This window comes from Salminus brasiliensis, chromosome 9, assembly GCF_030463535.1.
Source record: "Salminus brasiliensis chromosome 9, fSalBra1.hap2, whole genome shotgun sequence".
NCBI lineage: Eukaryota > Metazoa > Chordata > Actinopteri > Characiformes > Bryconidae > Salminus > Salminus brasiliensis.
Window position 1 is genome coordinate 28197998 of NC_132886.1, and position 143635 is coordinate 28341632.

At 42.5% G+C, this 143635-nt stretch overlaps 5 protein-coding genes across 8 annotated transcripts; 4 read left to right on the plus strand and 1 right to left on the minus strand.

The window, feature by feature from the left end:
• The first annotated feature begins 4592 nt into the window (after positions 1 to 4592).
• chmp5a (charged multivesicular body protein 5a) lies at positions 4593 to 11173 on the plus strand. Its single transcript, XM_072686916.1, has 8 exons — positions 4593 to 4761; positions 4886 to 4990; positions 7511 to 7557; positions 8294 to 8387; positions 8637 to 8708; positions 9727 to 9835; positions 10290 to 10405; positions 10667 to 11173. Exons 1-8 carry the CDS (start codon positions 4696 to 4698, stop codon positions 10715 to 10717), a joined length of 660 nt encoding a protein of 219 aa, XP_072543017.1. The 5' UTR covers positions 4593 to 4695; the 3' UTR covers positions 10718 to 11173.
• A 2176-nt stretch (positions 11174 to 13349) lies between these two features.
• On the plus strand, positions 13350 to 17953 carry bag1 (BCL2 associated athanogene 1). Its single transcript, XM_072686917.1, has 7 exons — positions 13350 to 13421; positions 13871 to 13996; positions 14084 to 14166; positions 14662 to 14775; positions 14861 to 14968; positions 16481 to 16543; positions 16678 to 17953. Exons 1-7 carry the CDS (start codon positions 13385 to 13387, stop codon positions 16765 to 16767), a joined length of 621 nt encoding a protein of 206 aa, XP_072543018.1. The 5' UTR covers positions 13350 to 13384; the 3' UTR covers positions 16768 to 17953.
• Positions 17954 to 22820: 4867 nt separating this feature from the next.
• Positions 22821 to 58417, plus strand: myom1a (myomesin 1a (skelemin)). 2 transcript variants are annotated; one of them, XM_072688119.1, is made up of 37 exons: positions 22821 to 23815; positions 27050 to 27178; positions 27820 to 27997; positions 28126 to 28283; positions 29385 to 29477; positions 29770 to 29858; positions 30677 to 30709; positions 30870 to 31031; positions 32756 to 32917; positions 34198 to 34339; positions 35183 to 35382; positions 35478 to 35534; positions 35621 to 35745; positions 35857 to 36040; positions 37338 to 37512; positions 37603 to 37724; positions 41297 to 41493; positions 41844 to 41970; positions 43295 to 43470; positions 43669 to 43783; positions 43922 to 44078; positions 44453 to 44559; positions 46134 to 46178; positions 46277 to 46413; positions 46523 to 46667; positions 47932 to 47991; positions 48100 to 48167; positions 48297 to 48422; positions 49529 to 49606; positions 49860 to 49947; positions 50041 to 50079; positions 51804 to 51909; positions 53177 to 53340; positions 53552 to 53588; positions 54482 to 54504; positions 54861 to 54916; positions 56729 to 58417. In XM_072688119.1, the coding sequence occupies exons 1-37, from the start codon at positions 23685 to 23687 to the stop codon at positions 56987 to 56989; spliced, it is 4452 nt and encodes a 1483-aa protein (XP_072544220.1). In that variant the 5' UTR covers positions 22821 to 23684; the 3' UTR covers positions 56990 to 58417. The 2 variants fall into 2 exon arrangements, with proteins under 2 accessions (XP_072544220.1, XP_072544221.1); XM_072688120.1 differs by lacking the exon at positions 49529 to 49606.
• A 1196-nt stretch (positions 58418 to 59613) lies between these two features.
• lpin2 (lipin 2) lies at positions 59614 to 91338 on the plus strand. 3 transcript variants are annotated; one of them, XM_072688122.1, is made up of 19 exons: positions 59614 to 60002; positions 68979 to 69179; positions 75236 to 75331; positions 75545 to 75840; positions 75933 to 76040; positions 76252 to 76378; positions 76531 to 76909; positions 77401 to 77500; positions 77774 to 77961; positions 78092 to 78185; positions 78278 to 78440; positions 80149 to 80234; positions 80543 to 80687; positions 81955 to 82103; positions 83304 to 83390; positions 83585 to 83737; positions 85043 to 85157; positions 85857 to 85960; positions 87558 to 91338. In XM_072688122.1, the coding sequence occupies exons 2-19, from the start codon at positions 68988 to 68990 to the stop codon at positions 87700 to 87702; spliced, it is 2727 nt and encodes a 908-aa protein (XP_072544223.1). In that variant the 5' UTR covers positions 59614 to 60002; positions 68979 to 68987; the 3' UTR covers positions 87703 to 91338. The 3 variants fall into 3 exon arrangements, with proteins under 3 accessions (XP_072544223.1, XP_072544224.1, XP_072544225.1); XM_072688123.1 differs by lacking the exon at positions 59614 to 60002 and adding an exon at positions 60136 to 60237; XM_072688124.1 differs by lacking the exon at positions 59614 to 60002 and adding an exon at positions 67623 to 67995.
• A 1273-nt stretch (positions 91339 to 92611) lies between these two features.
• On the minus strand, positions 92612 to 116257 carry emilin2a (elastin microfibril interfacer 2a). Its single transcript, XM_072688121.1, has 9 exons — positions 115938 to 116257; positions 113154 to 113273; positions 108141 to 108337; positions 105905 to 107806; positions 98563 to 98874; positions 97333 to 97380; positions 97175 to 97222; positions 96325 to 96465; positions 92612 to 95516 (listed from the first exon to the last, which is right to left on the minus strand). The coding sequence occupies exons 1-9, from the start codon at positions 116024 to 116026 to the stop codon at positions 95188 to 95190; spliced, it is 3186 nt and encodes a 1061-aa protein (XP_072544222.1). The 5' UTR covers positions 116027 to 116257; the 3' UTR covers positions 92612 to 95187.
• Between the last annotated feature and the right edge of the window lie 27378 nt (positions 116258 to 143635).

Genomic DNA, 143635 nt, shown 5'->3' on the forward strand with positions numbered 1-143635 from the left:
GTAATCAGTCAGTGGGCCTATATATAGGGCAACAGGTAGTCACTGTGCTGTTTGGTGATATGGTGTGTATCACACTCAACATGGACCAGAGGAAGCGAAGGAAGGAGTTGTCTCAGGAGATTAGAAAGAAAATTATAGACAAGCTGTTGTTAAAGGTAAAGGTTATAAGACCATCTCCAAGCAACTTGATGTTCCTGTGACTACAGTTGCACATATTATTCAGAAATTTAAGATCCATGGGACTGTGGTCAACTTCCCTGGACGTGGCCGCAGGAGGTAAATTAATGACGAATCAAAGAGACAGATAATATGAATGGTAACAAAAGAGCCCAGAAAAACTTCTAAAGAGATTAAAGGTGAACTTCAAGCTCAAGGAACATCAGTGTCAGATTGCACCATCCGCCATTGTTTGAGCCAAAGTGGACTTCATGGGAGATGACCAAGGAGGACACCATTGTTGAAAACAAATCATAAACAAGCCAGACTGGAATTTGCCAAACTACATGTTGACAAGCCCACATGTTGTGAGGATACTACTGAATGTGTGTTTTTAGTTTAGTTAGACTGTGTCTATATGTGTGATTCAGATAATGACCAGACCACATTGTAATAGTGACCAATGCAGAAATCTGGGTAATTCCAGTAATTCCAAAGGCATCACTTCCTTCCTTTTTCTTGCAGGCGTATGACTGCATATCTAACAAAGTGTGTTATTAAAGGGCTCTGATGATCAGAGGATCGCCGGTTCGTATCCCGGTCATGCTGCTAGCCATCGGCAGCCGGGGCCCCGAGAGAGGACAATTGGCCTTGCCCTCTTCAGGGTGGGTGCGCCGAAGCTGGGTATGCGGTGCTTCCTTTTAGGCGTTGGTTCGGGTTGGGTAATTGGCAGTCCAAACTGGGGAGAAAATGGAAAGAAATATGACACAATTTATATAATAATATAAATATTTATATATAATAAGTTCTCTGTCTCTGGAGAAGGCAGAACGTTTACGGCCTAAAAGTAGCAGAAGATGACATTTGGATGTGGATAATATTAAAAAACGATTATTTTCAACTCCTCTTCACACCAATACTAACGCAAATGAAATTCCCCCACGTCTACCAACAGCAAAAACTAAAATTCCCATGATTCCCATGACACATCACCATCACACCACCCTCCTCAGCCAATAATGAACAGTGCTATGCCTGTTCAAGTAACCTTCCACTTTGCGAAGTATACTGGCTATGTTATTGGCTATAGTGTTAGTGTGCAATAACACTTTCTGCCTGCCGGCAGACCCATGGGCTGTTACAGTATAACGAGTTCAAGTGTTCTAATTGTTTTACAGCTGCAAGCGCCTGGTCGTCACCTCACCGTTACAATTTGCTGGTTATCTGAACTGCCCTTTTGTTGTGGAGTTGTGGGGATGAGGTGGGGTGTCAATTTTCCAAAATCAAGCAGAAAGCCTTCTTTCCTGGACAGTAGAGACAGTTAACAAAAGGAGGATCAGCTCTTTTTGTTAATATCGTTGATCAGTGTCCCAATACATTTGTCCATATAGTGGGTTATTTCTCACCTCTTTCAGGACTGTTACTACCCTCTCTTGGAGTGGGCGTCCTGTTACGATCACTCCTAGAGAGGGTAGTAACAGTCCTGAATTTTCACCAATAGTTGAAGACAATTTCAAATCTACACTCAGTTTTTTTTAGAGATGCTTTTGCAGCTTTTCCAGCTTTGTGTGTCTCAAAAGTAAGATTTAAAGCTAGCTGGTGTAAGAGCATGCTGAAAACTCAAGTGTTCTTATTGTTTTATAGCTGCGAGCGCCTGGTCGTCACCTCACCGTTACAATTTGCTGGTTATCTGAACTGCCCTTTTAACCCCCAAATCCCTAGACCTCCACCTCGAACTGAGAGACGTGTGCCTTACTGTTTTTTTTTGTTTGTTGTATTAATGACAATGACTGAATGCTTTACTTATCTGATCTAATCCAACTCCCATTAACACGTGATCTAAGAACCTGAAACACAAACAGTTCAAACGGTTTGGTTTTCGCTTCTTTTGGCTGCTCCTTGTAAAATCATGACTCTGGAGCGGGGAGCAGGCTCTGTTTCTGAGCTCAGATCATCCTCGCTTCTTTTGTCTGCCTGAGTGTGCATTAATAACGTTTTTGAGGCAGCTTTCAGTTGTCTGTTTCTGCTGGAGCGCTGCTGTTGCCATGGCAGGCTCCGAAGGCTGGAAGCAGAGGTTCACGGTCACCTGAGAGAGTTACAAAACAACCATTTATCAAAGACGGCTCTGGGGAACAAGTTTGCTTGGGTTCTCTGATTTGATGTCTACAGAATTTATCACCTGGGCTCTAGACTTTGGAAATGTGCGGGTCGCTACATCAGAACTTTAGGCTTTGATTGATTTCGCTGACCGGCTTATTGATTTTATTAGACCGTGTCAGATTGTGTCAAAAAGGAGTGTTTATAGAACAAGAGAAACTGTTACGGACTGCTTACACTATATGTCCAAATGTTTGTGGACACTCCTTCTAGTAAATAAAATGCGCACATTTACATAACATTTACGTCATTTAGCTGACGCTCTTATCCAGAGCGACTTACAAGGTGACTCGTATTACAGAGGTGGGCCAGTGTAGTGTTAGGAGTCTTGCCCAAGGACTCTTATTGGTGTAGCGCAGCACAGACACCCAGACCAGGAAGTTTTAACATGAACCTGTTGGCACCGTGTCTAACACCAGGCGTGGACTAGAGGGGTATAAAGCCCCCCAGCATTGAGCTGTGGAGCAGTGGAATGATGGTTGGCGCTCCATCCAATACTTTTGGGATGACTTGTGGAGTTGTGGGGATGAGGTGGGGGGTCAATTTTCCAAAATCAAGTAGAAAGCCTTCTTCCCTGCACAGTAGAGACAGTTACAGTTACTAAAAGGAGGATCAGCTCTTTTTTTAATACCATTGATCAGTGTCCCAATACTTTTGTCCATATAGTGGGTTATTTCTCACCTCTTTCAGGACTGTTACTACCCTCTCTTGGAGTGGGCGTCCTGTTACGATCAGTCCTAGAGAAGGTAGTAACAGTCCTGAAAGAGGTGAGAAATAACCCACTATATGGACAAAAGTATTGGGACACTTTCAAATCTACACTCAGGTTTTTTTTAGAGATGCTTTTGCAGCTTTTCCAGCTTTGTGCGTGTCAAAAGTAAGATTTAAAGCTAGCTGGTGTAAGAGCATGCTGAAATCTCCACACCCAAACCACAACAGGGCCACAGAGTACTGAGTACAGAGTACTTTTGTGGTGCTACAGAGATTTGTATTAAAATACAAATAAATCAAATTCATTACAGAAAAATAATGAAAGACAAAGAGTAGCAATGTATTGTTCTCAATAGAGTATTGCTATTCTGTCAGATGGCTGTCAGAAGAACACAGTTTTCGGTTCTTGGACATTCCCAGACATTGCATGTCTTCAGTTCCAGCAGCAGCATGACTGGTTTAACGGATTTGCTGATCCAGGTATGCAATGGTAATGGTAATAGTGGAAATCCTGAATAGTGTTCATGCGTATTTGGATATGTTCTCAACTGCTTATGCTTTTCGGAGAAAACTAAATGTTTGCTGCCAAGATAAAGAGCTTTAAATCTGATTTCCCCTTAGACGTCTGCACAGCAGCGTGACATAACTGCATGAAAATAAATCACAGACACAATAAAAAACAGGTGCTAATTCATGTCTTAGGTCGTTTCAAGGCAGTTCAGGGACCATCTGCATAATTTGTGGGCTGTTTAAATGATGTAAAAGCTTATGCTGTGGAGTCAGAGCTCTTGCTCATGAATCATACAGGAGAAGCATAAGGACATTTTTAATGTTAACAATTCATATACAGTAATCCTGGTGATGCTCTAATTTGGTCTGGGCATTTAAATACCATTCATCTCCGGAGACTGAACAGCACTGTAGGAAGCTCTCAGTGGTCTGGATGCACTCCTTTGACTTCAAATGGAGAGAGGAGAAATATCATACATACATATATTTGGACTAAAGTATTGGGACAGCTGCTCAGTCATTGTTTTTTCTGAAATTAAGGGTATTTTTATTTTAAAGAGATTATCCAGCTTTTTTTGGAGTAACTGTCGATGGGACAGTTTTTATTTATTTATTTTGTGCTAGGTTTTGGCGGAGCATTGCTGTGAGAATTTGATTGCACTCACCACCCCACCTCATCCCAAGCGTATTGGACGTACTGGAGCACCATCCCTCATTCCAGAGAACACAGTTCTTCCACTGCTCCACAGCTCAATGCTGGGGGGCTTTGTACCCCCTCTAGCCCTCACCTGGGGTTAGGCATGGTGTCAATAGGTTATAGGTTATCTGTGGTTTTAATGTATTGGCTGATCAGTACTTATATTTGGGTTTTTTTTATGTGTGTAGTCTATATTAGCTATATTATTTATTATTATATTATTATTATTTATTCATTTATTTTGTATTTTCACACTGAATCTCGCGTTACTTCTACAATTACAATAAAAGTATTCATTTTCCTAAATGTTTTTTATTAGTTGCCGTGACTTTTATTGTAGCGAGTCTAAGTTTGCTGATCCACCGGAAGTGGCTCTGTCTCTACCTCCCGGTTCACGTTTATTTCACCCGTGATATTAAACTGCTCCTCTTCACACACAGCGACAGTCGCGCGCTTCTCACAGCATGAACCGCATTTTTGGTCGGAGTAAGAACCAGCCTCCACCCAACCTCGCAGAGTGCATCGGCAATGTGAGCTGAGTCTGTGATCTCTCTCTCTCTCTCTCTCTCTCTCTCTCTCTCTCTCTCTCTCTCTCTCTCTCATGGACCCTGAAAGTCCTGCAGCTTCTGACCCAGCTGATGCCCACCTTTACAGGTCGACGCGAGGACCGAGTCCATCGACAAGAAGATCGCCAGGATCGACGCAGAGCTCGTCAAGTACAAGGACCAGATGAAGAAGATGAGGGAAGGTCCAGCAAAGGTAAAGCAGCATCCCCAGAGCCTGGTGCCATCCGACTGGAAGAACAACCAACAGTGCATCAGTTCATGAGTTAGTCAGTGCACTGGTTTGTCAGTTAATCAGTTATTCAGTGCGTCAGTTATTCAGTGCGTCAGTTAATCAGTGCGTCAGTTAATCAGTTCATCAGTTAATCAGTGCGTCAGTTAATCAGTGCGTCAGTTAGTCAGTGCGTCAGTTCATCAGTTAATCAGTGCGTCAGTTATTCAGTGCGTCAGTTAATCAGTTAATCAGTGCGTCAGTTATTCAGTTAATCAGTTCATCAGTTAGTCAGTGCGTCAGTTCATCAGTTAATCAGTGCGTCAGTTAATCAGTGCGTCAGTTAATCAGTTAATCAGTTCGTCAGTTAATCAGTGCGTCAGTTAATCAGTGCGTCAGTTAATCAGTGCGTCAGTTAATCAGTGCATCAGTGCATCAGTGCGTCAGTTAATCAGTGCGTCAGTTAATCAGAGCATCAGTTCGTCAGTTAATCAGTGCGTCAGTTAATCAGTGCGTCAGTTAATCAGTGCATCAGTGCGTCAGTGCATCAGTGCGTCAGTTAATCAGTGCATCAGTTAATCAGTGCATCAGTTAATCAGTGCATCAGTTAGTCAGTGCGTCAGTTAGTCAGTGCGTCAGTTAATCAGTGCGTCAGTTAATCAGTGCGTCAGTTAGTCAGTTATTCAGTGCACCAGTTCGTCAGTGCACCAGTTCGTCAGTTTATCAGTTCGTCAGTTTATCAGTGCACCAGTTAGTCAGTGCACCAGTTAGTCAGTTCACCAGTTAGTCAGTGCGTCAGTTAGTCAGTGCACCAGTTCATCAGTTAGTCAGTGCACCAGTTCATCAGTTAGTCAGTGCGTCAGTTAATCAGTTAGTCAGTGCGTCAGTTAGTCAGTGCGTCAGTTAGTCAGTGCGTCAGTTAGTCAGTGCGTCAGTTATTCAGTTATTCAGTGCGTCAGTTAATCAGTGCGTCAGTTAATCAGTTCGTCAGTTAATCAGTGCGTCAGTTAATCAGTGCGTCAGTTAATCAGTTCATCAGTTAATCAGTGCGTCAGTTAATCAGTGCGTCAGTTAATCAGTGCGTCAGTTAATCAGTTCGTCAGTTAATCAGTGCGTCAGTTAGTCAGTGCGTCAGTTAGTCAGTGCGTCAGTTAGTCAGTGCGTCAATTAGTCAGTGCGTCAGTTAATCAGTGCGTCAGTTAATCAGTGCGTCAGTTCATCAGTGCATCAGTGCGTCAGTGCATCAGTGCGTCAGTTAATCAGTGCGTCAGTTAATCAGAGCATCAGTTCATCAGTTAATCAGTGCGTCAGTTAATCAGTGCATCAGTGCGTCAGTTAATCAGTGCGTCAGTGCATCAGTGCGTCAGTTAATCAGTGCATCAGTTAATCAGTGCATCAGTTAATCAGTGCATCAGTTAGTCAGTGCGTCAGTTAGTCAGTGCGTCAGTTAGTCAGTGCGTCAGTTCATCAGTGCATCAGTTAATCAGTGCGTCAGTTAGTCAGTTATTCAGTGCACCAGTTCGTCAGTGCACCAGTTCGTCAGTGCACCAGTTCGTCAGTTTATCAGTTCGTCAGTTTATCAGTGCACCAGTTAGTCAGTGCACCAGTTAGTCAGTGCACCAGTTAGTCAGTTCACCAGTTAGTCAGTGCGTCAGTTAGTCAGTGCACCAGTTCATCAGTTAGTCAGTGCACCAGTTCATCAGTTAGTCAGTGCGTCAGTTCATCAGTTAGTCAGTGCGTCAGTTAGTCAGTGCGTCAGTTAGTCAGTTATACAGTTAGTCAGTGCGTGAGTTAGTCAGTGCGTCAGTTATTCAGTGCGTCAGTTAATCAGTTATTCAGTGCGTCAGTTAATCAGTTCATCAGTTAATCAGTGCGTCAGTTAATCAGTGCGTCAGTTAATCAGTTCGTCAGTTAATCAGTGCGTCAGTTAATCAGTGCGTCAGTTAATCAGTGCGTCAGTTAATCAGTGCATCAGTTATTCAGTTAATCAGTGCGTCAGTTAATCAGTGCGTCAGTTAATCAGTTCATCAGTTAATCAGTGCGTCAGTTAGTCAGTGCGTCAGTTAATCAGTGCGTCAGTTAATCAGTGCGTCAGTTCATCAGTGCGTCAGTTAATCAGTGCGTCAGTTAGTCAGTGCGTCAGTTAGTCAGTGCACCAGTTAGTCAGTTTATCAGTTCGTCAGTTTATCAGTTCGTCAGTTAATCAGTGCGTCAGTTAGTCAGTGCGTCAGTTAGTCAGTGCACCAGTTAGTCAGTTTATCAGTTCGTCAGTTTATCAGTGCACCAGTTAGTCAGTGCACCAGTTAGTCAGTGCACCAGTTAGTCAGTGCACCAGTTAGTCAGTGCGTCAGTTAGTCAGTGCACCAGTTCATCAGTTAGTCAGTTCATCAGTTAGTCAGTTCATCAGTTCATCAGTTTATCAGTTCATCAGTTAGTCAGTGCACCAGTTCATCAGTTGCAGAACTGATTCTATAAGTCTGATCAGTCTGATCTGTCTGTTTACAGAATGCAGTGAAGCAGAAGGCTATGAGGGTTCTCAAACAGAAGAGAATGTGAGTGTTGCTTTGTCTCTGTGAAGTTTTACAGTTCATTAGTGGCATTTCAGCACACTTATCACACAATGATGGCAAAATCTAATGCCTACAGCTGACTTTGATTTACAGGACCTGAATGTAGGAGGTGGGATTGTCCAAATCCAGTCCCCCCCCCCCCCCCGGGTCCAATCTGATTATGAGTATTTTTAATAGCAGTTTCAATAATGACACATTCTGGCTGACTGATTTAGTAGAAAACCAAAGAAAGGCATGCAGAGTGTATTTCCCCACATGGATAGAACAGGGTTAAATACATTTGCCATTGAACAAGTGCAACAGAACTGGGTTGGTTTCTCAACATGGTCAAAAATGGCAAATCCCAAACCACTGTTCATGACCCACCAGTTTTTTGTGTTTGTTTATATTGGAACATCCCAAACTATTACAGGAAGAATTTCAGAGGACTCTAATGTAGTATGTTCAATGGTACATTTTTAAAACACACAGATCGCTCCCTAGTCGATACAGTTCACAACTGAAAACTACGCTCATTTGTACAGTCCATTTTAACTAAGTAAACAAACACTTTTACTCCATGCTGTTTTCATCTCCTGTGTTACTGTCATATAATAATTTATAATATGTGTGTAGTAATACTGTAGTAAGCTATAATATTTGTCATGTAGTATTACACTAAATCATAAGGTTCTAGAGGTGTGTGTTCTTCTGATGTTCCTGTCTTTTTGTGATGAAGGTACGAGGGCCAAAGGGACCAGCTTGCCCAGCAGTCCTTTAACATGGAACAGGCCAATTACACCATTCAGTCTCTAAAGGACACCAAAACAACAGTAAGGATTAAAGATAGCATTCCAATTTCTGACTCCTGATGTGTTTCCCTTTAAATCTAATAAGAACAGTGTACCATTACAGTAAATATCATATATATATATATATATATGTGTGTGTGTGTGTGTGTATATATATATATATATATAACTTATTATTATTAGTATTATTTTAGCATTAAAAATTGTTTATTAGTATGTTTATCATGAAATGTCTGATCCAAACAACTTGTTTACATGTGTTTTTTGTAGGTTGAGGCTATGAAGATTGGTGCAAAAGAAATGAAAAAGGCCTATAAGCAAGTGAAGATGGATCAGATTGAAGTATGTCATTGTGAATTTTGCCCTGTTCCCTTGTCCTTGGAATCTGCACTCCAGCATTAATATAAACATTAAGGGTGAACGCATAACCATATGTTTAGGTTTCACATAAATTTTTTTTTTTTTTTTTATTCTGAGTTTGAGATTGAATTTGGTTGAATTTGGAAACACAATACAAACTATAGGGATGCACCGATACCACTCTTTCCTTTTCGATACCGATACCAGATTTTCAAGTATCTGTCGATACCGAAACCGACACCAACTATGACTTAAACACTGGATAGATGATATACATCCTGAGATTCCACTTTTTATAGGTTGTCTTTTTTTATATCTGATCCTAAATAAGATCTAATACGCTTGAAAGTACAGCATTTACTGGTTAAGTAAACTGCACATTTAAAAGTTTCATGGAAAACATAAAAAATGGACACAATGCAGAAACACGTGCAAGTAGGGAAGCATAATCTGGCTAAGCTTCACCAAACAGTTTTTAACTGGTGTTTAAATTCACTTTTTCAGAGCAGTGAAAAAAAGAGCAGTGTAGCAATTTCACATTCAGGTCCACGTCTGTGCAAAACGGTACTAAACTTCAGTGTGTGGACTTTAAACAAGCTGCTGAAACTCAGCTTAATTTCACAACCAAAGAAAAAAAAAAGTGCTGTGAATGTAAAAGTTCCATTAGCTGACTTTTACTGGTTGTTTAAATGCTTGGTCTGTAAACAACAACAACAAAAAGTAGGGCATCAGTAAGCTTCATGGTATCGGTGCTCTCTATTGTCAATACCGATACTGTGTGTAAGAGGCAGTATCAGCGCCGATAAAGATGCAGTATCAGTATTGGCGCAACACTAGAAAATGAATCTGTTCAAGCTCAGATTTTGACTTGGCTCACATGTTCCTAATTACAGTAGTGGGCGTAGTTATGTGGATTATGCAATATTAGCAAATGTTACAACTGCTGTGTTTGAACTGAGAGGTATGTGAGGATCTCCTTATCCTTGTGTCTGTCTCTTAGGACCTGCAAGACCAGCTTGAGGACATGATGGAAGAAGCCAATGAAGTGCAGGAAGCTCTGAGTCGCAGCTATGGCACTCCAGACATCGATGAGGACGATCTAGAAGCAGGTAGGCGTCTGAGCTTATACGCTATATGTCCAAATGTTTGTGGACACCCTTTCTAATTAATACATTCACCTACTTTAAGTTGCACCCCTTGACATCACAGATGTGCAAATGCACACACATTGCCTGTCTGGTCCCTGTAGAGAAGTATTTCCAATAGAATTGCCAATGGGACACTCTGGAGCAGATAAATATGAACCAGGCATGGGCTAGAGGGGCATAAAGCCCCTCAGCTTTGTTCTCTGGTGCTCCATCAAGTATGTTTGGGATGAGGTGGGGTGGTGATCATCATTCTGGCCTCACTAAGGCTCTTGTTGCTGAATGCAGTCAAGTAGAGACATTAATTCCAGTAAAAACAGGATGAATACGCAAGTGTCCCAGTACTTTTGTCCATATAGTATTCCCGGTGGATGTAATCCAGGGATCATCTAAATGAGGATTTCGGATGTCATTTCAGAGTTGGATGCCCTTGGAGATGAGTTGTTGCTGGATGATGACAGCTCCTATCTGGATGAAGCTTCCGCCGCACCCTCCATACCAGAGGGAATGCCCAGTGACACCAAAACCAATAAGGTTACACTTGCATTTCATCTGAACAGCAACAACTTTTCAGGTCAATTGCTATCCATAAATCTACACTAAGCCAGGCTATAGTACTACTTCACACACTGGGGTTCCTTTATTTCAATTATAGCCTCCAGAAAGGGCTTTTCTTTCATGTGTAGGCAAAGCCTTGATGGGGCTTTTCAGACTTTCTAAGAATTTTTCTAAACAGAAATTCACTGCATAGATTTTAATAGATCATTTGTCAGTATATTTATGTCTGTTCCACAGGATGGCGTGCTGGTGGACGAGTTTGGACTACCACAGATCCCAGCCACATAGACCGGGTTGCTGCAGGATCTGCCTCCAGACTGAATCCCTTGTGCTTATTTTTGGACATTTGGCATTCAGATCCATGTTCGCTCAAGAAGGCTTACCCAATATGTGGTACAGAAGTTTGTGTTTGTGTTGGGTTTTGTGCCATTCCAGCATGTGGACTTGTAGCATTACGCTTCCCCTGTTTAATGATGAAGTACCATGTAAGTATTACCAAGTATCATGTTCTCCACATGAATACCTAATGCAGTAGGTAATAATAATAATACAAGTAAATATAGTCTAGATGACTAAGAGCCTGAATACATTGTATTATTAATAACAATAAGATTAATGCTATCAGCTGAAGTTGACTGTGTGACTGCCTGTGAAAGGTCTGTACACTGGAAATAATGTTTGCACTACATTATAATAATACCCTGTTCGTTTGAAGTTATAATAAATTATACTTTTTTTGGAAAACAGCAACTCCATGAGAATCTTGTTTGCCTAGTTGCTATTGTTCACTGTTCATTGTGCCACTCCTTCGTTGCCCGAGCAGTATGTCTGGGATCATTGTCATGCTTGAAGACCCAGCCACGTTCCAACTTCAATGCTCTCACTGATGGAAGGAGGTTTTGTCTTAAAATCTCACGATACATGGCCCCGTTCATTCTTCCCTTAACACAGATCAGTCGTCCTGTCCTCTTTGCAGAAAAACAGCCCCAAAGCATGATGTTTCCACCCCCGTGCATCACAGTAGGTATGGTGTTCTTGGGATGCAACTCTGCTTTCTTCTTCCTCCAAACACAATGAGTTGAGTTTTTAGCAAAACGTTCTATTTTGGTTTCATCTGACCACAAGATATTCTCCCAATCCTCTTCTGGATCATCCGTATGCTCTTAGGCAAACTTTAGACGGGCCTGGACATGTACTGGCTTAAGCAGGGGGACATGCCTGGCACTGCAGGATTTGAGTCCTCTCAGCGTTGTGTGTTACTGACTTTGGTCCCAGCTCTCTGCAGGTCATTCATCAGGTTCCTCCGTGTGGTTCTGAGATTTTTGTTCACCGTTCTCATGATCATTTTGACCCCACGGGATGAGATCTTGTGTGGGGCCCTCAGATTGAGGGAGATTATCAATGGACTTGTATGTCTTCCTTTTGCTTACAATTGCTCCCACAGTTGATTTATTTATTTATTGGCCATGGTTAAGTTTGGGGTCTGACTGTTTGAGGCTGTGGACAGGTATCTTTTATACAGATAACGAGATCAAACCTGGTAAGAAGTTACAGGTCTGTGAGAGCCAGAAATCTTGCTTGTTTGTGGGTGACCAAATACTTATTTTCCACCATAATTTACAAATAAATTCTTTAAAAATCATACAATGTGATTTCCTTTTTTCTCATTTTGCCTCTCATAGTTGAAGCTGAAAATTAGGAGAAAAGTAGGAGAACTTGCACAATCAGTGGCTGACTAAATGCTTGTTGCCCCTCTGTACTCAAGTGAAAATAGTGTTTCTTCAGTGAAATAATGACTGAAGTGAAAGCGCCTTCTTCAACTTTGCCCCAAAGATGCCCAGGCTGGGCATCAAAATGCCTGCATCCCACTTCTATGGAACAGGGGAATTGCTTCCCAACATGCTCTATATATCACAAATTCTCCTGTACCACAGAGCCTGCTCTATATACCCAAGATCATGCTCTATAGACCACAACTCCTGCTATATATATCACAGGGTCTACTGTGTATACCACAGGTCCTGCTCTATATACCATAGATCCTGCTGTATATATCACAGGTTCTACTGTATATACCAAAGATCATGGTCTATACACTACATATCCTGCTGAACACCCGCTAAATGCCACAGTTGTGCTTTATATAGCACAGATTCTTCTGTATATACCATAGGTGCTGTATATACCACAGATCCTGCTGTATATATCACAGTACTGCTGTATATACCACAGTCCTGCTGTATATATCACAGATCCTGCTGTATATACCACAGTCCTGCTGTATATATCACAGATCCTGCTGTATATATCACAGATCCTGCTGTATATATCACAGTACTGCTGTATATGTCACAGGTTCTACTGTATATACCACAGATCCTGCACTATATACCACACATCCTGCTGAAATCCTGCTAAATGCCACAGATTCTGCTTTATATAACACATATTCTTTTGTATATACCACAGTCCTGCTCTATATAGTACACATCCTGCTGTATATACCACTATCCTGCAGTATATACCACAGATGCTATATATATTGCATGTTCTGCTGTATACCACTATTCTGCTGTACATATCACACACCCTGCTGCATACCACAGTCCAGATTTGTAGATCACAGGTCCTGATTGTACATCAGGGTCACCTCCTAAGGGGCATGCGTACCCCCCCCCCCCCCCTTCATATGTTGGTGAACACGTCTCAGGTGATGTAGCACAACGACAGTGATCTACATGGTTTGGGGAAGGGTGGACAGTTTTAAAGTGGGAGATCGCACCCGTGGATCCCACCTTAAACCGAGCCCACCGCTGTGTGTACGAGCCCCCTCAGTGTGGCATCAGACTATGTGTTTTTCGACACTAGGCGGCGCTGTGCCATTAAAGCTCTAGGAGACTTTTATCTCACATCCTGTTTCGCTGCGGCTCTGCTAGCAGCTGCTAATGTGAAGCGATGGCGGACGGCTCAGTTACAGTGACGGTTGCTTATGGTAATCGCGTTTCCTCGGTGTTTTATGTCTTCCTGCACGTAGCTAGTGCTATTCTGACTTCGGGGACTTACGGGCATTTTTACAAACTTGCGAAGTTTAAAGCTTAAAGTGTCGAGAAGGCGATGCTAAGCACCGGCGGTGGCAAATCCGGATCCTGAAGGGAAAGTCCACCCCTGGGTTTTGTTCCAACTGCCTAGGCAGCGCTGCTGCTGCTGCTGCCGCCCAGCTTTCCAGGCAGGTGGACGAGAAAACATGGGGTGGACTTTGAACTTTCTGGACCTGGATTATTATTCCCGTTGTTTACTGGCTGTTTACTCTGACTGTAGACGCTGGTAAAAGACCAGAAGTGATGGAGCTGGTTTGACAGTGGATGGCTAATGCTCTGCGAGTCCTCGTTGGTACCTATTCTGATGCAGTGTGTATTTCTGCTTTGCCCACGTTGCTCTCAGGCACTTCCAAACACAGTCTGACACTGACAGGACAGGATGGAAAAGAGCCCTGCCTTAAGGACCTGTCTGAGGCTCTGACTGAAGCTACAGGTGTACCCTCATCTTCCCAGAAAATTATCTTTAAAGGTAGTAAGCTTTCCCTAATTCCTCTTTTACCATTCATTGTTACCATCCAACACTTACCTTCAAGAGTTGTGGCTTCTCTTGCTGTAGGAAAGTCCTTGAAGGAGATGGAGGAAAGTCTGTCCAGCTTCGGGATCAAACAAGGATGTAAACTCATGATGATTGGAAAAAGGGTAAGACTAGAGCACTAAATGTTCAAATGTTTGTGGACACCCCTCTAATAGATGCGTGCAGCTACTGTAAGTTGCTCACACAGCTTGTCAAGACATATGGCCAATAGAATAGAACATGAACCTATTGGCACCATGCCTAATTCCAGATGTGGGCTATAGGGGTATAAAACACCCCCCACCCCCGGAATTGAACTGTGGAGCTGTGTTGTCTGGAATGATACTATTGGGATGAGTTAAGGAGTTGCGGATAAGGTGGGCTGGGATGCTCTTGGCACTGAGTGCAATCAGATCCGCACAGCAAAGCTCCAAAACCTAGTAGAAAGCCATTTACTCCAACGCTTTTCTTTAATACCCTTGATTTCAGAAAAAGCAACGAATGAGCAAGTGTCCCAATACTTTTGTCCATGTGGTGTATATGTGCTCAGTGGTTTTTGTTTGGCTGTTCGAGTGATTATAAGAATTAGTATGATCCAGACATGAAATTGCGCTTGATAGAACAGTCCAGAAGAGGAGGTCGAGCTGAAGAAGCTCAAGGACATTGAGAAGTCGGTGGAGCAGACGGCCAAGAAGCTGGAAAAGGTGGACGGAGAACTGACCGGACTGAAGAATGTATGTATGCCCAGCTCAGGGATGTTGACCTTAACAGGAGTGTGGTTTAATTTCATGTTTCTAACTTGGAACGCTCATTCTCCAGGGTTTCTTAGCAAAGGATTTACAGGCTGAAGCTCTTAACAAGCTGGATCAAAGAGTGAAGGTTGCTGCTGAGCAGTTCATGAAGATTCTGGAGCAGATTGATGCCTTGGTGAGTTTGTAAAATGTATTTATTTATTTATTTATTCATTCATTTATTTATTCTCTCGTGTTGTGTTCAGTCACGCTGTATTTTGATGGTTCCTTACTGATTGCGTACAGAACGTAATTAAATGAGACAGTCAAACTTGCCATAAGTGGTCATTTTGAAGAGTCTCACCCTAGTCTACTAAGATACGTCATCATCAGGGATGAAAACATTAACAGAATGTTTCTTCATCAATTGGGACACTTTTGGATCAAAGAATTAACGAAGATAAAAAAGACTTAATTACTTTTTATTTAATATTAAATGCAATAATAAGTATATAATTACATCCATATAATAAATAAATATATATAAATATAAATGACGTTTGCGTTGTATTTTATAAATCATGGATAACATTTCCCCTAAATTCCAATTTTACTATTTTTTGACTTTTATGATTAGCATAAGGTGTCCATGCTGAGGGGCTAAAACTTTGACCTCCAGCAAGACAGGCCTTGGAATACTTTATTCAGAGCCGACCTGGATGTTAAAATAAATGGCATTATTTATTTATTTGTTTGTTTGTTTGTTTGTTCATTTATTTAAGCAGACAGCCTAAATAACCAGAGAGCATGTAATCAGGTCAAAACAGGTCAGATTATGTAATCACACATGCAGAGACCCTCCATCAATTCTTCCTTTTTTTTGTCTTCCTAACAACAAACTGCAGGCAAAGTCTACATAAACGGTGCTCATGTAAAGAAAATGAGAAAGTGGAAGTTATCTATGATGGCGGCTCTGTTTTTCCGTTAGGGCTGGGCATTATGTCGTAAATTTCAAAATAAAAAATGACCCTGTTCGTAACATCGCACCTGCTATGCAGGTTACCATCTGTGTGCGATTTAATTAAAACAGACTGTGCATGTGTCGTTTGTGTGGAAATGCTTTTAGTTGCTTTAGAAATGTTGCAGTTAATGGAAGCACTACTACACATTTAATTCATCATCTCAAACAACATAACCCAGTGCAGTTTGCTGGTTGGTGAAATACAGCACACAGTGCAGTAGTCTTATGTTTATTATTATTATTATTATTAGTAGTAGTAGTATTATTTATTAAAAAAAAAATTATAAAAATATAGTTTGAGCTATAAAAAATCTCGACATATTGAGTTTTTCAGTCATATCTACATTCTGGGGGTGGCAAACAAATGCTCTTCTGTACCTAATACAGGAATAGTTGTGGGTGGCTGGCTGTGTGCCAACACACTAATGTTTCTGTTAGTCTATAGTATTTGACTTTTTATTTACAAGTTTTTAATATTTTTACCACTGGTTGATGCTAAAAATTGTGTTGCCACTCATGGTGGGTGACTTTTTCCGGTGCTGCTCCACTGGAGAACGTTGAATCATCATGATTTACAGAATATGTAGGGAGTACAGGGAAGCAGGTTTGCTTTCTCAGACCCTGGACTGTGTGTCATCATGATGGGCAAACTTTTTAATAATGGCATTTTTCTGATTTTGTGTGCAGAGTGTTCCTGAGAATTTCAGTGACTGTAGGATGAAGAAAAAAGGACTTGTGAAAACTGTTCAGGTAGAGTTGTTCTTGTGGGATGTGGGTTTCACTCTTGAACACACATCAGATATAAGCCATAATAAAATAGTCCATAATAATCTGTATAAAAGGTTTTGTCTAATTTAGAAATCTTGTCATTTTGTTATTCACAGGGATTACTAGCTCAGTGCGACAAGATCGAAGCAGGCATATCGGACCATCTGGCAAAGATTCAGACCAAAAACCTAGCCCTGGCAGAGTAGCAGCGAGTTCGCTCCTTACATCGGCAGGTCACTGTAAGAGTTGCTCCGTGAGCAACCGAAGTACCACCACAGCGAGCTTCAGTACTGGAGCAGGTTCAGCAGAGTCTATATTTGCCTCACGTTTAATCTCGGGCAGTCCAAAAACTGTTGCAGCGAGTTGAGGTTTGTAATGTCAACTGCATTACAGCCGTCTCAGCTCAGGTGCGCTACAGTGCTGTAGTTCAGTTTGGTCTAATTCTACAGCCTACGGGCCAGATTCCCACCCTCCGATTTAGCCTAAACCTAGACTGAAAAGTAGGGCTGCACGATATTGGGGGAAAAACTGACATTGCGATATATTATAAATAAATAAATAGAATAGAATAGAATACAGGAATTTTCACCAGCTTTCACCAGACGTTCCTGATCCAACACGGCACAATATGAATAATGCGCTCCAGGTGTCTAAGATCAAAGTCAATGAAATTGGGCCGATATCGTCCACCCCGGGGTAAATGAGATTAGGGTAAATTTTGCTTTTGAAACAATATATCGTGCAGCCCTACTGAAAAGAAGTTCCAGTGGTGAATTCCTATTGGTGTTACAGAAATTCTGTCCAAGACTAGGCTTAATCTATGTCCAGGAAGCAAGCCCTAAGGGTCAGAATCTAACAGGCTTTACAAATTTACGGGTCAGGCAGTCGCCTAAATGAAAACTGAGGACAACTTCAATTGTTAGGTATGACTGCGTACTAATTTGGCTCATTGGGAGTAAATGCCCAATACGTGGTGCTCAAGTCTTCATTGGATCTCGCTTTATGGAATTGTCCAGGCTCTTCGTCTTGCGTTTATGTTGTTCCTTTAAATATCCCTAAATTCACACACAAGATTCAGCACACTCAGAACAGTACATCGCACGAGTTACCGCTACCTCTGTGCTGTTATATGATGTGTATATATAAAGAGTGCAGCTGGACAGTAACGTCTGCTGTGGTTGGAAATCATGCTTAAATATCAACATGTTTGGAGTCGTTTGAGTGTGTGTGGAGTGTTTGTAGCCTATAATGTCCTGATGAAGCTCTTGAAAGCAGGGCTTCTATTTAAACTGTGTAACATCAGATGTTAATCTCCCACATCATGGCATCTTGTGTTTGTGTGCAGTATTTTGCTGTGGGAAATAAACTTTCTGTGGTTTTATGACACTGAAATTACAGTGGGAATTCATTTGAAAGTATGAGTCCTTAAATGCCATGAGAGAGTTATTATATTATATATGAGGGGTTATTGTCAGGGGTTGGGCTTATTGTTGGACAGTCATGGCCAAAAATATTGGCACCACATCTCCAAGAAATCCGTTGTAGCTACAAATGCTTTGGTATCCACATGTTTATTTCTATGGAAAGTCAAATCTGATGTGATTCTATGCATAAATCCCCAAAAAGTGGACTGGACAAGCTTATTGGCATGCGGAACTTTAATATTTTTAATGTTTATATACCTTTTCTCAATGCAGCATTTCAGCTACTGCAGGCTAAAATAGAGTGCAGCTGGGCCTACAGATCCTGCAGCTGCGTTCAGGGTTCTGGTCAGTATTTGCAGGACTAAATATTAAACTTGTCATGTCTGGTAATTGTACGAACCGCTTGCTCCCCTGTCAGATTATAATTATGGCGCAGAAGGACTAACTAATCGGGTACGTATTAATAAGTCATATCCGGTGAAACATTTCTCCAGATACTTTTCTCAAGTATGGAGTCTTCAAGTCTATGGCAAACCTCAGGTGTTGTACTGGACCTGCTATGTCTTAACTAAAGTTCTGCTATATGTGATGATGAGATTATCGTGGGAGGCGACGGCGACGTGTAAACTGAGTAGCCACTGTAACCCCAGTCTTTTATGCCGAGATTTCTTATCCCATGCACATCGCTCATAAATACTATAGACGCCCTGTTTACGCCCCCGTTACTCTACTTTTCCTTGTAAATCTGACATTGGAATAGTTTCAGATAAGCAAACACACTTATTGTATGTGTGAAAGGGATGTAGCCGTCAAGTACATTGAAGGCGCCCTATATTTTCATTTGAAGTGAATGAACGAATTAAAAAAAACAATGAAAGTAAAACAACCTGGGTAATAAATTGGGTATAAAATCAACAAATTAAGACTAAGAATTAGTCACAGAAATAATAAAATAAATTTAAAAACAGAAATACCAATGAATAAAACCAAATAAAACTCAAATCTGAGTTGAGATAGAGGTAAACATATGAATATATAAATAAACAACAAATAACTTACAAGGTAAGATTTTTAAACCCATCAAAATGATTTTAAACAGAAATAAGATTAAATAATGAGGCTAAACTAACTAAATTAGCTATTCTAAATAAAAACCTATTCTAAGCTAAAACCTGTGTACTTATAAATTGGAGATGCTTCTGGCAGCTATAGGTATGTCGTGTAGTTCAGTGTAGAGTATAGCCTAAGTAGGTGTTTTGAACACACCTGCTAATTTTCTATCTAAAATTTCGACTGTAAGTGGATGATTATCGGGTTGTTTTGGAGGCGTGTGTAAATCGAGTAGCCCCTCCAACCTCAGTCATTTATGCAGAGATTTCTTATCCCTTGCAAATCAGTCATAAAAACTGCAGATGCCCTGTAGAAAAGGCAGCTACGATACTCCACCTCCACATCTAACGTTAACCCCGCTCCGAACAGGGGCTGAGAAAATGATATAAACTGTTTATCTGCATAGACTTTATCATTTGTATGGCATTTAACATTTACCATTCTTCCCTGAGTTCAGTTTTGTTTCATTGTTGTGTTGTTCTTGTTTTGATTATGATCATTTTTATCCGGTGTCGACCAGAGGAGGATGGGTTCCCCTTTTGAGTCTTGGCTCCTCTCAGGGTTTCTTCCTCTCGACCCAAAAGAGTTTTTCCTTGCCACTGTTGGCTTGCTCAAAAGAGGTTCGGGCCTGGATCTCTGTAAAGCTGCTTTGTGACATTTGTTATGAAAAGTGCTATAGAAATGAATTTGAATTAAAACGCACAGACATTAGTTTCAGATACGCAAACCCCCCCTGATTATATATGTGTGTGAAAGGGATGTAAACAAAGGTGCCCTTTATTTTCACTGGAGCCAATGAACTAAAATGAACAGGTAACTGAACAAATTAAAACCATCAAAAGTAAAACAATAATAAATGATATTAAGATAAGATAAGAAATAAAATCAACAAATGAATACTGGATTGGTCAGAAAATTAATAAAATAACAAAAAATCTGAAATTAAAGTCAACTGAAGTCAGACTTGGGAGATGGAGGTAAACATGAATATGTAAGTAAACATTAAATATAACAAATAACTGTATTTTTAACAGATGTTTAACAATCAAACTAATTTTTTTCAAACAGAAAAAGTACAATTTCAACAGAATACTTATTATCTTATAAGATATAATTGTGCAGGAAATTTGCATGTATTTGAACAGACTCCAACAGCATGCTCTGGGATTTGAACCCACAATCCTCAGATCATAGCAACAGTACCTTAGTCCACTAAACTGCTTGGAACCCTTTTTGCACAATAAATTTGCATGAATTTTAACATACTTTAAGAGAGCGCACAGCTAGCTAAAATAAGACTCCAAAAGCATGCTCTGGGATTTGAGCTCACAACCCTCAGGTCAGAGTACCTTAGTCCACTGGACTACTTGGAATCCTTTTGAGTAGAAAATAGACTTTAAAAGAGAGGACAGCTAGATTAATAAATAAATAAGTAAAATAAGACTCCAACAGCATGCTCTGGGATTTGAACTCACAATCCTCAGATTATAGCAACAGTACCTTAGTCCACTTAACTGCTTGGAACCCTATGAATTTGCATGTATTTTAACATTAAGAGAGCGTACAGCTACCTAACTTAGACTCCAAAAGCATGCTCTGGGATTTGAGCCCACAACCCTCAGGTCAGAGCACCTTAGTCCACTGGACTACTTGGAATCCTTTTCAAACTGAAAATTTGCATGTATTTTTGCAGACTTTAGGAGAGAGCACATCTAGTTAAAAAAAAGACCCCAACAGCATGCTCTGAGATTTGAACCAACAAACCTCAGATCATAGCAACAGTACCTTAGTTCACTGAACTGTTTGGAACTCTTTTTGCACAACAAATTTGCATGTATTTTAACAGACTTTAAGAGAGAGCACAGCTAGCTAAAATAAGACTCCAAAAGAACACTCTAGGATTTGAACCCACAACCCCCCGGTCAGAGCAACAGCACCTTAGACCACTGAACTGCTTGGAATCCTTTTCAAACTGAAAACAGAATATGATACTTTTAATATCATTTTTTCTGCACAGAGTTTGGCTTTAAAAACAAGTTCCACGTTCCACCACATGCAGACTCTTACTCCTCAGTAAATATTCGGACACAGCCGGCCGTCAGATGACTGAACCGGTAGTCTCGCTGAGCTCCAACAGCATTTCCACACAAACTTACCCCAGTACACAAAGACATTCACAGACATGATGCTGTTATTCACAGGTTAGCAAGGTCCTTTAAAAATGTCTCCAGCAGAGCTGTCCTATTGTTTGTAGAGCTGCTTCTAATGCAGTAGCATTGTGGAAACAGCCCGTGGCAACATCAGCGGGCCACTTTTTCAAAAGGCTCATCTCATGAGGGTGGAATCATGGTTCTACATCTGATTGGCCCAACACTCATTGAAAGTTTGGTGACCAGCCTGAGCTGTTTCTCCTCAGTGACTCGAAACTGAGTGATGTCAGTTATCACACCAAGCATCTGTGCTGTCCCTAGAAGCATCTGTCCCTCAGCGTTCTGCTGGTTGAGAGTGTTGTGGGCGAGATGACATGGCAGATGTCGGCTACTGAGTGAATGTGTTGTTTTTTCCTCTTGAATGCCGTTGACTCCAAATTAGGTGAAAGGGTCCTTATCACTGAAACACAACACCTCCTAGCTTGTACCTAGTACCTCCTAGACTGCCGAGTCATACTGTTTAATTATTCATTTTTAATGATCAGAATTCATACTGTCCATATATCGCTGCTTTTTACCATGTGAATCTGGCAGTAATGAAGGGACCAATAGGGCTGTAATTCTTTGTGACAATACTAGGTTTTTACGTGACAGTGATAAAAGGGGGTTTCAATGCGTTCCTTTGGGGATTTTTGTTTATTTAGTATTATTATTTTTGTTATATCATTTATTTTGTATAGCTGACCCCCACCCTCCCCACCAATCAATACATTCCCAGTTCCCACCCACGCGACTCCTACGACTCCCTCTGTCACTCCATGCCCAATGCTCCCAGCACTGTGACGCCTAAAAGCTACTGGGAGTCACATGAATCCAGCCAGTCGCATCTGGCCAGACTGCTGCCAATGCAACACTTGAAGTAGAAGGCACCAAATGTTTGGAACACTGCCAAAAAATTGGTCCTGGCGGGATTGAAACCACTGGATTGTTGGAGGGTTGAGAACTGGATGATGTTTTAATTCCAGTGACAGTCTAACGTTTTGGTCTACAGGTTGCTCAGTCTTTTGATACAGATATTATGCCATATAAACTTGCTGCAGAGGGGTTGAAGTTGGCGCGACCAACAGTCCTGCCCTCTTTTATAGGTTGCCTGCTGGCATGCCCCCCCCCCCCAACCCTGGGCTATATTTAACAGGCCTGCTGGCCATACAAGGTCGCGACTGTACCCTGCATTCTGCCGAGTGGCAGCATTATTTTTGTTCTGGGTAGTCCCGTCCCGTCCTGCTGTCGGCTGCCCCTTGCGCCTTGCCTGGATTTTGGCTACTTTTGGAGTGGAGCAGCTTCTCTCTATTTTTCCTGCAAAATTAGGAACCAGGTAAGGAACTGCATTTCTTTCTACTGGGGGAAACTTGGCTACCTGGATTTTGGACTAGCGAAGATCACGTTACATATTTTGTGAATGTCAGAAAAAACTGTGGCTAGTTAAAGCAAACTACCTGCTTTTACCTTCTTCTGCCAGCCAGATCTGGAGTTGCATTAAATTGGCTAGAATGTAATTTAGGCCTATGACATAATGCTACAAGTAGCTAAAGCCTATATCCAGTGTCCAGCTTGGAGTACTGTAGTGTTTTTGCACTACTCATGAACCAGTATTCTGTGCAAATCCTGAGATGGTCATTATGAATTCCTATTCTGGTCATTATTCTGCTGTTCTTCAAAACCTCTACCATCTCAACCATCTACGAGCTCCACATGCCAGTTTAGTTGTTTACTCTCATGCAGTTAAATCTTGATATTTGAAATATTATGAATGGTTTTTACTGTAGCTCTGTAACATTAAATGCTGCAGAAATGGATATTAGCATAGAGTGAAATGCTTATGATAATCCTATTCCATCTGAATTACCAGAAGGCCTGTTATTTTTCTTACCAGAGGAAAACAGATTAGTCTAAAACTGATCTAAAGTAAGAGCATTCATGGTAAATGTAGAAATCGCTCACAATACCAGTCCTCGTAAGGTCCAAGCTATTAAAATATTAAAATAGAGGGTAACGTTCCATCTAGCATCTATTAGTAATAGCTGTAGCTTAGGTTTGTTAGGTGCCTATGGGTTTGGGATTCTTCTGCCCTGAAATGCAATGCTAATGCATGAAATTGAGAGGTATGACCAACAGCACAGCAGTCCAGGCAATGAACCAATGGAGTAACTAAGCTGTACATAGTGTATTGCTTTAAAATGTAAAAATCTCATCATTGGAACATGCTCAGAAAAGTCCAACAGCATCAAATTCTCAAGCCATGTACCTTAGTGACTGTAATTACCTCTACCGTTATCCTAACCCCATTGAATTTATCCTGGATCAAGCTGCAAAAAGTGAGAGGGAGAGGGGCCTACGGGACAGTCTGAACAGAAAGCGCGCGGTCACGATCCACTCAGGATGTCAGGATCCTTGCAAGTGCAGCAGCAGGAGCAGCGGAACCTGGAGACGCACTATGAAAGCAGCTACCACCGAAGCACGCTGTCGTCCGTCAGCCACCAGTCCTACGCGGCTCACACGAGCAGCGTTGGGTAAGAGGAGTCGGGGAGGAGGCCACGCTGGAGCTACCGCACTCTACTACTGCTTTTTTAATCACAGCCTTTTACCCAGCTGTAGCATTGAGTTTACTCAGGATGCTAAAGCTAACTTGGCTAATAACAACCATCTGCTACTTCTGAAGTGTCCAGCTGTGGGTCTGGATGGCCTTAGTCCAGCACAGGTTGATGGTTTTCTGACTCCTTCAGCTAAGCGGTTAGTTACCAGCTTTAGTACTCTTAAAGATAAAGGTGCTTTTAGGTCCATAAAGAACCAGGATTTTCATTTTCATTCAAGTGATGGTTCCTTAGACCTTCTAACCTAGAGGTTACAAGCATTGGTTTCTTGACCGGTTCTTCTATGAGATTTCTTAAAAGAACCAAGTGTAGCGCCTTTATTTTTAAGACTGTAAGCATATTAGAGAAGGAAGTCACCAAACCATACTGGACTCCAGCCCTCTAGGGTTGGAATTGGACACCGCTGTCCTAGATGCCCCATACGGAGACTCCTAACTTAGCTTAATGGTGTATGCAGAGTGCAGTCACTCATGTATTGTTTCCCAATCTAATCCTCAAAGATTTATAAATTTTTTGGCTCTCAAAACCAAGCGCAGAACACCGAACACCTGGTACAGCTGTCCTGGGAGCTGGATAAGAGCAGAATGTGGACTGTATGATGGTCTCTGAGAACTGGATTGGAAAAAAAACACCGTCCCATAGGTCTAACTAGAGCTGAAGACAGCCGAAGCTCGCAGATTTTAGTTTGTGACTGACGATCCTTATGTTCTGGATCGCTCATATTTGACCTTCCTGCTTGTCCAGCATTATGGGGAGATGCTGTTTGCTAGTTGTTAAGAGGTTAAGGATGGTGTGGGGCTGTTGTAGAGTTCTGGTGGTGAAAACTGCTTCATCCTTTGGTGAAACTGCTTCATCCTTTGGTGAAACTGCTTCATCCTGGCTTAAACCTTAAAAAAAAGGGTTCTCATGGATTCTTAAATAAAGGCAATGGTTCTATGAGGACCCAAGACAACTCAATAACTTTGAAAATGGTTCCAAATAAGGAAACCAAAGAACTACACTATCAGTAGTGACCAGTAGTGCTATTAGTGAGACTGGCTGCTAGCTGAATGCAGCCTACTTTAATTGTGTTGTTAGCAAAACATTGAGAGCAGTGCAGTGAAATGAGGTCAGATTGCTTTTGTTCCAGTGGTAACACCTTGTCTCAATGCTGAGAACTGTTCTCCATGACCCTTTGGGAGGAAGAATTTGAGCCTCTCTGTCGCCGCAAGCCAAGTTTATTAATGGTATCTAGGCGCTATTTGTGGCTCTCCAGGATACAGGATCACACAGGCTCAGGAGGACTGTTACTGTACTGGAAAACTGTACAGCCACTCTCCAGGTTAGGCTCGGGGAAGGTGGGATAGGAAGGAGAATTCCAAGATATTGTGCGCTGCAGATATTGACTATGCTCTCCAGCTAGAATGGATTAGCTGACCACATTGTTATTGGACTATGAAGAAGACAGTAGGCAGGGGCACTATTTTTTTGACCCATGATCTGTAGAGATACAGAAATGTTTTACTTTTGTGGCTTTAAATGTTTGGACCCCGCAGCCTGTTAATGTACAGAGTATTTAAAGCTTTTCTATTGGCCCATTTTCTACCCCTTTCACACAATACATTCAGCCGTAATCTTTGGTAGGGGTGGGCAGTTCCAGTCCTGGAGGCCCAGATTTCTGTACAGTTTAGTGCTTTTCCAGTTTAAACACACCTTAGTTCAACTCCCCTATTAATTGCCAGGTTTAGTAGGCCTGCTAGCTAACATGCTAACATGTCCATGTGGGGCCTGTATGGGTAGACCAACTGGGAACCAGAAAGTTATGTCCACAGCTTCCACGTTGGCCCCATATTTGGATGCCCACCAGGGTTCTGAAGGGAACAGGAGGGGTTAAACATGTGTCCCATCTAGGTTGTACACCGCATATGGGGCCTAGATTGGACCCATGTGAGATTAAGGTGGGGTGTAATGTTGGCGCCCATTTGGAAAGCCCAACTGGGTCCTGGTAACAACACATGTACAAACCCTCTCAGAGCCCACCTAGCCCACGTTCCAACCATGTGAGCACCACTTGAGTATGTTGGCTGGGAAGCCATGTTGGCCACTGTTGCCCATTTATGCGTTAGGAGTCTTGCCCGAGAACTCCTGGGCTGGGGCGGCTGGGGTTTCAAACCCTAGCCTGCTACAGGGAAGGCTTTTGAGCAAGTAGGACGGCCCTTTTCTATGGAAAGGGGTCATCCTACCTGCTCAGAGACAGCAAGGCCAATTTTGCTCTCTTCAAATATCATCATGGATGGCCAGGGATTGATCTGGTGATCTCCCAATGATGGGCCTGATGCTTAGACAGTGAACAATAAACGTAGTATGAATAGTTGAGATGCTTCTCAGCAGGAAGAATGTTAAGGCCACTGTGGTCCAGAGATAAGCTCCAGAGCCTTGTGGATCAGTGGACATTGCCCCATTGATTAGTCACAACATCAACACTGACAAGCCCCTAATACTCCTAGCTGTCGGAAGCATGTGTCAGGGCCAGTTTGCATGCCTCTAGGGTCGTCTCCTTCTGGTGTCCTATTTAGAGGACCATTTGTTGTTCATTCAGTGTGCCAGCAAAGTCTGAAACCTCTTAAAACTAGGAAGCAACAATACACCAGGGCTAGAACTTAGGTTCCCAACTCCAGCCCTTGCACATGTGTAGTCCTATTACAGAGCTAGAATATTTAGATAATATTGGGCTGTCTGTACAGCTAAAGGAACATTGTTAAGTTGTTTTTCAGTCAGAGTAGAAGATCTTATTAGCTGGAGATGCTCAGGGGAAGGGCCTTGAGAAAGAACACCAGCTGTTCTTAAGGACTTAGGAAGGCTTCGGTAAACGTGCTCTGTTGCCACTAGGCTGGTTTTGAAGCGTAGAGAGTCCTGTTCTATTCCCTGTGTGTCACAAGGTTGCATCTGTTTGTTAGCATTGTAACTTTCAGTGGCGTATAAACACATTACAGGCTTGTACTAATGCTAACCATTGATATCATGTAACCTACTAAAGTCCTTCTCATTCCATCCCAAACGCTGCAAAGCTGTGACGCATGTCCACCAGCAAGCTGTGGTAGAGGTTCTTGCTGCTCGATCAGTTTCATATCAGGGTTTTTTTTTGTGGGCTGACTGCTCTTGGCTGTTCTGCAGGGTGAAGACTTCGACAAAGAAGCAGGAGAAGAAACTGACTGCCCTCTCCAAGAAAGACAAGCGCCTCCGCCTGGCTTTGGACAAAGAGGACGAGGTCATTGGATACGTGGTGCCTGTCTTTCGAAGCAGGTGAAAGGAGCTCTCGCGTTTGCTCCCCAAACAATGCCATCTTCACAGTACAAAGTCTGGCATAGTAGTGGCACATAAATTACATACAGAATATGGACAAAAGTATTGGGACACCTGCTCATTCATGGTTTCCTCCAAAATCAAGGCTAATTCTGCTTTTGTTGGAGTAACTGTCTCTGCTGTCCAGGGAAGGCTTTCTGCTGGATTTGTGGAGCTTTGCAGAGGATCTGGTCGCTATGTTAAGTTGCACCCGTTGCTGACACACAGATGTGCAAATACACACACACACACACAACTTGCCCAGTCCCTGTTGAGAAGTATTCCCAATAGAATAGGGCCGTGCCTAATGCCATGAGTGGGCTAGAGGGGTATAAAGCCCCCCAGCATTGAACAACATTGGATGGCGCTCCATCCAAGAAGTTGGTGATGGGGTGGGGCATTGATCATCCAACATCCTGACCTCCTTTCTTGACAGTAGAGACAGTTCCTCCAACCAATTTATTAATACTCTTCATTTCACATGAAACAACAACAAAAAAAAAACAGGTGTCCCAATACTTTTGTCCATATAGTATATCTGAATATTTATATAATTTGAGCTTGTTTTGCCCACCACTGAGCAAATGAATCTGTGTGATCAGTCATTTAGCCACTCAGGAGCTGATGGAGACTCAGGAGGAGGTAAAGGAGGAGGGCGTGGGTTACGTGGTCATGAGGAACCTCTTCTCCAGAGAGTCTGGTTACAAGATCAAAGTGGAAAAGAAAAGTCGCAGCATTAGCATGAGGGAATCCGCTGACCGCCTGGCCCTGGGCAAGAAGGTTGCGTCTCAGATTTGAGTGCTAGTCATTTTTTACAACATATAATAGTAATAATACATAAGAATAGTATAATACTTGTATGTCCAACAGACTGGGTTTTATATGACTGTTTCTGGCCCTCACTGCAGATGCATGAGAAGCAGGAGTTCCAGAAGAAGATGAACCCGGACAGCCTGACCCACCCTCCCGAGTTCACAGTGAAGCCGCGTGGTCAGACTGTGTGGGAGGGCAAGAATGTGACCCTGCACTGCACTGTGGCCGGCTGGCCCAAACCCCGTGTGGCCTGGTGAGACGTGCTGTAAACAGCAGCAGCTTCAAGCTGAACTTACTTATTAAAAAGCAAACCACACTGGAGATCTTTACAACAGACCCAGGCTTCAGATTCATGGACAAAAAATGGTAGATGCGATAGGTAGGGTGCCATCCACCCACCCTGGAGAGCAAGACCAATTGTGCTGTCTCTGGGCCTCGGCTGCTGATGGCATCCTCTTATCCTCTGATCATGGTGACAGCACCGTAGTCTGCTGGACCACTGTGGTCTGAGGATCGCTGGATCAAATCCTCAGCATCCGGAGTCAGAGAGAGCACAGTTGATCTTGCTTGTTAAGGGATGGATTGATGGCACTTCCTCCCCACATCACTCTTAGTGTGCACAGGTGTCTGTTAGCCTCGGAAGAGACATGTGCTAGTCTTTACATTATTTAGCGGACAGTGGAGCGTCTGATTTCTAATTGTTCTGAGATTGTTTTAACCCCTTTCCCAGTCTCAACGCATCTACAGCCTTCTTTCTGAAGGCCTCTGAGAGCTCTTTGGATCTGGCCATGGTGATCCTCACCACTCACTTTAACAATCATAAGCAAACCAAGCTAAATGTCTGAGGTTTGAATAAGACAGGCTCCTCCAGAATCCTCCTGGGCCACTGTGGTCCGAGGATCGCTGGATCAAATCTTCAGCATCCGGAGTCAGAGAGAGCACAGTTGATCTTGCTCGTTAAGGGGTGGATTGATGGCACTTCCTCCCCACATCACTCCTAGTGTGATGTTGGTCAGCACAGGTGTCTGTTAGCCTCGGAGGAGACATGTGCTAGTCTTTACCCTCCTAGCGTTGGGGGCATTGCTAGTGATGGGGGAAATTAACAGGAACGGGGATTGGGGCTAAAATGGGAAAATTCTAAACAAATGAATGGCACAGAAGTGTTTAAGGTACTTTGGGAATAATACAAACCCCACACATTTTGGGTGCGATGGAAGCACATGGTTCAAACCACCTTTGTTCATTTACCAATAGTTAGTAATGTCACATTTTCAAAAACAGCAGGGTGTCTTGGGCACAGTTGTGTTTTTTGATCCTTATTCTTTCCTTTCTTTTGCAACTCTTTACTTTCAAGGTACAAAAACAACGTCCTTATTGATGCCAAGGCCCACCCGGAGAAGTACACCACTGAGAGCAATTACAACATGCACTCTCTGGAGATCAAGAAGTAAGAAAATGTGTATGTTCGATCAGTGCATTGGGTCATAGTGTGTGACACCCTCCTCCTGGCAAACTGGGGTTCGAAACCCCATCCGGGCATGCTAAACTACTAGTAGTGCTACTTTCTCCATCCTCTGCCTTAAATGTGTCTAACTTCCTACTTTTTAATGGAAGTCAATGTATAAAGATTTAATATGCAGGTCATTTTGGAGCATTTCTACGGGTCCATTAGTGACGGTAACAAAATCTATGTGTTGAAAGTGTTTATTGTGAGCTTTTATTGTTTCTGTGGAATACAGGTGTGATTTCAGCGACACAGCAGAGTACCGCATCTCAGCTCTTAACGTGAAGGGGGAGAGCTCTGCCTTTGCCTCAGTCATTATTAAAAGTAAGTTACCTGCACTATCCGCTCTTTTCTCTGTGTCTGAGTGGTTTTGTGATGGAATTATAGGTGTTGTTACATGACGAGGTGATTTCTTTAGGAAGATCAGGATCAGGCTGGTGGACTGAAGATGTTATAATTTAACCATGACCTTCTGTTTTCTCCTAAGAGGGATTTTGGAGATTTAGGAGAAATCAAGGTTGTATTTTAACTTGGGAACTTGGGAAGGACAATGGGGTCCAAACCGGTAAAAACATTCTTAGGAAGATATTGACGGCCCATATTAGGGCCCATTGATCTTTCAATTTTGAGACCAGCACAGTGATTCCTCGTCTTTTAGCACACCAAATAAAGCCAGTGATTAACTTAATGAGCTGTATCCAGATGTATTGGAGCCAGACAGTCACCAAAACAAACTGTGCTGGGTTCTGGCCCTGATGGACCCTGTGCTATACAAATTGATGGGGCTCAGATCAATAAAAAAAATCTTTTCAATAACTGCCAAACCTAACCTTACCTAACTAAATAATAATAATCCCCAGAGGTCTTCAAAACGCAGTCATTTGGACAGTGCTTTCTCATTCCCATTCATCTAATAGGACTGATGATGCACTAAAATCACAGGGCAAGACCATTACCCTCTATTAAAGCTTTCAGAGCATTGTGGTCTAAATGCTGTGAGGAACAGTGGCGCTCAGCTAAGACAGAGAACCATTGTCTCCTTTCAGACAGAACAGACAGTGCGCAGAGTCTTCAGCTGATTAGTCATTTGATAATTGCAGTCTGTGCAGTAACCAGGCTAATTTGCATTTTGTATTTTGAAGGATTTAAAGATGAAGAGGTATCTGAAAGACCACGTAAGTCCTGCTTCAGTCCTTACAGTCCTTGATAACACATTGACATGAGCGTGAATTCTGCTCAGTCAGGCAAACTCTGAATGCATTTTGGACAGCTGTTAGAACCTGATGTACTTCGTTTAGACAGATGTCTGACTCTTGACTCTTTTGTGCTCCTCAGATGGTTACAGTCCTGAATATGGTGTCACCTTCAGGACCACCATAATTGATAAGTTTGGAGTCGCCTTCGGTCAGGAGGGAGAGACCATGAGTTTGGGCTGCACAGTCGTCATCTACCCGACTGTCAAGCGCTACCAGCCTGAGGTGCTCTGGTACAGGAACGGTGAGTAGGAACCACGGGCCTACAGTTTGGGGGTCTAAAGGTCTGAGGCCACACTGATCTTAGCAGCATACCTGGAAAGAAACCTGGAAATAAAACAACATGAAGTTTTAGAGTTTTGTAAAGGAACAGATCTTTTGTCTTCCATTGAAGCTGGTGCTCAGATGATCTGTGGATCTGGGCTGTTCATCAATGGCTTTTATACAAACTACTGGAGTCCATGCAGCTCAATGGAGTCTACTTTTCTCTCACACTGTTACACCTTTAATATAAATAATAGATTAGAAAGGAATGCAAAATAGGTAAAAAGTGTTTCACTCGTGGTCTCACACTTGTGAGCCCCACTGTGTGTTTCCAGGTTGTTGCATCTAGAATAGTTAGAAAACCTGCTTTTCATTAGTACAGTATTACAACTTGCTTCTATCCGTATTGCCCCTTAGTAGTTTAAGGCCCCATCCACATGTATCTGGATAGTTCCGGATCCAGATCCGGCTAATAAGGGTTTAAGATTAGTTTCTGTAGTGTTTTCATGTGGATGGGCAAAATGCAGCTTTTTGTAAACGCCCTTTGAGTATCAGCCAGCCCAGTGCAGCTGCTGTTGTCTGCTGAGCTACCGACACAAGTGTTGACAATAAAAACTCATGTCTGAGAGAGTGAAGTCGAGCAACTGGTGTTGGGAGTCACAGAAAGGTGAAATGAGATAAGTCAGCTAGCACGCTGAACACCACAGTACAAACCATGTTCCAGCCAAGTGAAGCACAAATCACACATGTTTAGAGGATGGAGCCTCATACCCGAGAGCAGAAAGTCGAATGAATAGTCTTAGGAGTTTTTTCAGATACATTTAATGGACTGGTTCATCAAAGTTGGCTTGCTCCCACTTTTGATATTTTTAGTGTTTTTATGTGGACAGGCACAATGCAGCTTTTTGCAATCCACAGAGTATTACACAGCTTAGGGCTGCCGCTTTCGACTAACTGCTGAGCCACCGACGCAAGTGTTGACAATAAAAAGTCCTGTCACAATGTTAACTTGCACACGGTTGTTGCCTGGCAGCTGTGTTTACTGTTTACATGCACAGATTTAGTTTTTGTGTCTGTACAACAGCTGGGCTGTATTTAGGTCTGTTTTGGCCGTTAGGCTGCCAAAACAAACTTTGCAAAAAAGCTATGTGAGGTCTTGGATGGCATGCTAATGCTCAATAAATCCAAATGTTTGTGGACACTCCTTCTAATAAATGAATTCACATTCGCTACTTTAAATTGCACTCATTGCTGACACAGATGTGCAATGCACATACACAACTTGTCTAGTCCCAGTAGAAACGTATCGCCAATAGAGCCCAGTGGGCTAGAGGGGTATAAAGCAGTTGAGCTGTGTTCTCTGGAATGATGGTTGATGCGCCATCTAATACTAATTTTCGGGTTTGTTTTAGGGGATTTAGGAATGAGGTGGGGTGGTGATTGTCCAACATCCTGACTTCACTAGCACTCTTGTCGCTGAAAGCAATCAAATTCTATGCAATGCTTTGAAGCAATGCTTCAAAGTCTAGTGGAATGCCCTTCATGGACAGAAGACACTGTCACTCCACCAAATGCAGGAAAAACTCCTTTTTAAATATCCTTGATTATAGGAGAATCAATGAATAAGCATGTGTCCCAATACTTTTGTCCATATAGTATTATAGTAGTGCTGCATTACGCTGATCTCTCTTCCTGTTTAACCAGATGTCCTCCTGGCGCCCTCCAAGTGGGTGCACATGCACTGGAGTGGGGATCGGGCCATGCTGACCCTGGTCCACCTCAACAAAGAAGACGAGGGGCTCTACACCCTGCGCATCAACACCAAGTCCGGCTTTGACACTCACTCTGCCTACGTGTTCGTCAGAGGTGATGCTTACCATTCATTTTTCATACACAAATAGTTTCTATATGCATGAAGTACTGAGTTTCTATACTGGGGACATATATATAAGCCAAATATTTGAGAAAGTCTCCCTCATTCAGTGTGGGTACTGATGTGCTGTAGCAGGAGGCGAGTGCTCCCCCATGGTTGACTGCAGACTAGCGTTCGACTGTGCCTTTTCACATATGTCACGTTAAGGTGGTTAACGGCAGCTGTCCCTCATTTATCTCCCCCCAGAGTGCCTATAGCCCATCTCAAAAGTCCATCCCACCTTCAGGATACATCTTTGTCTAGTCTTTAACCGAGAAATTCTCGCTCTACAGCAAGGGTGGGCAGTTCCCGTCCTGGAGGGTTGGATTCCAGCACAGTTTAATGCGTTCCTGCTCAATCACACCTGATTCAACCCACCTGTTAATTGTCAGGTATAGTAGGTCTATAAGAGCAGGGAAATCAGCAAACTGTGCTGGACTCCAGCCCCTGTTACCCATCTCTGCTCTAGAGACGCCTGCAGCACAGCTGTAGTTCTAAGGCGAGTAGGCGTGTTTATAACATATCGCAGTGGTTATAGTTTTTTATTTTGGCCGAAGTGTCCGTTTAATTTCTTAGTTTCTTTGCAGTTTATTAGTGATAAACACCTAATTCTGACATTCAGATTGTGCCAAAAGCTTTATTTACCTAGAAGTTAATAATTAGAGGTTTTATCTGCAAAGACTGAAGCTATGAAGCTTTTCTCCATTTATTAGTACCAGTAATTACTACAACTCAGGTCAGTAAGCATTTATTATAAGTGCCTACATTTGGCCTATAGATGTATGTAGGCCTACCCGAAATTAGTGAAAGACTAAAGGCGAATGTCAGAGCTACAGTAGCGTTCCTGACTTCATATGCGCTGTGTCTTTAAGCAGTAGCTTTCTCCCTGGATTAGGTTTCTCTGGGGGAGTTCTGCTGCTATATCAGGCTGTCACCAAAGTCACCAAAGACATGCCAGTGTGCACGCTAGCGTTAAGCTATGAAACATGTCTTAAAAGAAAGATGTCTTGTTCATGACTTCAAAATCATGCTATTAAAATAGTACGATGTGTATCTGGAGCATGATGAGGTCCTGATGAGCCTCTCTCCTAAAAGTCAGAAGTGCAGACGTGTGCTCACAGAGCAGAGGCCATACATGTTACATACTGTGCCATAATTAGATTTGACACCGGTGAGCCAAGTGTTAAGAGTGTGTGTGTGTGTGTGTGTGTGTGTTTGTGTTTGTGTGTGTCAGATTCTAATGTGGAGGTGGAGGGGGTTCCAGTTGCTCCTCTTGATGTTCGGTGTCATGATGCTAATAAGGATTATGTGGTGGTGACCTGGAAGCAGCCTGCGGTTGAAGGCAGCAGCTCCATTCTGGGCTACTTTATAGACAGGTCAGTGCCTACAAAACCCATGTATACAGTCTAGATGATGAATTCACCTAATTCTACATATATGCCATATGTTACCCTTAACTGTAACCCTTAACTCAGAGCTAAATCATGTAGTGGAAGCTTAAACCCCATCAATTAGCATCATATTTTGCCTTTTGCCTTAAAGATACAGTAGAATACATTTATTGAAAACGTTGTTTTTTTGAGGTTGAACTAGTAAGTATGTGACTGACTGTGATGGAAAATGCTCAGATTTACAACCCTGTCCGTTTTGAAGGGCTTGTGGAAAGGTTTCGATTTTATTGACTGGTTTCTGTCACCACAGGAGCCGTGTAGCATAGTCGTACATAGCTTAGGCTAACCCAACCTAGCTTAGCACTGAAATTACAAGTTACAAGAAATTGATGTAATTAATTAATTAATTATTTATTTTAATTTTATAATTTATATTAAAGATTTTTCACGCATTGCCTTCCCAATTTGAACTCCCAATTACCCAACCTGTACATACGGTCTGGAGCACATAATAAATATGAACCTATTGGCACCATTCCTAATGCCAGGTGTGGGGCTGGAGGGGTATAAAGCCCCCCTACTTTTGGGATGATTTGGGATGAGTCAAATCAAATCTTCACAGCAATATCCTTTTTTTGGACAGTAGAGACAGTTATGCTGCATAAACTCATTTTGACGCCTCAATTTTGGACGAAACAATAAATGAGCAGGTGTCCCAATACTTTTGCCCATTATTATATGATTACTCAGTATATCCAGTAGCCTCATAGCTTGACTGATTGACTGACTGCTCTCTGAGCCATTGCTGTAAGCTTGTTTTGTTTGTAGGTGTGAAGTGGGCACCCACCACTGGACTCAGTGTAACGACACCCCAGTAAAATATGCCCGCTTTCCCGTCACCGGGCTCGTTGAGGGGCGTTCCTACATCTTCCGGGTGAGCGCTCTTAACATGGCTGGAGTGAGCCGGCCTTCCAGAGTCTCTGACCCCGTGGTGGCCATGGACCCCTCCGACCGGGCCCGTCTGAGAGGTGAGAGATTGTCACTGTGATATTACAGTGCTATGTTATTAGACCACAGTGTACTATACTATTAAATATACAACCCTGTACCTTTATTATTATAGCTGGCCCCTCTGCGCCATGGACTGGGATGATCAAATTCACTGAGGAAGACCCCACAGGTAATAAATCAGGGACCACCAACTAAAAAAACAATGGCAAAAATGGCCTATTGAAGATGTAAGTTTATTTTCAGTCTCTCTTTCAGTTGGTGTAGTCCCTGGGTCTCCTACTGACCTGGCAGTGACTGAGGCCACCAAGAGCTACGTGGTGCTCAGCTGGAAGCCCCCGCTGCAGAGAGGACATGAGGGAGTCATGTACTACGTGGAGAAGGTGGGTGGAGTTTGAGAAGCTTAGTATCTTGGTATTCGTGCTTTTTCGTCCTTATGGAACAGTCTGTTGTGTCTGAAGCTGATTGTGGGTCGACTGTGCATCTGTTTGCAGTGTCTGGTTGGCACAGACACCTGGCAGAGGGTGAACACTGGCATGCCGGTGAAGTCTCCTCGTTTCGCCCTGTTTGATCTGGCTGAGGGGAAGTCGTACAACTTCCGTGTGCGTTCCTGCAACTCTGCTGGAGTTGGAGAGCCATCTGAGGAAACTGGGGCCACTACTGTGGGAGACAGACTGGGTAAGAACCTGGCTGGTGTAGGGCATTCTGACGCTCTGGCCAAAACCCAAGATTCTATTCAGAGACCAGCGCAGGATTTATTGTATTATAATTGGTTGTTTAATTGAATGATTATGTGTGTAATTAGTCATTTAATAGAATGTTTAAGTGTGTATTGGTTGTTTAATTAAAAGGTTAGGTCTTGAATTGGTCATTTTGTTGAATGCTTAAGTGTGGAATTGGCCGTTTAATTGAATTGGTATGTGTTTAATTGGTTTAACTGTGTGATTGGTCACTTAAGTGTTGAATTCATCAGTTAAATGTTTAATTGGTCATTTCATTGAATGATTAAATGGGACATTATATTAAATACAACAGATGGGTGTGTAATTAATAATGTAATTGAAAGATTAGATGTGTAATTGGTAATTGAATTAAATAGTTAAGTGTTGAATTGGCCTTTCAATTAAATGAGTAATTGTGTATTTGGAAGTTTAATTGAATAGGTTAGTGTTTAATTGAGCATTTAATTGAACGATTAAGTGGGACCTTTATTACATTTAGCAGTTAAGTGTTAAATAGACCATTTAACTGATTGATTGAGTGTGTAATTGGTTGTGTAATTAAATAGTTAATTGAAAAGTTTTTGATTAGGTTTTTAATTGTTTTGTATTCATCATCAGTTGTTGAATTGTTTGGTAATTGTACAAGCAATCATACAGTTAAGTGTTTTTAATTGGTCGTTTAATTGAATGGTTAAATGTTCATGGCTAAATGTTGTAATTGGTTGATTTAGTTATTGAAATGTGTAACTGGTTTAAATGTGTAATTGGTGGTTTAATTGAACGGTTGTTTTAATGGGACATTTTATTGAATAGTTAAGTGTGTAATTGACCATTTAACTCACAGTTAACTTTAATGAATTGTTTAATTGAGTTTTATTGGGATATTATTGGAATTAAGTTTTAATGGGGCATTTTATTAACTGGTGAAAGTCACTAGCAAATCACTAGCAACTTTGATTAGTGAAAGTTTGAAAATAGTCATTTTCTGAATTATAACGTTTTAATGTAGCATTTCTTAAAAACAATGTGTAATTAGCCATTTAATTGAATGGATACGTTTTAATCGGAGTGTTTAATTAGTAAAAAATTTTAATGAGCCATTTAATTGAATGGATAAGTTTTAATGGGAGTGTTTAATTAGTATAAAAAATAATTAGCCATTTAATTCAATGGATAAGTTTTAATGGGAGTGTTTAATTAGTAAAAGATAATCTGATTATATCCTCTCTCTACAATCCGTTTCACTCTTTCAGACCTGCCCTCAGCCCCAGGGCCTGCCGTGGCCATCAGGAACACAGCCACATCTGTCGTGGTTACCTGGGGTGCCTCCAAGGAGGACAGGGCTCTGGTGCGCTACTACATCGAGGTTAGCGTAGTGGGGAGCAACGTGTGGGTGCCCTGCAACAACAAGCCAGTTAAAGGCTCCAGGTAAACCCACTCTTCAGAGTGTGCCCTGCCACACTATACGAGGTCAGTGGGTCTTAAATTGATCTGTGTTGGAACTCCTGTGGTTTGCAGGTTCGTGTGCCACGGGCTGAACACTGATGACAACTGCGTGTTCAGAGTGAAGGCTGTGAATGCTGCCGGCTACAGCACATGCTCCTCCGAGTCGGAAGCCTGCATTGTGAAAGCTAGCATTGGTGAGTGCCACCACTCGCGTTCACGCCTGAACCGGTGGTCCCACTGCCACAGCTAGGGATGGGGCATTAACTGGTTAATGAATTAGGACATATGACTAATATATGATATATTTATATATTTATACTGTTATAATCTGAATGGTAAGTAGTAGTAAATCAGGGTATCGTTTTTGTATTTAATTTTATTTAATTTATTATGTGTAATATTTTGGTGTGGGGTTCTGAGTAATACATTCAGTATAGTACATGTTTCTCATTTGATCGATTTTAAAGGGCCCACGTCCCATCATTTTTGCATCTAGGTCCATTTAGCGCAAATGTGTGGTTCTACTAACCAAGACCATCCTAATTCTTCATTCATTTTTATACAACTGTTTTCCATTTTCCAGCATCCGTTTTTGTTACTGTCTCTTTAAGACTGACTTATAGCTCTGTTCTGATTGGCTGCCCCGTACTGCACAGCATTCAAAAGGCTGATCCGAACCGAAACACTCCTTATAGCTTCAGCTCGAATTGGCGGGGTCAAATTGTTGTAGACTAATGTTATAGGTGGTCAAGGCCTCTTGACCTCTTGACCTTGACCTTTTTTCTATATGTAAATGCACTGGATTTTGTGACCTCACAAACTTGCTGTAGTCAAAATGGCCTGTTTTGCAGTTTTTTGCAATGTAGTTTCCTTATATGGGGTGTACGGACCATGAAGTGGACTGTGTGTTTCCACGTTTGCAGTGAAACACTGCTTGTTGTTAAGCTGCCCTTTCCTCCAGTTTTCACTGTCACCTCACAGCACTTCACTCTTCATGCCCCCATCATTCCAAGACCCTGCCGATTGCCTCTCGGTACAGCCTAACCAGCCCAGTTTACGGTGCCCTCTTGAAAGCATCTTCACGTATTTAAAACCCAGAGCCAAATGATGCTGTTTGCGCTTTGTGCATGTTCCTCAGTGGATGTGCAGCATGGGCACAGCTTGGGACTTGCTTGCATGCGTTCTAACTTCATCTGACCACGCCTCATTCACCTCTAAACCCTGTCCGTCATGAAACCTGCCTAGCTCACACAGGCCTTAAAAAGAAAAAGGAACCAAACCAGCCATGACATTGCCTGGGTAAGGGCAACGGTACTAACCTGCCTCGAGTTCAGGATGGAATGGTCCATCAAAGCCAGATAACGTCTGTGAGGGTTTGGCTTTATTGTCTTTGCGTAACGCAGTTTGCCTGTGTCCATGCTGTGTGTCTCTTGCTGTGTTTCATGAATGACTCCAGGGCATGGGGCATGTGTCCTTGCTTCACCGGGCTGAAGGGTAAAGTGCGAGTGGGAGAGGGTCCAGACCTGCCCCAGAGGGTTGGCAGGTACAGCACAGTGAGTAGGTCAGTGTATGGGATTGTCATACGATATGTCTCTGATTTGCATCTCTGGGAACTGATTTTAAAGGTGCCATAGAATACATGTATTCAGGATACCCTCTGACTGGGCTCTAGACCTAAACCAGCTGTTTTGCCTCATGGTGGGATTAGGATGAGCTCTGCTCTGATGGCTTACACAAAGCCAACACATATAGCCTAAATGTTAGCATTGTCATGACCATGTTTTAGCAATGGTAACCAGCCTTTGTAATTAATTCTGCCAGCAGCAATCTTCCTGGATAGGGCCGCTATCCTGTCGGCTATATGGAATTCGGCTATGCCCGGATTAGCTTTTAGCCTAGCATGGATACTCAATCGTTTTACAGCTGTTTTGGGAGGGCAGGATTTATGTGAATGATTATCTTCTTATTTAACTATGCTAACCGTTTCTAGGGCACCTTTAAGCCAAGCTGAATTCAGCTCCTAATCATTTCAAAATTGCTGATCAGTTTGTTTACTGATCAACAATAGATATTCAATTTAATCACTGATTCTCGACAAAATGTCTGAATGTCTGCATATTTGAATGGCATGAGATTTTAAAAAATGTTTAGTGCACTTTCTTGCTTGAATGCCTAACCACCTGTTGTACCATCAGTTTCACTGATGTAGCAAAGCTGAATTAATTGATCATGCTTATGACGGGCAATTCTTGTGTCCAGTAAAACCATGAGTTTTTAGAATGCATTGATTTGACCTTTCTGAACTGTTTGGTTAGCATGAGCAGAGGGTTTGGCAACAACAACAACAGCATCATGTTGGTTTCATTGTATTGTTTTCTGCATTCTACATAAAATTAGGTGAACAAAGTTTTTTTGATTAGGATTATCCTATAGGATATAGGATTACAGTTATTGTCATGATATTTAATACTGTATACTTGGGTTGTATTGACGCTGATGCTGACACTTGTATTGGCATCGGCATAGTACCAGCATCAGCAATAAACGAACCGAACCGAACCGAACCTAACTGAAACTGAACCTGGGACTGGGGGTTGAGCTGGGGGACCAGCTACTGATCAAGAACAGCTAGGCCGACCAAACCTGGAACCGCAGCGTGCTGCCGTGAGCGTGGGTCGCCTAGCTGAGACGTGGGTTGCCAGTAAATCCTGGCCGTGAGTAAGCGATTGGCGCGGTGACCTGCTCCTGAACGTGGAAGCCGAGCTGAAGCTGACCTTAACACACCGCTAGTCATACGGGGAACCTCTCGGGTGACCTCAAGGTTCCAAACGATACAATTCTCGGCACCGAATGGCGGTGTCGAGGCTTCTTAAATACCCCCAATCCCAGGTGTAACTCATGAACTAAATCAACCTGAATCGACACAATAAACCAAACATGAACACAAACGAGGAGGAAGTTCTTATTTGGGCCTTTGGGCGACGGCTCGGAATCGCCCCGGGGGAGGGCACGATACAGAGGGGCTGACAATTTGCAGCACTTTTTGTTTCCATGTAGTGTTTTTGAAAGTTGAGTTCAGCAGCTTGGTTTTACACAGACGTGAACCTGAATGGCAGATAAAAATCTGGTATCGGAAGGGAAAAAAGTGGTATTGATGCCTTCCTACTTATACCTATATATTATGTCAATATTAAAACAAATAGTACTAACAGGAATAACGAAAATGTCTAACATGCAGTGTTTATGTTTCTGGATTTAGCGTTCATATCAAAAGAGGATGAAAGCTTGTTAAAAAATGATCTGTCAAACCACAGTAGTACAACTACTGGACCCATGTTGTTGTGAGCCACGTTAGCATGTTCCTTTAAGCACTACTGGTACATCCTTTACCATGATACACTTTCCTCTTCACAAGAGGTGGCATATCTGTATGGACAGGTCTCTGTATCTGGCTGATATCAGCAGAATGTGCTGGACTGGATGTTTAAGTTGGATGTTGGATGTCTTTCTTTGGGGTAATCAAGTGAGTCAAGAGTAGTTTGAGCGTTTGTTACAGAAAGCCTCGGCCTTCAATAAGAGTCTCAAGGGCAGATGTGTCCTTCTTGTCGCTCTGCCTGGTTCCTGTGCACCTCTTTAGTAGTTTTCAGTAAAGAGAAATTGGCATGGAGTGATACTGAAGGTTACTGGTGTTGAAAAAGTTAGAAGGGATGCTTCACACCTGTTAGTTTGGGTAGCAAGGTGTTAATCTGATCTGTTCACTGTCCAGAGGTCCCCTCACCTCCCTCCGCTGTCACCCTGCTGGAGCGGGTGCGTGACTACATGGTGGTGGGCTGGCAGGCTCCTGCTAAGACAGGGGGAGCCGACATCAGGGGGTACTACCTGGACTACAGGACCGTTCAAGGAAATGTCAAGAGCAAGTGGCATGAGATTAACCTGAAGGCAGTCACTACCACTTCTTATAAGGTGTGTATTCTGATCTTTCACATTCAGAAATCTTGTGGGGTAGAATGTGACGATGTTGAGTTTGACAGGACATCCACTGAACATTTTGTGATAAAATGGCTAATGCCTTTTTATGCTAACAAACGATGTGGTACAAAATGGTATGTTCACAGATATTTCGGTAGTTTTCGCATGTGAAAAACTGTTAACTAAGATTTTAAGTTGGAACAGTGTTGAAATATTGAGCTTGACAAGCTCGATCTGAAAGTGTTCCAGTGGCCAGTAAAAAGACCATACTATGGGTGATCAATAGAATGTGCCTAATATCACGTTTGCACTTGTATGTCCCTATGTATGTCATTTTCTACCAGGTGGAGAACTTGAAGGAGAACAAATTCTACCAGTTCCAGGTTCGTGCCATCAACCAGACTGGTATTAGCGAGGGCTCTGTCCCCAACGCTCCCTTTGAATGTAAAGAGTGGACCGTGGCCGTGCCAGGTAAAAAGCTCTTAGAAACACACCCTGTGTCCATGTAAATAACGTGCAGTCATTTACCATTCTTGAAATAAAAATAAATGCTAACCGTTTCCCATTAGATTACATTAGCCACATTAGCATCTTTATTTTAAGGCACTGGTTCCCAACCCTTGTTCCTGAAGTACCCTCCAGTCCTGCATATTTTAGTGTGTATTTTTCCTGCTGTCACAGGCCTACTTCAGCATCAGGAAGGGCTTGCTAATGAGCTAATTAGTTGGATCGAGTTGTGAGCAGGGAAAACACTAAAATGTGCAGAGCGGCAGGTACTTCAGGCCAGGGTATGTAGTTGAGAATTTCTGCTGTATGGAAGGGCAGCAGGTACTTCAGGTTCTGGTAGTTGGGAATTATTGCTTTATGGAAGGGCAGCAGGTACTTCAGGTTCTGGTAGTTGGGAATTATTGCTTTATGGAAGGGCAGCAGGTACTTCAGGTTCTGGTAGTTGTGAATTTCTGCTTTATGGAAGGGCAGCAGGTACTTCAGGCCCTGGTAGTTGGGAATTTCTGCTTTATGGAAGGGCAGCAGGTACTTCAGGCCCTGGTAGTTGGGAATTACTGCTTTATGGAAGGGCAGCAGGTACTTCAGGTTCTGGTAGTTGGGAATTACTGCTTTATGGAAGGGTGGCAGGCACTTCAGGCCCTGGAAGTTGGAAATTACTGCTTTGTGGAAGGGCAGCAGGTACTTCGGGTTCTGGTAGTTGGAAATTACTGCTTTGTGGAATGGCGGCAGGTACTTCAGGTTCTGGTAGTTGGGAATTACTGCTTTATGGAAGGGTGGCAGGCACTTCAGGCCCTGGTAGTTGGAAATTACTGCTTTGTGGAATGGCGGCAGGTACTTCAGGTTCTGGTAGTTGGGAATTACTGCTTTATGGAAGGGTGGTAGGTAATTCAGGCCCTGGTAGTTGGGAATTACTGCTTTATGGAAGGGTGGCAGGTACTTCAGGGCCTGGTAGTTGGTAATTACTCGTTTATAGAAGGGCGGCAGGTACTTCAGGTTCTGGTAGTTGTGAATTATTGCTTTGTGGAATGGCGGCAGGTGCTTCAGGTTCTGGTAGTTGGAAATTACTGCTTTGTGGAAGGGCGGCAGGTACTTGAGGTCCTGGTAGTTGGGAATTACTGCTTTATGGATGGGTGGCAGGTACTTGGCAGGCCCTGGTATTTGGAAAATACTGGTAGTTGAGAGATTGGCACTTGTTTTAACATAAGTACTTTTTCCATTAATCATTTAGCCCCCCCTTGCATGCAGTGATGGTTTCCTGTTGTGTTTCTGTTTTGGCTGGGTAACACAGGACCTTCTCATGGCCTCCACGTGCTGGAGGTGCGGAATGACTCCATGGTGCTGCTGTGGGAGCCGCCCACGTTCAATGGCCGCAGTTCTGTCACTGGGTACTACGTGGACATCAAAGAAGGGAAAGGCAAATGGAGAGGTGTTCAGGAAAGATCCACCAAGAATACATATATGAAGGTTAGTTAAATGCATCTGGTTTTGTCTAAGACATCTAAGGAAATGTGAGATGAAACATCATGTTCATGAAATTTCATCTTCAGCTCCTGTGGTTGATGATGGCATTGCTAATAAAGAAGTGGGAGCCTGTTGCAAGGAGGTTAAATCTGTTCCATTTGTGTATTAGTTATTAATATTAACAAACTCTTTGTGATTCAGATAACTGGGCTGAAGGAAGGTGCCTCCTACCAGCTGTGTGTATTTGCTAAGAACGTAGTCGGTGTTGGAGGACCATCGAAGCCCTTAGGCCCTGTTGTCGCCCAGACCCGGCCAGGTGGGTAGCCAGACATAGGCACACTCAGACACTCAGACACTCAGAAGTCCTCTGCATTTCCCACCACTGTTCTAGTGGTTTCGGCTGCTAACAGGAGTGTCTTTCTGATGGCATTTCCATGTCTTGGTCTTTCCTCAGGCACTAATGAGATTGTGGTGGACGTGGATGACAACGGTGTGATCTCCATGATCTTTGAGTGCTCAGAGATGGCTGAAGGTTCTCAGTTTGTGTGGTCTAAGAACTACAAGGCCCTCACCGATACCTCTCGCCTCAGCATCGAGACAGTCGGGGGAAAGTAAGTTTGCCAATCACAGCCGTTGATTATATAATGCAGTTTGTGATCCATCCGACCTGTCATTTGTTCACAAGGTCCACGGTTCCTTTGTTGGTCACATGGCAGCGTTAGGTGTTAAGCGTTTATATGAGCACTTTGGGGGGGACTTGACAATGCTGTGTGGGCGCTGGTGTGAAGATAAGTGGCGGCAAGCTGTCATGCTGGCTAGAGGAGGTATGTGCCAGGCTTCGCTCTGCCAGATGTGATGTAAGAGCAGAGACAGTTGGGAAGTGGGCAGAAAACTAGGATGAAAGTTTGAGAACTGCAAATAAAAATACTTCCAAAGCAATGAAGTGAGAAAGTAATTGGAGTCGCTCACATGAATCTGTCATTAGATCCAGAGCCATCTTCAATGACCCCTCCCTGGAGGACCTGGGCACCTACTCCTGTGTGGTCACCAACACTGATGGAGTTTCTGCCAGCTACACTCTGACAGAGGAAGGTGAGTCACTTTCCTCTGCTCTCTGGCCGACGCCAATGATATTCTGATCTCTGTTTTGATTTGTGTGTCAGTGACGTCCTTGTCTCGAGAAAAAGCACTGGCTGAGTCCTTCTCAGATAATTGTCTGCCATGCCGTGTCTTTTTATCTTTTTTATTATTAATTCTGCATAGGTCAATGTCACAAAGACCACTGAAGTCATGCGTCATTTTGTAGTCTGCGTCAGGCGCATATTAGGAACTCTGAGAGGATTTTCGAGAATTTTCTCTGCAAGATTTTCTCCTTTTGCCCCTTGATTCTCTGAATTTTAAGGAAATGTGAATTTTACTACATCCATGCTACTAGCAGGCTAACCTTGCATTCACACTAGCAGGCAACAAGTCGCTTACATCGCCCCAGTTTTTTTCTTGTGGTGTGTTGGAAGCCACTCGCATTGTCGTGGGTGGACATGTAAAAGGCCCAGCTTTTTAAAATGATAATTTAATATGTATTTTTACCTGTATATGTGCCCAGATGTAGAAGTAGGGCTCATGAGCCTCTCATCCATGTTCAGCACCACACTGTTGACAATAGGAACAAAATGCCAGTAGGAACAAAAAGCAAAAAGCTCAGGGAGCAGAAGCCAGAGACCTCCCTGTGTCTCTGATAGGTCTGAAGAATTTGTTCAAATTCAATCGTTTAGAATTTCACTTCACCGCATCAGAAATGATGTGCATAAAGTTGAGAAAATCTTAACTCAATTTGTTGCTTGCCGCTAAAAACTCCCATAGGAAATGACTGCTCACCTGCTAGTGCGAATGCACGGTAACACTTCCTGGCATTGAAATTGAAAAGCATTACAGCGGCTCCAGCTTACAAAAACATTAAATAGCAGTTTTACTTTAATAGAACCGCTTCAGAATCATGTATATGATACACTGACTTGAAATAGGGAGAATGGCATCTCTGTCATAGCTACCACATACGTAACACTGAGTAACCCGAGTCATATCTGTGTAACGTCCTGTAATAGTACTCTACTACTTTTTACTTTCTCCATCCTACAGCTTGTCAACAAATGCATGTGTACAGCTGTCCATTTGTATTCACAACAGAGGTGTAAAGGTAAATAATTAAACCTGTAGAAGGAGCCCAAGAGTAAAAATATATCAAAATATATAATAAATCCCGATTCTCACATAATACAGCTCTAACCAGCCTCATTTGATAATGCTTGCTGGCTTCTTTGGGGTATTTTGTTGGGTTGCCAGACTTATGGTGTCAGTTCAGTGCATAGTGGTGTTAGATTACATTAGCAACATTGATATTTCAACATGTTAACAACATCGTAATTCAGGGAATCCACTGACATTGGTTAGAAAACTGTATATGATGCAAAGTAGTAGTAGTAGTAGGTGGTTCCTACAGAATACGGAATGAAAACAAGACTGCAGTGGTTTATATGCTGTATTTTCTGTATTTTCCGAGGCTGACTGAGCATAAAAGACATATTAGTGCATATTATTCTAAGGAATTCAGTCTGTTTCAGCGTGAGTCGTACACTGCCAATGGAACTGATGCTTTTCTCCTTTTGCAGGTCTGATGCGCTTGTTGGAAATTAGCCATGAACATCAGTTCCCCAGTATGTATCCACCAAGGGCAGTAGCGCCATAGAATTCCATGTGATTAATGAATTCATTTTCCTGCAGCTGTGCTGAATGTATAATTTCTGCCTGACAGTTATTCCCTTCAAGTCCGACATGGCCATCGAGCTTCAGGAGAAAGGACGCGTGCGTTTCTGGGCTGAAGTCGGCAAGTTTACAAACAATTGCCAAGTGGAGTACGTCTTCAATGACAACATTGTCACTCAAGGAAAGGTATAGCCGCCCGTCACGCACACAATTGCATGTGAACTCTGGGAGTTTTTCTCGCACATAGACACACTCTTACACTCAGTTTTTTTTTTACTGTGTTTGTATTCATCAGAAATATACAATGAACTTTGACAAGAACACCGGCATTATCGAGATGTTCATGGACTCTCTGGAAGTCACTGATGAAGGAACCTTTACTTTTAACCTTGTCGATGGCAAAGCAACTGGTCGCACCAGCTTGGTACTAATTGGAAAAGGTACAGTAAACACCATGAACCATCACCCTCTGCTCTCCTTGTTGTAACTGTGAATGTCCTCCAGAGGGCAGGATAAGATCAGAAGAAACCCAGCAGCCTCTGCAGGAGCCTGGTTTGGGACTGCTGTTAGTATTTTATATGTTTATATGATGATGGTCATGGTGCTCCAAGACAGCTTTGTTTAATACTCTGTCCTGCTTAATGTAGAAGGTTGAGCTCCAAGATTACTTATAAGAGTAGATTCAGAGTGAGCCACGAAAAGTATTTCAGGAAGTTTACTTTATTTTCAGCACCTGCTGTTTATAAACAATTTGACCCAAATTTACCCAGAAATGGGGGTAATTGCAACAGATTGAGGGGCTAGTCTGCAAGCACAGTTCAATAATTCAATATGATTCTACGCTGTTTCAGCCAAACAAGCTTTCCAACCTAATCTAATATATTGTCATGGCATTTATAGTACATCTCCGATTCATCTCTGGATAAGACATTTAAAATATTTGTTGAATTTGGTCAATTAACCCACCCGTTTGTAGCTCCCCCTAGCACTAGCAGTGCCCCATAAACTGGGAGGATAGGGTCTCGTCTGATACATCCAAAGCCAGCCACTGCCTCTTTTAGAACTGCTGCTGATGCTGATCATTCGCCAGCCAACAGACTTTGCCAGCCAAACTCACTTAAGAGTGATGAGGGAAGAGACAGCGCCATCTGCCCACTCGGAGGGAACATGGCCAATTGTGCTCTCTCTGACTCCGGTCGCTGATGGCAAAGCAGCATGGCTCGGGATTCGTGAACTCGCGACCCCCTGGGTAGCTATAGTGGCAGTGCAGTTAACCTTTTTTTTATTAGGATATGGAATATGGGGAAATGCAGGGAGTAGTCGGACTTCTCTCCCTTGGTTGTAATACTGTGTTAAAATGAATCCCATAGTGTGGAGGCTGGCCCTCGCTGTGAGTTATGTAGATGCTTCAAATCAGAGGGAGATTCTAAATTTTGCTGTGTGAATTATATGATTCATGTTTCATAACTTGGTAGGATGAATAATATCAGGATGAATCTGGAGAAGTATCTGTCTAGCTTCAGTCAACCCTCACAGAGAAGATGACAGGAAGCCTGTTCCACCTGCATCTGTTCTATTAAATCAAATAAATCCGTCATGTATCATTTCACCCTGGGTTAGTTTGAACATTCCCTACATGGTCTTCAAGGGGCAGCTACTGAAGCGGCAGTTTCTGAGCTCCCATCTGATGTTTTGTTTTTGCAGAATTTGCTGAGCTTCAGAAGAAGTCTGAGTTTGAGAGAGCTGAGTGGGTCAGGAAACAAGGTAAGCACAAGCAGAGGCCCGATGTCTGATGAACAGCATGTCGAAACGATATCCTTGACAATATCCACAATAATATATGTGCCGTGGCCTTTCTGTTCTCCCACACAGGTCCTCACTTTGTGGAGTACCTCAGTTTCGAAGTCACACCAGAATGTGACGTGTATCTGAAATGCAAGGTCAGGAGGGAATGTTGAGTGAAGCCTAATAGATTTTTCTCACCATCCCTGGGTCAAACTGATTGATATTTGATCTCTCTCTACCTCTCTCTCTCTCTCTGCCCCTTCCTCCACTCTGTCCCTCCGCAGGTAGGGAATATCAAAGCTGAGACTGAGATAACCTGGTTTAAGGATGGAATTGAGATTGAGGAAGGCGATGAGGATGCTCAAAAGATTGGCATCGCCGGAGGAGTGCTATCCTTCAACATTGGCAAGGTGAGGCAGCTGTGGGGAGGCCTTTTGGGATGTGAAGGGAATCCACAAAAAGCTTGGCTTGCTTGGCTATGCTAAAGGTTACTCTCCCTCTCTGTCACACAATGACCTAGAGCAGCTGTACTTTCCCTTATATCAATGTTCATTCATAAATTATTGATTTTTCTGCTACTGTCATTTTTTTCACTGTGTTTTAGGGTGTCTGATGCATTTCCTTTCCTAGTATGTACTTTGTAATGATCAATATTTATCTCCATATGTTTTAAATTAGGGGTGTAACAATTCTCAAAAATCATAAATACATCTAATACCACTACCTGCTAGTGAGCTATTACACCATGTGAGAGACTGGGGTTCGATTCCTGGGCTGGGTGACTATGCTGCGCTACACCAATAAGAGTCCTTGGGCAAGACTACTAACACTAAATTGGCCCACCCTTTGTAATATGAGTAACCCTGGAAGTCGTTCAGGATAAGAGCATCAGCTAAATGCCATAAATGTAAATGGGCTTTTCCTCCCTGCGTTTGGCAGTATGACGATATTCTATTCTTAAGTGATAAATTCTGTTATCGTGATGAACAGCACGTGGAAACACTATATAAAGCCAAGTGAAGTCGCCGAAACATTCTGCTCTTCTGAAATATGATCAAATATGGGTTTTAAATAGTCCAAATCTTAACTTGTGTCCAGTGTTGGTTGTTTGTGTAGGCCGTTATCTGTCCATACTGAAATAATTAAGCTATCACTAATATTCAGTATTACAGTGGGTAATTCTGTTCTACCTTTTGCATATTGAATTTAAAGGGTTGTACTCAGCGATATGACCCGTATTGTACATTGTTACACTCCTATATTGTAAATATATGGAGTATTTATACATGAACCTTAGATAAGAAGGCCTAACACCTGAAATCCATTCACATTAAAAACATGTCCTCCATCCTTCGTCACATCAGTGTAGTTTGGCATCTAGTGACTAGTCTAGAGTCCCGCCTTGTTAATGAAGGAGCTTAGTGAGGTTACTGCATGAAAGACAGGGAAAATGCATGCCCCATGCTACTCCTGCAGAGGGCGCTGGCACTAACTGCAATATCTGTCTAATTCACAGCTTGTTATTAAGAACGAAAAAGAAGAAAAAAAGAAACCTGCTAAAGCTGCCGCAGAAGAAACCCCAAGAAAGCCAAAAGTCTGGAGCTTTTCCCTTTTATTAAGTTGTCGCCGAGTCCCTTTGTTCCATGTTCTTTTATCTGTGTCGCTGTCTTCCTCCGTTCTTCTGGTGTCCCTGTTTACCTGCAGCATCCTCCGCAGGAGAAAAGCTTGCCTTTTCGGATTCTTCTTTTCATTCCTGTTTGATTCGTTCAAAACTGATCTGTCATATCTGTTCCGCACTGCGACCAGCGTCTTTCCCTAACGCCCCCTAACGCCTATTCTCCACACAGCTTTCCAAGAAGGATGCAGGTGTCTATGAGGTCAAACTGAAGGATGAGAGAGGAAAGGATAAGACTTTGCTGGATCTGACAGAAGCAGGTAGGGAGCTGCTATGAGTATGAATCTGTCAGGTGATGAATGCTGTAGCCAGTCTGGTTTACTGAAACGCATTCTCTTGATTCCTCCCAACAGGTTATCAGGCCGTGCTGAATGAGATGTTCAGGGTTATAGGTGAGCTTCTGTGTTTTTACTTCCAGGGATGCACTGATGTTGGAATTGTGAGCTCATGCCGATATCCAATACATTTCAAGTTTAGACGTTTGTAGAAACCCCTTCTCCCCTAAAAAAAAAACAAAAAAAACTGGGCAGTGGTGGCTCAGCGGTTAGAGCGCCGGGATATCGATAACAGGGTTGTGGGTTTGATTCCCGGGCTCGGCAAGCTGCCACTGTTGGGCCCTTGAGCAAGGCCCTTTACCCTCTCTGGAGTGGGTGAGTTAGGGATGAGGTGGGGTGGTGATCATCCATCTACACTAACAACCTAACCTCACTAACGCTCTTGTTGCTGAATGCAATCAAATCCTCAAGGTAATACTCCAAAGTCAAGTACAAAGCCTTCCCTGGACAGTAGAGCCCAGAGTTTTTAATTCGTTTGATTTCGGGAGAAGCGATGAATGACTAGGTGTCCCAATACTTTTGTCCCTATAGTATATCTGCCTGTACTGGTATGTAAACATGTATCAAATTATAAACACTAAGCAAGTAGGCCTCCATATAATACTGAAAGGGGTTCTTTGACTCAACAGGGTTTTCCACCAATGTGAGGAACCCTTTAATTAGGCAAAGAACCACTTAAGCATCCATGCGGAACACTTTTTGATGCTATATAGAACCATCTTTCAAAGGGTTCTCTGCATACATACAAAATGTTTTCCATCATAGAGAAGGAGCAACCATTTATTCACCATTTATTAAGTTTAACAAACAAGAGTTTCTAAGTTTCTGTCTTGGTTCTATATAGAGTAGTTGCGTTTTGAAGAACCCTTTTTTGTAAGAGTGTAGAAATTTGGGACTACACTGTCAGCAAAATCAGGTTCTATGTATAGTACTTCAGTGTTACAGGTGTTTGACCTGCAACACCATTTTGTTTTTAGCATTTTACTATTACTAAAAGCATTTTTACGCCAAATAGTCCTGTAATCAGGCAAAGAACCATGACACGGTTCTATGTAGAGCTATCGCTGATGAAGAACCTTGGAAGAACTGGAAATTGGGGGGACTCTCTATACACATCTAATATCTGTATAGTGCTGAAAGTGGATTCTGAACCATTTAGAGCATGATTTCTATGACAAATGTCAGAAAATGTGTTGTACTCTTTGTAAAGTCCACATTTCATGTAATGCTGGGAAAACAAGCAGTTATTGTAAACCTAGAAGTGTCCTCTGTGGAGTTAACTTGCTTTCGTAAGTTTTTCTTTCAGTCTCCAGCAGTATTTATAATTTTTTTGTACTTCGTTACTTGACACCTCTGGTTATGAGGGTGAAGAAGTAGATGTAGGTCTACATCTAGAGGTTAAGGGTTCTTTGAGTTCATTGAGCTATTGTTCTATGTAGAAGCATTGCTTTCGGTGAAGAAATTAGGACTATTCACTCTATTCACGGCTAAAATAGGTTGTATATCATACTGAAAAACGTTCTTTGATTAGTAACAATAGTGGAGCCATTCTGGTGCTATATAGAACCACCATGTATAAGGTTCTTTGCAGAGCCATATACGACAGATATACGACAGTTCAATAAATACATCATCAGATATCAGTCTGAAATATCAGTCTAATCTGAACAGCTGCCCAATGCTGATCCCTTTTTTATTTATAATATGAATTATACTAATATACTAATTTGATTCCAGTATTGTGCTCGCTAATATTGCCATTCTGTTCTTCACCATCCTAGCCAACTCCTCCACCGAGCTGAAGGTTGAGAGCACAGAGCATGGCATCATCCTCTACACTAACGTTGTGTACCACACTGAGGAACTTCGTGTGGGCTGGCTTCACAAGTAGGTCCTTTCATTCTCACTATCGTACTTTTATTCCCGTCCCTTCGTGGAAACGTTGCCGTCGGGTTGCATAACTGACAGGTTTATTTTTAAGCTCAGTTCCAGCAACATCTGCTGACAGACAGTGCTTCGGTTCCAGCTGATGTACAATATGCTGGCGGTGGGTGCGTCTCTGTAAAGTCACTCTGGCACTCATCAAGAATTAAACATTTAACAGCACTGCAGATTGAACCAAGATGGTGGAACCGTAGTTAAAACAATACACCATGTTTTTCAGTTTTTCAATGTATTCGAGATTCGAAGAGGTAGCTGCAGTCATAGGTTTAGGCACCCTGGGCGTCACCCAAGTGATGTTTGGTTTGATTTTCTGGGTCTAAAGAAGTGAACAAACCTAAATATGGGATTTTTAGAGCATGATCTATATGAAAAAAATGACAAAAAATGTGTTGTACTCTTTGTAAAGTCCACATTTGATGTTTTGTTCGGAAAACAAGCAGTTATTGTAAACCTAGATGTGTCCCCTGTGGAGTTAACTTGCTTCCGTAAGTTCTCCAGCAGTATTTATTTATGTTTTATTAATCAAATAAAACAACCCTAAATCTCTTGGATGATTGTGCCAGCCCAGCAGGGGGAGCTAACACCTCGTATTTTTGAAGTTTAATGTGAAATTCTCTTAAAAAAGAAAACAGCGCACCGGCCAAAACAGACCTAAATACAGCGCAAAGCCGAAGCACGTTTTCTGTATTTAGGTCTGGTTTGGCCGACGTGGTGCTTCTTAAAGGGTATCTGACATGAAACTTTGTGAGGTGTTAGCTCCCCTGCTGGGCTGGCACGATCATGCAGAAGATTTAGGGTTGTTTTGCGCTCTCGTCTGGATGGAGATATTTGAGGAAAAAAATACGTCTGGAGACGAAGAGAAAAACCTTGTGTTGGTGTAATGGTTTAACTACGGTTCCACCATCTTGGTTCAATCTGCAGTGCTGTTAAATTCTTGATGAGTGCCAGAGTGACTTTACAGAGACGCATCCACCGGCAGCATATTGTACATCAGCTGGAACCGAAGCACTGTCTGTCAGCAGGTCTCCGTAACTCAATCTCTCACACACTGACGCAAACAGCAAAGCCACACAGGGCTCAATAGAAATTGTCTATGGAAATAAGTATGGAATAGTGATGGTAATAGCGAGGAGAAATTTAGATTGCATAGAGTATCTGTACATTCAACTTACAGCTTAAGATTCACAGCACTTGTTTGTGTCCATTCCAGGGATTCAAAGATCTCGCATTCAGACAGAGTGCAGTGTGGAGTAACAGGAGAGCAGCTGTGGCTGAAAATCAAGGAGCCCACAGACAAGGACAAGGGCAAATATGCCATCGACATCTTCGATGGCTCTGCGGGCGTCAAGAGGGTTCTTGACCTTAGCGGAAAAGGTAAGGCCTCAGATGTTTCAATCAGACTTCAACCGCCTCACTTTTATCTCCCTGTCTACAAACTTTAGGTACTTGATTGATGCTTGCTGTTTGTAATATTCTTGCCAGAACGTAATAAAATTATTGCTTCTTTTTGGAGTTTGGACATACGGCAAGACTTTGGGAAGTGTTGATAAGTTTCTTATCTGCTCTGTTCTGTTTGTTTTTGAAGTGTGGGAGGAGGCCTTTGCAGAGTTCCAGAGGCTGAAGTAAGTGCTTAAATATATACACACTGTACTTGGTATGGGTTTTCTAGAGTCAGCCACTGGAGTCGTTGAAGTTGACACCTCAACTTCACTTCAGTAATAATTTTAAGACAACATCAGCACTATGGATAAAGGAATATCACAGAATTTAGCCGATGAATGACAATTCATAGATTTTAGCATGTAATCATGCTAAAAATCATGACAAGGCTACAGTTACCAAATCTTAGAAGGTAGATTTACATAATGAAGTAGTTGTGCTCTCTGGGGCTCTCAGCCTTGGATGGTTGTGGCATCATCAGGGATTAAACTGGCAAGGCCAACACTTAGACTGTTGTGCCACCCGGGTCATTCAGATTCACATTCTCATATTCTCTCAGAGTCACTGGCCAGGAATAAAGACTCCCAGAGGTGTTGAAGTCGTGGAATTGGCTCTATTGGAAATCTCATAGTCTTCCTATTCTACTCATTTGTCACCACCGTCATAGCGAAAGCTCATAACTCTTGTTTGTTGGTAATTTATTGATGTGTTCATTTGTAATTACACCACCTGACAACACCAGCCCCCCTTTTGGATTATGTGACCAACAGATATGGCTAAAAGACCAACAGATATGGTCAAAACTGACTTCCCCTCTTTCTATAAATGAACCATTTCTGAGATACAAAGTTGTGTTATGACCGTGATGATGTATAGTGAATGTGTACAAACAGGCGAGCGCAAACATTTGCTTGTCCAGTGACTTCACAGTAACTCCTCAGTCTGTCCTTATGAACGGTCTGGGCTCAGACCTTTCCTGACTCTGCAGTGTGGAAGTAGACTGTATCACCTTGACAGGCTGTGATGCTATTTAAAGCCTCCACTAACACTGTGCTTATCTCTTTTCCTGCCTCAGGGCGGCAGCCATCGCAGAGAGAAGTAAGTGATTGTCTCTGCCGTCGTCGCTGTGTTCTTTCCTGAAAACAGCTTGTTCCGAAAGCATGTGGATGCTATTTTCAGCTATCTTTCCGTTCCATTTGCGCAGGATGCCTTTTGCTGCTGCTGATGCAGCACGGGATACATCTTCCTGTCTCTGTGTCTTGGAAATGCTTCTATCCATTAGTCTATTTATATATATATATATATATATATATATATATATATATATATATATATATATATATATATATATATCGAACTCAATTGTTATTTCTGAGTAAATAGCAACAGGGAGTAGGAGGAGCATGAAAGGCTGTCATATTACATTTTCACTAACTGCTTCATTTTTCTTACAGACCGGGCCCGTGTGGTGGGAGGCCTGCCAGATGTGGTCACTATCCAGGAGGGCAAGGTAATACATCTCCAACTACCTTAGATGGCAGGAGCCCTCATTATAACTGTCTGCCTGAACTGGAGAAAGTTTATTTCTTGCCTTTTTCAGCCTATTAGAAGTAAAAACAAGAACATATGATGGTATAGCACATTCTGCGCTTGGCTACGTTAACATGACCATTAGGCATCTGGGGCCCTATTTCAGCGATCTTTAGGTGAGCCGTCAACCAAGCACCGTGATTTAGGACGTGTCAGTGCGTCTTTGCTGTTATAACGACAGGAAAAGTATGCCTTGCGTATTTCAATGGCGCTAAACGGGGGTGTACGCGCAATGGGCACATGGCTGTGTTAACAATTCACTGCCAAGACAGCAATGAACGTCCGACTGTTGACGTCTGCCTAGGTTGTTTTAGTCAGTGCCGCACCTCCAGTGTTTTCTGTTGCCAAGACAGCAATACGTCAGAAATGTACCTGAACACACCTCATTTCGAGACCACCATACCCACCAGCGTAGATATATTCGCAGGCACTGTTGCTATTTAAACAATGCAGACGGAAGGCATGAAAATAGACTGTTGGTGGGGTGTAAGATGACAGTGAGCATCGCAACGCGCCCTTGCACAGGGCGTAAGATAGGGCCCATGGCACCATCTGTTTGGGCACAAATCTAATCCTAGCTACTATCCGTTTTGTTCCTAATCAGAACGGTCAGGTCGGAATTCATGTACTTTTTTTCACTGCACATTAACCTTCATTTAGTGTTAACATGGCAGAAAACATGGCAAAGCCAAAGCCATTATATTACACTGAGAGCTCTTTGCTGTCTTTGCGGCTACTTAGACACGCTGAATCTCTAACGACTTCCTGCTGCCTGCGTTGTTCAATAGATAGATTATGAAAATAGGAAAATCAAAAATGAACTAAATGTCTAAGGCCTTTGCACACCTGGTGTTTACATGCATCCCGAGTGACTGGATCTGCAAAGACACAATTGTTGGCAATTGATTGGCTTTTACATCTGGTGACTTGAATGCATCTCGGCTGACCACTTGTCAAATTTCGTGATGAGTTTCGCAAAGTGAAATTAATATAGCAAATGTCTGAAACCCAGAGTTGCATAAACAAAACACACACAATCTCTCAGCTGCTTATAAAGTAGAGTGCATTACACAAGTCATGAAAATACGTAGTCTACACTTAAATAGGGAGGTAAATGCCTTTATATGAGATAATGAGATAATTCACCATTTTGGTTAGAAGCCCTCAATTCCTGACTTACCTAGTGCACTATATAGGGAGTATGTAGCCAGTTGAGATTCAGCCAAACACTTCGGCCAAGGTGAAGTACCCAAGCAGCACGGGCAGGTGGTATACAGATGTTTGCTAGCTCTACTACACCGTTATCTTTCTACGTCCTGCAAAGTCTGTAATGTACCTGTGTAAGCTTACAGAAATGCTCAGGCTGAATAGACTAAAATAAAAAAAGCATGAACAAACAAAACCGGAGACAAAGACAGAAGTCCCTCTGTGGGACACTTGTATCGCTGACCATCCAATCACAGAGAGACATGTTAAAACCAAGGACCACTTTCCTGTGATAGGAAATAGCATGGAGCTTGAATTATTAGTGATTGCACCTAGCAAAGACCCTACCAACCACCTGGGATACCAAAACAACCACCCGGCAATACAGTAGCAACAACCTTAACACTTCAAGGTATATTACACATTACCTCATTAACTACAGGGACTTCTGTACAAACCGGTGGCTTTGAATTGTGGTTGCTGTTGCCTTTGCTTCACATTTTCTTCTCCCTTCACTCTTCTTCAGTCTTTGAACCTCACTGGCAACGTATGGGGTGACCCCGTTCCTGAAGTGAGCTGGACGAAGAATGAAAAGGTCCTGCTGCCCGATGAGCACTACACGCTGAAGTTCGAGCATGGCAAGTTCGCCAGCATGACCATTGCTGCCGTCACCACGACCGACTCGGGCAAGTACGCCCTGGTGGTGAAGAACAAGTATGGCACGGAGGCCGGCGAGTTCACCGTCAGCGTCTACATCCCAGAGGATGAGGCAGAGAAGAAAGACTAGAGGAAAATCAAGACTGGGGAGGAATGGAGATATATGACCAGTCCACATCCCACAGCATTTTACTCCAAAGCATGTTCAGCCACACAGAAACACTACAACCCAGTAATAAGAAGTAGGGACCTCTGATATAGTGGTTGGCTGATAATATTGGCTAATATTGGCAACCCACGGTTTTATTGAAATTGGTGTAAATATCAGCAATAATGCGTTGTGATAGGACACAGTCTTTAACAGTTATGCCATTGGAGAACCACTATATCACAGCAATACAGGTACAAGTTCGATCCTCAGTGATGCCCCAGGTATCTATGGCCTGGATCACTCAAAGCTAGCCAATGCCTCTTGTTTGCTGACATAACAGAGCTGGACAGTTCAGAGAACTCCAAGCACATTCAGCCGTTCAGTGATGTTGCATTAGCAGCTTTAGATGTCTCGAAAGAAGCATGTGCTAGCTTTCACCTGCCATTGTGTTGTAATAGGATCTAATTTTATAGAATCTCATTTTAGCTCCATAAAATCAGTATCGGTGTCTGCCACAAAACTTTGGTATCAGTCAGGCCCTGATAGGAAGTAGCGTCAATGAAATGATACGTATTCGGCCTGTTTACTGTTCAGACCAGCACAAGATGTTTAACTGTCCAATAAAACTCTCCAAGGCACCCTACACCCTTTAAAATCAAGGTTCTTTGAGCAATGCCATAGAAGAACCACTTCTTTAGACCTTTAAAAGGTTCTTAGGTTCTTAACACTCACACATTTTTACTGCAAACATGACAGTACTTCTACGGTATCCCTCAAATAACCATTTTAGGCCCCTTTATTTTGTAGGAGTGGAAGTACTCCCGCTTATGTAGCATTATGGAACATGGTGAACATGATTTGAATTCAAATGCTCTGATTGTTGCCTTACTTTCATTCATATAAACTGGGATTCTGTGGTGAAAACGTAGCTCATGTCTCTGCTGTTTTCCTTTTTCTCTGTTCATATTATTGCTGTTTCTCGTTTTAATAGAGATAATCGTTTAGCCTTAGGTTACCTTGTAAAACAGCTTAACCGAGAGAGGTCAAGAGGTCTGATCCATCTCTTTAACTATCAAATTCTGCCTCAAATGGTCCTTTATGTTAAAAAAAATGTATACATTTGGGCATGGTTTACGTTAAGTAGTTGGTTACAATGTAGTAGTGTAGAGTCATGTATCTCGCAGCTCAGAGCTGGAGTTTAGAAGTGAAACTAGTAGTGTATTAGGACTACATAGGACTCTGTGTGAGATTAAAGATTTTCTAGGTGTAGGTATCATGTCCATAGGCTGCTTGTTTATATGTGTGTTCAATGTTCATGGTCTAAAGTCACCCTGCGCTGGGCTCAACCTACATGCACGCTCAGCCTACATGCAGAGTGTTACGTGACAACAGACAATAAAGCCGTGCAATGCAAACAGTGTGTTTTCTTGTTCAGCAAGGTGGTGGGGTCTCTGTGGGCTAAACCTCAGGTCTTGCAGAGCTTCAAAAACACTCCGACTCGTCAATCAGCGGCCATGGGCTCCTCTAAGCAGTGGCCTAGCGCTGAAAACGTACATAACTGATGTCTACAAAGCAAGAGACAGCAATGACAGGAAGGTTTTCAGGCCATTTCGATTTTAACGATTTATACGTTGAGGTCTGGAGGTCCAAGAAAACTTTCCAAAAGAACTGATCAGACTCTGGAGTGGTGGTCCACTGTTCTACTGTGCAGAGACACCTGCACATACATGACCTTTGAGGAAGAGTCATCAGAAGAACACCACAAAGTTCAGCATCGGAGGTTTTCAAAGCAACGTCTAAACAAACCTGGTTCCCGTGGCCTGGTAAAGTTAATGTAGTACTTTTGGGCTGAAGAAAAGTGTGCTTGAATGAAAAAGGGTTCCGAATGTCAGGAAAATAACATCTCCGTGGGACATTTGAGTGGATCAGCAAACTAAGACGCTGACACTATGGCCCAGAGGGTCGCCAGTTCGAATCCTGGACCACGCTGCTTCACCATCAGCAGCCAGAGCCAGAGAGAGCACAACTGGCCATGCTCTCCCTGGGTGGGTAGATGGCACTCTCTCCCCTCATCACTCCCATTGTGATGCTCTGTCTATGCACTACATAGACAAAAGTATCGGGACACCTTCTCATTCACTGTTTCTTCTGATATCAAGGGTATTACTTCTCCCTTCAGTTGAAGTAACTGTCTCTACTGTCCAGGGAAGAAGGCTTTCTACTAGATTTTGAAGCACTGAGGATTTGATTGCATTCAGCGACAAGAACATTAGTGAGGTCAGTGAGGATGTTGGACGATCACCACCACCTTAGCTCCCCACCTCATCCCAAAACTATTGGATGTACGCTGTTCCGCTGCTCAGTGGTGCCAACAGGTTCATGTTGCTCTGCTCCAGAGAGTCCTATTCTATTGGCTATTATAGATCTCCACTGGGACTAGACAAGCTGTGAGATCTGCATCAGCAAGGGGTGCAACTTAAAGCAGCTGCAGCTGAATGCATTCTTTAGAAGGGGTGTCCACAAACATTTGGACACTGGTGTTCATCTCGCAACAGTCTTTCTCTCCTGTGCTTTCTCTGACTACCGTCATTCAGGTCTTGCGCTGTCAGCATGAACGCAGACCACTAGGAGAAGTTCAGTGGGCTGGTGGTCCCACAGCTGTGGATCACGTGAAGGGCCTTCACTGAGGCCACATCACATCACATCACATCAGCGCCCCAGCGCTGCGGACCGACAGACAGACCGACCTTTAGCTAGCCATGACAGGCTGAACACCCGTCCAGGCGCGGCGCGGTGTTGCGGTCCAGGCTGGGAGACGTAGGGCTTGAGCTTTTGACTCCCTGTCTCTCTTGACAGCGCAGGAATGAAAGAGTAACATCGGTGAGAGCGAGCTGAGCTGAGCCGAGCTGAGCCGAGCTGAGCCGAGCTGAAAGCGGAACCTCGACCGGCGACGGCGACAACCTCGACAGCTAGCTAACTGCCTGAAAACGAGGTAAATAGGGGTCGTGTGAACGAGGATTTCAGGTAAACGTAGGTTCCTCTGTCACACCGGAGCGATAAGGACCACCGCTGGCAGTCTGTGCTCCAGAGTCCGCTGACTGCGGCTCGGTGCTGGCGCTGGTTTAAATATAGCCAGCTAGCGCAAGCAAGCTAGCTAGCATAGTGAGCACGGCTCAGCTCAGCTCCGTTCAGCGGGACAACAACGGCTGGCGGGTGCTGCCGGGCTAGTAAGCAGAATTAGCTATGTAAAATATTACATGTATATTACAGCTAGAGTTACATTAAATACTGCACTATTTGCCAACCTGAAACACCTCTAAAATACCCCTAGCTACATAGCTATATGCTCTCTTGTTTATTTACGTTAGTCAGCTGATCCCGTTACCGTTGGCTAACTGCTATAGCTAGCTAGATAGCTAACGACGACGGCTGAGGTGAATTAGGATAGCTAGCTAGCCAGCGCTAACACGGACCGCTTCTTCTCGTTTGGCTCGTTTCTCGTTCGTTTTCTATTGATTCGTGTTATAATATCACTCTCTCTGTTAAATAACGACCACCCTCTGCTTCTGTGAGCAGTCTGGAGTGTGTAGGGGCTGAAGTTGTTGAACTGTCCGCTGCTCCCCTGCTGCCAACTCACCACTCCATCTGACCCGATGTGAGCGGCTGCTGGTCAACGCCAGCCGACATTGGGACAATTGTTAAGCCAGACTTTAAAAATATATAACACTGGCTTAAACTGAAATTTTCACTTGAAGACAGCACTGGAGGTGTCTGAACTTTTGAATTGTGTCCCACTGATCTGGATAACCTGTCTGTTTCAACTGTAAAATCGTCGTGTAGTCAGACCTGTTCGGCAGAGGACTAGAAAGCTGAAAGCTTCCCTTAAAATCACAGTTTAATAGTTTCTTAAGTTTGAATTATTCCGTTTTCTCGTTTAAATGTGGTGCAGAGTTATTGTGGAATATGTAATATAGGGAATACAAGCCGTATATAAAGAAATAAGCAATAAAAATGCAGCTATAGTGTCGTGTATCTCTGTAAGGCAGAGTTGAATGAGAACAGACAGACCATGAACCTCAACCACTGTTTATTATATAGCTCATGTGGTGCCAGGTAGTCCTATTCTATTGGCAGTACGTCTCCACAGGGACTAGACAAGCTGTGTGGGTACAGTTGCACATCTGCATCAGCAAGGAGTGCAACCAAAAGTAGCTGCAGCATTTATTAGAAGGGGTGTCCACAAACTTTTGGACATATATATATATATATATATATATATGGAAACGGTGCCCTAGAATGTCGAGCTGTGTTTATCGTAGCAGAGTTGAATGGTGGAAGTCGGGTATATGGACGTGGCAGGCCGTGAACCTCAACCACTGTTATTCACTGTTATTGAAAGGAAAATGAGCGAAACAGGGCTGGAACACAGGCCAATTCCAAAAACCTCCAAACTGCATGACCATTTACTGCAAAAGCTTATGATGATCTACTCAATTGCTGCTGTGGGTGAATATGGAAGTAAGACTGAAAAGGCTGAGAGCTGACACTAAGCCAAAAGGAGAAGGGCTGACCAGTTATCGAGCCGGGTGATCGGGTAAAAGGGCGTGAGGGTGCTAAGACACAGCAGCAGAGATGATCTTTTTGTTGTCTTCAGGCCCATCGTAAAAGAAAAATCATTAATTCTGAGAAATATAGTACACTGGGTTGTAAAATAACAGGGTTGTAAATCAGCTTGTAAAATTAACCACTGAGCATTTTTTATGTGTGATATATATGTACATATATAGCCTCCTTTTAACTTGTTGCCCTGCAGTATTGCAGTATATGACCTGAGTGATCAACTGAGTGTGTCACAGAGTCACGTGTTGTGTGTTGGGAGTGTTTTAAGGGCTCGCTGACAGGTGATCTGGCCACCAGTTGTCCAGCCTGTTTTGTTTTTTAGTGAAGAGCTGAGTTGGCGTGTCATAAATCAGGTGAAACTGTTTCTGTTGAACCACCAGGTCTGATCTTCTTGGTAAAATCATTAACTGTACTGTGCAGTTTTTTTTTTGTTCCCCTTAGGTTGGTTTGGGGAGGGGTTGGGAGAGGGGGGCTGTGGTACTCTACACATGAAAGAGGATTAAACTCCTCCTCCTCCATTTTAGCCGACCCCTTATCAGCAGTCAGTCGCTGCTGTACAAGAAACATGTCCCTTATCTGGCAGAGAAGCACTGACCCCAATACCCCCGCCTCATTGGTTGCAGGATGGGTGTCTGTTTGCCTGATTGGTTGATTAGTCTGTCCGACCGGGCTCAGCGCTTTAGAGGAAAGTGAAAGAAAATGCCATGCTGCGTAAACCGTGCCCACTAATGTCGTACTGTTTGTGTTTATACCTGGGAGGGTCAGTCAAAGGCCAGTGCGGGCAGTATTTGAGCTAGGAGCTGCCAATGATGACAGACAAACAAAGGCTCTTGGTGAGCAGGGAGGAAGAGTTTACGTGAAATGATTTACTTTGCGAAGCTGTAATGAAGCGATTGCGCTCTTGGGCAGAAATAGACCCCCTTTGTAGTGGTACTGAGGAAGATAACAGTGAGCAGGATGAGTCTTCAGCCCTTAAGCCGTCTTGGTCCTTGGTGAGTAAATGAACTGACATTGGGCCGCCAGGGCCTGGAGCAGGGAAGGGCCTTTGTTTACCATCCGTTTGTACTGTGTAGCTTTGTCCAAGCAGTTGCTTTCAGTTTTCTGTGATGTGTCTCTAAGTTAATGTTTCTGTTTCCTAAACCAATAAAAATGTAGGCCTGATGTAAACAAACCATCAGTTTAGAAAGCTGTTAGATCCAACAATTAATGTTGGCTTTGGTTATGGCATGCCCACACAAACGCAGGCTATGGAATTTTTGATTGTGTGAGTCCCTGAATCTATATACCTACGAAACCAGAGGCCATAGGCTGTTATGATCAGAGGTCGACATGTAACATTGCTTGTCAGTGGACTCTGCAAGTTCCCTATTTAAAAATCCCCTGCAAATAATGACATTAACTGGCAACAGAGATTTCACATTTCTGTTTCAGTTCCTGGGCAGTTAAGATTGATTATGTTTTCGGTTGCTTTTTTGTTCTTAGCAGAATACGGTGCAGAATGTCTGTTTTCATTCCTCTAGCTGATTCAGAGTCTCACTTTAAGGTTTCCAGAGACATTTCTTTTCCCTTATAAACCTGCGCCTGAACCCTTTGAACCCATTGCTTAGTTTCCAGACCTAGTTAAGACTACAATGTTAGAAATAAAAGGTTCCATATGTCTCAAACTCAACAACAAAAACAATAGCTGAACCCTTTTGGCCACTATATAGAGCCATTTTTCAAGGTCTACAAATGCAAACTAACCATTTCTGCTTTCAAATGGTCCTTGGCAGAAGCTTAAGGATTACTGAAGAACCCTTTTTAAGGATGTAGTGACTACTAATTATTCCGTAACCAGTCAGATACTGAAATACAACTTTGAACTGAAGTATGGCCTCACACACACAATTCTTTTGGGTTTATAGGGTTAAAATAAAGTGTATCACAGACAGACTGTGCATTCACTGACACTGTACAGTAGACTTAATTTACTCCACTTTGTTTATTTGTCAACAGTTATGCCATTGGCTCAGTCCTAGTTATCAATTTTGGTTGAGCTGGGTCCAGCTTTGGGGAAAATAGCTGAATTCTTTAGCCATAGCTTAGTATGTAGCGCTGAATGTTGAAGGTTGGGACCATCTCTCCTGTCTTTTTTGGCTCATATTCCAGCAGTATGGCGAATATTCTTGTTTCTAGCCCAGCGGTTTTCTGCAGGAGTTTGAGGAGCATGAGGGTCTGCTGTAGCAAGTGAAGCTATATCCTGCTATTGAGTGCTACACTTGGGCCTTGTCGGTCCAAAGACTGGTAGACAAATCCAAATGTCTGATTTTACACACATTTACATCCCTCTAGAAGATTGGATATTTAAAACAGGTCAAACTGTAGCATTTGAGCTCTTTAACCATGCAGAAAATATGGGACAGACTGCAGACAGACACCATGCTCAGCTTTCTTATGTATGTTAAGTGTACATCTCAGTATTTCAGCTCTTGGGATATTTTTGTTGATGGACATTCCTGCTTTTTCTCATGTGAAACATTTGTGGGTGACTTCCATCTATCAAGATATTTCCAACCTGTTTGTCACAGTTGTTTCACATTTCATCCAATCATGGTAGTAGGTTTCTGGTTTCTGTGAATTTGATAGGTGCTGCTATCTGACACAACCGTTAGATTGTAAAGACATAAATCTGGTTGACCTGTGGGCTGATTAGACTAATAAAAGATTCTTCGTATCACACAAAGAATCAGCATTAAGCGATTAGTTTTTGTAGATTAATCAGGATGGTGACATGTTTAGAAAAACTGACGTGCTGAATTTTGCTGACACAGCTAATACAGCTGTAGTTGTCCAAATAGGTATCCGCAGTAGGGCTGGGTGATCTGACAAAAACACTACATCACAATATGACACAATTCGCAGTACATGGTATAGATGTGTAAACGTTGCTGCACTAATCCTGTTGAACAGGATCATTCTGAAACCTGCAGGTGCGCAGTAGCAGTAGTCATGGTATTATTCAATTGCCTACCTTTAGTCTACACCGGCCTACAGTTGTTCACTTCAGTTTTAATATCTAGGTACTTTGTGGACATTCCTTTGCACATTCAGGGCCTGTGAGTAAGTGCCTTTTTGAGAGCGTGAACCTAAAGATGTTCCTGTAATGGATTATGCATTTAGGACGTTCATTGCAGCATCTGAGGCTTTCTCTGAATCAGGCGAGGCTATTACTCGTCCACTCCGCCATCCCTTGTGTGAAAATGTAAAGCTTCTAAAAGAGGTCGGCCTTCACCGATTGTTAGCCTGTAGATTAGAGCTTATTATCTTGGTGGGAAATTGGTCTCTTTGGAGATTTGGAGGCAATTTACGGCTGGTGTATTGAATCAGGAGTCTTATAGAATGATTGCAATATTGGCTTTAGCTCGATAAGCTTTATTTGAACACCATCTTTTGGGAATTGTCATACACTTATTTTGGTCCATGGTTTTGTTCAGAATGTTGATAAGTTTATTCTCTGCCAAACTCTCATCAGTACATATGCGTTTAACCTGTAAAACCGTATAACTAACAAATATTATTATGGAAATAAACATGAATACAGTAGATGTGGTGTTTTGAGTGTGATTATAGATAGTTAGAAGATCACAGATTTAGTTACTGACTGCTCTGTGAACTCCAGCAACTGTATGGGCCAATTCATAATAATTTTTAATACTACATCAACCTAATAAAACGTTTGATTGTTGTATGTTTTGTAAATGTATGGACGAACAAAGAGACCCGTATGGCCTTTTGTGTTAAACTTCTCCTAGAGCCTGTGTAAGGGGTCAACACTTGAGAGAACAATGACCTTGGCCGTAGTTGGATCTGTTAATCTTGGATCTTGATCCACTGTTGAAAAAGAGATAGATCCCTACATTTTGCATTGAATGCATTTTTCCGTTAATGAAAGGCCGGTTCCTGTTGCTGTGCCTTCAGGACTGTTATGTCGATGAGCTTAGTTCTGATTGACTACCCTCATTCAAAAAGCAGTCTGTACTGAAACCCATGACATGAAGCCAATGTATAGCTATAAGTAATTAATTGGTGCTAGTTCTTTAAAAAAATTGTTTACATTCACGCTTTCATTCCATGCTATTGTGAACTATGCTTCTAAAGGCTAACCTTAAAGCCGTAAAGTGAAAATGCAGCTTTTCGTGCATCATCATTTTTATCTTTTATAATATTATAAAATCTGCTCTCTGAAGTAGAATATAAAGCTAATGTTCCTCAGTACTATTCAGCATTTAAGAGTATATCCATTGTTTCCCCTCATAGTCTTTTTCTCTCCATGTTCCCCTGTCTCTCCTTATAGATAGACAAAGGTCTGGAGTTTTGTGTGTGAAAATGGTTGATCTAAAACGTGGCATTAGTGCCGAGGAAATGTAGGTTAGTTCTAGTTATAAAGTCTGTTGAAGACCCAGTTGAATAGCGCTCTAAATAAAGACAATGCCCTAGTTTTAATAATTTAGCCACTCTGAGTAGAGATGGCTTGCTTCATATATTAAGCTTGGTTTTACATGGAAAAGGATTATGAGGTCCATTTGGTTTCGCTTTGGGTCATGATTAGATCACTATTAAGGTGCTGAAGTTTCATATCGAAGTGGTTTGGGGTTTCAGACATGTGGCCTTATTAACTTTTCTGTGGTAGTTGAAAAACAAACCAGGTACCAGGTACCAAAAAGCAAGTAGAGTCGAGTAGTGTAGGTATCATGCAGTGGAAAAGCTGCATTAGTAACATACCATGCGAAGCTGAAGCTGATTGATACGCAGGACCTAGAAGACCTGCTTACGTCTTTCATGTCAGCATGTCTTCTCTTTGGGGACTTGCTGGGTTTGAGTGGAACAAGTGGAACAAATTGAAACATCCCTCACACAGTTTATTTTGTGCTTTTGTAACAAAAGAGATGCATTCAATTATGACCTATGCTGTTTACTGTTTACATTGAACTGCTTCATACACTACAGGTCCCTACCTAAGGGGGGCATATGACACTAGGTGGAACAAACTGTAAATTGCACAACTATCTCTTTAAAGTCAGTGAAAGGAAACATTTGGGGTGTTTTGTTGCTTCTTTTCGTTTTCCTCAAACTAGGGATGCACCGATACCAGTATCTGCAGAGTATCGATACCAACTCTGACTTTAAATACTTGATAAATGGCTATAAATCCTAATATTTTCCACTTTTTATTGGTTTTACCTTTTGTATTTTATCCCAAACAAGATCTAATGCACTTGACTGGTTGAGTAACTGCACATTTGAAAAGGTTCAGAGCTAAAAGAAATGTAAAAAATGTAAAAGATCTATTAAATGTCTGTTTTATGATGATAACTATTTACGATTGGCTTTTACTGGTTGTTTAAACATTTGGTTTCCTTAAGTAGGCAAACAAAATGTTCTTTTTAAAAAAATGTGTCAGTATGATTCATGGTATCAGTACACTCTATTGCCGATATTGTGTGTAAGTGCCAGTATCTACCTGATATTGGTGCATCAGGATCTTAAACCATGGTGTGGACCAACCTGTTCCACCTTTAGCGACAGCCTTGGTATGGCTTTAGTGTTAGTGTTGTCCTCCAAACTTGTTGAGCTGTCCAGTGATATTTCTAGTCTTGACACTCCCAGTGTTGGTAAATGGCACATGAGTATGAATTGGGAGAAACAAATGCTGGACTTGCTGGACTATGGGTTATAATAGCAAAGCATATTGGGACTTACATGGCAGACTTAGCAGTGCAGGGTGTCTTTTAAAAAACCCTGTATTGCTCACTTCTGCTGTCAGTTACTGTGTAAAACAAAGTACCTAACATCTCTCCTCAATAATAAGCTGGTTTTTGGTTGTTAGGGTGGGGGGTTGCTCTAATGTCATATAAAAAAAGTTGGACTGCTTAGTAATTCATTTAGTCTTGAAGATGTAACGTTCTTTGAAAAGCAGAATCTGGAGTTTCTGAACAGACCCTTCGCCCTAATGACGGGGAGGTTAAATCTTGAGAGGATGTTGACGAAATGGCTGCTGGAATTTCTCTCGCTGATCATCACAAACACAACCTCTGACCTGAAAGTTCTCCGCATCAGCGCCCTTTCCTCAAAACACTCCCTTGGGGTTGTGTTTGTTCGTCATACCCCCTGCTTTGCAAGACCTTGCCTTTTAAACATGGACTACAGCTGGGCAAACAGGATTTGTAGTTCCGGTTCTGCTCAGCTTTGAGACACAAACGTGTAGCACTCTCACTGACGCTAGATCCAGGGGGGAAACATTGAGGCCACTGCTGTGCTGACATCGAATAGGCTGTCTGCATGCATGCAGATAAGGCCCATCAAGAGGCATCCAGCCAGGGGGAACCGTAAGCTGAATTTTCATTACTGAAAGAAAACGGCCTTGTTGGGATGAAAAAGCTGGGGGTTGCACGCTGCGAGTCAGTGCCAGTCCTGTACAGACAGAGCTAAACTCCTGCTATAATACACTTGAATAGACTCTTCTAACTTCGAAACATAGATTGTAAGTTTTGTTCTTACTACAGTGATCATTAAACCCCGGTGTTCTGTTTGCCATCTAGTAATGGATGCACTGATCAACTTCTGGCCTGCTAAGATACATGCTCATGTTCATGTAGTAGTGCACTATATAGAGAGTAGAGTGCCATTTAAGATTCAGCCTTTTTAGGTACAAATAGTGCTCAGCTGAAAATGTACTTTGTTTTGGTGTCCGAAGTTTGCTTCTTTTTGTTTTGCATTGGGGCTATAAGGCTAATAAGCTTACAAGTGATAGATGTGTATATCACTATAGCTTTGTGCTAATAACATGCCTGAATGATCAAATGATTGCCTAAAACAATGTTAAGTAATTTAACTTTTATAAATAAAGATGTCATATTGTGACAGGAACTACACACTTAAGTCTATTTGAGATAGGCATAGATATACAATTGCATTTATGGCATTTAGCTGATGCTCTTATCCAGAGTACTAACATTTGAATGCTGTTACACAGGTAGGAGAATATAGCTTTAGGAGTCAAGCCCAAGGGCTCTTATTGGCATAGTATCATGGGCTTGCATGGCCAGGAAATCGCACCCTAGTTTGCAACAGGAAAATGCAGTGTTATCCACTACACTACACTACACTACACTGAGGCCAGTGTATGCTGATTTGTGTGTGTATAAGGAAACAGCTGAGGCTACAGTGGCTTTGTACCTCCTATGCCAAACTATACATATAAACTGAACATGTCTTGGCTTATCAACTACTTTAAGGAAACTAATCTTGATCTTAACTGATCTTAAGTGATTGACCTGACTGATTCTTCCCTCTTTCTCTCTGTGGGCAGGCTGACACCATGAACTACGTGGGACAGCTGGCCGGCCAGGTGCTGGTGACGGTGAAGGAGCTGTATAAGGGAATTAATCAGGCCACACTCTCCGGCTGCATCGACGTGGTTGTGGTCCGCCAGAAGGATGGAACTTACCAGTGCTCCCCCTTCCATGTGCGCTTTGGCAAACTGGGCGTGCTTCGCTCCAAGGAGAAAGTGGTGAGTTACACAATGTAACACAATGGCTGAACAAAATATATGTGGAACTGTTCTCAGAAGATTGAACAAAAAGGTATATTAAGAATTTGGTGAAATTTTAAACTGGGGGTTTGAATTTAGATGGGCGGGCATTTATTTAGGCAAGTATACGTCTGTGGAATGAAGGTTGTGGAAGACGACGGAGGACCAACTTTGCTAAAAAGCAGGCCAAACTGGCCGCTACCCCTTGTGAAAGATCACAAAGACAGCTTGTTACATTTCTTGCACTAGATCAGTGGTTCCTGACCTTCGTCCTGGAAGACCCCTTGCCCTGCATATTTTAATGTCTCCCTGCTTCCACCACACTTTTTCCAGCTAACCAGCTAATTACGAAGCCCTTCCTGAGTTGAACGTAGTGTATTAAAGCAGAGCAGAGGGTTCTCCATCACCAGGATTGTGAATCACTGCACTAGTTGGTGAAATTTCGTTTGGTGATTTGGATTGGACCCACACCACACACTTTGTCAAGTCTTGTTGACTGTTGTGGTCGCAAAGCAGCTTTACATAATTAATAATTAGTAATAGACAGAAAAAAAAGAAATAACATAAGAAGACATGAGGGGTCCAAGACCCCCAGTGAGCAAGCCAATGGCGACAGTGGCAAGGAAAAACTCCCTCAGAGCTGGAGGAAGAAACCTTGGGAGGAACCAAGACTCACAAGGGGGACCAACCCATCCTCCTCTGGTCAGAACTATTTATAAATTATTGATAAAAGTCACCAAACCATCTAAACTGTTAAACTGCTCTGATCATAATCATAATATAATAATCATGCTGTAGTAGAACGTAATATAGTCATGGCAGTGATGGTCAGAGTAATGATAGTTAATAGTGGTGATATTAATAGTGGCAGATAGTTAAGAGTCCATTTAGATTTTAACATGGTCATCAGACATGTAGCAGTGGTAGGAGGGTGTGCCGCTGGTCTGGCATGGACTTTTTGCAGAATGTTTTGGTACAGATTGTTGGAAAGGAAGGTTTTAATAGACAACATATAGACAGTGTAGGTTGTTGTATGGCTACATCTAGATACACTCATTTAAATTAATGTATTTTAATTGAAATAAATCATTTGAGATTTCTTAATTTTCATTGAATAAATGCATTTTTAAACAAACTAAAGAAAAAGAAACATAGAAAATGTACATAAAAACATCAACACACGTTTAGACAGTTTGGCTGTCATTTTCTTGTCAGAAGCTAAACAGTGCACATACCCTTGTGCAACAACATGAACAACACGTCCAGAGGAGCCAAACTGGTAGTGAAGTAAGCATCCTGTCATTTGCTACATACAGTTGAACAAACAGTTAGACCGTATAGTTAGAGGTTATTTATAGACTTAGTTTCACCATTTTTGGTTTTGTCTGTGTTCATACTGAGCTGTAAGTTTTTATAAAAACACTCTCTGTAGCTCATTTTCTTTAATGCACACATGAAATAACACACTTGTAGCAACACTTCTCTGCCCACCTTTGCAAATGCACATTTACATTTCCGGCACTTTTTCTTTCTGTGGTGTGTTTTTTTGGGTTCTGAAACTAGAAGTTTCAGCAGCTTGTTTAAAGTCCACACACCGAAGTTTAGTACAGTTTACGCAAAGACGTGGACCTGAATGTGAAATTGCAGAAGCACTTTTTGTTTTTAAACTGGCTTTTTTCCACTGCTCTGAAAAGTGAATTTAAACACTAGTTAAAAGCTGTTTGGTTGAGCTTAGCCAGATTATTCTTCTGTACTTGCCCGTGTTTCTGCATTATGGACACTTTATTATTTTTTCATTGCTCTGAAACTTTTCAAATGCAGTTACTCAACCAGTAAATGCTGTTCTTTCAGGCTTATTAGATCTATCAGATTTAGGATTATATATATAAAGTACAACCTATAAAAGGTATAACACTGAAAATATTAGGATTTATAGCCATCAGTCCAGTATTTAAGTCAGAGGTATCTGTATCTGTACTCTGTATAAGCAGATTGGTTATAAGAAAGGAAAAAGTGGTATCTGTGCATCGTAAATAATCACAAAAAATGATCCTGTGGAAAGTGACCGCTACATATGCAGCAAATAGGTTGAGAAATGCTGGGACATTCCTTTACATGTTGTTCTGAGTTGCATTAGTTCCTGTTATGTGTACTGAACTGGTCTTTTGACAGTTTCTGTTATCCTGCTGTCGTGCCAGAAGGCCTATTAGCCTAGCAGAGTTCACTGCATTATCCTCAGCTGCACTCAAAGCCTCAGAACAAACAAAACCAACAGGTTCAGTGAAAGTAGGCTAGCCCTTATCACCAGTGGCCCTGCAGTTTGTCACGTCTGCAAACATTACCTGTCCCGTGGCTGCTGCTGGAACTGGGTTGTTTTTGAGTTGTGAGAGTTTGACCCCACAGCAGCTTCTCTCGGCCTAGAACAGAGAAATGACTTTCACCACATCCTGCAGAAACTTTACGCTTTCTGTGCACGTCTTTTGTGTTTGTGTAGAGGGGAGCAAAGCACGGCCTAACACGTTTTAGTTTTTGCTGGAGCAGCTTGAGCAAGGTGTAGATATTTATTATACAGAACTAACTACACATCTCAACAAAATGAAAACTCGCCCCCTGTAGGTGGTGGTTAGGTGTAGCAGATAGAGGGGCTAGTTGTAGCTAAAAGAGGTTAGCAAAATTGATGCAAACGCAATTAATTCGATACAATGTTTATTACATTTAATGGCATTTTCCAACCTAAATACAAATACGAAATAAATACGATCAGTGTAAAGAGTTTTCCTTAATGTTGAAGAGCACTGTAACATTTCTGACTTTTATGCTGCTATTGGTTATTTATATTTGTTTCTGATCAGTCTGTGGTTATAAGTTTAAAAGAATGAGCTGGATATGGGTGGGTATGGCCTTATTGTTTCTTTGAACAGGCTTTTCTACAACACTGTTTCAACTAACCTCCCAAAAAGAATTAGTGGAATAATAAGACAGACAGCAGCATGTATTTATGTTTAAAATAATTACAAATATAAAAAAATAATTACAAATATAAAATTAAATATTGGTCTTCAGTCTCTTTTGCCAGCACACCAAATACCTAATACCATAACATGTGAGTGTTATGACAGGCCTAACAGAGAAAGCACATATAAAGTAGCCTGTAAATAGACTTCTTGCCTGCGTTAAATATGCCAGGATTATTGGAGAATGGCTGCCTATAGCAACTTGCCCGCTTCCACGACATGTTGCCAGGTAGATTTTCTTTTGCAAGCGCGTCAGAGATTCAGCCCTGTTCGAATATAAACATATATTAATGATTCCCATTATTTATAACTCTTTATTAACAGTAATCATGCATTTCTGTGAGGTTTTGTCTGTTTTACAAAAAAAAAGAGAGAAAATAATAATAATAATAATAAAATAATAATCCTTCTCAACCCATGTACTGCTGCAGAACTGCTGCGAGTCCTATGCATGTAAAATCCTTTGACTTCACAGCAACATGCTTCTTTCCACACGGGTCTGTGTTCCTTAGCTTGTCACCAAATACTGTGTCCTTAAGCAGTAGCTTAAATCGCAAAATGACGCTTCTTGACTTTAGGGGGAGCCCAGGAGCAAGAAATACCAAATCTTGCATAATACTGCTTATGCTTTTGCGTTTTGGAGCATTTTGTGTGACAGTGCAGATATTAAATTAGTTATTAATATAATAATTCATATAATAATGGTGTTTTGTGAGCAGTTAAACCCAGTTGCCCAAGTACATTTAAGGCTTTTTGGCTGTAATTCTCCTCAGGTGAGTAAAGGCTTTGCACAGTACTGTACTGAGAGTGTGCTTGGGTGTAGCGTGCAATGCCAGGCTTTAAAGAGGCTCAGGTTTACTTGACATGAACTCTACTCCCACACCGAGCAGCCTCAGTAATAATGTACTACAGTTCACAGGTGACATTGTTTATTTAGCGTCCTGTGTTGAATGAGTGAGGACGGGTTCATTGTCCCCTGTGTTGCAGGCCGAGGGGAATCATACGTTCGGGCCACACTGAGACCTGTGTGTTTTGATCTTGAGACCATAAGAAGTTCTCCTAAATAACAAGCAGGTTGCATTTCCAGCCACTTCCATATAGTTCCATATACTGTTTTTCACATGTAGCCGACCTCGAATCGAGCCGAGCTGGAACCCTTGAAATGAGAACCTAGAAATGGCGGGGGATGGAGCAGCTTCTCTCAACCTTCAGGAAGTGCGGAGATGTTTCGAAAAAGAGAAGGAGTGGTCGCTATGGCAACAGGTTTCTCTGGATAAGAAGTGCTTGGCAGAGGAGGAGTGGGATAGTACCATCAAGGTTACTTATATAATGGGGAGAAAATCCACGGGGTGGCTTTCTTTTTTTTTTTTTTTCTTTTTTTTCACTCCGAAAAGCTTTTTAGAGCCTCAGATGGAGCCAGAGGTCTACCTTTAGATCTCATAACGTCCATGTTTGTTCCGTCCACGGTAGACCTTCTTGCCACTCGCAAATGATGTGGCAGTAACATCCGGCCGTCGCCTAGATATCTGTTTATTTAGGCCAGCCCGACACCAGTCACCATCTGCCCCCACCTCATTGCCACCGTGATGCAATATTCAGAGATAATGAAGCAATCTTGAAAGTTGAAGATATTGAAAGGAAACACCTTCTGATTCTATTTTCAACACGAGTTTGAGCCCCCTTTTCCTCTAGCTTTAAATATTTCATACTGGACTGGCATGTCGAAGACTCACCCCAGGCCATCATTAGTAGCGTCATTAACATTCTGCCCCATCTCTGTTCATGTGCGCGCATGCACACACACACACACACACACACATATCCAAAATTGCCTAGCAACTTTGTAAGTGAAGACAAGGGGCTTCTGGAGAGGCAGATACATTGGGCAGTAAGGCTGAGGGTTGAGAAAAGCAGAGGCTCAGTGGGCTCTGAATATATCAGCATTCGGTCAAGGGCTTCAGATCAGTGCTATAGGTTTCCAGTGACACCAGATCACTCGAAAGTCGATCACTCTGCCGTCGGGCTCACACCACCTGTCTACGTTGTGGCAGAGTATCAGGTGCGCGAAATGATCCTGGGGGTGTGTTGGCAGCTGGCCAGCAGCAGCTTTCTGGCCCCATTCACTAATTGGGTACGGTAATTATGCAGAGCGCTGAATGAAGCATCAGGCTTGGGTATTGTCCATCTCCGAGCAGGTCGTGACAAATGCATGGTTAAACAGGAGACCAGCGGCTTGATTTGCTGAAGGCTGCAAATGAGGAAGAAATGGCATGGGTTATTGTCCAAGCATTAGACTGAATAAGGTCCAACTCCTTATCTGGAAAGACCCTTCTGAAAACTTTTCTTTATGGTAGAGCGGCCACGATTATTTAGTTATATGGTATTTAAAAATAAAAAACATCTTAATTTACCTTCTCTATAAACTGCCAATGGTTAGACCGTTAATTACCTAACCTGTATGTACTCCCCAACCCCCATTAGCCCTACCCTCCACCCCCCCGGGATGCCCCAGACATGTCTCAGCAGCCAGTATGTTCTTCCATTAATTTTTGCTTGGGCCGGCCCGTGTTTGTAAGCTGCTCTACATGGGTAGTTTAGGGGTTAAGGACAAGAGAGATGCTCAGGAAACAATCTAGCCCGTGTCTATTGACCTTGTGTTGCTCCCACTGTTTAAAACCATCGGCCAAACAGACCAGACACGTCAAATTGAGCTCTTTTGAGTTTCTGCAAGGTAAAAGGAGGTTAATAATAACTAGACTCTGCGTGAACCTCCAGGTGAGCAGACATGAATGCAGAAGGGGAGTAGCAGGCTAAATGTCAACTCATATTGGTTTCTTAAGGTCAGCACTTAGATGGAGCTCACTTTTGATATGTTTGACTTGTGGTCTGACCACAGAAAGCATCAAAAGTTCAGACACCTGACTGGGAATATGAGAATCAGGTAGACTTATTGACTTTGTGCAATTAGAGTGAGCGTGAAAATTAGGACATATCTGTTGATGTTCTCTTGATTTCTGTCAGATTGACATTGAAATAAATGGAGAGCCGGTGGATCTACACATGAAGCTGGGAGACAATGGAGAAGCTTTCTTTGTGCAGGAAACGGAGGTGCAGAATGTGAGTATCTTCACAAATGATACACCTTTTGTGATACATATTTTACACAATAATACAAAAGGGACCTTGGCCCTGTGACCTGAGCACACCTCCCATGGCCTCAAGTGTATTATTGCAGTTCGACCACAGCTGATCTAGAAGCAAGCGTTGCTGTCAGTTGTTTGAAATGATCTGGGTTGTGTTCGTGATCTTGGTCTTGTCTCTGCCACTCAGGAGCTAGTCCCAGCTCACCTGGCAACTTCTCCAATTCCTACTGAGATTCACAAGTTCTGGCTCGGAGGGGACCATGGGGGGGCTCAGGACCAAGACGATGACCCCCAGGACCCAGAGGAGCCCCCTGTGGCCAGCACTAGCACAGGCAAGAAGAAGAAAAGACGAAGAAAGAAGCATAAAGGTGACCCTCGGCGGGAGGAGCTGACTCCGCCTGCCTCTGTCAGCGCTTCCGTCCCCGTAGACGAAATCTTTGAGATGGACCTAAGCTCAGACGAAGAGACCACTCCCAGCTCACGGTGAGTACTCACCATGTTCTCGCCAGCAATTTGTATAGTTCATTTCACAGTTCTATTAAACTCTTTTGCTTTTTCCAATACTGTTGTTTTAGATCGTCTTCGATTAGCACAGTGAAAGAGGCTGAAATCAGACTACCACCAGTTCGCCATTCACCAGAGAACTACCCATATTCAGATGGGGACTGGTCACCTGCAGACAAGTAAATATCCATACAAGCCAATGCACAAGCAATGCACATCATCTATACATCAGAATAAGGGCTACAGCAAATCTTTTGTTAATTGTTACAATTGTTTAGATCACAAATTGTCATAATGGCAGATGTTACAGATGCACAATTGCAGTATGAAGCAGTATAATCCCAAAGAGAAATGTATGCTTAGTTTCTGCTCTGTGTTGATCTCCTGAAGCCATGCCATCTCAGCGGCCTTCTCCCCAAGGAGTGACTCGGAGCTGGTGATCCGACCATCAGAGTCCATGCTCAAAATGGAATCTCACATGCAGTGGACATGGGGAGGTTTCCCAGAATCCACCAGGGTATGTGTGAGCTCAAATACCCCAACACTCACAAACTGTATAACTACTAATATATGTATATATATATATATATATATATCTCCTTGCGTAAATGCATGGAGCAAAATGCAACTCTTAGCTCCTCTGCCATTATCCAAATATTCTTTTGCCAGGTGGCAAAAAAGGAGAAGACAGAGTTGCCGAAGACGATAACCATAACCCCAACAGAGAACACTCACTTCAGGGTTATCCTGAGCTCCGAGGCCATGGATCCTGATTCTCATGGGCAAAGAGGGCCATCTCCTTTGGAGCCTGCACCTGTCTACCCCATCGTCAAGCCTGAGCCCCGTACTCCAGTCACCCCCATCACCCCTGTCACCCCACTATCCAGCTCTGACTGCGTGGAAGTGCTGGCTGGTGAAGCTGTGGCCACCTCCACACCCTCAGACCCCCACATTGCTGCTTCTGCTGTTGCTATTGCTGCTGCTGCTGCCATGGGTGGAGACATAGGAGATGTTTGCCCCAAGACTGATTCCCCTTCCAAGAAGAAAGGTGGGTTGTCTGTGGAAATCTAAATCTATAATTAGTAAACCTGTTTACTATTAATTGCAGTTGACTAATTTTGAGTCTTCTCCCTTTGCCATCACTTTTTACAAAAACTACCTGTCAATTCTGCGAATTCTCCCAGTCCATGTCCTCAACTTTGCTGATTACTTGTTGCACATCTGGTGGACTATCAGCATATTGGTGGTTATTAGTGGAAATTACCTATTCATCTAACTACCCCCAAGTATTGTATTGGATAGCCTTTATAAAGCAGTTGCAATGCTCCCCACTATATCCAGTGTATGGCACCATTGTTTTTATGAGGTCTATGCTTTATGAGGTCTATGTTCTGCCAGTTAGAGCTGTTTTTTGAAATCTAAATGAGGTGCTGTGGTCGCATGCTGTTGCTGACGCTGGAGAGAATGCCTCCAGTGGAGCCTACTGAGCTGTTTACTATTTAGGTCGGTAACTGAGCTGCTTCTGCTGTTTTTGTTTAGGAGTCCCAAAGCGAAGTCAGCACCAGGGCCCTGAGGATATATACCTGGATGACTTGAATGTACTTGAACCTGATGTGGCTGCGCGCTACTTCCCCAAGAGGTACACAAAGAAAGCTAATCACAGTGTGTGGCTTTTCGAAATGCCAGGTCACGCCTTTCCTTGCACTGAAATGTAGAAGTAACAGCTAAGAGCTTTATGGTGCAACATTCCTCTGGGTATTGCTGGGTCAGCCTTTCATACAGACTGCTGCTAGCTGACCTTTGAACACCTTTGAGCTAATCACTTCATGGATATTTCCTAGAGCTCGTTTAAGGTGAAGACATTGACTTTGACCATGACTTTGCCATTGACATTGTTTGTTTGTGTGTGCAGTGACTCTGAAGCCAGCTCCAAGCATTGGATAGACTCAGGGATGCGGTCAGGTTCTCAGTCCCCTCAGTCCGTAGGCAGTGCTGCGGCTGACAGCGGCACCGAATGCCTTTCTGACTCCGCCTCCGACCTGCCTGACGTCACGCTCTCTCTGTGCGGAGGCCTCAGTGAGAATGCTGAGATATCCAAAGGTGCTCAGGCACATGACTGGCCTTTACACACACTGGGGTCTTTCATTACTGATATACAGCAAGCTGGAAAAAAACAAGCTTGTGTTAATGGTTAACGTGATGCGTTTTTGTGTCGCCCCTATCGTTCTAGAAAAGTTTATGGAGCATATCATCACCTACCATGAATTTGCTGAAAATCCAGCCATTATAGACAACCCCAATTTGGTTGTGAAAATAGCAAACAGGTAAGATTGGCACATTTGACAAAACTCTTCATATTAAAACAAACCTTTTGTTAACATTTGGTCACATTTTGTGTTTGTTATCCCTCCCACAGATACTACAACTGGACATTGGCTGCGCCGTTAATTCTGAGCTTACAGGCTTTTCAGAAGAATTTACCCAAAGCTACAGAAGAGGCCTGGGTTAAGGAGAGGATGCCCAAGAAGTCAGGCCGCTGGTGGTTCTGGCGGAAACGAGCAGACAGCACCATAAAACAGGTAACGCTAATGATAATTAATATCATGTCTCATAAAAATATATGCAAATGTGATCCACGCAACTTTCAGTGATTTAATTACTTTTCTTTCTGACACAAAAGGCCTTGGTTTTCACAGCGTGTGTCCACAAAGCTATTAAACAGCCTTTAATCTCCTTGCATGCAGTTGACCTCTTAGGTCTTTAAACACTGGCAAACTAGAAGCGACAGCAGCGCTTCTGTAATATTACTGGTACAAAAGGACGAGCAACGTCTTTGTTAGCAAAGATCCACAGCCTCTGAAGTTCTTTTATTCTCTCTGAAGCCTCTCCGGTCATTTATACATCACACTGCCCGGCTCCTTCTCTCCTGCCATTCTGCAGGCCTGTAATTAGGAGTCTATGGCAATGTGAAGTTTTGCAGATGCAGTAGAGCAGTGCTGACGGATAGAAACAGGGCAGGCAGCTCATTACTCCAGAGGCTTTCATCAATAATGTGCTGAATGTCCCTCACATGCATGAGGACGAGCCGATACAGCAGTGTAATCACTCACTGGAGTCTTCTGTGATTTACAGTTGATGGGTCATTCTGCAGTTGAGAGACGGAGTGCCTCTGTGTTGTAAATAATGCCAGCAAATGGAAAAAAGATACTTATTTCCCTACAAGATGTTTTGCAGAATTTTTGACTTGAAGTCAGAGAAATGGCTCAGCCAAAGCTTAGTTTTACCCTGTGCCCTAGGTTTTGCACTGGAGATACAGGATTAGTGTAGCTAGATGACAATGGCTGCCATATCTCGCTGTTTAGCATTATGCAAACTTTGTGAAAAGTCATCATACACTTATCTCTAATGGTCATGGTCACTGTAAGGCCCTGTTCACACGTATCCACACATTTTTAATGATGTAGCCTTTTGAAAGTGTTTTGGCCTCCTGTCCACATTAATATGACATTTTAGATCACTAAAAACTGAGATAGTGTGTTTTTTGAGAAGTCTGTTTTTTATTATTTCCATTCAAAATGCAGATTTTTGAAAACTTCACCATGACTTCACAATATTACCTTGCTCATGGTTGTTGCCAACTAAGGACTAGGTGTACTGTTTCATTATACTGTGACAGAATGTCCTGATCACATTTGGGTAAATGATCTGCTGATCAATATTGTATGTGTGTGCGATTCAGAGACAGTGATGTCGCCACAGCAACGCAAATAAGAATTAAGATTATATATTATATTTATTTTATTTATATATATATATATATATATATATATATATATATATATATATATATATATATATATATATATATATATATATATATATATAAAATCACCTACTATGCCTTTCTTCTAAAATGGATACAGTTGTAGCAGTGAACTTGTTGTGATGTTGATGTTAGTCTGTTTATATATGAATCAACTGGAAACAGTCCGTACCGTACTGTGGCAAAATCTGTTCACCATTTACTGTTTTAATGGAGCGTTCTGTGGACCTGAGCAGAGCTTCATGGCACACATCTGTGGCAGCAGAACATTCAGATGCACGATGTGATGATGGCTTTTTGGAATCACACAATTTTACTACATTTGGACAGCAATTTGCTACATTTGGCATAAAGGGAGATGGTGTCAGTTTGACTTGAGGTATTCTTCTAATGTGTTTATCGCTGTGGGTGTCATTTGGCTGGGTAATGAGATTGCCTGTCTTCTCATTGCTTTTGTTCTGCAGTCTGAGAACACAGGAAAGTTGGAGATGAAGGAAGCACAGCTAGAAGACAGTGGCTCCTCCCTCTCCCTGGAAAGCCACGCCCGCAAGTGAGTCATCACATAATTTCAGTGTTCATAGTTAAGGTTCGGATTCCGAGATGCGGACCTGATTTAGACTGAAATTAAACGTTAGCTGTGACCAAAAGTGTTGAGTGAAAAGAAACCGTATTCAGGATCCTGCTCCTAGTTGCTGACTGCAGTCTTCCCACAAAGACGATGCATTTGCCAAGCAAGAGTTGAATGCTGGCAAGCCCAACTTGCGTTCTGCTCAAGCTCTAGCCTGCTTGTCTGAATAATAAGCATTAAAAGGAGGATAGGTGTAGTCCACTAACTGTGTGCACTCCCTGTGTGCTCAGAGTGGAGACCAGAGACTCGTCTAGTGATGAGGAGGGAAAGGAGGTGAGTGCAGCTGCTGCCTCTCTGGAGCGCTCAGCCCAGACGGAGCCCCAGCCCAGCACACACGCATACCGCAAGTCCCTGCGCCTCTCTTCCGACCAGATCGTAAGTCTAATTTACCCTCACTTTTCCTCTAATGTGGCATGGTAACAGGCTATCAAGCCAGAAAGCCTATTTGCTGTAGTGCCTCTGTCCTGTGTAAGTGGTGCTGAAATGCCTTCAAGTCTTTACTAATCAATATGTTCACAGATGACTCTACAGGAGTCCTGAAAGGCTTTAGATGCTCATCTAATCCTCCATTAAAGGCTGTTCTGTGTTGTTACAAGCTGTCCCATAAGCTTTCACAACCATCTTTTAATATGCAGTACATATTCTTTTGCATTACGGCGCCCCCTCCTGGTTTCAGAGCCCAGAGACAAACTGAGTCAAGACAGTTCTGTGTGTTTTTTTTTGGGCCTTGCTGTAAAACTACTGTAAACATACAGGCTTAGTTTAACATTAAAAAAAGAAACCTAATGAAACCTATTCCTAACCCTCGTCCTGTCCCCTTAATCTCAGTCTAATCCAGTTAAGATCCAGTTCAAGACTGATATTAGACCTATTAGATTGAAAATATCCAAATATTCAGCAATTCAGCTGATTATAAGCTTATATATATATATATAAGCCAAATAAAACCAAACTGGAAGGCAGAAATGAGGCTTCAGAGTCTTGGCAAGGTGAGATATTGCAAAGACACCAGTGCCCAGATGTGGAGTTTTCCCACATAGTTTTTCAGTTAATAAATAAATAGATAAAATAACTGTTTAACCTCTACATTACTTATATATAATATATAATATATATTATTATATATTCTAACATATTGTAATGTAGGAAATGCCTTGTTTGTTTCTGTTGTATAAAAGGGCATGAAAACCTTTGTCTTTTTATATATATTTTAACATTTGGACATTTGATCTTCAGTTGAACCATTTTTACGAGATGAGGGTAATATAAGTAAAGCAATTCAACTGAAGAAATGTATTTAAGAATCTATTGTGGTGAAATGAAACTGTGTTGATTGCTCATTTGCATATAAAATTTTAATGCCATGAGAATCAGGATACCTTTATAACTGTGATGATTTTAGAGTTGCTTTGATGAGATGTTCTCAGTTAACCTGCATTAAACAGAGATGACTAAGCACTCGATTTCATAACTGCATTTCATAAACCATGGAAGGCAAACATATCTGGTACACGGCGTCCTTGATGGAACGCATTCCATGAAATGCTAATGATAATGAATGACGCAAAACTGGGATGCCGGTGAGCTACAGAATAATGTGAAAGTTTAGTGTGTAATGCGTGGGTATCTCTGCCTCTCCCAGGCCAGCCTGAAGCTGAAAGACGGTCCTAACGACGTGATGTTCAGCATCACCACCCAGTACCAGGGCACATGTCGCTGTGAGGGCACTATATACTTGTGGAACTGGGATGACAAAGTCATCATCTCGGACATCGATGGCACCATCACAAAGTACGTACTTCAACAACTGGGACCTCTGCTTTGTTTTTCTTTCTTTTGGTTGGAATATTCCACAAGCCTGTGCAGGCTTGGCAGACAGTTACCATCACTGCTCCAGTAACCGAGAGCATGATGAACACACACATTTTTGTGCTTGTGATAATGTTGTTACAACCATGAGAAAGCTTCAGTATTCAAACACTTTAAAGCCCCAGTGAGGAGCAACTGCAGTAACTCATGATTAGGGCTTATATTATAAAATGCTTATATCGAATCTTTCCCCGAGTCACTATCACTTTTCACGGTTAGCTTTCTTTAATGGTAGGTGAAAAAACCATTCAGCTTGTAGAAATGTGCAATAACAATTTGTTGCCTGCTAAGAGCTCACTCGCTACTGCCAATAACGAGCAGTAATGGCTCCACGCTAGCTTTATCTAGCATGACAAAGCCAACCTCTGAGACTTAAACCATTGTAAAAGGGTTTGAATGTGCTGCCCAACAACATTCCACTAACGATCCCAATATCACATGGCAATTTCATATCACAGCCCCTTCCAGTGCAGCTTCTCCTTCAACAAATGGAATCTGTCTGTGTGAATAGCTCTCGGAGTTTGATACGTCCATGGCACTAATATTAGCTTTGGCTTTTAATTACTGCAAAGGCAGCCGTAATATCGCAACGTCTATGCAAACGGACGTCCTCCGCCTCCAGACCAGCACCAGTGGGTGGGCAACATCAAAAAAAGTTGTAAAATGAAGAAAAAAAAAAAAAAACAGTGACTGACTTGACTGGTGCTTATTATTTCTGCAAGCAACGTGCCTGACGAGCCTCTCTGGCGGCTGCCGTGTCGGGCGCTTGGCTGCGGGGTGTGAGCGGGGGCCCCCAGCTTGGACCGGGAGGAGGATGTCACCATAATGAGCCAATTTAAATCCACCTCTCCCTCACTGCCACCCAGCCTGTGCGGCAGATAAAACGCTAAAAACAGGGAGAGGGTCCTCATTAGCAGACGACACGGTTTCAGCTTTGCCGATGGAAGGTTTCAGTTTTTTTCAACTCCAGTTAATTTAAGAAAAAAAAATACACACTTCTGTGGCTATATTTAGCACTGGAGTTGAAAAAAGGGCTCCTGTGTCTAAACTTCATGCTGATTCTTCCTCTATTTCTCCCTTGTTTTTTTTTTTCTGTGCGTCTGTCTGCGTTGGCGCCTCCAGATCGGACGTGTTCGGACAGATCCTGCCTCAGCTGGGGAAGGACTGGACACACCAGGGCATCGCCAAGCTCTACCACTCTGTGGCTGAGTGAGTCCATCACAGCTCCTTCATCTAATTATGCTTTAGTCTTTTGACCTGCATGGCAGTTACCCACTTAGCAGATGGGTCACAACAAGGCTGAGCAAAGTCATTTTCTTTCAAAATGGTGCCTTTCTGCTGGAAGGCCATAGATAGTAGATAGAGCAGGATTTTGACAGTTCTCATCCTTTTTTTCCCCCCAGGAATGGCTATAAGTTCCTGTACTGTTCGGCGAGAGCCATTGGCATGGCTGATATGACTCGGGGCTATCTGCAGTGGGTGAATGATGGCGGCACCATTTTGCCCCGCGGGCCCCTCATGCTTTCTCCCAGCAGCCTCTTCTCTGCATTTCATAGGTACCTCTCACCTACTCAAACAAACAAAAAAGGAAAAGCTGGAAATGTTGAACTGGTAGCTCTAGCTATAGGAAAGTCCTGTTTTTTGAGAACCCTAGTGAAAAAGAGCTGCAGACGGAATGAGTACATTCTGAGTAGAAGGACTGTGTCCCTGTTGTTTCAGAAAGTTAAATAGTTTCCATTTTGGATATAAAGAAGTTTAAAAAGAAGGTGGTATGAATCATAATGTAGCATTTACATTTATTGTAGATGTAAAGCCTACTTTCAGCAATGGGTAAAAAGGGGAAATTATTACATTAAATATACAGTCATAGCAGAATATTATAACCACCCCTGTTTTGGAATGAACTCAACCCATTACCTCCACTTACCATATAGAAGCACGCTGTACTTCTATAATTACAGACTTGTTAGCCTCCTTTCACCCTGTTCTTCAGTGGTCAGGACTGACCAGCACAGAGCCGGTATTATTTGGGTGGTGGGTCATTTACAGCCCTGCAGTACCTAAAATGCCTTCCTCTGACGTTGGACATTTAATTCAGCATCAACATAAACTGACAAAAATGAGTCCAGGGTGTCGCTCTGGATGGCTTTTTGGAAAATAATGATGATGGCCTGTTTTAGTGCTGTTTTAACATGCCCTCAACAGCTTCTTCTCATTACTTTGAAATGCATCATACCTACGTCACTTAAGTGCTCACTCGCAGCAGAAGGGGAGAGGGGGACATCAAAAAGCAGAGGTTTAGGTTAGGACACACCCATCCCCTCAGTCAGCTATTCATGCGAAATTTGAGGTGCAAAACATGCCAAATATAGCATACATTAGACATAAAGGTGGGATAAGGCCAAAGTTGTTTGCAATGTAAATCCTATAGTTTTGTAATATTAAGAAATTTAAAGCAGTTTGCTGCTGTGAGTTATAAACAGCTTTGTCCACTATTTCTTTTTGTGGGTGTTCAATGGTTCCTGGTTTAGCAGTTCTCCTGCTGAAGTTCCTGCTGAAGTTGTGTTTTCTCGACCCATACCCCTCTGAAGGCTTGTCTGTTATCTGTAACTTCATGTGAGATTATAAACTAACTTTCCCTGGAGGAAAATTGTGAGGCCAAGTAGATTCTTTCATTCAAGTGTTTCTTAAAACCAGCATTTCATTCAGCATTGGGCTACGTCAGATTATTCTTGAATCCTAACACCTCCAGACCGCTTTCCTGCTCAGTTCTGAAGGATGGATAAAAGAAAATAACAAACAGGTTTTCTTATGTCAAGGTTTCGAATTGATGATAATTTCACCTTGTCTTGCTCTTCCAGGGAAGTGATCGAGAAGAAGCCGGAAATTTTCAAGATCGAATGCCTTACTGACATCAAGAACCTGTTCTATCCTAACAAACATCCCTTCTACGCTGCGTTTGGAAACAGAACCAATGTGAGTTGGAATTGCAGTGAAGTCTGTTTCCTTTTTTTAACATAGGAGCTGATCTCAGCTGTTGGCTGAAAGTACAGTGTGTGGATTCATGGTTGAGCTGTGTTGCTCCCCACCCTGGTCTTCTCGGTTCCTTCAAGCTGGGAACTCTAAAGACAAACATGTTTTAGGTGGATCCTCTGTCCTCATCAACACATTTCAGGTGTTCAGGTGTTGATTCTAGTACAGTGCTTGTCTTTTCCATTTTTAAGCAAAACACCAGTCTGTCCACCAGTCTGCCTGACTCTGGAGTTCTGCAGGTGACTGCTCTAAAATTACAGTGCTTGTAATAGCCTGCAGGGGGCAGAATGCTTAGCTCCCATGGCAGAAACTATGGCAAGCCTTTTCCAGGAGCAAGCCCAGTATTCAAGTCCAAGTGACATATGATATACTTTCTTATGTACAGTGCAACTCAATATTGCAATATTGAGCGGTCAGTTGTCATCTAAATAAACAGCTCATGCAGGGTGGATCTTCAGTTATAAGCGGTTGGCTGTATGTACAGACATGATCACATTTGTCTCATAAGCATGGTATATTACTGCTGTCAGAACGTCGTATCCACACAAATAGAAAATGTGTGTGTCATGTTTGTTTACTTTGTGGAAAGAAGTACCAGCATTTTTCATAACTTGTGGTGAAAGACTGGCTCTCTGTTCGTAGGATGTGTTTGCCTACAAGGAGGTTGGAGTGCCTGTCTGCCGGATCTTCACAGTCAACCCTAAAGGAGAGCTGATTCAGGAGCAGACCAAGGGCAACAAGTCCTCGTAAGCATGTCCACTTCACACAGCTGAAGCTTGTAGTTTCTGTGGATGGGGGGCCGTCCAGAAAGTATAAAGAGAATGCAGCAAAATAAAATTCACATTGAGAGATTATGGAACTTGAACTAGAAAAGTGCTGGACAGAAAGACAGGAACATAAAAGAGAAACATAATTAAAGAATGGAGAAAAATCTGAACAGGCTTACGGGGTCACACCAACACACATCATCACATGAAAGCATAACTAGGGCAAACAGATTAGAAACCCAAACCCAAAACACAAACTGAGTAAGGAAGAGAGAAAAGAGCGAGGCGGGGGGTGAGCGCACCCTCGGGTGTTCAGCACCCCTTCTTTGGGTTTTCAGATGACAGACTTTTTCCTCTTTTGTTTTTTGTTTTTTTTCCCTTTCTTTTCATTTTCCTGCTGAGGAACAACCTGCTGAGCCACACTAGACATTTGCTGTGCATGTCTAGTTGAGAATTAGGTGCGAAAGGGAAGTAAATCCTCGACTTTAGCCCATTTAGCAGTTTTGCAGGCAGTTGGTAAAAAAGTGGTGAGAATATAAAGGAAACCATCTGACTTGTTGAAGCTAGCACACCAAGCATTAACACTAAAGCACAAAATAAAACTGATCATTTCATCTAATCCAGCTTGCAAATAACTGTCATATCATGCTGCCTAGCCCCAATTATTGCGGCATCTTATTTGGCTATATATATATATATATATATATATATATATATATATATATATATATATATATATATATATAATATGAATTTTGGTTTGACTAGATTTTTTACATATGAATTTTTTTTTGGTTAGATTTTTTTTAAGTGGTTGTTGTGCTGTTTCACATGGTTTGCCATGTTGAAAGTTGTTGAATAATAAGCAGATTCCTGCATTCAGAGTTAGCAGTTAAAAGTTCAATACTTTAGACTTGTTTTGAGACATGGTTGGAGCTAGCCTAGTTTACCAACCACTCCACGTTGGTTTTCAGCTTCTTCCACATTTGTTTTGGAAATTATTTATTTATTTATTTATTCATTTATTTATATATTTATAAGTGAAAATATTTTTAATGATTCCCATTATTTATAAGTCCTAACTGGAATGTTATCCATGTACATCTCTGTAAGCTTCTGTCTGTTGTATCCTTTTATTCTAAATCACACTAACCAAAAAAAACACTGCTCCTGGTTCAACTCCTTTCTGTTTAAGTATCAATAATTCTTAGTCTGATCTAGACGAATGATATGGAAGGTCTTCAGAGGTCACACAAAATGTGTACTGGTTGTTAAATATGCAGAATCACACTTTAATAAAAGTTTAACTAATCTTTTTCACTGCAGAAAAGTTTAATCCCATAATTTCCATTGAAATGAAAGTTATTTTGGCTGTCAAGGCTGGTGTCACCGATGCCACAGCCATCTGTGGCTAGAAGTGAGAGCATAATTGTCCCTGCTGCTCTCTGGCAAAAACAGAATTTGGCAGACAACTGCTCCCAAAGACAATTGCTAGTGTAAGGCCCTGAGATGCCAAACTCTACAAGACTGACACTAAATGTGTGCTGTGTTCTGTCCTTTGGCTGTGTCTGTGCAGGTACAGTCGTCTGAGTGAGCTGGTGGAGCACGTGTTTCCTCTGGTCAGTAAAGAACAGAGCTCGGCGTTCAGCTTCCCTGAGTTCAGCACCTTCTGCTTCTGGAGACAGCCCATTCCTGAGATCAACCCCGACGACCTGCTCTAGGCTGAGGGTGCGCTCCGACTTCGCCCGTCTGCGACTTCAGCACTGAGAACCTCCCTGCACAAACCAGACTTGCCTAACCGTCACGTGGTGGGCTCAAGCCCTATTTCTTGAGGTCAGATCCCTGCAGTATGCTCGTGAAGACCAAAGCACTTGCAGTTGCCACATGGTCATGCATATTCATACGTCCACCAAAACACAGACCAAACCCTGCCTCCCTGTTCCAGCCAGGCCAACATGTGACCTACAGGGGCTCCTCTGGTGGTCATGTTGAACTTTGTGGAAGAGGTGATGGTGCAATTTCTCCACACATCAGGGATAAGGTCGGAGACTCGGACTCTGGAGTAACTGGGCACTAATCTGGCTGTTGTGGTGTGTGGGCCTAATAGATGCTCTTACTACTTCTAATCTGCATCATAACTGTTTAGCTGCTAAGGCCCGGGCCGCTCCAGTCCCGGCGTAGGCGTTTATCCCTCCTGCGGTGGTCCGACGTAGGCTAGTGTTTACAGTCCTGTGGCCTAAATGGTTACTGGTCACAGAGTGGGTGCAATGGTAACAGAATGGAATGGAAAAAGGAGGCATGTGGTTGAACAGTGGGACGACGTGTAGGATGACAGATATTTATTACGCAAATGTTTAATTTATTCTGTTCTTTAATAACGAATCCTTTATAATTTAGATCATTTAGAATTATTAACATGCACTGCCTCTAACATGTGGTGAGTGGACGGATGCCTGTGTGACTGTGCATTGCCGGATGATGAGGAATGAGTGAACAAGACTCTGCAAGGACGCTGCTGCTGCTGCTGCTGCTGGTGAAGTGAGCACTGATCCGACGTGCTGGTGAGGTCGTTCGTTATTATTATGTCATCATCATTTTTTTTCCCCTTACGCTGCCGCTGCTTCAGCCTGGGGCTACGCTCAGGCTTTTAGCTCCAGCCAAAGGCCAGTGGAAAGGCACAGTGCACTGAGGACGGCGTTGCGTTTGTTTTCCAGGTGTTTTCCACTCGTTAATGTTTTCATTGTCTGGCTGCTTTGCGATGCCTTACTGATCGCACTTTCAGCAGCGGCCAAGAGTACGCCGCAGATCAACTTGCACATGAGAGTTGAAGGAACTGCAGTTTTGTTGGATGCTGTTCAGCAGGCTTTTGAGTGAAGGGTTTATTTAAGTGCTTGTTTTTTCACAAGATTTACAGCTACAGTCAGTACGTGTTTAGGGCTGCCTGTACAGTGCGCAAAAGTAGTCCTGGGAAACATCTGTTCGTTTGCGTTGTGGAAATGAATAGATTTCAAAGGACATCATTTCAGCTGTCTTTCTTATTAATGCTTGAGCACTTTTACAGTCTTGGAGCACTCTCTGAATAGAGTTCATCAAGCTGAAGTTATCACTTATTCATTTGTGTCAATCAGAGATTCTAACAGTGACCAGGTTTATTAAATAAAACACCAAAGGATCTCAGTAATTCACTGAAAACAGCCAAGCCAGGCATAGAAAAGTACTCCAGTATTGGCGGGACAAACTCCTACTGTCTCTTTGTTTTATGGAAGTTAGTATTTAGTACTTTCCTCTTCGTTTGGACGTCGTCTAGGCTTCAAGTCTTCTAGGTTATTGTGTAGCTGAAATGATGTACTTTGAAAGTGATAAAGTAGGGTGGGCTTGGCGATGCAACAAGAAGTATCGTTATTGTGATAACCGACATCACAGTATGTCACAATATGCTTTGTGGATTGTGGATATTGGAAGTGTCCAACTATATGGTTCATTACATAGAGCGCATTGTTCGAGCTGGTTAAGTGGGGTGTTTGATGGTATTTTTTTTGTTTGTTTTTGATGGTATTTTTAAGTGCCACCATTTATTTCAACAATTTAAAAAAATGTGACTTGTATGTTGAAAGAATTCTTAAGTTCCACCCTTAAAATAAAGCTAAAAGCTAAATAACATATTAACAAATGAAAGAATTTCAGAAGCTACTTTTGAGCACTGTATATTACCTGAAGTAATATGTCATTTAATAATGCCATAGACCTGAAGCACTTACACCTACAACATTTCCTTTTCCAGAACGAGTCTCCTAACCGTAGCTGTAACCTCACTAGGACACCTTCAAGTCCCTTTTAGGTGTAGTGTACCGATCCACCGTCCACCGATCAGCCATAATATTAAAACCCACTAAGATGTGAAGTGAACAACCTTGATTTATCTCCATCTACAGTAGCACCTGCCAAGAGGTGGGATTTGCATATTAGCCAGCAAGTGAACATTCGCTTCTTGAAGTTCATGTGATTAAAAAAAGCTGGAGAATACGCAAGCGTCACTTTGACCAGAGCCAGACTGTGATGGCCACACGACTGGGTTCCTGGCTTGCAGTGGTCAGTACCTACCAAAAGTAATCCAAGGCTTTCTGGTGCGGTCCATGGAGGCTCCACCTCTCAACTTACAGGACTTAAAGGATCCTCGACGTCTTAAAACTGTCTTGGCAGCACGTGGTGGACCTTCCCAATATTAGGCAGGTGGTTTTAATGTTATGGCTGATTGATGTAAATATATGTTGATTTTGCAAGACGCCAAGAGAGAGGTAGCATAGCTCTTGCCTTTGTGATGGTAGTGGACATCCCCCACCACCACCACCACCACCACAACCGGCGTTCAGACCATCAGGTGCTCTGCAGTTTATTAAGGAAATGAATAAGGAGGCTTTAGCTTAAGCTTCTTAAAGCCTTGTGTTTTTGTGTTTCTTGGTTTAAAAAAAAATAATGCTATGAAAATATGGGTGACTATTCCAGTGCACTGAAGAACTGGAGAAGATTGCAGCTATTTTGCACGAGAAGGATCAAATCTCAAACTCTGGACAGATGTTGACTGAGGTCCCTCCGTGGCCGACCGAAGGGGTGTATCCCGGTCGTGAATAGGTAATTAACAAAAGCTGGTCTTTGCCTCGGCCTAACAGGAGCCACGTATTTACCCGTTTAAGCTTCGGCCAAGTATTTGTAGGTTCCTCAAGCGTAGGCGTGTTTTTTTTTTTTGGAGCACCGTGTGTTAAACTGAAGTTGGCATGCACACAAACGTGAAGCACAATAGCGAGTAACTTATTTACAGTAGAATATTGGGGAGTTAAATACTGGAGGGAGCAGAACAGTGGGCATTGCCTGGTTGATTTGTTTTCGCGCGTTTCGTCTGTGTTTATGATGTGTAGAAGTGAAATCTGTCTGTTAATGATTAACAAAGCGATCCCATTCTTTCTATGAAAGTAAAAACCTCTGTGTGGGACGAGCACACTCATCTTGTATGAACCTGAGATTTACGGTAAAAAAGAAAAAAAAAGGAAGAAAAAAAAAAAGAAAAAAAGTCAAAATGCCATTCTTTGGGAACTGTTGTGGTAAATGCTGAACGTTTCTTCTTCCTTCTTCTCTCGCTTTGACGCTCTTTCTTTGTTTTATATGCTTTTATTTCGTGACCTTTGCTCTTTGTTGGGGAAAATGTGTGTTCGTTTCTGTTGGTTTTGATGTAAAGTTTGAACTTTATTGAGTCTGACCACCTTAAACACCTTTAAGTGTAAACTTGCTGTATGGATTTATTAAAACTATGATTTTGGAAAATGTTTATGAAACAAAAATCTATTAAAATGCATTTACTACAATTCTTTTGTAATGAAGGTTTTTGTTTTTTGAGAAATATAGAAAAAACATTTGGGCAATAGGTTTGGACACCCCTCTTCAGACAACACCAGTTCTATTTAAATTCTATGTTTAATGTGCTGGAAAAAAGTGCTTTAACCTTTGCAGAGTCAATTTATTGATGTATATTGTTTATGTTAATTTGTGCGAATGAAAAGTAATCTGGTGCTAAATGAACATTGTAGGGACTAATGGTGTAGTGGTCCGGTGGTCCTATAACAGGTCTGGTATACTTTATTGTTATTAGTTATAAGGTGGCTTCTCAAAAAAACATCTCTGGGTTACTGAATGGGAGCACTGGCTTGGTAGAGCGCACAGGCCTGGGATACTTGGACGACCTTTCTGTGACAATTAAAGTTTCCAAAACACTCATGAACAATTTACCCACAATTCAAATATGTAATATGGAAAGTAATTGTTCTATGTTTCAAGATTAAAAAATTTGCAAACAGTATACATGATACATGATATAATTTCACTTTTTAAAAAATCATAAATTACATGTTATTGAAGTACTAAAGCTGTATGTGGTTTTTCTCACTTTACTTAAAGCCAGTAAAGCACTTTATAATGCTCTATGAGGCTTTATATAATACAATGACATTTCCTTTACATTTAAAAACTCGCTTTGCTTAAAGCCTGTTATGACCTTGTGTAATGCTTATGCAAGTGTTCTTTACTTTCCTAAATATTTCATTTGAGAAATCAAAGCTGTTATAATGCATTATAACTTGTAACAGTGACGTATACCAAACTCCGACTGAAAAGAGTTCACTGTTACAAGTTATAATGCATTATAACACAGCAATGTTTTTTCCAATGTTGTATGTTTCTGTATGTGCTTATGAGTAATTATACAAGCTAATGCCAGTCATTATGAGGTGCTATGTGTGCCATATGATTCATTATATAACCATTCATAATGCATTATAAGTACTGGCTTCATAGGAAGTGTTGTCACACTGAATGTCTGCCACATGTGTGGTCTGAAAAACAGAACAGACAGTAGAGAGTAGTGGAGGGTAAATCAGCTCCCAACCCACCCCCCACTTTCACACCTCCAAACAATCCAGTGACCGAGTGAACGGTGGACCTCATGCAGGGCTGACTGTTGTTGGTGATTTACACCCCAATCACCAGACTTGGGATTGGGATTGGTTTGGTTTGGTTTTATTAGATGCTGTATCAGTGCTGTGTGTGTGTGCTACAGGTATCTGCGAGGTACAGTAAAATGAATACAATCAAACATTTCTTTTATTTGCGTGCCTCACCAAGCAGTGCAAGAACAAGTGTTGCAATAAATAACATGAAATATATCCAGGGCAAAGGCAGTAGGCTTTCCTCTGGGGAGAAACAGGGAAATTTCACACACAGCCTCTGTGAAAATGACCAGCGCTCTGTCTGGTGTTCATCGTCCACTGCTTCAACAAGCTAATTCGTATACCCTCCAGACTGACCGCTTCCAGCTCACTGCTCGAATCTATCTCTGAATTACTTCAAGCTGGGTTTGCTGTAGATGTTAAATAACAATACTAATATCCCAAAGTTGGAGATTTTTTTTTGGTGCATTTTTAGTAGCACGCCTGACGTAACTGTCCTTCCCATCGTTAGCCAAAATAGTACGACTGTTCCCTCCATTGTTTGAAAACAATGCCGCTGTAAACAACTCCCTAAAGGCTTACACATCTGGTTCTTCGTGTTCTGTCTAGGGAGTCTCTCCTCATGAGCACTTTCCCTTCAGTAACGGGAGTAGCTACTTTATGCTTTGGGTGTCACTTTGGGTGTTCTGTGATTTAAGACTGTGGCTTTATGTGGGTGTTGCTGTTCATATTAAAATATGACTGACTATAAAAGCAATAACCATTCATATAAAACTCTATTACTTTATTACAATCCCGCTAACTCATTTCTACTGAAATTATTCTCTACAATCTGAACTCAAAGTCTGACTAAACTAAATCGTTGTTGTTTTTCATCAACATCTAAATGGACTTTTTACATGTAAAGATATAAACTGAATAAAGAATTTACACAATAATAACATCAACATGTGGATTACTACTAAATATCTTCCAGTGCTTATTATAAAACAAGCATGCAGCGTTTGCTAGGGCCGCGCAAAACTGATACGGCACCGAAGACGCAGCTATACACGGTCCTATAAGAATATTATAACCACCTACCTAATAGTGGGAATATCCGCCCTGGGCTCAGATGACACTGTTAGTATTAGGTTACTGAAGGCGCTCATTATAGAGGTGCTCTGCTCCACTGTGGCGAGCTGATTGCTCTGTACCACTCGCCAGAGTCCTCGTCGTTGGGAGGCGTTCAGTGTGTGATCTCAGTACACCTTCACGACAGCGGCTCTAGAACATCTCAAGAAATTTGCGACTTCTGAGATGCTAGCACCCTTCACTTGGTGTAGCCAATCGTGTCCTTTGCCCATGAGGATCATTTTGGACTGCAACAACTGACTGCTGTGCTCGCTTATATATACATACGTGGTCATAATACTCTGATCTGACTGTGACAGTGGATGAAGGGTGGAGCATCTGGGAAACCGCTAACTTCATGGGATGTTCTAGAGCTGCTGCAGAAGTGGAGGTGTATTGAGAATGGATTTCTCTGCTTCCCAACAGCATAATATCAGCACATATCAGTATTGCAAAGCCCAATACTGCGATAACTAACAAACGTAATATTGTGAAGCCCAAGTGTCTGGCAGTCTCAAATTCTTAAGAGTCTGGCACAAAATCTAATGAAAGCAGAAAGGTGTTGTCTGAAACCAGCGGAACAGAAAGATGACTAGTTCTGAAATCAATGCCCTGTACTACATTCCTAGGAAAAATCACTGGATTTTCCATTCCACCCATCACCATTCTGATGCATTGTTCAAATCTGCTAACTTGGTAGACATTGCCATTTGGGACACCTAGATCTATTATAAAAACAGGCTAAGTCTAAGTCTAAAAATATTGCCCAGCATTAATTTTCTGCCGTCTCGGTCCCCAATGATTGCCACTTTTGATATGATTTGTAGACTACGGCTAATGATAAGTATCATCAGATCTAGATAATTCGCTTCAATTGGTAAAGGACATGCTGTTCAAGCCCAAAGTTTGCCTGTATCAGAGACCGCAAATGTTACGTTAGTTTAGCAGAGATTACTTGAGACGCAATTGGATACAAGATTCCGTTATGTTAGCTACTTACATTCGCCTTGTAGCTTCAGTGAAGGCACTTTAAAACTTCAGCAAACACATCATGGCAAAAAGTATGTGGACACCCGAAAACTGATTAACATGGAGTTTGCCCCTTTTAGTTTTAGCATTTGCGTGTGTGCATCTTCTTTGCCATGCTAAGTTGCTCCATTAGGCTCCCGATGAAACGTTCTTGTGCTTGCAGAGGAAGTTTGGAACTCAGTAGAGTGTGCTAAGAAACTGAGGACAGTGCACTTATGCACTCCTCATTTTGTTTTTGTCACCTTTTGTGACCTACCACTTTGCGGTTCTTGCTCCTAGATGAGCACTTGCAGTTGACCAGGACAGACTGGGGGAGCTGACATTTGAGCAAACAAACAAACCAAAAAAAATTAGCCAAGCTAATTTGGAAAATTTGGAAAGTGTCCACATATTTTTGGCCATGTAATGTATCATGTACGTCCGAAATACGGGTAAAGGCTTAATTCAATTTTTCACCAATCTGTAACTTTGAGAGTCTTTGAAATGTCTGAGCGCTGTTCTTCTTGCACTGTGTTAGTGTCAACAGTCCTTCAGCAACCTCCTCCCCTCCCCATCTCCTCTCTCTGGAGGCTATCTCCAGGCTTGAGGTGAATAGAGGAAGACGGCACTGAATGTGGAAAGGATTTCTTTGGCTTCGGAGACGGCCAGTGCTCCCGCCGTCCGCACCAGTGCCACTCGGTCGCCTGCCCTCAGCGGGAGGATGAGGCTGAAGGAGGCGGAGCCTCCACACGTACATGGCTGTGGAGCGAGGTGTCCGCTCGGCCCGGAGTAGCCCGCTGTGTCCAGCTTCTGGATGCTGCGGTTGGATACGGAGAGCACTGCCTCCACCCGCTCACGTCGCGCAGCTGTCAGGACTGCAGTGACCAGATAGCGTCCATCTACAGGCGCAGTGAAGACTCCTGCAGGGTGGAAAATGTGGGGAGAAATCAGCTGCCAACTAGGACATAGGTTAGAGAGAAGCTCCGTTGTTCTACATTTATGAAGTGATGAGGTATAGGAGGAAGACCATGCTCGAAACTCTTCCTCAGTTCTATCCTGCTTCCTGTGATTACATCTTCACAACCTATTTCCTCCCAATATCCTGTTTCTCCTGACCTCTACCCCCATCTCCTATGGTGCAGTTAAAAGGACCTCTCTGATCCCATGTGTACACGGCAGACCAAGCCAGCAAACAATATACCAAGTTAATGGTGACTCTATCAGCGATTTCTATACAAGGAACGCTTCTGACTGGTGTCTATTGTCTTGCAGTAAGCAATATCACTGCAACACCCCAGTGAATATATGTATAAACAGCTGGTGAAGACCCGACTGCAAGGGGGCAGTCCTGGAGGGTCAGATTCCCTGCTCTCTAGTGTAAAGCAAAGGCTCAGACTTCAACCACAGAGAGGGAGTGGGATCAAACTAGAGCTGGGAAATATGGGGATATTTCATTGTATCGTGATAACAGTAAGCTTTACTAAGCATATGGAGGAGACTGTTAGTACTTAATAAACATTGATCAGCTGCAGGCTTCATTACAGACAGTGTAATTAGACTGGTTTAATTAGATGAAGAGCAGCAGATGTTAAATAAAAATCTGTGATATTGCAAAAACAAAAAAAAAAAGTCCATATCGCCCAGCCCTAGATCAAACCTTTGGGTTCAAATTGCAGCAACAGATAGACCTTCTACAATGCAGAAGCACAAAGAGTAGTGGTGTTTTACCTGTTTGGGCGTCATAGTGTCCTCCGTCGTTGACCAGCACTCTGTTGAAGCGGATGATGCCAAAGTCCCCTGAGAACGCCTGCTGTGTGAGGCCGGCAGAGAAGGAGAAGGGCTCCACAAACAAGTCTCTCTCTGCTGCCACTGAAATTGAAAAGTGATGTTTAGGTAAAATTAAATAAATACAGTCATATCAGAATATTAAGACCACCCCTGGTTAGGAATGAACTCGCCCCATTCTGCTCATCAGCTCCACTCACCATATAGGAGCACTGTGTAATTCTAGAATTCCAGACTGTAGTCCATCTGTTTCCCCGCATACTTTCTTAGCCTCCGTTCACCCTGTTCTTCAATGGTCAGGACCCCACAGTGGGTCATTCTCAGCAGTGCTGCTGCTGGAGTTTTTAAACACTGTGTCCACTCATTGTCCACTTTTTTAGACACGCCTACCTAGTTGATCCACCCTGTAGATGTAAAGTCAGGGACAGAAGCTCTGTATCTGTTGCTGCGCGGTTTGACTGACAGAGGACACAGGAGTTGGTGGACTATTCTCAGTCCAGCAGTGACACTGAGGTGTTTAATAACTCCAGCAGCACTGCTGTATCTGATCCACTCGCACCACCGCAACACACACTACTGACACACCACCATCTGTGATGGTCAGTCCCTGCGGCGTCCTGACCACTGAAGAACAGGATGAACAGAGGCTAACAAAGTATGCAGAGAATCACATAGACTACAGTCTATAGTCTATATGCTCCTATATGGTGAGTGGAGCTGACAGATTGTAATCTATCATATATGTTGTAAGATTCTCATTCATTTTTTACTTAATAATTCACTTCAAATGTACCTGGTTTGGCGACCAGTCTTTGTGCAGGATTCCATGCGGCTTGAGAAACTAATGGGAAAATATACAATAAAAATCCATTATAAAACACATTTTTAGGAGCACATATCAAATCTGGAAACCACAGATAACAGGAAAACTTGGGGAAAAAAATCTTCTACCTGCAATTGGATTCGGTTTATATGCCACAGGGCGGACGGGGGGATAGCCTGTCATGGGTAGAGATGTCAGGATATAATTATTCTGCTGCTTACAAGGAATACCTTAGCGAAAGGCAACTTGTACAGCTGTCCTCTTACTGTAAATATAGTTGATCACACAAGCCTGAGGTGTAGTGTTCAAAGTTAGCTTCCCTTGTTTTGCACTAGGTCTGCGAAGCTACCGCCAGTTACCGCCTGAACTATCACACACTTGCCTTAAATCATCCTGAGACTTTGAGATGAAAAATTGTCCCAGTCTATCTGTCATTACTTAATTATTAGACCTGATGTGTGTGTGTGATTATTCAGGCATATGTCTACATTAGCTTCTTAGCTCCACTGCAAAGCTAAAGGAGCAAACTCTGAACGGTAAGCTTGTATTGTGTCTTATACACAAACGTTTGTATATTTACTTGTATCGTGGCATGCAAAAGTTTGAGCACCCCGGTCAAAATATGTCTTACTGAGAATTGTTAAGTGTATAAAAGACATCCTTATCTCTAAAAATATTTCTTTAATATTTTAAGCTCCTTTTTATTTCCCTGTCAAAATGGAAAGAAAAAGGGCCTGAAGCAAATGTCTGGGTACGCTGCATGGTCAGTACATGGTCAGTAACACCTCATTTGGCGTAGTATTACAGTTTATAAACTCTCTTTGTATCCAGGATCTTTCATTTCTTGTTTGAGGGAGTTTCATCCATTTTTTTTCTTGGGAAAAGCATCTAGTTTCTAATGTCTGAGACATCTTGTGTTTAGGTTGGGGAACTGCGAAGGCCATAAGGTAGTATTGTGGGTTTTTAGGATCACTACCATGCTGTGGAAGCCATCCCCATCTTCAGCGGTGTGATGTTTGCTGTCAGAATTCACTGCTGTTTAATTGAATCTATTCTTCCCGCTACCAGAGAGTACTGTGTGTATTTGTGCAACAATAGAACAGTGCACCACCAAACCAGAGTCTGCATTTCTAGCAATCCTACAACCAGTTCTCTCTTTATAGAGTCAGAGTATTTGTAAAGTTTTGAAATCCTGGGATTTCCAATCTTTGCATGGTGCTCCTTTCCCTTTTTTCACTCTAACAATTTCACTTAGTAACAAACATTTTGACCGGGTGCCCAAACCTTTGCATGCCACCATGCGTGTGTAGGTAACACTTAGGTAACATTTTGTAGCAGAAATCTATGTAATCCTTCACCTGGTGCACCAGCAAATCCCTTCGCCGGGTTCCCGGCGTCCTCAGATCCACGCTCCCGGCGGACGCTCGTTCTGCTGTTGTAGCCCGGGGGTCCGGCCTCCCCAGCCTCCAGCAGTGGCTGATGCAGGCTTGGGCGGCTAGGCTGTTGCGGGACATGAGGCTTATGAGGGCGGGTGGGACGAGCTGTTACTGCCACTGTCCTGTGAGTTATTATCAGAGGGATGTGGATTTGAGGGATATGCACATTCCGGGACTGGGTAGAAGTTCCAGAGTCCGGAACAGCAGCAGGTCTCTCCTGTTTCGCTGGCAATCCTGATGTAAGAAGTAGAGAGAGAGACAGACAGAAAGAGAGTTTGGAAGAGAGACTTGGTTCTGCTTGTGGAAAAAAGGCTGGCAGATCAAGCAGTTATGCAGAGAGTGCAAGGGAAGCAAGTGGATAAATCAGATGTCATCACAGACTTAAAAACATGAAAGTAATGGAAAAAGTGAGTAATCTCACAAGTGCATGCTTCTCCCATAAACCCTTATTTAAGTATTCAACCCACACTATAACTCCCTTCCTCCCAAATGCTCCAACCTGCTTATATTGTGAAGCCTCGCTACTCTAATGAATGTGCTTTAGGCTAGAGCCTTAGGCTTGCACTCAAATGGGCTACCATGTGTGTGTTCTTTCACACAGAGGCCGTGAGCATGACCTATGTCTTCTCTAACGGGTTAACACATTAAGGAGCTATATCACGAAGCAGGCGTTCGTGATTCTAGCCTGTTCAATAGGAAAACAGCCCAAATTAGTGCAGGTGTCGCCGCACAGTAGAACAGTGCACCACCTCTCCAGAGTCTGCTAACTCTTTGATTTGAATGTCTGGCCTTTATTGCAATCCCACTAGCAGTTTTCTCTGAAGGTTGACCTTTCAACTTGACCTTTCCCAACTCCACGTTTCCTGTTAACTGCCATTTCTTAAACTTTTTACGAATTAGGGATCAATTGTTTGAATTTTATTTAGCTGCGTAGAGGAGCCTGTGGCTGCTGAGTGTTGTGGCAGGATTGGAGGAGTCTGAGTATTTATAAAGCTTATAAACAGATAGGCAGACTGCAAGGAAAGCAAGTGGATATATGAGATGGCGTCACAGACTGCCACAACATAAAAGTAATGAAAAAAAATCTCACAAGTGCCCTCATCTCCGTTTAAATCCTTTACAGCATAAAACTGCATTATCTGCCTTCTCTAAAGAATGAATACATCTAGGGTATATTTCACAAAGTAGGATTCCTCAGTTAAGCTAGGTACTTCTAGCCTGTCCAATAGGAGAATAGCTGAGGGACACTGCTATTGGACAGTCCCCACCTTCAGTCTTTACTTATCTGTCTAAGTGAGAACTCCTGTTTTGTGAAATACCCTCCAAAGTTTTCTAGAGGTCCAGACAGTTGCTGCTAGAAGTCTCACAATTAGTGAAATGCAGTGCAGTGAATGTGTCTGCAGTGATTTTTTTTCCTAAATACACCAGTCAGTCAAAGCTTTAGTCTTGACTACAGCTCACACAGAGGCACATGGGAGACTCCAAGGTCAACTGGAAGAAGGTTCTTGGATGGAAAATGGAGCTTTTTGATCATCGGACTAGACACCAAACACCCCATCCCAACCCCCACCATGAAGCGTGGTGGTCGCAGCATCAATTTTACTCCTTCAGAGTAGTCCTAGGCATCTTGTTGGCCTCCCTAACTAGTCTCCTTCTTGCATGGTCACTCAGTTTGTGAGGACGGCCCGCTCTACGCTGATTCATATGTGTTCCATATTTCTATTATTTCTTAAATATGGATTTAAATTATTTCCAGGACGTGTTCAGGGACTTTTCTTGACTTAACCAGAGTTCTTAGTGTCCTTTGGTCTTCATGGTGTATTTGTAGCCAGTAATACTGATTAACCAGTGTCTGGACCTTCCAGACAGGTGTCCCTGCACTTAGCTGATCTCCATTTGACTAATTACATTTAAAATCACAAATCCTTGGCGGACACAATAATGTCCCTGTCTTTGTTCATTGAGCTTCATTTTTTGCGTTGTTTTTTCCCCCCACTTTCGGGAGCATTTATCTCTCTCCGCAGCGCTCACTTCCTTCTGCCTCCCTTCAGTAGAACAGCGACAAATCACTGTGGAGAGTGATAAACCTGTCAGGAAGGCAAAAACTTGCTCGATAAACACTGTGTTTATTATAGCAACGATGAGAACTGGTAACCCGTGGATCGCTTTATTCCAGAGGAGAATTCGCTACTGTTACCAATAGGGGGAATAAAGGTCTATGATGGACTTCTTTAAGCTTGACATTAAAATTTAACCTTGAGTTTCCAACAGCTACACATCTACAACAGCACAAAACAGACCACAAACCTCTAATATTCCACTTTTATTACAAACTACACCGGCCTAACTTGAATATCTGATAAGCTCCACCAAAATATGTCACTATACAAACACAACCTCGACTAATTAACCACACACATGCATGGTATATGGTCTAAAAAGACTATACAGTAGATCTAGATGTGAGACCTGCTCTCTGGTAGAGAAGATAAAGGACAAGCTTGTCCAGAAAAAGGGTATCAGCACACCAGTCCGCCAATACTAGATTGGAAGGAGGGGCTTCAGGTTTCATGTTCCTCCTCCCACAATTTTTTCAGTTCACTTTTTTGATCACTTTAGAGCTGGGCAATATGACAATATTTTATCGTATCGTGATTAAGTTTGTGATCATGATACACAATATGATTTCCTAAGCATATGTAGGAGACTGTTAGTGCTTAATAAACTGATCAGCTGCAGGTTTCATTACTAACAGTGTAATTAGACTGGTTTAATTAGATGAAGTGCAGCAGATGTTGAATAAAAATCAGTATCTGAACAGTAGTTTATAAGAATATGTCGCTATTGATGTTTTTAGTCTGTGATTCCATGTATCGTGATAAATACTGTGTGAAAAGTGTCTTTAAATATCGTGATGTAGTAATTTCACCATATCGCCCAGCTCTACGCCACTTATTGTGACGCCCTCTAACTGAGCATATTATACTACTGATTTTATGTTTATTATCGCTGTGGTTCCAATGATTCTTAGTGTGGTGTGCTTGTTCGGCAGGAGAAATCAAACCCCAGGATGCCCCTGGGAAGGTGGTGGTGTCGCCCACTACACTAAAGCAACCCTTGTAGCATCTGCCTTTTAGCATGATCTACACTGTGCAGAAAAATATAGCAGAATGGTGGAACCCTAGCTGTCTTGGTCCTTAAACTAAAGACCCTTGAAGAACGTATTTGGGCTGATCGGCTCCATTTAAGGGCACGGGAAGCTGTTTATGTCAAGTATGGTTATGCCTTTTTCTTCATTCTTCTGGCTGTCCTGCACGGCTGAGGATGCTTCCTGAGCTGATTGGGCTTGAGCAGAGATAGGCACAGTGCATAAGTCAACACCCAACACCAAGGACTAGTGTGAGTAAAACAGCAAGGATCCCACAGGCCCTCCTAAGGGCCAACCGCCTTGTTCGGTAAGAACGCCAGCGTCATCCTCCTGTGTTTCACTGTTGCCCCAACACCGCCTCTCTCCGCAACATGCGCAGCCTCCCACGTACGGCCCATTTCCCACGAGATAATTGGCATCTAACTGCGTTTCCCCTGAGCCTGAGGAAATCACAGGCTTGTGGTGCAGCAGTCCCGGAGCTCGCCACTCACAGATGTGGCATCCTAACCATTGCTGAGTCACAGAGGTACTGACTTTGAAAGCACGCTGCAGACAATGGGGGCGACTCTGATGACTCTGATGCTGCGCTTGTTTACGGAGGAGCCGAGTCCCAAACCCTCAGCAGGAATTCCGCCTTCTACATGGTTTTGTATGAAGGGGGTGGGCGGGGGGGTTGTTTATAATGTTAGCAAGCAGGAGAAACGGGATTAAAATGGGTGTCATCGGAACATGCCAGAGGTGCATTTAGAGTTATTGGTTTGGGAGGCGAAATGGAATTGAGGGGAGTGGTGGTAATGGTGGTGGTGGAGGTTCTACACATGCACATAAAGTGTTATTAACGACTATGGTTCCGCACCCTGCCCTAATGGGCCGGTCCTCGGTCAGTAACCTCGCTCTCGGCATGATTCAATCTGGAAACTTCCAGATGGTTTTCAAGACCTTGACTCACAACTCTAACCTCCCGTTCCCCACCTTAAATCGATTTCTCTTTTGAAAAAAAAAACCCACTCATTCTCAAGCTGGTTGGCATGCCTCTGCACACACACACACACACACACACACACACACACAGTGGGAAAGAGGAAAAGGTTCTTCTAGTCAGATACCAATCAGCAGGAAGAGATCGACAGGAGAGAGGAGAGGAAGGGACGGGAAGATAAAGCTGGGGATGAAGGAGGGGAGGAGAAGCTAAACTATGCAGCACGGAGAGATCCATTTTTGGAGATATTCTGAGGAAGCAGAAATGCAAGGCTTTGATCAGAAATGTCAACGTTGCGTCAGCTCGCTCCTCCGAGATCATGGAAAAGGTTATGGATTCGAGTTCGGGTGTCAAGTGGCCATCTCCGAGCTGTGAAGCTTAGCCATTAGTCTGATTCGCCGGCCAAAAATGGGAGCCAACGTATGTGGTGAAGGACACCAACTCATAAAAAAAAAGCCTCAGAATTAATTTGTGCGACGAACTTCGAAAACAATGAAGCAATCAGTGAGGAGCTCCGACCACCAGTTATGAGAAAGCCTAACCGCATGCTTCACAGCAGATTGTCCTGTCTCCACACCAGAGCAGCTGCAGGAACTGCTTTCACAATTGCTCAACTCTGCACCCCTGGCTCGGGTTTGTGGCCAGAATGAATGAGCAACACTTCAGGCTTTTCAACAGCAAGCTCAGTTGTCTTGTTGGCTTCGGGGATTCATCTGTTATACCTTTTGTGGGGGCCTTGTGGAACTACAAGAGCCTTTGACAGTTTAGCACCCCACCCTGTTACCATAAAGTGTTCGAAATATTTTGTGGTATTGAAATAAAAGACAATATTTACTGTCCAGTAGATTCTTTACCCCAATTTTTCCCCCGTTGCCAAATTCGACCCACTCGCTAGGTGTCTCTCTGTCACAGGAGGCTAAAGACTGGGCCAATACTTAGATAGTTGTGCCACTTGGGAGCACGAAAGGGTGTGTTTATACTGGTCAGCTTTGGGTTCATTACAACGAACCCTTGTGCAATAGCTACGGTAGTGCCTGAGCAGGCGGGTCTCGGTCCATTCCTATGAACACAATACAAACCAAAGGCATCTAAAACGAACCAAAAGCAGGACGTGATGTCACAAGATGGTTGTGTGGGGCTGTGTCCCAAACACACTACACCACTAAACCTACTAGTCACCACTACAATTGCACTCATTAGTGTAGTTGACCTGTGTGACCTGTTGGGATTTAGCTACAGTAACTTTGAATTTTACAGCTTTAACGTACATCGTTCCGTGGCAATAATCAAGTTAACATGTACGTTATCAAAAATGTGTTTCATATTGATATCAAAACAACGTGATTTAATCCAGGTGATTTTTTTGCAATGGTCATTGCTTGGATCACGCAGGACTCGCAGACACACTTGCCTTGTTAAGAGCTCTGTGATACGTAACCTTTTTTCTCCTAATTTTGGTTAGATTGCAATTAAGTATGAACGCAAAGTAAACCAGGACTACAATGGAACATTGTATCATTTCCAGACCAAAGAAACCAAACTACAAGTATAAACACATCCTAAAACTGAAGGACAAAAATAAAATCAGCAAACTTTTCATTACTGTCCCAAAAACTATTTAAAAGTATCTATTTTTCCATCATTTGGACATAGCAGCTGTCTTATACTGTCCTTTACACCACAGCTTTACATAGCAGTCTTTCTGAAATTCTTCAAAACTACTTCTTGCCATTTTGGAGATATTTTTTTGGACGGCAGCATTTTAATCCAGCTGGCGCCTTGACCTCCTGTAAACATTTATTTTCTATACAGGGAATATACATGCTAGCATGTCTGTGTCTGAGAACAAAACTGATTTTGGAGTGCAGACCATGCATGCTGAGGGGACGGAGAGTACTCCGTATCCACCCCGGGCAGGAATGATGACATCAGCCTTTATAGGGAGCCTCCCAAGGAACGGAGGAATCAGCGTGCAGGCGTGACATCACGGACGGCTTATGGCCCAACATCTGCAGTGGGGTGTGGGAGGGAGGCCGCTTCACAGCGCTGCACCTCCAGGGGCCCAGTCACTGGCCCGGGCTCTTAATGAGGACCAGACCTCAGAGCAAAAACACACTGCAGTCGCTCCTTGTTGCAACGTTCCGCACAGTAAAAAAAACAACAAAACGTAAAGCATGACCAGCAAAAGACAATCTGAGGACCACACAACACACGAGTTTACAAAGTTCAGGCTGGAAGGAGGGACATCGGGCTTCTCGCTCAACAACCTATTGAGATTAGCACAGGTCAGCCTCAGTGAAATGTAGCCTGACATGTAGGCTGCAACGAAGCCCAGCCCCAGAGTTGCACAGGGTTCCCCCTCCTGATGTGTTTCTTTGTAAACATGAAATAAATGAAATCCATTCAGAAATGGCACCAAACCAAAGGTTTAGGTCAACCATACCACACTGTGCATGGATGGCCTATTAAGCGTTTGTTTATGAGAAGGTATAACTGTGTAACTATATATGGCTCCATTCCAATGCTCCTAACTCTTGTTTTGGTGTATCAATGGCAGACATGTGGGGCCCCCTGCCTTTTAGAAGCCCTGGGGCAGAAGGACTCATGAGTGTGCACATATCCTGTTACAGATACACTACGGAGTTTTACTGTTCAACTGGAAGATTAACTTCCACCACGTCTGGTTCTAAACTCATCTGAATCATCTGAATACTATCTGTTTTCTTCTTTCTGACCTCTCTCATGAGTATTAGTCACGATGATAAAAGTTAACTGTGGCCGAACAAACTGACTAAATGTTATCTATGGCAAATGTTCAATTTCCACTTCCCACTGCCAGCCTTGCCAAAGTCGTATAAATCATGCAACGTTGCCCAAGACATTTCATAATTTTTAGTTATGCAAATATAGTCTTAATGTTTAAGTCCGGGACACAACACAACAACCTGTAATCAGACTGGTTCCGTCCATGCTTGATGGAGAAAGGCCTAGTCCACTGAACTCGATCCCAGTTAACTGATGTGTACCCTTCCCGAAAATGTAAGGTGCACACAGGGAGGTTGTTCCAGTCTTAAGGTGCCGACGAGAAATTGAGTCTGGGTCTAAAAAATGGGATCTATATATGTGGCATGACTTACCTTGCTGTTTTGCGGTCTGATCCTTGAGCGTTGCAAGCTGCGTCTGAAAGCGGAGCAGGTTGGTATGGAGGGTGCCAATCTCACTAGAATGTGTCTGCAGAGTGGAGCTCATTTGTGCCAAGTCTCTCTCCAGCTCATCTTTCAAGCCCTGAATTTGATTCGTCTCACCATCCAGCTTCCCACACAACGTTTCCAGGGTAGCCACCCTGCCACTTACTGTGAAGACATCTTCAGCTATGCCTGCTGCGTTCTTCTTACCCAGGCTCAGCTCTGCAGTCACCTGGGCGCTAAGCTTGTCCAGCCTGTCTCGGAGCTCCTCGACCTGACTGGGACCACGAGCGACTGCAGGTAAACTTGTCGGCCTCTGGATCGATCCTACGTTTCCTGGCTGGCAGCAGCTAGAGTTCATGGCAAGGAGGTCTTGGCTAAACTTGCTAATGGAGTCTCCTAACCCTGTGACGGCTCCAGTGAGGCCATTCACATTGTCTGTTAGGGGTTTCAGCTTGTTGTGGAGGTCCTGCTTGCTGACACCGTTTTGCTGATTCTCCATGAACAAGCGCTCGAGCGTGCTCTCTAATTCAACAAGCTTTGCTGAATTGTGCTCAACATCAGTGTTCAGGACATCCAGGTTATTTCTACAGTGCCTCACGTCCTTAACAATACTCTCAAAACCTGCCTGTTTTTGAGGGTCAAAGGACTGGCTTGATTTGCAGTCTGCTGAGCAGATTTCCCCAATGGCACTCAGCTTGTCCTCCAACCCCTGAATGAGATACTTGTTGGAGTTGACCTGAGTTTGCAGACCTTCTACGGACTCACTGAACATTCCTGGGAAGGAGTTGTTGCTCATCTCAACGAGCATGACTGTGAACTGATCCTCCATAGAATTCAATTTCTCATCCAACAGCTGGCGAATCCTCGCCATCTCATCCGCAAGTTCCTTGGTTAACTTCTCATCCACGTAGAAGCAGTAAGCCTCCGCATTCTTCTCGGTCACGTTCATCCGGGCCTCCAGCTCATCAATGCGAGGTCCGAACATGTCTTCCAGCTGCAGCATGGACAAATGTTCCAGCTCGTTGTCCACACGAGCATTTAGGACTCGGTGAGCTTCTGCCACTCGCTGAAGTGCCTGCCGTACATCATTGTGATCGTCATCTTCTTTCAGCAGAGCAGTTTGCCTCTGAGTGCGCACCACTCCATCAGACATGGCCATATCCAGGTGCAACTCACGGATTTCTTTCCTGAGCTCTGACTCCTTGCTTTCTACAAGTTTAGTAAGGTTGTCAAGAGTTTTATCTTGGCCCTCTTCGCATGTTTTCTCAAGAGCCAGGATCCGGTCATCACATTCACTCTTCAACTTGGCTATCTGGTCCTCCATGTCCACAACCAGCTCCTTCTTTAGCTTTTCAAATTTGTTGTCCATATAAGTCTGGAGGATATCAATGTCTGAAGAGGCGCCAGGAGTGACCGCCGCACCTTGAGAGGCATCCATAAGCATTTGAATCTGCCCATTATGTCCTGTCACAGTGTCCCGCAGCTCCTCAATCACCTCTTCTTTGCTTTTCAGAGAATTTGACACTTCGTTGAGCCTGGCTAGAACTTCCTCCATGCCCCTTTCCCCATGGCTGAGACCCCTTGTGGCCTGGTGCCCATCCAGATGCGCTACACTCTCCTCGGTGCCTCCCGTTCTGGCACTGTCCGGGAGAGCCATGTTGTTGAGGAGAGTGGCCAGCATCTTGCTGGTGTCCTCCTGAAGGTCGGTCTTCAGATTTGCAGCCATGCTGGTCATGGCTGCCTGAAGGTCCAGCACTGTCTGTGAGAGACGCTGCACGTCTTCCTCAAGCTGACGTGTTTTCTCTGCCCCATGGTGGCTATAATATTGCCCTGTCTCTCTTCGCTCTGGCCCTATAATAGGACAAAATAACAAATGCATCCTTTTGAAAAGAATATGATTTATGAAAACTGTATTTATGTAGGATGAGCTGCATGACATCTAATAGGTGTACTAATTCTGGTGTGATTTAACGGACCCTTTAAGGGTGCTAGATTTGAATTTTTCACTCTGATAGCTGCAATATTTACATATTAGATTCATGATGGTGGCAAAATAATGTGTCCCAAAATAATAACTTCATATTAAGCCTTAATTGTTTTAAGGGCATCAGCACTACTATCAAGAATACATTTAAATCTAGACATAAAAAGACTCAATACTCAATACTCAAGAAGATTGTCCTACTTTGTGTATTTCGAGTGTATCCAGCGTGTCGAGGTTGAGGGTATGACTGAGGTTGATGCTGAACCACTGTTTGTCGGTTTGGAGTGCCTTTCAGTTCTTTGCAATCTGGACCTCGGTACCCCGGGCAGCACCTCCATTCAAGCTCAGTGACCGTCTTGTAGGAAATCCTATAAGTGGGTCGAAAATTGCCCCGATACCTGGAAAGCAAATAATTCATAAAAATGAACAAATGATTGACCTTCATAACAGAAATGTTATACAGACCCAAACACTGATCTCCTGCTGGGTGATTAGAGCCAGACATCCACACAGCGGTCAGCTCTCATCTACTTTAATATTTTATTTCAATTTGAAATTAAAAATAGCTCGTTAACCACGGATCAGCACAGATGTGACTACATGTCATATTCGCCGGGGCTTAGTCTACTTTATTTAGCTTAGACCTTCACTTTGAATATGCCTCATATATTTTCCATAATCATCCCATAGACCAGGCTTTAATACCTCAACACAGATCCAGTACTGTTTGGCCATATACACTATATTTCCAAATGTTTCTGGACACTTCTTGTAATGAACGCACTGCACCCATCTCTGACACAGATGTGCACATACACAGTTAGTCTTTTCCTTGTTGAGAAGTACTGCCAATAGAATAGGACTCTCTGGAGCAAATAAGCATGAACCTATTGGTCCCATGCCTAGGTTATCCCTATAGCAGTGAACTGTGGAGCAGTGGAAATGTGTTCTCTGGAATGATGGATGGTGCTCTCCATCCAATACCTTTGGGATGAGCTGGGGAGTTGGGGATGAGGTGGAGTGGTGATCATCCAACATCCTGACCTCACTAATGCTCTTGTTGCTGAATGCTTTCAAATCCTCACATCAACCACATTACATTATCTGGACAGTAGAGATCGTTACTCTACAAAGTTTGGCCAGTTTAGTTATACTGACTATAACTTACATTATTTTGTGTGGTCAGAGATGGTCAGGATGAAGTAATTATGTAGTAATAGTAATTAATTTGTCCTTACAATGTCACCCAACTCAAACTATATGCAGCAGTAAAACATTAGAAAACTCCTGGATATATTCTGGACACTGAAAAATCTCTGTTCTGCATTGTCCCTGTTTGACTAGTCTCATTCTTGGAACTTTTATCTGAAATCAGAGAAACTGAGAGACTTGAAGACCAAAAGTCATAGTTTTCCATTACTGTGTTTCTTTAAAACATCTTAAAGCTCTCCTCATGGGAGTCCAGTATGATTTATAGCCATCATCCAACACCTGGTTTGGTAAATCAGTGCTTAATGATGGTAAATCAGGTGAGCTGGTTATGGAACTGAACATATGCTGGCTGGGGGAAAAAAGGAAACAGTTCTTTTGTAGAGATCTTGGTGTATAGTTACTTTAACCAGATGTAAATATAGTTTTAGTAACTGTATTCAATTATATTCAAATGTATTACTGTCATAGGCAGAAGTATAAACACTTCAATACTAAAAACTGCTTAAGATGAACAAAATTACAAGAAATAATAGCATAAAATCTTTCATATTTATGAAAAACTCAATAAGACTAGCATTAGAAAGAGAAGAGCTTAGCTGGTTTAGAATTAGTTAAAGAGTTTATTAATAGTTTATTTAGTTTATTAATTAGTGAGCCCACATTCATTCATGGCCACTGACAGATGACATTTGCATTTTGAGTTAAGTGTCATTTCTGAGGAATTCTGTGGTCAATGCTGTTGTGCTAAAAGCACTAGATCCTTGAGGACCCTTTGGAGGAAACCTCTTAAGGTGCTTTAAGCTTCTTATAAGGAACATTTTCTCTTCTAAAAACCTTTTATTGAAGGTTCCTCCACAGTTTGAAACTGAAGAACCTCCAAAAAGGAGTTCCTCAAGGACACTTTTAACAGAGTAGACAACTCAGCAATTACAATTACCTTTCTTTTTTTGTTTGGTCATTTCCTTTTATAGGTGAATGGTGTGATCGTGTTGTGTGTTGCGCTAGTTTTCTGTCTTCTAAAGTAGCTAACGATAACCTTAAAAATGATTAATAAGGTACTATGCTATTGTAGTGATGACATGCTCTTGTTTACTTGTTTATATGGATTATTCAGTGTTTTTGATTTCCTTTAGGACTGTACTAGTACTATAACATCATCAGTACAGCCTATATGTTGTTGCAGTCCTTCGGTCCAAATGTAAACAAATCCTGTACCCGTGAAATATCTGTGGACTTCAGGGGATTTATAGTTTCTGACCTCTTCACAGTCCAAACACAGTTGGTAATATCCGAGTACGAGGTTGGCAGCAGCAGTCACCGCATTCCAACTAGTTGTGCTCAGGGTTTGGATCAATCTTCTCAATAAATTAAAATGTATCCAAAGAACAGTCCCTGGCATTTATCCAGTTGTATTGCTTTCAATGCTACCAAAGATTACAAACATATGTAAGTATGTTACTTTCAGTGCACCACGCACTATAACAGTTCAATGACAACAAAAATGGCGCTTCTGCGATGTCAAAGACAATAAACACAAGAGACAAAGACTAATACAGCCGAACCCCAGACTAGGTCTATAAATAGGTTCTAAATGATAATTCTTAACATATAAAATTGCAAAATTCACATCCTAAGGTGTCAGCAATATAACTTATCTTGTGGTTCGTTGTGTTTTTGTGTTATTACCCCCGCTCGCAAACCAGCATGTGGTTTTCTATTTTGCAGTTGGTGAATCACAGATTTTGGGTTTTCCAGGTTGATATGACATTTTGTGGCAGCTCAAATGGTCTAGGACCGTTTCTAACAGCCAAATGGGGTCTTATTGTGAAACATACCACCCTTTGTTAATAAGTTACAACATCAGCAACACTGAAAATGTTGACGTAAACAATATTGCAAAACCTCGGAATGTCACTTTAGGAACGTCATGTGTCATTGTGGGCCAAATCATAATTTCTGACCAACACCACATACTGTTTGTAATTAAATGATCATAACTTATTAACACATATCTAATAAAGATGATGGGTAGGATGCTCTCTGATGAGGAAGACAAGGTAAGATAAGTAACCAGCAAGAGGTTTAACCCTATGAATAACTTATTATTAAGGTGCTTATAACTGAATTAACAGCTGTTTATAATAGAAACTATATTCACGGCTAATAATACACTTTATAAAAGTAGCCTTAAGCTGCGGTCACACTGGGTGAGGCATGACTTGTGTACTTGTGAAATATCCAATTTTTCAATTTCTGTACATTTGCGTCCCAGGCCAACAGTGCTGCTTCTATGACTGTGTGACCAATGACTGTACTGTCTCTGCTCTGTCTAAGCCAACATGGAGGAAGCGCTGATTGCTGCATTTTTAAAACTGGAGATGTCATATTTTTAAGCAGATTACAAAAATACAACACAAGCGAGATGAGGCATGGTACACAGCTGGAAGGTAGTAAGTTGGGAAGTGGATTAGATGGTAATTATCTATCTATTATTGTAATGAAGTTCCAAACCACCATCTCTTATGACCAGATTGATAAAGTGAGTGACCAATAACATTGGCTGATATTTGTTTAAAATATCTATGAAATTATAAAGTAGTGACAATAAGTCAAAATCTGTAATACAGTAAGTGCAATACAGTGCCACTAATACTTCGTTATTTGGAGTATCTGAGGTTTATTATAATATGACATTTAAAATTGTCAAATATTTATATTATTTAATTTACAATTGTATGAGTAATATTGGTAAACAGAATTTTGACTCCTAAAATCGTTATCAGACACAACATTTCTATCAGTAAAGCCCTATCTATGGCAACTGAGGCAACAAGAATTTCCAATTTTTCCCCTATACTGCTATAAACCCTCCCGATGGTGTTGAAAATTCACACGCCTGCACATGGCTCTCCACATGTGCCAATAATCGAAGTGTAACGCAATAAACCTCATTGACACAAGGGTACTTTAAAGGGGAGGACAGATTACATAATTTCCTGTGGTGTGGAGGGGGCCTCGTCTGCGGGTGAAATTATTTATGAAAACAATCCCAATCCATGTTCTCATAGACATCCTCCCAGTTAATACCATGAGTCACTATGGGAACGCAAAGCTTTACAGCAACTGCGGGAGAAACTCCCACATCCTTACGCCAGTCATCTATTAGATCTGTGTAGTTTTTCCCTTCCTAAAGCCTGTGCGCTTATGCTACAGGTCTCTGAATTGAAAGTACCATGAGCTTATATTGAGGAGTCTGGATTTAGTGTAGGAATTACACAAGTCCTGTTAAAATGTCATAAAAATGTTTTTAATGAGATTTAACATCCAGATAAAATGTTCCCAGTTCAGAATTTTGCAGTCTCGTAACGTCTGCGTTTAGTAGCACTAATTAAAATGACTTGTGACCATTTAGCTCTTAGACGATATTAAAAATACGGCGTGCCAGAAATACAATTGTTAGAGCTCTGGATGAGGATAATAAATCTACACCGATAATGTGGAGCGTATGTTGTTGCCTGTCTTTTAGTGCCTTTAGGCCTTGTTCCGACTGAGGACAGCGGGCTATTTAAGCTGCAGAGAATGTCTAATTAAGCTTCACTCCACCCAACCCACACATGCATACACACACACACACACACATATACACCCAGACAAACACGAGTGTGAGTGTTCCTATCTTTATGGGGATTTTCAATGACTTATGCATGGTCTAAACATTTCTAGCTCTAAAAGAAACTCATCTCTAACATTAGCCAAAAGAAAACCATTGCATTTTTCCAGTCAAGCTGGGGGACTGGTCTCTAGTCTCCACAAAGGCCTAAACACATGACCACACACATACTCACCAACGCTGTCTAAATGTCTAAATGCCACACTGATCACTGTAGAGTAAACACTCCCCATGAAGGGATGCACAGCTTCCTTTTTCTGTTGACATTTGAGTTCTTGCGAGTTCACGAAGTCTGCGAACTGCAGCCCCTCCCGCTCTCCTGAGCTCCTTACCTCATCTGCTGTTGGCAGTCCGGCTGGTTCATGGGACAGGGAGCAGCCTCTGCGGGAACTTCCAAACCCGCCTGAACTGCGCAGCTCACATTCTTTTGGACGATAAACGCACACCAGTTCCTGGGAACAGAGTGAAATATGAAAGGAAAAGGCAAAGGATTAAATCAGAAACGACGTATGTGCTCACAAAAAGGGATTTTTTCCCCCAGTAAACTACATAGTCGTGGTCAGACGTTTACATACACTAATCATGGAGATGAACATCATCACAACAATTTCTTTGAACAACATACAACTTTAGCAGAAAGACAAATCATTTGGTGCAGAGGTTTTCAGAAAGTTCCATAGTGTTTTTAACCTGCCAAAGCTAAGCCCTCTCAACTTCCTGTTAGTGATCATGATTGACTACAGCTGGTAGCTTCTCTGTGCCCACATAAAAAAGGCTTTGTTTGACAGCACTCATTGGATTGACCAACACACAGCACTACAGGAAAGTCCAAGGAGCTCAGTAGAGATGGTAGATTCAGGAATGTGACTTGGGGCCATTTCTGAACAACTGCCGATTCCAAGACCATTGACTGTACGTAATTACACATCATCGTGAGGAACGGTTACCCCCAGCTGAGAGGCAATTGGTTCCACCAACCACCAAGGCAAAAGGCCTGCCATGAACTGGAGGCTGATGGAACTCCAGTGTCAGTGTCTGCAGTCAATCAGAATTTGGATCGCCATGAACTGAGAGGCTGCAGTCTAAGAAGGAACCCCCCGCTTCAAAACTGACACCTTCAGGCTAAAGTAAAGCTGGACCCTGAACACTTGGACAATGAAAATGCCTTCTGGAATAAAGTATTATGGTTAAATTAGACAAAGACTGAAAGGCGAGGCAACTGTTAAGCATGGTGGTGGTAGCTACATGCTCTGTAGCTTTCTTGGACTGCAGCCTCTCAGTCCTTGGCAGCCAAAGAAAGAACCCCCTGCTTCAAAATTGACACCTTTGAGCTTAAGTAAAGCTTGCAGCTGAACACTTGGACACTGAAAAAATCCTTCCTGAGGAAAGTCTTATGGTCAATGTTACCAGGGGTATGTTTAGAGGAGTAAATGTGAGGCATTCAACCTCAACACTGTACCGACTGTTAAGCATGGTGGTGGTAGCTACATGCTCTGGGGCTGTTTTGCTGCCACTAATGCTTGTTCTACAGCATAACCTCAGACCATCAGCTAGACGGTTAAAACTTTGGACACAATTGAGTATTCCAACAGCACAGTGACCCCAACACACACCAAAGGTGGTTGTGGAATGGATAAAGCGGGCTGACATTAATCTTTTGGAGAGGCCTTGCCAAATTCTTGACGTGAAATATGTAAATATTTGTGTATATAAATGTTAATGTAAATATTAAAATACTTTTGTTTTTTCACACTTCCATTTTCTTTCAAAGCTTCATAAGAAGTCCCCTGGGATGCTTTTCTAACAGGACTGAGGAAGTTCTTAAAGCTGAATGTAAAACACATGCTGACCATTTGTTGGAGTGGAAGACAAATATCTATTTTTTAAAAATATATATATTATTGGTTTTGAAGTAAATAAATTCATGTCAACCTTTATCAACTTCAAAATCCCTTCAATATGCATTTCCATAAGGAATATGGAAATGACCTTGGCACAGTACCAAAATATTATTTTGGAAGACTACAGGTCCGCTCCTTTTGTTTTTCATTAAAAAGCTCAAATACCAAAGATTTTTTTTTTGGATTTTATAAAAATATTTAATCAAGTTTACCTCAGTGTAAACACTAAAGCTACGCTAATGTATATTTAGCATACCTCTGTGGGAGCCAGCACTGCCTAATAGTGACTAGCTATAATCACACACAAAAACACGTTTACTCGGTTATAAAAGTTACTTTTATATACTTGTTAGATAATATGTTTAAAGTAAGTAAGTAACCTTAGAAGACCTTTTATTTTTACCCAAATATAGTGCTATATTTTGGCGCCATATTAAGCTAGCTACTGTGTGTACACCTAACACATATACGCCACATATATATATATATATATACACAAAAAAACTTATAGCAGTTTTTTTTTTTTTTGTTACAGTGTTAAAAATTCTTGAAAAATAGATAAACAGAAATGCCCCGAAATGACCTGGAATAAAACGTTTTTACATGTTTTTTTTTTTTTTCATGTATTCCAATACATATTAACGATTTAGATGTCAGGTCTCCAAACATTTGACAAACAACAGAAAATAGACAATAAACATATTTTAAAAATCCAATTTTTTTTTTAAACCACCAGCTTCAGCACATTTTAGCCCCCCACCACCCAACGCTTGCCCATTGCAACACCACCTCCAGTCTGATAACCGCGGATAAGGTGGACTGAAGCCCAGAGCACGTCTCTCCACTCTCCATTCCTGTAATAGCCTCCACTATCAGCAGGCCTGCCCCAACAGACACTTCAGCTTCACACCAGTACAGTCCAGCACTGGTGAGTAGTCACACATATCGATTAATCAGGCGATTCATCTTAGCGTTGAGCTTCAGCTGTAATCTCAAACCCCCCCCCCCCCCCCCTCTATTCAGCAGGAATAGCCCCGTCCTCGCCCGGGTGATAAGGATTATAAAGATGTCAGACTGGGGGTGACTCGCCTCTCACTCTCACCCTCAGAAGAAAGACAAAGACCCTCAGAAGTTTCTGACACAGCAACAACTTTAAAAAGCGTGGAGATCAAGTCTTTTGGATTTGGACTGGGCTGCTCCTCCAGCCGTACTCACTTGTTGCCGTGTCGGTGCTGCGAAGCTGCCGGACTTCCAGAAGAGCTCCACAGAAACGCAAGAGCTAACAGCAAAGCGCTCCGAGCCATCACTGACAACCACCCACTAACACACACAGCATAACCCTCACAAGCCAAAGCAGTGAGATGTCCGGCAGTCCGGCTGAGCTAAAGCTTCCCACAGCTCCGAGAAAACGCACTGACCATCCGAGCGACCTGTAGGAAGTTTGGTGAAGTGAAGTGAGGAAGAAAGTTTGGAGCTGCTCTCCAGGGGTCCCTCACTGACTGACTACTCCACAAAAAAAAGGAGAAGAATGGGGGCGGGACGAGGAGCTGACTGAAACACAAGAGTTAAGCCCCAAATGCCCCCCAAAGTGACTTTAAAGTGAAAAGCATTGAGAATTTGCCACCACTTCTGTTCTTCTGTGGCTCAGTATGGCTGGTTATGCTGTTGGTTATGAGCTCCAAACCCAATGATCAGTAGTTGATGTTCAGGAGGGCCAGTTAGCCACAAAGCACAGTTTGGTGATTTTCCTGCCCAGGTTCACCAAATCAACCCATCAATGGACTGAATTAAGTGTGTTTGAGCAGTAACATTAGCCAACTGTGCAGGACGCAGGGGGTTCGAGACCACAACTTCAGAAGAACCCTGTCCTAACTTGCAACCTTTAAATATGAAGGGGGGGGAGGGGGGGGGTATGGGGGCTTTGGGAGTTGCCAACTCCATGTCAACTCAAAGAACCAAAAACCATGTTAATGTATAATTGGTTCCTTGCCTGGTTTCAGTCGTTCTTCATCTTCAGTTGAGATATCGTATTGTGTACGGTTCGCGAATTATGACCATATTTGGACAGATAATTCTCCTGGTCCCGCTTGAATATTCGGTAAAAACAGCTTTTTATATTGTTCAAAGGTGATTTTATTCATCCTAACTTTTTGGAGCTCACAGAATACACTCATATATTATTTAATACTGTCTAATGGTGGTAGTTATACATGCAGCAACATTGTAAGCATGTGAATAACTAGAGCGCTAGCCAAGCTAAAGTACAGCCTCCACATGGTGGGGTTAGTTTTAACACAGTGTTACAAATGAAGCTCCTCGGAGAAACCATGCAAGAAGCCCGGTTCAACTCGGAAAAGTTTATTTTCCGGATGTTTTTGTCCACCAATTAATCAGAAGTGCACTACAGATGCATAAAAATATATGGTAATTTTATTTTGCCAATACAATCAATCATTTTATTTTGCTTTTGCATTTTATTTGTAGAAAACGTTTTTATTTGTAGCATAGATGTGTAGGTAAATTCTATAAATCATTGAGTTATTTTCTTATGATTTAATTAAAATGAATTTGATTTCAAAATAAAATAACAGGAAATTAAATCAAACTGTCCTGAACTGCGTTTTATGTAGTTTATTTCTAACTTTATTTTTACTTTATTTATCACTGCTTCATAGGCACAAAAAAATCAAACTGCATTGATTTTGTACATGATTTTTTGGGATTCTTTAAGGGGTTCCTTAGTAAAGACAACAACTCTGTACAACACAAAAACCTTAATCCTCAAAGAACCTTAATCTTTCCTGGTTAAAAGGTTCTTCTGTATGATTAAAAACCCTGATGTATACCCTGATCATTTAACCTCTTAAATCCCAGATTTATTAATCACCTATTAAACCTTATCCAGAAGCAGTTGTTATTTGGTTTGTAACAGTTTCGTTTAGCACATGTTTCCCTGAGTCCCACAGGGTTCTATTTTAGGACCTATGAAATGATTTAGTTCATTCTAACTGTAAAGTATTTATGAAAGAGGTGTGATGAAGTATGGGCTACAGGGTCTAAGGAGTAGCCTAACCCTCTGCACATCAGTCAGTAGTCTACCATCTCTTTGACAAACTAGTGGCGTTAGCAGTTATCTCCTGGGTTGTAAAGCTGAACTACTTGTAATAAGAATTCCATTATCTGGTGTTGTCCAGAAGAGGATGGGCTCCCCTTTGGGCTCTTTGTTCCTCTCAGTGTATCTTCCTCATGCTCTTAAGAAGTTGTTCCTGCCGCTGTCGTCCCCTGCTTGCTTATTGTGGGGTCTCTTAAGCTGCTTTGTGGAAGAAAAGTGGGGGGCCCCCTGTTGTACAAAGAGGGTCTATTCAAATCAAAGTGACATCTGTTGAATGGCTATGAATTGTGGGTTGTCATTTCTCAATAAAGCTCCTTGTTATTACTGTCATTATCTGTATAAGAGGTGACTGGGCCTATGAGTGATTCACAGGCCCAAGCTAAACATATCATCATCATCATCATCACCACACAGAAGTACTATTAGCCTGAACCAGTTAATTGTAACATTAGACAGTGGTTTAGAACAGCGCTTCCATAGCCCAGCCCAACACTGCATGCTTCTACCACATCTAGGGGGGTGTTCAATTAGTATGTTCAAGAATGCTGTTTATGGACTACATAGTGAAAACTAGAGGTGTGAAAAAGTACAGGGAAGCTGTAAAGGTTTGGATACTGGGTCATCGTGTTACTAAAGTTAAAGTGGAAGTATGGAGGCAGAACATACTGCAGTAAAAAAGTACAAATATAGCAACATTAAAAAAGCTAAAGTAAAGTAGAAACAAATTAACAAGGAAGTAAAACTAGTTCAACTAGCCATCATACAAAAGCAAATTAGCATTGCTGTCGGCATCTTCATTTTACACTGATAGGATAATTTCCCCAAAATTACAGCAACATAGTACTCTCCCAGCTAACACGCCTGTCTGGGCCCAACTGGAAACCAGAAAGTTTTTCGCAGAAAGTGGTTCTGCATTGGCCCCACATATGGATGCCCACCAGGGTCAGTGATGGGATTAAGGGGTTAAACATGGGCCCCATCTGGGTTGTACACTGCACATGGGGCCTAAATAGGACCCATGTAAGATTAAGCGGGGGGGGGGGGGGGGTCATATAATGATGGGGCACATTATTATCCAGTTATGAATCCTTGTTTTGCAACAATTTAGTTTATAACAGTCATTTAGTTATGAACATGATGATGTGTGGGCTACCCATATGGGTCCTGTATGGGTAACCTAAATAGGACCCATGTAAGATTAAGGGGGGGTATAATGATGGGGCACATTATTATCCAGTTATGAATCCTTGTTTTGCAACAATTTAGTTTGGAGTCCCACAGGGGTCTATTTTAGGGCCAATGAAACAGTGTTAATTCTAACAGTCATTTAGTTATGAACATGATGATATGTGGGCCCAACTGGGAAACAGAAAGTTTAGTTCTTGGGTTCCACGTTGGCCCCACATATAAATGCCCACCAGGGTCAGAGATGGGACCAGGAGAAGTTAAACATGGGCCTGATATGGGTTGTACCCTGCACAGGAGGCCTAGATGGGACCCATGTCAGATTGGCTGTAACGATAGGGCCCATTTGGGAAGCCCAGCTGAGTGCCAGTAAAAATGTGTGTACAAACCCACTCAGAGCCACCTGGAACCCACCTAGTCCATGTTCCACCCTGGTGAGCCCCACATGTGCATGTTGGCTGGGCTCCTACTTTGAGATGTTTGTGAAAACATTTACAGCTACAGAATTTAGCAGACTTATCCAGTGCTTTGTTGTTCGGAGACTGCATTCCTAGTGAGTGCTGAAATACCTTTGAGCTAACTCAAACCAATCCAGACACAAGAGCATGGATGCTCAGACAGAAAGATACACAATACAGAAAGAAGATAGAGACAGAGAAGACCCTTAAAGCTTTTCGAGGTCAAACCATGCCTAGGACATAAAGGGCTCAAGGTATGGATCAAGCTTTTACCATTGCCATCGGGTATGGAGAAGGTCCATCAGCCTTTAGCTTTGTAGGCCTGCATCAGTGTTTGGGTAGTCACAGGAAGCAGTGTGAGGAGTGTCATGGCTGAACTTTGGTATACTAGAAAATACTTGGAGATCTTGGAGTGATGAACCCCAGGCTTCAATGTTACATCACAATGCTGTGCAGGTACAGGGGAAGCACAAGACCATGCTCCTCACATGGGCCTCAAGTGTTGGAGTCAGAGCTGGTTTAGACAGGAGCTTCAGTACATGTGTGTTTCTTGTGGGTAGCTTTAGGCTAGTTCTAGGCCGGAGCGCTATTTGAGTGAATGGTCAGGCCCTGTGATGCATCATTTACTGTTTTACGGCTGGAGCTGCTTTGTCTTTGAAACTGGGCCTGCATTCATAATGCTTTTCAGAGAACCAGAGCTGATCTTGGATCTGCTAGTAAGACAAGAATCTGATCATAGATGAGCGCTCCTGCTCTAAAAAGCTGCCTGAAAACAGGCCCAGGGCTGTTAGATTCCTCACATTACTTCTGCCATGCAATTCTCCCTGTGTACAGCCTCACGGCTTTAGATAAGGATGGGTTGTCTGTTAGGAAATGAAAATTAGCCTGCTTGGGATAATTAGCCGTTATGCTACACACAAACTGACTGCTCATTAGCATGGCAGTCTACTTGTTTTTTTGTCATGCCACACATAATACTAAGAGGAATGCATTAATTGCAGCCTTTCATAACTGAAGAGATCAAAGACAAAAATAATTAGTGTGATTAATTGTGCAGCCCTAATAAACAGCACACATGCAGAAGCTACCCAGATTGTATACAGATTTATACACAGGGCTCGATATGAAGTGTGGGTGGGGCAAAGGGATACCAACCGACTGGGTCGAAAAATGCCATTGCTCTTGGAAAAATGCACAAAGCTGTGTTTGGAGGTAAAAGATCACTGCACACCAACAGCCAGACCTCATCTCAACTGTAAAGCATTGTGCAAGAACCATCTGCATCACGCTTTGGAGCTGCTTTGCTGCCTCAGGGCCTGGACGCCCTGCGTTTATTAAGGGAACAGCTTCAAAGGTGTATCAAAACATTTTACAGGAGAAGGTAAGAGCAGCAGTCCATGAGCTTAAGCTGAAGAGACGTTGGGTAATGCAACAAGACAATGACCCGAGGCAAACAAGTAAATAAACTCACGAATGCTTAAAGTAGAAGAAGATGATGTGTGTTTTGAAATGTCGTGAGTCAAAGTCCTGGTCTTGACCCCTATGGAAATGTCAAATGGTGTGTCCTTCAGAAGGATGTGCAAGGGATCCCAGAAATATTAATGGTGGTATAATTGTGACTTAAGCCTCTTTCAGACATGCACAGAAAACCCAGAGCTTTTCCTGACATTGAAGACATGAAGAGCTGCATGTGTAAATGCAAATGTCTGAATCAGTTGTATTGGACATTACCTGGACTTTATCCTGCCAGCCTCCTAGCGCAAAGTCCAGGAGAGAATTCACAGTGTTGCCTCTGGCCTAACCCACGTGGAACATTGGGTTACACATCTGACGCATGGAAAATGTTGATTGTACGCTGTATATGTACGACAGGGCAACTCTGCACAATGTCCGGAGATGATTACATTCTAATAGTCGATTTAGATATTCAGAAATTCCAAAAGGTAGACTTACTTACATTATATATAGATGTTTTATGAAAAGAACACCTTTCCAACTGTGAAGCCTTTAGCATTGGTGTTGTGTTGCTGCCAGTGGCACTGATCCTGAAGCTGAAGAGTGGATGGATTCTACGAGAAGATAATGATCCAAAGCCTCCCTCAAAATCCACCATGGACTACCTGAAGAGTCAGACAAGCTTTTGGACTGACTCTCACAGCTTGACCTAAAAATCATAGGAAATTTGTGGACGAGCCAAGAATATGTCAGAACGAGAGGCCTTCTGCAAATGGGGAAGATTCCAGCTACAAAAATAAAAAGCCTTTTAGCCACTTAAAAAAAAAAGCATGGGTTCTGCCAAAGGTGGTGGTACTTCTAAGTCATGACTCTAGGCCACATTAATGATTTAAATGTTTGAATTTATATATGAATATTTTTCATATATTAATATGTTGTTAAGACAAGCAGGGAGATCGAAGGAATGCTCTTCACATGATACAGAACAAGATGTGCAATATGATGGACCTGGCAGCCTTCTGAGGCTCGTCCATGCTGCTGAAGAACCAAGAGAGGGCAGTGCAGTCACACGGAACGCAGCCACAGCCTGCCTGCCTGTTGCCTGCTGCCGGTACCTGACACTGTTGCATCAGAGACGGCTGATCGAAGAAGTGATTTGGATGCAGAACGTGGCAAACGTCCGCCTTCTTGTACCTTCGAGAAGAAGTGCGAGAGACCACTTTAGCTATACTACCCCTCATTCTTTTCAGATCTGGTGTGAAGGAGGTTAAAGTGCTCTCGGTGATAGAAGGAGAACAGGAATAGGCTGTCAACAGGATTGCAGTCGGGTTTGCACTGCTACAGGTTCCTCTCACAAGCGTGGCGTGAGGTTAAAGCACCATATGTATACACAGAATGATAACACAAGGGTGTGCACTGTGTGTTTCACACACTGGTTCTCAGAACAGAAGCTTGTAGCCTCGTTAATTAAATGCGATGTGTAGTCGATTAACTTGCTTTCTTATTATATGGCGCTTTCTGTCAACAGCATGTGTAGTTTGCCTAAGATCATTTCTCGGAAGTGACTGTTATTCGTCTCTGCTGGGGGAAAAATGGGCCTGCTGGGATGAAAGTATTGATTTTCTGGAGATGTTGTGTTTATCATAGTTGTCTTCAAATGGGAACAGGATGCTCTTTGCGTCCTCTAGGAAATGTAGATGAGAGAAATAATGAAAGAAGGTTTGTTGTGGATGATTCTCTTTGACTAATCATCATCACAGCAACTGCTCAAATGAAATTTAATTGAGATGCTCACGTTCAATCGATGGCGCAGCTGAGCTCGGTAAAGAGCAGAAGGCCGGATGTGTTGGTTTTCAGCTTGAGCTTAAAGGTCTTGTAGCTCTACTTATTGCTTGTATTTGTTCCCCATGAGATTGGCATCTGTGTAAGTTTATGTAATAAAAATTTTTTTTTCAAACCAGCAGCCGACCTTTTATAATTCTTTAGAATGAACTAAAGGAAAGGCTGTTTGTGTTGCTGTGCCTTTAAGACTGATGTATATGTGGAGATCGCAAGTTTAAATATCCAAGCCATGCAGCTGATGTGCCATCAGCAGCCAGAGAGAGCACAATTATCTGTGCTTTCTCCGGGTGGATAGACCCCCCCACACCATTTCACTTGGCCGGCACAGGTGTGGTGGAGCTGGGGGCCTAGCGCTTTCCTCCAACAGTGTTGGCTGCCCTGAGAAAAACAGGCGTGGCTTGCCTCGTATGTATCAAAGGCAACATGTGTTATGCCCTTACTCACCTAGTGTCGGGGTGGGTCAACTGGCAGTAGCAAACTGATGATGATAATTAAAAAAGGGTTCTTCATTTAATGATAAACTGTCATTTAAAAAAAGCAACATTTTAAGCTCATTTCACACCGGACTCATATAACATTGTAAGCAGAAACTGTACAAAATGCAGTATTTTTGCTAAGTCCACAATGTAGGCCAAGAAACATATCAACAAACAGCTAGTTTGGAGCCAAAAGTAAGTATTTATTTCAGTTCCGCAGCCACAAGCTACATATTTGCCACCTTTGGTGGTAAAAAACCCCCCAAAAAACAGCTAACTAGTGAACAGGTCAGTAACAAGGTCTGTTAACAGCTAATTTAGAAAGCTAAGCTGAAATCTATTCTACATGAAATTCATTCATTAACATTTACATTTGCAGCATTTAGCGGACATTCTTCTCCAGAGCGACTTACAAAAGTGCTTCACTGTTCACTCAGAAAATACCCTTAGCTAGTTTGTATAGACTAGGATGCAAAAGATTCCTCCAAGCAAAAGTCAACATGGAGACCACTAAAAACTCGACAGTACACTTCAGCCAGGTACTCTGGGAAGAGATGGGTCTTCAGTCGACGTTTAAAGACAAGTCTTTTGAGAGCAACTCGGACATCCAGGGGAAGTTCGTTCCACATGGAACATGGACAATACAGACATTTATAGCTGGTATTCCAATAAAAAACAAGTGTCGTGTCCGGTGTGAAATAACAAGCGTTGAGGAAGAGTTCCCGACATGCCATGTGCTTTGTGTCTGGGACTAGTGTGAAATGGGCTTTATTAGATCAGTGTGAATAATTGGGGCTGAACTGCTAAATAGGCTAAACAGGCTAGAAAGGTGGGTATATGTAAATATGTCGGTTTTGTGACATCGAGAAATCAATAGCTTCAAAAACAAGCTGTTTTGCTGATTCGTTTTCACATGTGGACTGTTTGGTATGGGTCAGACTTTGGTATCTGTGTTAGGGGTCCTTCAAGGCTTTTGTTGTTGCATGCAGATTATGGCGTTAATAAAGCGAGACCGAACAAGGAACATTAACATTCGCACTTGTGAAACAAAACTTGAAGTTTTTTTTTTTTATTTATTAATTTTTTTTTATGTGGAGCCACTAGACCCCAGACTGTCCAATTTGTGTCTAATCAGGCTGGATAGAGGGTGGCAGCGTGTGAAGCACCTCTGCCCCTGTGCCCTGCTGTCAGCGTTGTCAGCGAGGGGAGAGTATCTCGGCTCTCCGGCTGAGTTTCTGTGTAATTGGCGGCTGTGCTCGCTGCTCCTCGCTCACCGAGGCATAATGCTGCTATCCTGACACAGGAGTGGAGGGTGGTGGTGGTGGAGGTGGAGGTGGAGGTGGGGGTGGGGGGAGGTTGTTGGTGGTGGGGGTGAGTCACCGTGGCGATGCTGCTGCTCCATCTCTGCCGCCAGCACCTCAGCTCTTGCCAGAACTCGGCGCCACAGATTGGCCACAGACTGACCGCGCTTCTGTGGCACCAGCCTGTGCCCACCACCGGCTTCGACGTGTCTTTTTGTTCCGCAGTGCTGTGTGAAAGCGCTGTTCTCTCTTTAATCTCTGTTGTTTGTGTGAAAAATGTCTTCTCTCTCTGCTTCGCCCCCTCTCAGACGGTGCTGGAGAGGAGGGAGCTGAACAAGGGTTTTTAGGGAGGCTTAACGAAGCAATTCAGTTTTGCCAACAGACTCAGTTCAACAATCTGAACAGTTTGGACTATTTGCATTTAGCTGAGAGGCGTTTGATTCTGTTAAATGAGCCATTTCCTTCCAACTAGACAGATCTTCAGTGTGAGGCCATGTTTGATTCAGTTCAGCGAAGCGGTTGTTTTGAGCTGTTTACATTTAGTGAAACCGACGTCTGTGAACCGATTTTATTCTAATTAGTTCGCTCTACGGAAGACAAATTTAGTTTAGTTTAGTTACGATCAAAGAGGCAAAGTTTTGATTCAGTTCAACAAATAATTTTTTTTCTAAAAGGTTTACATTTAGTAACAAACTTTGATTTTGTTCAATGAACCATTTTTTTTAAATGCTTTGATTTAGCGAGGCAATATTTGACTTAATTCTTCAAATTAATTGTTTTAAGCTGTTTACATTCAGTGATGGAAAGTTTGATTCAGTTCAGTGTTTAGTAAGATTTAGAAACTTTGATTCGATTAAGTGAACCTCCTAGTTACCCGTCCTGTACATAACCCCCCATTGCACGCGATGCCCCCGACACTAGTGAGGCTGGACTATTGTGCAGTTAAGCCAGTCATTTTTCGAATCGATGCAACATCACCGGGCAACCAACGCGCCTGGAGGGAGGCGCCATATACCCGGCTCCAACGCACCAGCCTGCAGACGCCAGTGATGTGGGGAGAGAGCAAGGCCAGTTGTGCTCTCTTGAGGCCTCAGCTGCAGATGACTAGCAACATGACCGGGATTGGAACCAGCGATCAGCTGATCATGGTGACAGCACCTTAGTCCATTCAGTGAGGCAAAATTGATTCATTTCCACAAATCAGTTGTTTTGAACTGTTCACGTTTAGTAAAATAAACCTTGTTTCTTTTATTATAGTTCAACAAACCTTGTAACTTATAACAGTTTATAACTATTTGCAATCAAAGTTAAACAAATAGTAAAAATGTAAAACTGTTTACATTTAGTAATAAACTTTGATTTAGTTCATTTTTCCATTTTTTGAAAATGCTTTGATTTAGCGAGGCAATATTTGACTCATTTCTTCAAATTAATTGTTTCAAACTGTTTACATTCAGTGACGGAAAGTTTGATTCAGATCAGCAAATCAGTTGTTTTGAACTGTTTACATTTAGTAAAATAAACTTTGACTTTGATTTTTTTTTATTAAAGTTCAACAAACCTTGTAACATAACAGTTTATAACTATTTGCGATCAAAGAGGCAAAGTTTTGATTCAGTTCAACAAATCGTTTTTTCTAGACAGTTTACATCTAGTAATAAACTTTGAATCATTTTTGAAACCATTTTTTTTTAAATGCTTTGATTTAGCGAGGCAATATTTGACTCAGTTCTTCAAAATAATTGTTTAAAACTGTTTACATTCAGTGACGGAAAGTTTGATTCAGTTCAGCAAATCAGTTCAATTATTTAGTAAGACAAACTTTGATTCGGTTCAATGAACCAATATTTTTTTTTAATGCTTAGATTCAGGGGTGCAATAGCCTGTTGTTTATAACTGTTTGCGTTCAGTGAGGTAGAGTTTGATTTAGTTCAGCAAATCAGTTTTTACAAACTGTTTACATTTAGTAAGAAACTTTGATTCGGTTCAGTGAACCTCCTAGTTACCCGTCCTGTACATAACCCCCCATCACCCACCCCCGACACTAGTGAGGCCAGACTATTGTGCAGTTAAGCCAGTCATTTTTCGAACTGCTGCCGATGCAACATCACTGGGCAACCAACGCTCCTGGAGGGAGGCGCCATATACCCGGCTTCAACGCACCAGCCTGATGTGGGGAGAGAGCGCCATTTACCCACCCTGGAGAGAGCAAGGCCAATTGTGCACTCTCGAGGCCTCGTTGCAGATGACTAGCAACATGACCGGGATTCGAACCAGCGATCATCTGATCATGGTGATGGCATCTTAGTCCGTTTAATGAGGCAAAATTGATTCATTTCTGCAGATCAGTTTTTTAAACTGTTTGCATTTAGTAAAATAAACTCTGACTCAGTGAGCTGATTTTTTAAATTAGGCAATATTTGATAGCACTCATTTAGTAAGATTAACTCTGATTTGGATCAATGAACTTTTTTTTTTAATACTTAGATTTAGGGAGGCAATATTTGACTTTCAACAAGCCTATCGTACTGCTTGCATAAGACTAGTGACATTTAATGAGTCAGTTAAAGTCTCAGTAAAGTCAAGTTTCAGTTAAGTGAAGTTCAGTTCAGCTCACACGAAGTGATGTGGACTGTGATTCAGTATTTAAGGAAGTTTGATAGTGTAGGGGCAGCACAGTAGGGCAGCAGGTAGGCTGGTGTGTGTGCTGCCCAGCTCCTGGGGCTTGGGGCTTTTGGTTCGATCCTTGCTCTGGTCTCCTCCTGTGAGGAGTTTGAGGAGTGTTCTCTCCACCTGGGTTCCTGCAGGCACTCCCAAAAACACATGGTAGGTGTATTGGCTATGCTAAATTGCCCCCAAGTGTGATTGTGTGAGTGAATGGGTGTGTGTGGTACCCTGTGATGAACCGGCCCCCGTCTAGGCGGGGAGGCCTGCCTTGTACCTGATGGTTCCGGTTAAGCTCCGGACCCTGGGAAGGATTAAGCGAACAGAAAAATGAATGGTTTGCTTAATTAATTTGATTAAGTTGCGTGTAGTGAGTGGGAATTTAATTCAGTTCAAAGTTTGAAGCCCCTGAGAACCTAAATCTGAGTTTTCTTTCTAATTAGGCAAATCTGGCTCCTCAGGGCCTCCAGTGTAAATGTACAAAGTATGTCTTATGAATATTTTCAGAAAGTCGAATACATGTCTGCTCTATTTTACCAGTATTGCTCTCCTCTCAAATGAGGAATGGGCGGTCCTACATGTGGGTCTTGTTGAAGGTTTATGTCAGCATTACCCAGCCAATCACAACACTTACATGGCTCCACCCTGTCTTTGAGACTGAGCAGCCTGGAGAGCTACTGTAAACTTAGTAAGCATCTTAGTAAGGCAGCTATCTAGCTATCCATGAATTGAGCGCTCTGCTGCACTGTAAGGAGAAGCCCAGCTAAAACCCTAACTCTCACAGCAAGGCTGGTCCTCAGATCATGAGTCTGCAGAGCATTGCGAATGAGATCTTAGTGGTCTAGACGGGATGCATCCTCTGCAAGGGGGCAGAGCTTGGTGTGCGTAGAGCTGCAGTGTGAGAGGGAGCCATGTTGTGTAACCCGCCTGTACTTCTTGGCGGTAGAGCTCAACTTGGAGATGGAATATGATAACTAAAGTAGAAGCTCCTGTAGTCCAGATACATCTGTGAAGTCATTCTCCCTGCATGTGTTATGTCCATTTTGTTTTGTATCTGTATATGAGTTGGTAACTCGATTACAGATATCAGAACCTCAGTGAACCCTAAACATCTGTGAAATCCACAGAAAAACACAGGTAAATGCTGGCGGGCTTTATACCCCTCTAGCCCACACCCGGTATTAGACATCAAACAACAGGGTCATGTTGATCTGCTCTAGAGAGTCCTATTCTGGGAAAAACAGGGTCAAGTTCTCCAAGAAAAATTGGTCCAGCCCTTGTGACATTGGCCTGTGTGAGTTATGGCTCTGCTGATCTATACGATGTGTAAACTCATAAAAGCTCGAACGCAAACAGTATTTTGTTCAATTAAATCAATACACACACGTCAATACACACAAAGGACGTATTGATTACTGGAATTCATACCAAACATCACTATCATCATCAAATAACTAATAAGCACTCAGTGATTCATGAGTCGAGTCAACGTTATCCTCATCTGAGTGTCTGAGTGAGTATGTCTGATGGTACTACATTTGATCAGAGGCTTCATGCTTTGACAGTGTGGTATGTTGTTCTGTGAGCTTAGATTTCAGACACTAATAAATGCATTTTATTAGCTGTCCTCAGGCTAAGAGAATTTGGAGTTGGAATGGACCAATGAGACATTCTATACAGATATAAAGGAGGAGCACTGTTCATTTTTGTTTGTGGAAGTTTCAGGCATGGCCGCCAGATTTCCCACAAAACCGAGTCCAAGTCAAGACCAAGACCTTTAGTAGTCGGATCCGAGTCAAGGCAGAGACCAGGAATGGACCAACACACACCAACACACCAACACAAGACCAATTGTTTTCATCATATTAAAAAACAAATATGATAAAAATTTAATAAGTTACACATGATATATACTACTAAATATTATTTCATCATATGTTTTGTAAAATTAAATAAAACATATTTATACTATTCCACTATATCTACTATGCTATGCTACGTAATGCTAAACAGCAGTGTATAGTGCATTCGCTACCCGGTGTGTGGTGGCCTTAACAGAGACAGTAGAGAGTTGAGCTGTTCAGCCTGTTGGTTTGTACTCCCTTAAACCTGACTATTATATAATAACAATAGAAATCAGTTACCTCAGACAGATGCATTGGAGACCGAGACAAGATTCCAAATGAGGTCAAAACCAAGACGAGACTGAGGACGCTTGTTCCTAGTCTCTAGACCGAGACCAGACTCAAATACTGCAACGCCAGTCTAGAACATCTCTAATAGATAACATTATTCTTGTACATTATGCATATTATATTGACAGTTTAAGTTTAGGCCACACCCACTTTTGATTCACATCTGAGTACAGATACACATGCACTATGTGGACAAAAGTATTGGGACATCTAGACATTACACCTACAGGGGCTTTTATGACATCCCATTCTAAAGCCATAGGCATTAATATGGAGTTGCAGCTCTAACAGCAGGTCTGGAGCTCTGCAGTTATTGAGTCCGCTGAGCGCTTGAGACTTTTACACCTTTGTGTACATCAGCGACCCCGCTCTGATTTCACGTGGTCTGGTTGCTGTGGTTCCTAAATGCTTCCACTTTTCACAGTTGAGGGTGGAATATCTAGTAGGGTAGATATTTCACCAACTGACTTGTTGCAACGTTGGCTCCTATTACATACAGAACCACGCTGGAATTCAGTGAGCTCTTCAAAACCAACCATTCTTTCACACACTGCATGGCTAGGTGCTTGATTTTATACACCTGTGGCAATGGGACTGAATGAAACACCCGAATTTAGTGATTACGAGAGGGGTGTCCTGATACTTTTGTCCATATAGTGTATTTAGAGCCCTAAACACATGCAGATAATGATATTGCTTTAAAGCTCAGGCTAAACACGGTCAGCACAAAAGTATAGAGTGTGATTCATGTGGACTCTATCAGAAAAGAATCGGTTCCAAAGAATCAGCTGATGGACACCGCTCCTCTCCTGCTGCTCTAAGCCTAGGGTTTGAGCTTCAACAGGTTTTTTTAAGCCTCTATGGTCCTCTGCCATTCTTTGAGCTGCATCTGTGATTCACCCTGCTGTTTTAATTGGGCTAAAACGCAACACTTTCGTGCAAACGTCCACATGGAAATGTGGGGTCGGGCCTAATTAGCAGTACACTTTAAATGACCTTTCGGAGATTCATTTTCTAGTGTGGATTGTTCTGGACTTCCTCTTAACTGGACATTATGGTGAGTGTGTGTGTAGGTGGGTGGTGGGGTTTGGAGGAGGAGGGTGGTGGTGTTGGTGGTTGGGGGGGGTTAGATTTGTGATCTAATGACACCTCGGCTCTTCTCCCAACAGAGCCGAGCCTGGCTTTACGTTTAGATAAATAACACTTATACCTGCTTGTGGGAACAGCCTGCAGTGTACACACTGTATCATTCCGCAGACGCCGTTGCTCTGAGGAACTCAGAGGCATGAGCTGCCAGACTGAGGAACACACACACACATATATATATGCACACGTACACAATACACACCCCAGATACACACAAACAACCATCGGAGACACTGCAATTTATTGACTGTAAAATGTTAATATGGCCATAAGCCTTACTCATGAATTTTTGATCAGGGCCCGAGACAGGCTCGTCACCTGAAATGTTAATGAGGTGAGATTGTGTGCGGGCGGGAAGGTCCCTGTCACATACCCAACAAATAGTGCAGATGAGCTGCATCCATAAGATCCTGCGACTGTAACAAGAGCAGCAAAGGGCACGGGCTGCTCGTCAGGGTGCGCCACGGTGCCGCAGGACGGAGATAATGAATCGTGCAGCGTTGATCAGCAGCGAGATGAAAGATAATGAGTCATTTGCATCGTGTGATGTGTCGGGGGGGGAGGGGTTGGTTTAGGAGGGGGTCTTTTGCCCCACCCACATGTTAACGAACGCACTGTTTGTTAATCTTGCTGTGTCCTGAAAACACTGAATTAGACAGTTCTGAGAACCTTCCTGAATGAGTTGGTGGTGTTATTATGAACTGTCTATCTAAAAGGGATAGAACTGTCTATCCCATCTATTCCTTATGGAACTGAAAAAGGGTCTTCTGTGGCATTCTGAGACCCTTAGCAGCTCATTTACTGTTAAAAGTGTAGTTAGTTGTTTTAGCTACTTTTAAAAACACCCAATCTACTTCCATGCTTTCTTCTATTCGGGAAATCAAAGGTATTAATGGACAGTATTTCCTTAGTACTCCAATCATTTGGGTTCTCATATTTGAATTCATAGTTTTTTATGTTAAAACATCCAGCACATTTCATATCAGTACAAAATGAAAATGCCCACAACTGCAGCAATTTATCTCACACAGCTAGTACTACCTATTGCCATTGTATTCCCGGTGCACCCTAATGTCGTTTGTCTTCCTAGTCCCATATGCTCTTGTTATTGTTTTTGTGCCTTGATTTCTCCTCCCCAGTCTGGTCGAGACCCAGTCGGGTCATTAGTTCTCCCACCTGTGTGTATTGTATTGTCTTACCTTTCCTAAGTCTTTATAGTAGCTTATAGTAATCATGCGAATAGGTAGGCCCTCTGTTCTAGCATTAGTTTGGTTGTCTGGTCTTGCTTAAATAAAGCTAACTGATATTTCTGCTGTGATCTCAGCTGAGTCACATGACCGGACAGACACAGACTGGGATGCTCCAAACCCACCCGAAACACTACTTCTCTAAACCTCTAGAGAGTCTCTAGTATGTGTATTGACGAGTCTCTGTGGTGGCTCTCGCTCCATAGCTCCACAGCATCCTATCGACTGGCTTTCCTTACTTAGCTGAGAGGATCCGTGGAGCATACCCATCAAATGAATGAATCTCTGGAAGCTTTTTTTTTGGGGGGGAGGGGGGGGGTTAATTAATTAATTCCAACAATATCAAACTTCTCCAATGTGGCTGGCCTTGATGTTGCTTAAGCCCTAGCTCATTCTAGCAGTCACTGAGATCTACTAGAGCAATACCAAGTTGTCAGCGAGCTGCTGTGCTAAATGCTAAAGCTTTAGGCTCTTAAGGACACTGTAGGTAGAGGCGCTGCATTCTCTGGTCATGGCAAATCAGCTTTAGGCCTAACTCTGCCGGCATGCCTTGCAAGAACTTTCTACTGAAAGGCTTTTGTTCATCGCTTAGTTCATCTTTTCAGCAGCTACACTGATAGCTCAAAGGCATCTCATTTCCCGCTCACCTTCGTTCTAGTCATTGTTCCTCTGACTGCAGCGGCCGTATTCTTCATCTTTTTTTACGGCAAAGCGTGTTGGCTGCCTTGAACACTTCCCGTGCTTTATCTCTCTCTCTCCCCCACTGGCCTCGTCTGCTTCACTCTACACTCCCTCAGCTGTTTGCCCCCTCAGTCGACCCGCTGGCGCTCATTCACCACGGCTCTCTTTAAAACTCATTTTGCCTTGTTGTCAAACAAGCGGGCCCTTTCTCTCTTTCTCTCTTTCAGACGCGGCATAAAAGAGTAACCTTGAGCGCTGACATGACGTGCCTTCACGCTCCTCCTTTGCTTCAATTAAGTGGGAGCGTTTGAAAGAGGCCGCAATCCTTCATACTCAAACACAGCCTGAACATCCCTCTGTTTGACGTGCCTGAGCAAACGTGTGAGAGGACGAATAGAAGATGAACAACCTGTACGTTGCCGGGCAAAGGTTTGGAGGCATATCCTAAATTATTACATTCACTTACATTCAAACTTTTTGATTCCGCCATCAGACAAAGTCACCATTGTAACTTTGGGAATGTGACATTGGCGAGGAACCGGCTGAACCATGAAGCATTTTTGGAGTTGAAATGCTCTTTGTTTGGCAGCTTATAGCCTGCACAACTCTAATACCTGCTGAAAGAATAAAGCCCAGATTCCTGAAACTGGCTGGATGCCAGTTTAACATGAGCCTTTACTGCAAGCTAACACAGTTTCCTGGAGGCTTATGCTGTGTAAGATGATCAAATTCGCATGCCTGGGCATCACAAACCTATCTACATGTGGTGCTGTGGTAACAAAGCAGGCTCTTTCTAATACACAATGCCGCCGGGCAGTTATTTCCAGTTGCACGAGACCTTAAAACCAGATCTGCACATTGAAGTGGGTTTTCCCTACTAGCACTTCAACCCTCCTGGTAACCTGGCTCTGTTTGCTGAGGGGCGGTCCTTCATCTGTAAAAAAAGACACTTACGAGACACTTATGAGGCTCTTACGAGAAGTCCCATTCATATTTCGACTAGTGGCCGGTCTACCATACCTATAACGTCTATTTTAAAAGACACTTTAAAGTCCGATTTGAGCGCCCAGAGCGTCCGAACATTTCCTCTTTTTTGGCTGTCCAGACTATCAAAAATCAATCTGGACACCATCTAGATATGCCAAAATCGGATTTGGACTGGCAGACATGCTGGGCTGGCAGTCTGTGACATGCTTTGGTCAAAATACCACAAGTATCAAGCACCACAACGACCAATTTGAGTGCCTGTTCCTTTCAAATATAAGAAGCCATTGGCTGAGTTCACCGGCGCTAACACTAGCACAGCATGTGTAAAGCTAAGCTAAGGCTGGACAATCTAGTAGATTAACATACTCTGCTTTTTTCACACACACACTAACATACATACATACCTTCAGGTGTACTTCTTTGCCACATTACAGATGGACATAAGCATTTCCCCTTAGCAAGTGGTGGAACAAACTTACCCTGGGTGTCCAAACGGCAGAGTGCCTCGCTGTCCTCAAACGTCGGCTGAAGACCCACCTCTTCCAAGATTACTTGGGCGAAGTGTAGTGTCGAGTATTATGGTCTCCATGTTGACTTTTGTGGTTAGCAGCGTCTCAGCTTAGAGGGATCTTTTGGATTCTAGTCTATACAAACTAGACAAGGGTATTTTCTGAGTAAACAGTGAGTGAGAACTTTTGTAAGTCACTCTGGATAAGAGCGTCTGCTAAATGCTGTGAATGTAATGCCACTAATCCCTGGTACACACATGTGATAATTAATTCAAATTAAACACAGGTAACACAGGAACCCTAATAAAACCAGACAAAAGTGTAAATATTAGACAAAAAAATATATTAGTCTTTAATGTTAAGTGTTTACTTTTAATAATACTTGAGAAAGTATGTATACCGAGTGGTCTGGTGGACTAAAGCTCTAGCTCTCTGATCAGAAAATCGCTGGTTCGGATCCCGGTCATGCTGCTAGCCATTGACAGCTGAGGCCCAGAGGGAGCACAAAAAAGGGTGAGTAGATGGCGCTCTCTCCCTTCTGTTCGCTGGCTGGTGTGTTGGATATGCAGCGCTTCCCACCAGGTGCATTGGTTGTGAAAAAAAATGTATTTATTCATTCAAAAAAAAAATTATTTATTATTATTATTTTGAAATAAACCTCTTGAGACCCAGACTTTTGCTTGGTGTGCATTTTTTATTTCTCCTATTTGGGATTAATAGGACCTAACAAGTATTAAAACTAAGCTAAGCAGTTTTTAGGTTTATTAAGTATCATGGTGCAGAGAATCAGAAATGTAATGTCCCCATATGAGGATGCAGGGTCTCAAGAGGTTAATGATAAAAATCAACATCCTTTTGTTTTTCACCCTAGATGTGTGTATGTGTATACCCTAATCGGCAGCCCAGCCTTTTCAGCCGTCTATTATTTTCCGTCTGTTTGGTAAAAATAGATTTTTGTGAACTACACTCAGAGCCTTATCATCATCCTTATGTTATTCCCACAATTGTACAAAAACACTGGCATCAAGCACTGGCCATCTGCTTTATTAGAAACCTCATGTACTTGCACTCACTGACCACTCCATAACCTACTTCATAGCACAGTACTTCTGCACAATCAGAAATGCTCCAGTTTCTGACCGCAGGGCCTATGTACTAGATTTGATTTATATGGTAGTGATCCATTGAGAGTGGTCCACAACCCTACAATCTCTAACCGAGAGCAGCTGTGTAGCCAGAACCTGACTGGTGATGAAGAGCTAGAGGACAGCTAACACAAACTGTGCTTTATTAGATGAGCTACGGTAGTAGTCACCAACCCTGCTCTGACTTTGGATCCAGCGCTAATCCACCCTACCTGATCCAACTCATTACTGCCTGAATGAAGAGTGTTAGATTTGACAAGGAGCTGAAACCTGCAGGAAGGTTGGAGACAACTCAACTACAGCCTGTAAGGTTGGACGTTTCTGATAAATGGGCCACTGAGTGCATGTGTGATTGGCATCACCCTAGATCTATCGGTCCATCAGCACACACTCAGCTCGCTGGTTTTGGCCTTCTATTTCTGTCTGATTGCCATAATCTGAGAGGCAAAAAAATATTTATTCCGACTCAGATCTAATATCACATAACTATTGATCTTGTTGTCCCATGACTCAGTAGGCTCTAAGTGTCCCGGGCAGACCAGCTGGGGAAGTGATGTCATACGTCCTTACATCACAGTGGAGCGTATGGCCTCACTCCCCCCCCTCCTCCTCCCCCCCCCTTCCTCATCCGCTCACAGGATCTGCCTAATACGGTAATGACATCTTTTAGTTTGAGCGGCTGTGGTTTGCTCAGACAGAACGCCGTTCTGACGTCCATTATTTCATTTCCAAGAGATTTTCTCCTCTGTCATCCGTAAGCCGTGTCACAGCGGAGCGCAGACAGACAAAGCGAGAGCCATAATCTTACCTGCATCTAGGCCCCTCTGCTCGTCATACACTCTCAGAATTCCTCAGAGTCTGATGCGAAGGCTAATATGGAAATGAGACTGAAAGCATCATAAAAATACAGGAACCTTTAAAGCTGCCTGGCCTCATCACTTCACACTCGGAGCGTTAGAAAAATGTTAGCGGTGGTTTAATGGTGAGAAATAGATAATGGCAAAGTTTTGTTACAAAAACACCCTCCGCGGCCGGGGCTGTTGGCTGAAAAGGCTGCCTGAGCACTTTGTCTGGCCTTTAGTGCCGTGGGACAGTGATTAGGCGAGTCAAATCAATAATACATGCTAAAGACTGACTAATGCACCATGGAGACAGACAGCTTTTACCTCGCCTCTGCCACAATGAGACACATGCTGGAGAGGGGGAAAAATGGGGAAACGACTCAGGAAGAAAGAGCGAAGGACTGAAGAAATGAACAAATCAGGGATGAAATAATGAGGAAGTGAATGAATAGCATGAAGACGCTTGGCGAAAAAAAAGCCATTTGGGTTATTTGACTTAAGCATGTTGTCGCTGTCAGAAACAAAGCATTGCCTTTTACATCAGGTGTTGATTTCCTAATGAATGGCTCATTAGAATAGTCCACAGTTCTTTACTTTAACTTTTTTTTTTTTAAATCCTACAATATCCTACAAAGTTACCATTTTTGGAGAAACAAGTTTTTTCACATATCTTGACATAAATATTTTATTATGTAGGTCGGATTCATGACAAAATTTGCCATGTATTATAAGAAGAATTGAGTTTAGGCTAGAATTAGGTTGAGTTGTTGTAGGTTAAGGTTATTAAAGTCAGGTGTAGGTTAGAATGAGGTTTAGGTGTAGTAGGTTATGTTTATTAAGGTTAGAATTAGGTTTAGGAGCAGTATGTTAAGTTTATTAAGGTTAGGATAAGGTTTAGGAGCAATAGGTTAAGTTTATTAGGGTTAGAATTAAATTTAGGAGCAGTAGGTTAAGTTTATTAAGGTTAGAATTAAGTTTAGGAGCTGTAGGTGAAGTTTATTAGAGTTAGAATTAAGTTTAGGAGCTGTTGCTTAAGTTTATTAGGGTTAGAATTAGGTTTAGCTGCAGTAGATTAGGTTTATTAAGGTTAGAATTAGGTTTAGATGCAGAAGGTTAAGTTTATTAAGGTTAGAATTAGGTTTAGAAGCTGTAGGTTAAGTTTATTAGGGTTACAATTAGGTTTAGCAGCAGTAGATTAAGTTTATTAAGGTTAGAATTAGGTTTAGATGCAGAAGGTTAAGTTTTTTTAAGGTTAGAAGTAGGGTTAGGAGCTGTAGGTTAAGTTTATTAGGGTTAGAATTAGTGTTTAGCAGCAGTAGATTAGGTTTATTAAGGTTAGAATTAGGTTTAGATGCAGAAGGTTAAGTTTATTAAGGTTAGAAGTAGGGTTAGGAGCTGTAGGTTAAGTTTATTAGGGTTAGAATTAGTGTTTAGCAGCAGTAGATTAGGTTTATTAAGGTTAGAATTAGGTTTAGATGCAGAAGGTTAAGTTTATTAAGGTTAGAAGTAGGGTTAGGAGCAGTAGGTTAAATTTAGATGCAGGTTTAGGTGAAGTAAGTTACGTTTATTAAGGTTAGAACAAAGTTTAGGTGTAGTAGGTTAAGTTTAGCTGCAGGTTTAGGTGTAGTAGGTTATGTTTAGGTGCAGGTTAAGGTGTAGTAGGTTAAGTTTAGGTGCAGGTTAAGGTGTAGTAGGTTAAGTTTAGGTGCAGGTTTAGGAGCAGTAGGTTAAGTTTATTAAGGTTAGAATTAGGTTTCAGATTCAGTCCCATTCAAACCCATGACACTTTTTTCACATTGATGTGAAGGCATCACCCATTTTAACTCAAAACTGGCACCTTTAGTACGATAACATTTTTTAATGTGATAGACAAACGACTGTCACTTCTTTGTCTTCGCAAAATACATTTTTTGCAGCTTTAAAGAACACAACTCCATCCAGGCTACTGATGACAGGGTTGTGGGTTCGATACCTGGGCTCAGGTATTGAACAACTGCCACTGCTTGGCCCTTAAGCAACAGTTTACCTTCTCTGATCCCCAGGTGCTCTGGGCATGTGTTCTCACTGTCACTGTGTGTGTGTGTGTGTGTGTGTGTGTGTTTGATCACTAGTGTGTGTGTGAGTGTATTCACTGCACTGATGGGTTAAAGGAGGAGGCCAAATTCCATCCGTGTCCAACACTAACGGTGAATACACTTGTCTTGTGTCTTGTGATTTTGCCGAAACACCTACACTGAGAAAGTTGCTATAAACGACTGCCTTTGTGAACACAGACATTTTATGTTGAGTTAACACTGACTCCATGCTGACTCTGCTGTTTGACTGAAGTGTAATGTGCTGCATAATTACATTATCTTTCTATAAGCATTTCTATTTTTTTCCTTTATCAGTAGACAGTGGCGGACCTGACGTGTTCCAGGTTAAGGCCTCCTGTGCCGCTGGGCCAGTAGCTGAGAGGAAGACGAATGCGAGGGACTGATTGAAATGCGATCTCTTTTATTTGATTAACGTCCTATTCCCCTAAGTCAGAATAGGAAGCCGCGTGACAAGGCAATATTTCCAAGACGCTCGCCGAGGAATTTATTTTATCGACCGGAGGACAAAGTCAACAAAGCCGGCAGAAGTGGGAAGAGGGGACAAAACAAGCTTATTACAGCCTTCGCTCAGACAAGCCCCCCCCCCACACACACACACTCCTCATCCTCATATTGCCGTAATGCTTCAAAAATCGATAGCGGGCCGAGAAACAGGTCAAAATGCAATAAGTGTGCAATCTGTCCGGGAAATAACACTGGTGGAGGACGGAGGCGATGGTGGCACCATCCCGTGGGGGGCTGCCCCTCTCTCTCTTGCGCGCCTGGCCGGAGAGTGCAGGGTTAATGCATTTCTCCGCAAGCTTCAGCCCCCCCTGACCGACTTGGAGCAGTGCTTCTTCGAGGCCTTCTCAAATGCCAGAAAAAGACAATGGTCTAATTATCTCATTATCTGTGACTGGACCAACTGTCTGTTTCCTCTCTTCTCAGTCCCCCCCCCCCACCTTTTCCAGTCCTGTCTCATTTCCAGGACAGAGCATGGCAGCACAGCGTTCAGCAGGCCATTAGCACATAATGACTGCTGAGTGGCGCGTTGTAGAGGAAGTGGCAACACAGTTCTGCACTCCGCTCCACAGCAGCTGTGTGTCAGCAGGTCACAGGGTTAACTCTCTTAGGCCAACCATGCTGTATGTAGCTCTCGCCTTAATTACTTCTCACTTGTAGCTCTTTGAATCAGGTAGAGAAATTCTGTCAAAAACTAGGTTTCTGAACTTTTAGTCAGCGCCTCATGTGTTCGTAAGTAGAAGAGGGGGGGGGGGTTATTCAGATCTAAATTTGATGAAGAATGATGCTGTTGTGGGTGGAAACAAATATCCTATATGTTATTGCTATGTTATGTTATTTGTCATTTCTTGACAGTAAATCAGAAAACAGAAAAGTGTGAGAACTGCAGATTCTTACCTGTCAATAAAGAAATTGTGTAATTATATTATATAGTTACAATATAATTATATAAATATAATAGTATCATAGTATATAGCATATAGTATTATAGTATAGTATTGTAAATGATAATGAAGTATAAATCAAATGTGTAAAACCAAAACAGCAATAACTTATGAAGAAATATTTTAATTTAATTTAATAAATGTTTTTCATACTTTCATAAATATCTTGAATTTTTAATAGAAATTTTGTTGAATTTTTGTTTTAGGGTAAAAATAGTGGAATGTTCTTTTAGTAAAGAAAGTTTAAATGTATATGATATGATATGATATATAATATAATATACACACTTTGGACATATATATATATATATATATATATATATATATATATATATATATATATATATATATAATTTATTTATTTATATATATTTATATATAACTCATTTTATAATTAAAAGTACATATATTTTACTAAAAATCTAAATTACTGGCTGTTTCTGACTGACCTCAGAGGTGCTCTGATCATTTTAGCCCCTTCTGGATACAAATCTCTGTGGTCTTCTAGGCCTAAAGCGCTCTTTGGTTGCTGCTGCACACCGTATTTAGTCTCTGACCTTGCATATCGGTTCGAAAATCTCTTTTTTGGACGCAACTGTGGTGAATGTGATGGTGTGACCACAAATGTGCTACAAACATTTCGGTAGTAAGAACTGGCTTGTCCTGTGATATTTTTATTGCTGTCTGGATATGAGAGTTTCATCACTGAGGAGACGGGTGGAAGTCTTCTTGCAGACGTCCCCCTGATAAAGTAATCCAATCCGAGCAGGGCCGAAGTGTGGTTGAGGAAAGTTTCATTTTACACCCATATGAATTTGGTTGGATATTTTAATAAAATCTGTTGTTCGGGAGCCTGAATACTCTGGTAGCGCTCCAGCGCTGGAGACGGGCGGGGTGGAAGATTGTGCTGCCGTGCAACAAAAGCAATCAGAGATTCAGCGCTACGGCTGAGGGAGGGAGGCATTGTACTTGTTGATTAAGAAGGGTAAAAAAAAAAAGCGTTCCCAGGGAAACACGGATGAAACTATTGAAATGCTTCCACTCTCGACCTTGGGCTTTTCTCCTTGTGGAGTCAGATGTTGGCAATGGAAGGCTGCAGCGTGGCACAATGTATGTTTTCCTTGCCTTTTTTTTTGTTGTTGTTGTTGCCCAGATAAAGACGCCGTGAGTCAAGGGCATGGGCGGTAACTATTTGAAATGCTCTAGGAGATGCGGGTAGAAGAAGACCACATGCAGCAGCAATAACGCTGACTGCGTCATATACATGTCACTGATATCAGCTTTTTGAATGGGTTTTTACATAGATCTCAAAGGAGAATGAAGACGCGGGCTTAAATACACTTATAGGGCAGAAAGCTGGGAAGGCTGCGTGTGGTGACACCTACACTTTCTGCTAGGCTTTCATCTTTCTGCTGCCTTTTACAGTGCAAAAAGATGTCTAGCCCCTGTTACGCTAAATGACAGGCCGAAGGACCTAAGAGCCTTGGCCGTCAGCCTCTCCGTGTTCCTGGGCCATCACGGAAAAGGCTGAGGGCAAACGATGAGGGTATATTTCACCCCACATGAGGCAGCTCGGAGCCTTCAGCGCGCCGCCTGGCAGAGATTGGGATGGCATTTTCATTTGACCTCGGGGTGACATCGGCGTAATGGGAAGCCATCAAAAGCGCTATCTATAAAACAGAATTGATTTCGAGACGCCCGCATTGATATGCAAAATCTGCGGGAGCCGTCGGCCGGACAGACGCTCCTGTTGAACGGACCCCCCCCCTGCCGTCGCCTCGGAACGTTCCGCATCCATCCTTAGGCCGCAAGTGAACAAAACTAATGATTTCTCAGCGGTTTTGAGGGATGGGACTGCTTATGAGAGGTGAAAACAAACCCACAAACCCTATATTTACGAGCTAAAGCTCAGTCTGGTAAGACTTCAGCCATGCAGGGTCGCATCACTCTTCTACACAGCCTACACAGATCAGCTCGCCTAGGCGTTATTTATGAAAAAGCAGCACAAACAAATTTGGTGAATTGCAGGAGATACAAATTTTCCTCACTTTGACGGATGGGCTCGATTGCCGAGACTCAGAGATTAAACCCTGTTCAGCGGATTTGTGTCTCTTTGGTGGTTGCAGATATATCACATGTATTGGGCTGTTCAGCTCGATGTATGAGAGAGAGAGAGAGCGGGAGAGTGTAACAGGTTGATGCCTGTTGCTTATGCCAGCTCGTGTCTTCTCACCTCAGTCTTCTGGCTCTAGCAAGCCAACAAACCGGTTCAGAGCGAGAAAAGATGTCAGGGCTAGGTGAAGTGTGGAGGAAATGAATGAAGCAGTAACAAAAAAAAAAAAAGAAAAGAAAAGAAAAGAAAAAGAAAGTAAAAAATAAAAACGATCCACTTATCACTTACAGAGCGCGATCAATTGTGGCATGATCCTTTTAACCATATGATCTTCATCCCAGCAGCAATTTTGTCTGATGTTTCTCTAAGGATGAGACAATGCGAGTCAGCTCGATGAGTTCAATTACAGACGGGAGTGTCACTGAGGTTTTCATTTTCTCGTATGCCTCGGTTAAAACCGCCTTTATTGCTTCTTTGCCTGTCTACCCATGCAGCCTGTAACGAGAGAATATTTCCCTGGAGTGTGTGAATATGGGGGCAGGCTTTTGGGAAACTTTATTAAACAAATAAAATAGCTGCCTCTTATTGCCTGCTACTGACAAATTACAGGGTATGGAAATGAAGCCAAATGACAGCAATTCTAGCGAATTAGAGGAATAGTCACTGTGCTAATTACTCTTTCAGTTATAGGTTTTCGGACGCAGGTTTTCCACAGTCCACAGAAAAGAGGGTCACGTCCAGGTTGCTGATTAGATTATGCCGTTATTAGCAAATGGCAAGCTGCGGTGGGAGGGCTGTTTTTTCTTCCCGTCTTACTTATTCATCCTGGTCTTCTTTAAGATCAGCTTCATCCTGATGGGAAAAGCAATCAAAGACGTGGCTCTCAAACATGATAAACGCCTTGTCAGAAGAAGTTACGGGGAAGTCGCTCAACACCTGGCCTCAGGAGAGCCCGGTGGCCTCAGGTTCTTTCGCAAGTTGATTAGCAGCGCAGACAAATCCCACCTTCGGTCGTGTATTATCTACAGGACGGACGAAGAGGAAAGTCATTAGGGAAGGCTGCAGAAGGTCTGAAGTATTATCTGTGGACGGCTAACAAGATTGCCACGCTCAACATCAGAGGCATGTCTCGCTCTAATGAAAGCGGAGATCTGTTTGCTTGCAGTTTATTGGAAGTGTCGTCCGATGACACTTTGAGAAAGCCTTTGATGCTTGCAGTCAGTTTTGTGGCGGCAGTAATCTTACACAGACTATTAAGAGGTAGAAGAAGGACATGGCCTGCTTGCCGTTGCACAGATTGTGACGCTGGACTGGTTTGAGCTTCATTTCAGTTCTGATCCTGGTCCTTCATTTGTCAGAGCATCTAGATGTTTCGAAGGAGGGCACTGCCAATTTTATTAGTCAAATCAAATGTTTTGGATTTCATTGGATTGTCAGTATTTCACCTACTGGCTAATTGGAGAAGAGTCCAGCTGATAACTGCAAACTCAATTGTGCTAACAAGCTTTTCCAATTCTCTCAATCAAAGCGGTAAACATGTCAGGAAGTAAAACAACACAGGATTCAGGTGGATTGATTCTTGCACTGTAAAATTCATACGCTGCCCAGTGAAGCTGGTCTACCACCGTTAATGTAAAGTCAGGGCAACTTAAAATGCTAAAGTAACTGATTACAAAGTGTTTTTTGAGTTAACTCAACTTTAGCCAATAGTTCTTATTTTTCTCAGTTTGATTGAAAATATGTTTTATAGTGAGCCTCCCAAACATTAGTAATCACCTGCAGTGGAAATTCGCATGGAGAGCTGTGGTGTTGATGGGATTTGAATATATCATTTTCTGTGTCTTGAAAAGCAGGCAGTTAGACCATTGTGCCACTCCTGAACCGTAAAACTACACTGTAGTGCAATGGTCTAACTGAGGTGACATGAGGTGATTATAACCACAGAAACACAGGTCTTAACTCACATCTCAGCATGTCCTTATGGATGGCAGCTCATCACCTGAAACTCAGTGAA

Excerpts from the sequence above, each read along its gene's own strand:
- chmp5a (XM_072686916.1), top strand. The coding sequence starts at position 4,696 with ATGAACCGCATTTTTGGTCGGAGTAAGAACCAGCCTCCACCCAACCTC. Across the intron at positions 4,991-7,510 it reads TGAGGGAAGGTCCAGCAAAG|AATGCAGTGAAGCAGAAGGC; the intron begins GTAAAGCAGCAT and ends GTCTGTTTACAG. Across the intron at positions 9,836-10,289 it reads TGAGGACGATCTAGAAGCAG|AGTTGGATGCCCTTGGAGAT; the intron begins GTAGGCGTCTGA and ends ATGTCATTTCAG.
- bag1 (XM_072686917.1), top strand. The coding sequence starts at position 13,385 with ATGGCGGACGGCTCAGTTACAGTGACGGTTGCTTATG. Across the intron at positions 14,167-14,661 it reads TCATGATGATTGGAAAAAGG|AACAGTCCAGAAGAGGAGGT; the intron begins GTAAGACTAGAG and ends TGCGCTTGATAG. Across the intron at positions 14,776-14,860 it reads AACTGACCGGACTGAAGAAT|GGTTTCTTAGCAAAGGATTT; the intron begins GTATGTATGCCC and ends CTCATTCTCCAG.
- myom1a (XM_072688119.1), top strand. The coding sequence starts at position 23,685 with ATGTCAGGATCCTTGCAAGTGCAGCAGCAGGAGCAGCGGAACCTGGAG. Across the intron at positions 48,168-48,296 it reads ACGTGTATCTGAAATGCAAG|GTAGGGAATATCAAAGCTGA; the intron begins GTCAGGAGGGAA and ends GTCCCTCCGCAG. Across the intron at positions 54,917-56,728 it reads TCACTATCCAGGAGGGCAAG|TCTTTGAACCTCACTGGCAA; the intron begins GTAATACATCTC and ends ACTCTTCTTCAG.
- lpin2 (XM_072688122.1), top strand. The coding sequence starts at position 68,988 with ATGAACTACGTGGGACAGCTGGCCGGCCAGGTGCTGGTGACGGTGAAG. Across the intron at positions 69,180-75,235 it reads TTCGCTCCAAGGAGAAAGTG|ATTGACATTGAAATAAATGG; the intron begins GTGAGTTACACA and ends GATTTCTGTCAG. Across the intron at positions 80,688-81,954 it reads GCCTCTCTTCCGACCAGATC|GCCAGCCTGAAGCTGAAAGA; the intron begins GTAAGTCTAATT and ends TGCCTCTCCCAG.
- emilin2a (XM_072688121.1), bottom strand. The coding sequence starts at position 116,026 with ATGGCTCGGAGCGCTTTGCTGTTAGCTCTTGCGTTTCTGTGGAGCTCT. Across the intron at positions 97,223-97,332 it reads TAAACCGAATCCAATTGCAG|TTTCTCAAGCCGCATGGAAT; the intron begins GTAGAAGATTTT and ends TTTTCCCATTAG. Across the intron at positions 96,466-97,174 it reads AAGACTGGTCGCCAAACCAG|TGGCAGCAGAGAGAGACTTG; the intron begins GTACATTTGAAG and ends TTTCAATTTCAG.